This window comes from Pangasianodon hypophthalmus, chromosome 5, assembly GCF_027358585.1.
Source record: "Pangasianodon hypophthalmus isolate fPanHyp1 chromosome 5, fPanHyp1.pri, whole genome shotgun sequence".
Classification (NCBI taxonomy): Eukaryota; Metazoa; Chordata; class Actinopteri; order Siluriformes; family Pangasiidae; genus Pangasianodon; species Pangasianodon hypophthalmus.
The window spans coordinates 14,583,639-14,723,352 of record NC_069714.1 but is presented as its reverse complement, the minus strand read 5'-3'; the positions used below and the strand labels follow the sequence as shown (position 1 = coordinate 14,723,352).

The 139,714-nt window shown below is 38.7% G+C and overlaps 13 protein-coding genes and 1 long non-coding RNA gene across 30 annotated transcripts; 3 read left to right on the top strand and 11 right to left on the bottom strand.

Moving 5' to 3' along the window:
• Positions 1-6,701: 6,701 nt before the first annotated feature.
• On the bottom strand, positions 6,702-12,052 carry LOC113526218 (uncharacterized). 2 transcript variants are annotated; one of them, XR_008301840.1, is made up of 3 exons: positions 11,947-12,052; positions 10,990-11,138; positions 6,702-7,229 (listed from the first exon to the last, which is right to left on the bottom strand). It is a non-coding gene; the product is annotated as an uncharacterized LOC113526218 (long non-coding RNA). The 2 variants fall into 2 exon arrangements; XR_003402741.3 differs by lacking the exon at positions 11,947-12,052 and adding an exon at positions 11,654-11,808.
• A 14,942-nt stretch (positions 12,053-26,994) lies between these two features.
• crlf2 (cytokine receptor like factor 2) lies at positions 26,995-29,633 on the bottom strand. The gene is made up of 6 exons (XM_053234419.1): positions 29,162-29,633; positions 28,284-28,417; positions 27,955-28,102; positions 27,632-27,737; positions 27,468-27,514; positions 26,995-27,382 (listed from the first exon to the last, which is right to left on the bottom strand). The coding sequence occupies exons 1-5, from the start codon at positions 29,241-29,243 to the stop codon at positions 27,478-27,480; spliced, it is 507 nt and encodes a 168-aa protein (XP_053090394.1). The 5' UTR covers positions 29,244-29,633; the 3' UTR covers positions 26,995-27,382; positions 27,468-27,477.
• A 7,773-nt stretch (positions 29,634-37,406) lies between these two features.
• slc25a6 (solute carrier family 25 member 6) lies at positions 37,407-41,924 on the bottom strand. Its single transcript, XM_026946089.3, has 4 exons — positions 41,707-41,924; positions 38,989-39,475; positions 38,740-38,880; positions 37,407-38,565 (listed from the first exon to the last, which is right to left on the bottom strand). The coding sequence occupies exons 1-4, from the start codon at positions 41,815-41,817 to the stop codon at positions 38,408-38,410; spliced, it is 897 nt and encodes a 298-aa protein (XP_026801890.1). The 5' UTR covers positions 41,818-41,924; the 3' UTR covers positions 37,407-38,407.
• A 740-nt stretch (positions 41,925-42,664) lies between these two features.
• Positions 42,665-50,286, bottom strand: asmtl (acetylserotonin O-methyltransferase-like). 2 transcript variants are annotated; one of them, XM_026947124.3, is made up of 14 exons: positions 50,161-50,286; positions 49,460-49,567; positions 49,255-49,386; positions 49,068-49,115; positions 48,920-48,984; positions 48,738-48,802; positions 48,549-48,657; positions 47,739-48,099; positions 46,563-46,734; positions 46,148-46,350; positions 45,901-46,033; positions 45,611-45,751; positions 44,893-45,015; positions 42,665-43,099 (listed from the first exon to the last, which is right to left on the bottom strand). In XM_026947124.3, exons 1-14 carry the CDS (start codon positions 50,245-50,247, stop codon positions 42,885-42,887), a joined length of 1,962 nt encoding a protein of 653 aa, XP_026802925.3. In that variant the 5' UTR covers positions 50,248-50,286; the 3' UTR covers positions 42,665-42,884. The 2 variants fall into 2 exon arrangements, with proteins under 2 accessions (XP_026802925.3, XP_026802931.3); XM_026947130.3 differs by having other exon boundaries at positions 46,166-46,350.
• A 2,539-nt stretch (positions 50,287-52,825) lies between these two features.
• p2ry8 (P2Y receptor family member 8) lies at positions 52,826-56,791 on the bottom strand. The gene is made up of 2 exons (XM_026912787.3): positions 56,535-56,791; positions 52,826-54,521 (listed from the first exon to the last, which is right to left on the bottom strand). Exon 2 carries the CDS (start codon positions 54,498-54,500, stop codon positions 53,436-53,438), a length of 1,065 nt encoding a protein of 354 aa, XP_026768588.3. The 5' UTR covers positions 54,501-54,521; positions 56,535-56,791; the 3' UTR covers positions 52,826-53,435.
• Positions 56,792-59,366: 2,575 nt separating this feature from the next.
• upf3a (UPF3A regulator of nonsense mediated mRNA decay) lies at positions 59,367-67,861 on the bottom strand. 3 transcript variants are annotated; one of them, XM_053233848.1, is made up of 12 exons: positions 67,447-67,861; positions 65,921-66,544; positions 63,931-64,037; positions 63,725-63,831; positions 63,416-63,514; positions 63,195-63,305; positions 62,942-62,997; positions 62,678-62,836; positions 62,422-62,555; positions 62,002-62,290; positions 61,421-61,498; positions 59,367-60,981 (listed from the first exon to the last, which is right to left on the bottom strand). In XM_053233848.1, exons 2-12 carry the CDS (start codon positions 66,059-66,061, stop codon positions 60,817-60,819), a joined length of 1,446 nt encoding a protein of 481 aa, XP_053089823.1. In that variant the 5' UTR covers positions 66,062-66,544; positions 67,447-67,861; the 3' UTR covers positions 59,367-60,816. The 3 variants fall into 3 exon arrangements, with proteins under 3 accessions (XP_053089823.1, XP_026803991.1, XP_026804000.1); XM_026948190.3 differs by lacking the exon at positions 67,447-67,861 and having other exon boundaries at positions 65,921-66,622; XM_026948199.3 differs by lacking the exons at positions 61,421-61,498; positions 67,447-67,861 and having other exon boundaries at positions 59,369-60,981; positions 65,921-66,620.
• A 583-nt stretch (positions 67,862-68,444) lies between these two features.
• On the bottom strand, positions 68,445-76,380 carry cdc16 (cell division cycle 16 homolog (S. cerevisiae)). The gene is made up of 18 exons (XM_026946782.3): positions 76,154-76,380; positions 75,650-75,704; positions 75,385-75,482; positions 75,141-75,179; positions 74,387-74,527; positions 73,634-73,793; positions 73,393-73,487; positions 73,141-73,274; positions 72,119-72,198; positions 71,987-72,036; positions 71,818-71,891; positions 70,974-71,099; positions 70,707-70,859; positions 70,539-70,602; positions 70,148-70,209; positions 69,204-69,339; positions 69,001-69,091; positions 68,445-68,911 (listed from the first exon to the last, which is right to left on the bottom strand). Exons 1-18 carry the CDS (start codon positions 76,199-76,201, stop codon positions 68,682-68,684), a joined length of 1,836 nt encoding a protein of 611 aa, XP_026802583.1. The 5' UTR covers positions 76,202-76,380; the 3' UTR covers positions 68,445-68,681.
• Positions 76,381-78,346: 1,966 nt separating this feature from the next.
• dcun1d2a (DCN1, defective in cullin neddylation 1, domain containing 2a) lies at positions 78,347-82,320 on the bottom strand. 5 transcript variants are annotated; one of them, XM_026946176.3, is made up of 7 exons: positions 82,210-82,320; positions 81,069-81,285; positions 80,737-80,905; positions 80,253-80,383; positions 80,072-80,154; positions 79,819-79,915; positions 78,347-79,267 (listed from the first exon to the last, which is right to left on the bottom strand). In XM_026946176.3, the coding sequence occupies exons 1-7, from the start codon at positions 82,249-82,251 to the stop codon at positions 79,188-79,190; spliced, it is 819 nt and encodes a 272-aa protein (XP_026801977.1). In that variant the 5' UTR covers positions 82,252-82,320; the 3' UTR covers positions 78,347-79,187. The 5 variants fall into 5 exon arrangements, with proteins under 5 accessions (XP_026801977.1, XP_026801998.1, XP_053090238.1 ...); XM_026946197.3 differs by lacking the exon at positions 82,210-82,320 and adding an exon at positions 82,060-82,196; XM_053234263.1 differs by lacking the exon at positions 82,210-82,320 and adding an exon at positions 81,550-81,569 and having other exon boundaries at positions 80,072-80,155; positions 80,320-80,383.
• Positions 82,321-83,698: 1,378 nt separating this feature from the next.
• On the top strand, positions 83,699-94,621 carry tfdp1a (transcription factor Dp-1, a). Of its 4 annotated transcripts, none has more exons than XM_026913166.3 (12): positions 83,699-83,853; positions 86,041-86,142; positions 86,250-86,316; positions 86,494-86,597; positions 87,122-87,243; positions 87,487-87,652; positions 88,212-88,358; positions 90,394-90,462; positions 90,556-90,707; positions 90,904-91,070; positions 93,192-93,270; positions 93,467-94,621. In XM_026913166.3, exons 2-12 carry the CDS (start codon positions 86,131-86,133, stop codon positions 93,603-93,605), a joined length of 1,224 nt encoding a protein of 407 aa, XP_026768967.1. In that variant the 5' UTR covers positions 83,699-83,853; positions 86,041-86,130; the 3' UTR covers positions 93,606-94,621. The 4 variants fall into 4 exon arrangements, with proteins under 4 accessions (XP_026768967.1, XP_026768970.1, XP_026768968.1 ...); XM_026913169.3 differs by having other exon boundaries at positions 83,704-83,853; positions 86,058-86,142; XM_026913167.3 differs by lacking the exon at positions 83,699-83,853 and adding an exon at positions 83,865-84,672.
• A 449-nt stretch (positions 94,622-95,070) lies between these two features.
• On the bottom strand, positions 95,071-98,877 carry mettl21cb (methyltransferase 21C, AARS1 lysine b). The gene is made up of 6 exons (XM_026913004.3): positions 98,582-98,877; positions 98,162-98,307; positions 97,881-98,047; positions 97,664-97,781; positions 97,183-97,454; positions 95,071-96,877 (listed from the first exon to the last, which is right to left on the bottom strand). Exons 2-6 carry the CDS (start codon positions 98,259-98,261, stop codon positions 96,758-96,760), a joined length of 777 nt encoding a protein of 258 aa, XP_026768805.3. The 5' UTR covers positions 98,262-98,307; positions 98,582-98,877; the 3' UTR covers positions 95,071-96,757.
• A 1,136-nt stretch (positions 98,878-100,013) lies between these two features.
• On the bottom strand, positions 100,014-103,841 carry si:ch211-160b11.4 (lectin). Its single transcript, XM_026913034.3, has 7 exons — positions 103,748-103,841; positions 103,558-103,608; positions 102,839-103,090; positions 102,543-102,625; positions 102,229-102,366; positions 102,021-102,126; positions 100,014-101,774 (listed from the first exon to the last, which is right to left on the bottom strand). Exons 2-7 carry the CDS (start codon positions 103,601-103,603, stop codon positions 101,707-101,709), a joined length of 693 nt encoding a protein of 230 aa, XP_026768835.1. The 5' UTR covers positions 103,604-103,608; positions 103,748-103,841; the 3' UTR covers positions 100,014-101,706.
• A 1,777-nt stretch (positions 103,842-105,618) lies between these two features.
• Positions 105,619-111,113, top strand: jam2b (junctional adhesion molecule 2b). 2 transcript variants are annotated; one of them, XM_026912792.3, is made up of 10 exons: positions 105,627-105,788; positions 107,745-107,810; positions 107,928-108,038; positions 108,210-108,359; positions 108,557-108,744; positions 108,973-109,081; positions 109,167-109,283; positions 109,420-109,447; positions 109,531-109,561; positions 110,089-111,113. In XM_026912792.3, the coding sequence occupies exons 1-10, from the start codon at positions 105,629-105,631 to the stop codon at positions 110,125-110,127; spliced, it is 999 nt and encodes a 332-aa protein (XP_026768593.3). In that variant the 5' UTR covers positions 105,627-105,628; the 3' UTR covers positions 110,128-111,113. The 2 variants fall into 2 exon arrangements, with proteins under 2 accessions (XP_026768592.3, XP_026768593.3); XM_026912791.3 differs by lacking the exon at positions 110,089-111,113 and having other exon boundaries at positions 105,619-105,788; positions 109,531-110,076.
• Positions 111,114-111,344: 231 nt separating this feature from the next.
• gabpa (GA binding protein transcription factor subunit alpha) lies at positions 111,345-117,571 on the top strand. 4 transcript variants are annotated; one of them, XM_026946328.3, is made up of 10 exons: positions 111,345-111,781; positions 113,110-113,207; positions 113,677-113,821; positions 113,910-113,994; positions 114,094-114,321; positions 114,808-115,002; positions 115,180-115,233; positions 115,532-115,660; positions 116,091-116,283; positions 116,853-117,571. In XM_026946328.3, exons 2-10 carry the CDS (start codon positions 113,131-113,133, stop codon positions 117,115-117,117), a joined length of 1,371 nt encoding a protein of 456 aa, XP_026802129.2. In that variant the 5' UTR covers positions 111,345-111,781; positions 113,110-113,130; the 3' UTR covers positions 117,118-117,571. The 4 variants fall into 4 exon arrangements, with proteins under 4 accessions (XP_026802129.2, XP_026802138.2, XP_034160116.1 ...); XM_026946337.3 differs by lacking the exon at positions 111,345-111,781 and adding an exon at positions 111,802-112,040; XM_034304225.2 differs by lacking the exon at positions 111,345-111,781 and adding an exon at positions 112,060-112,270.
• Positions 117,572-117,640: 69 nt separating this feature from the next.
• On the bottom strand, positions 117,641-135,033 carry appb (amyloid beta (A4) precursor protein b). Of its 2 annotated transcripts, XM_026946303.3 has the most exons (17): positions 134,848-135,033; positions 130,571-130,738; positions 130,035-130,164; positions 129,704-129,816; positions 128,845-129,032; positions 128,418-128,674; positions 126,112-126,282; positions 124,930-125,063; positions 124,768-124,842; positions 124,076-124,234; positions 123,787-123,915; positions 123,592-123,691; positions 123,085-123,282; positions 122,276-122,329; positions 119,885-119,976; positions 119,536-119,682; positions 117,641-119,428 (listed from the first exon to the last, which is right to left on the bottom strand). In XM_026946303.3, the coding sequence occupies exons 1-17, from the start codon at positions 134,905-134,907 to the stop codon at positions 119,327-119,329; spliced, it is 2,277 nt and encodes a 758-aa protein (XP_026802104.1). In that variant the 5' UTR covers positions 134,908-135,033; the 3' UTR covers positions 117,641-119,326. The 2 variants fall into 2 exon arrangements, with proteins under 2 accessions (XP_026802104.1, XP_026802112.1); XM_026946311.3 differs by lacking the exon at positions 126,112-126,282 and having other exon boundaries at positions 134,848-135,032.
• Positions 135,034-139,714: the final 4,681 nt, after the last annotated feature.

The window sequence follows — 139,714 nt, the reverse complement described above, 5'->3', positions numbered from 1 at the left end:
TATAAGGCATTTGCCATAGAATTCAGCATTTAGAACATCTGGGAACATTCCAAGTTTCTCTGGTACGGATTAAGATCAGAGCTTAAAACAAACTGCATATCCATATACTTCAAATGTCTGACAAAACAATTCCATTGGCTGCAAGAAAGATAAATGCTTTCCCACTGCCCAAAATGCTCAGATGGCCCTAATTCCTCTTGAAGTAGGGGTCAAGCTCTCATTTCCTGTGGCTGCGCTAAAGAAATGGCGCCAAGGGCTTCAGCGGTCTCCAGGGAGCCGAAGTAGCCTTCCAGGACAGCACAGCACGGAGCTGACACTGACGACACCCAAAGGAGGCACGCAGACCCCAACACACAGCCCATAAAGGACACAGTGTGTACAGAGAGAACTCATTAACCTGACCTGCGTGTGTGTTTAACAGATATCTAGGGCTCTCTTTCTTCGCATAACAAACTCATTAATTAAGATTTGTTTGTCCAGAGAAATTGGGGTAGCTGTAGTCATGAATCATGGAGAACATCAGTCTCGAGTTATTGATCTGATCTTAAACATGAGACTGACATGTACAAACAAAATCTTTTTCTAAAACAGTGCTGCCTCAGTGCTGCCGTGTCCACTGCAATACACTGAGGACTCGGTTAGAATCCAGTGGATGGATTTCATCCCATATTGGCACCGCACAGTCTACAGAATTGAGAAATTTTCCATTTCTGTTTATCAGGAAAGAAAAGGTAATGTTTATTGGGGCTGATGAGAGATATCCACATTTCAGTGGAAGAGTCTGGTGGAGGTTTTCTAACCTCTCATGACCCAACCAATTTATGGGAGTTAAGGTGACTTTGGATGCTTCCCTCATGTCACATCATATCTTCGTTTAATACACTCTTTACATATAACAGATTTAAAATGTGATGTATGTCACAATCTGAAAAACGAAATGAAAACAGACCCAATATAATTGGGCATAAGCAAACACGTTTTGACTAAGAGTTTCTTAAGCTGTAAATAATGGTCACTGAACACTACCAAAACCTCAGTGTGGGTTTAGGCCACATGAGTCATGGAGATTCTAATCTGACAATTTGAGACAACTAGTAGCCTAGATTCCAAAAAGAGCAAGCGCTGGCATAGGTATAAGCAATTATGAAAACGTAAGGCATCACTGTTATGATTCATGATTTATAGCCTGTTTTCACATTGATCGTGTTATGTGTACAATGACACCAGTGCACCTTTTGCCAAAAGTGTTTGGTTACAATAAATCAGACACGCCATAAAAAGCCTGTAGTTTGCTGTGGGAAAGAAAATGTAATTAAAGAACAATAATATTTTACACAAAATGGGAAAAGGAAAAAAAACACCCAGTAATAGGCACACTAGTGTATTGTTCAAATTTATATTTGTGGCTAAGTTCACACCAGAAATCTCCAGCTCATATGGCTTCCACTTCCTCCATATTATTACCTATCAAAAGGTTCATAGTTTTTTATGAAGTTGTCTATAAAGCATTTGACTAAGGCAAAACTCATTTAATGGCTTACTAAGTCGAGTCATGGAAGCCCAAGATACACATAATTCATTTAGAATGTGGTGAATGTGAAACACATGTGCTTTGATGGCATTATTCCTTTTATTGTTAGTTTGTGTTAAATTAAGACTTGATTGCCTGGATCTGGGAACCTTTCAAAATCTATCAAAATCTTGAGAAAGATGAAATATGCATTTTTAATATCCTTACCATGTGTAATAAAAGTTTTAATAACTTAAAAGTGCCTTGTAAATTTCCATGACATTGGGAAATAAACATTTATTGTAAACACAATCCAAAAATTCAAAACATGTTTCCTAGTAAACCCTTATAATAACATATTTTCATTAAATAATCCACAATATAAACAGTAAGTATTTGGTACAGATTAATTTACGTTTAGTCAGAATAAATTTGTTCAAAAGCATTAAAAGATAGAAGAAGTCTAACAGGTACATGCATGCTCATGTCATCAATGCAAACAGAACTCTTCCTCAACAGCTTCCAGCACTAATTTATCACATGTAGGAAAGCCTGTGTAGCTAATCCTACACATGTAGGACAAGATTCTGTAACAAAAGCAATGGTACATCATTTCACTTGGGGAAGTGGGGACCTACTCAGACGTGCCTGCCTGAAGCAGACCAAACTTGGTGTTGGATTTCAACCTGCTACTCCTTTGAGAACCCATTCATAGTGGCAGTCTGGTCATGTGCAATAAGGCAGTGACCATTAGCCTTCTTGGGTTGGATTTATTTTAATTCTCTAATCCTCTAATGTTGGCTTTTCACTGTAGCCTTTTGGCACATGAGTGACAAGGGAGACTCTGCAGCCTCCTTGATGGGGCAGCTGAAAAGTCGCAGAGCCACTAAGTGGCATTTGACTCCTTTAAGCTCCAAGAGGAGGGCCAGAGAGAGGCCTGGAGACCAAACAGTCAAAACATTCACTCCTAAAAGCACAGCACTCGAGGAGAACTCACCTAATGGGGAAATTATTTAAGAACTATTTGCAGTGCACCTGAAAATACCTCCAGTGGAATTATGTTTGGCAACCTGAACTGCTTTGAAGTCAATGGAGTGGCAATAAAAATTAGGCCTTCATTAAAGAACAGTGCCTTTCAAACAGAACTGGTTGCTGCTCGGAGGGTCAGGAACAACTATGCACTGCTGGGCTCAGCAGCAGGGCACACATGGAAGCAATTTGCCTGATTCTCGGCTGTTTTTATGATTTTCTTCTCTAAATTTTCTCTCCCCTCCTCTCTGCAACGTGCTCCTTTTATGTCGCATTTAGGAAATTAACACTAACCGACAAATTACTTTGTAAATAAAGGAGTATAACTTTAGAATGTTGAAACCAGGACTTGCCTAGGGGCGAGAGCTTGCGGAGCAACAAAGGGATCCTTGATAGTTGTTTAAATATGCCTGATCAGAACCAGGCTTTATTTTATCAACTGCACATAGTTTTTCTACTGAATTTTAATGTACAGCATTTATTTCCCTTGTACGCAGTGCGTGTGCAAAATTTGAACTCTAATTGGGAAAGGTAGACTAGTGGACTTTCCAAAAGAGAGACACTTTTAAAGTCTGCTATAAGGCACTTTAAATTTTGGCCAACAAGAAATGACTCTCATTCACAAAAAGGCACAAAAGGAGCCTTAACTGCTGTAATCTTCAGAAACCAGACACTCCGAACTCTACGGGATTGTGATCTGGTGAGATCTAAGCTAATTACCTAATCACGTACATTTGTAAATCGTATGTAAAAGAAATTACTGTACAGATTAAATTACAGATATTTATCTCCTAATAACACTGATTAACTAGTGATGATAATCTGTCATTCTGAAGGCTGATATTAATGGCATCACTCTCTCGGAAAAATAAACATCTAATATGAAAGAAAACTTTTGTCTGTACTCTGGCCAGATGGTACACTTTAGAGAGTGCACTGTTCTTAGCAGTGTGTCCACAACTCTGATGATGAGAACCAAAAATATTTACTTTTTTAATTGAGTTGTTTTGGCCCATTAACCCTTTGTCAGGCAACTATATCAAATTATGCATGAGAACAAACATGGTTTTGTCTTGTGATGTGAACAATTTATATATAATAACTGTGTTATTATTTGCAAGTACCTGGCTCCATCTGCATGTGGATCACAAACTTCCTTTCCGACAGGAAGCAGTTTGTGAGAATCAGTCAGAACCCCGGTCACTCGGCACTGGAGCACCACAGGGTTGTGTATTTTTACCCCTCTTCTATTCGAACACAAATGACTGTGTTTCCACTGATACATCTGTGAAGTTGATCAAATTTGCAGATGACATTACTGTGATTGGTCTCATCACCAGTGGTGATGAGTCAAAGTACCACCAAGAGGTTCATCAACTAGCCTCCTGGCGTAGCTGGAACAACCTCAAGCTTAAAGCTCTTAAACCCACAGAGATCGACATCGACTTCAGGAAACACACATCTTCCCCCTCTCCACTCATCCTTAATAACTCATCAGTGAGCACTGTCACTTCGTTCAAGTTTCTGGGAACTACGATCACATGGGATCTCAAATGAACAAGAAAGTCATCAACAAGAAAGTTCAGCAAAGCATGTATTTCTTACGGCAGTTGGCAAAGTTCCATCTACCTCAGGCTATACTGGTGCAATTCTATACTGCCACTATAGAAAGCATCCTTATGTCTACCATCACTATTTGGTTTGTTGCAGAAAAATCATCAGTAATACCTCCCACCCTGCTAATTACCTATTCCAAAAACTACCATTAGGAAAGCGATTCCGCTCCCTGATAACAAAAACTGCACGCCATCTTTCCACTGGCAATTTCAGTTATTAACCAGGCTGGCTAGGCAGCATTTGGTAATCACTATAATGCTGACCTGCCAGTAACAAGCAATCTTGCACTAAATGTTTTAAAAATAATTGTATTCCTGGTTCCTGCACTAGATACTTGTATATTATTATTATTATTATTATTATTATTATTAAATAGTACTATTTATTACTATTTATTAAATATATTATTTATTAATATTGTCATTACAATATATCATTGCTATTATTTATTATATGCCACAATTGTTCCACTCTGTTTAATGCACCCTGCAAATTGTATCCAGCTGCTATTTTCATGTAGCCTCTTGGCTGACAGGAGTGGAACCCGAGGTGCTCTTCTGCTGTTGTAGCCCATCTGCATTAAGGTTTGATGTGTTGTGCATTCTGAGATCATTTTCTGTTCACCTGATCAAACCATCCAACAACCATTCCACCATGTTCCTATTTTAAAACCTATTTAAACATACGGTGTATGTCCAAATGTTTGTGGACACCTGACCATCACACCCACAACTTTGTTGCCACAAAGTTGCCACAAAATAATAAAATTATATAGGATGACTTTGTATGCTGTAGTATTACAACTTTCCCTCCACTAGAACTAAGGGCCCCAAACCTGTTCCAGCATGACAATGCCCCTGTGCACAAAGCGAGCTCCTTGAAGACACAGTGTACCAAGGCGAAGAACTCGAGTGGCCTGCACAGAGCCCTGACCTCAACCCCACTGAACACCTTTGGGATGAACTGAAATGCAGACTGTGCCCCAGGCCTCCCCGCCTGACATCAGTGCCTGACCTCACTAATGCTCTTGTGGCTGAATAAGCACAGATCTCCACAACCACGTACCAAAATCTAGTGGAAAGCCTTTCCCAGAAGAATGGAGGTTATGATAACAGCAAAGGAGACTAAATCTGGAATAGGATGTTCTGCAAGCACATGTGGGTGTTATGGTCAGGTGTCCACAAAGTTTTAGCCATATAGTGTACATGTCAAGTAAAACTGGTTGTGAAGGTCAGTAGGGCCTTTTAGAACTGCAACTCTCTGTTTTATAAAATGTATATTTTTTTTTATAAAACTTTATATTTTTGTCAGAAATGAGAAAACTGACAAAAGTACAGAGATTATCATAAAAGAATGCAATTTTTCTTCTTCTAAAGGTTTCACTGTAATGTAAGATCAATGTAATCACAAAATCTGTTACAAAGTTGGAAACAATTCTCTCTAGGTAACACTGGTCAAATAAATGCAGAAAAAAATAAACAGACATTTGCAACTAAATTAGTATTTGCTGAAAGCTTTTCTGAATTTCATGTAAAATGTGACACTTCTGTCTTACAGTAGTAACACCGGCTCTCCATAACCCTGGGGAAACATGCTGAAAGGAGGATAATTAAAAGAATAATAAAATCAGCCTTCCATGGAGTAGCATTTAATTTAGTACAAAGATATTTGTCAGAACTGTAGCGGTGTGCTTGCATGCTCTACATATTCCACCTCAGTGGTGCTCCTTAGTCGAGTCAATATTGACAGTCTTCAGTTTGCCTCTTATCATCTCTTTGACATTCTATTGAGAATCAGTTGATGTTAGGAGGAAAAAGACAAAGAAACCCCTGACAGCAGATGAAGCAGACTTTTAGAGCCCCAAAAGAGCATCACAGCTGCCCCATGATCAACTAAAGAGAGTAGGGTAAATGTAGATACAATTTTCAAATGTCATATCAAGGTCTTTGTTGCAATTCCTGACTGGGGCATTAATGTGTTTAGAATGCACCATGTCCTGAACACTGTATTAGACAGTTTTCAGTCTTTGGGCTCACACTCAGAATTAAGTGTAATATCTGGCTGAATACATAACACCTGTTAAGGGTAAAGACTTGCTGGCATGCTCTGTCAAGACTCGATAACTCTGTGTGAACCTCTTGTTAAACTGTGGACATGTGGTGCATGTCTTTCTGAGGGGGAAAAAAACGTTGTCACTCAGTGCTTCATATGGCCTAAATTTCTTTTACTCCTTTACTCCTTTACTGACTTTACTGACATTGAGAAGCCATTTTGTGCCTGCTTTACTTGAGGTTTAAAGTGATAATACACAATAATCTGCAATGGCAATGTGGAACTCATAAAAAGCATTTAGGTAACAGCATCTAAGAATAAGACGTTTGGACCAGAGTAGTCAGTGGCACCTAAACATTCCAATAATTAAGAAAATGGTTGATTGAAGGCTGAAACCACAAGCTTACATACAAGATCCCTAGTTTTTACTGATGAAAGATGAATGTTAAACACAGAGTTCTCTTAAGATGACAAAGGGGAAAACACAAGCAGCTGTGAAAGCTTTCTGTTTATTATTGAGATACCAGAGAGGGAAAATTGGCCATGAGTCAGAGGGCAACTGATAGACGAATAGCAACAAGGGGAGAGATCACTACTATGACCTAACAATGTGATGAGTGAGGCCAAATCTTTTGAAACAGCACTCATGCAAGGTCACTTGGCATCTGGCACCACAGTGAAAACCCATGCATTCACTGTAGGAGCAGTTTTAATCTGAGGGCAAATGGATTGAGCCCTTGCAGGCCAAAATTGAGCAAACAGCTGTAAAATGACATCAACCACAAGCTTTGTGTTTTCACTGGGCCGCAGTTTCGCTCTTAAAAGGTTCCATCAGTACCTTGACAAAGCACAGCAGAATGACACATCTCTTCTGTGCTGCAGGCAGCCAGCTGGTGAAGTTCACACTTAAAGAGCTGCAGTGCAGGTCACTGATGTGATGCTGTCATGAGTGACTCACCGTCCTGCCTCTTGTCAGTCTCCCCGACATGTGAACTGCACACTGACACAAAAGCTCTTCACACTGTAAAAAAAAAAAAAAAAAAAAGCAAAGCATTTAAATAAAAAATGTGCAAAGCATTTAAATAAAAAGTCAGTTTCAGAAATGTGCTATAATGATCTCTTCATCAGTCACCAATTGTATCTACACTGCAAAACTCAAATCAGTTAAGGAAACTGAATGCCCTACACGGTTTAAGTTTAAAAACTTATAAAGATTTGAGTTAACTTATTCTTTGTTACACTTACCTAAATCCAGTAAGTTAAGTTTAAAGAACTAATTAAGTCGGTGTTTTTAAAGGCTCTTTTATTCAAAAAAGCTATGTTAAAAATAAAACAGCTCGCTTACTCTCATTAACCACTTTATCCTAGAGGCAATTTATCTGAGGACAGGAAGAACATGCGAAATTCCACATACACAGCCACCTGATGCCAAGCTCGAACCCAGGACACCAGAGCGGTGAGGCTAGAGTGCTCAAATATATTTGATGTGTTTTATTTTATTTGATTAGTAGCCATGAACTAATCATTAATGGTCAAAATGAATACCTCTGGCCTATATAGGTCACTATATGTTAACTAACTGAATTGAAGTTAAGTGACAGAATGCACTAACAAGTTTTTTTTTTTTTTTGGTATGATTTGTTGAGGAGAAATTTGAAAGATGTTTTGTTCTATGTTTAATCTAATATTTTTCAAATCATTACCTTGAGTCACATGACTTGTGCTTCCATAGAAAAATGAATCAAATTGAGTTCTCCAAACAATGTTCAGTTACTGAGTTAAGTTAGATAACTTAATTCAGAGAAGTAAGTATGACGTTTAAACCCATCTGAGTAGTGATTACTGATTTCATTTAGTCATTTCCACTGTTAGGTTTTACAGTGCATAAAACATCCCACTGGAAGCTGTACAGAAGAGTGCTGTAGAAACAGTACTGTGACTGTTTGACTTTAGCGGACCTTTATCCAAGTGGATGATGGCGAATTTCCATGAGTTATGCTGAAGAACTGCTTCAACATAGCTTTACAATTGAATATACACCCACTATTCACTTTATTAGGAACACCTGTACACCTGCATATTCATGCAGTTATCTAATCATGTGGCACCAGTGCAATGCAAAAACATCATGCAGATTCAGGTCAAGATAATGTTCACATCAAACATCCGAATGAAGAAACAGTGTGATCTCTGTGACATTAATTATGGCATGGATGTTGGTACCAGATGGGCTGGTTTGAGTATTTCAGAAACTGATGATCTCCAGGGATTTTCATACACAACGGTCTCTAGAGTTTACACAGAATCATGCAAAAATAAATAAATAAATAAAACATTGAGTGAGCAACAGTTCTGTGGGTGGAAACACATTGTTGATAAGAGAGGTCAGAGAAAAATGGCCAAATTGGTTTGAGCTGCCAGGAAGGATATAGTAACTCAAATACTCACTCTTTATAACCGTGGTGAGGAGAAAAGCATCTCAGCATGCACAAAACATCTACAACACTACAATGGTGGGCTAAAACAGCAGACCAAAGGCCACACTGAGTTCCACTCCTGTCAGCCAAGAACAGAAATCTGAGGCTATAATGGGCACAGGCTCAGCCAAACTGGACAGTTGAAGATTAGATTCAGCATGTTCGTTTTCTTGGCTGACAGGAGTAGAACTTGATGTGGTCTTCTGCTGTTCTAGCTCATCCACCTCAAGGTTTGATGCATTGTGCATTCGGATATACTTTTTGAGTTACTGTAGACTTCCTGTGCACTCTGAGATGCTTTTTGAGTTTCTATAGACTTCCTGTCAGCTCAAACCAGTCTGGTCATTCTCCTCTGATCTCTCTTATCAACAAAGTGTTTCAGCCTGCAGAACCTCTGCTCACAGGATGTTTTCTGTTTTTTGCACCATTCTGTTGTGTGTGAAATTCCCAGGAAATCAGCAGTTTCTGAAATACTCAAACCAGCCCATCTGGCACCAACTACCATGCCACAGTCAAAGTCACAGACAGCACACTTTTTCTTCATTCTGATGTTTGACATAAACATTGTATCTGTATGATTTTATGCACTGTGCTGCTGCCACGTGATTGGCTAATTAGATAACCAGATGAATGAGCAGGTGTACAGGTGTTCCTAATAAAGTGGGCAGTGAGTGTACATAATTCACACAAGTATAAAAAGTAACAAACTCTTAAAGTTATCATTAACATTGCCTTTAAAAATTTATTCCCACAATTTTTTTTGTGAGCTCAGTTTGCTTCTTGAAATCTCACACTTGCATTTCCAAAAGCTGCCCTTAAACACACTTAAGTCCTCTGTGCAGCAGCTGTGATTTAGCATATTAGCAGAACCAACTGTTTTCTGTCTGAGTATCTTTCCACTGTGACGCCGAGGGACCAATTGAGAATGAAATGTGTTTACACATTGAAGAAAATGCATACATTGCCTGAAGTGAGAAAATGTAAAGGAGAATGGAAGGGGAGAAGAGGCAAAACAGTGCTTTAAAGAAGTCTAGCACACTTAGCATGGCCTTATTACTTGTAGCACCACAGCTGCTGGTGGAATAATGAAATGCATTATTTGAACTGGTGTTGACTGATTATGGGTCTGGGGTAGGCCTGTGCTGATGAAACACAATGACACACAAGCTGAAAAGGCTACAGTTAGTTTGTTTATGTCTGCCTGAACAGTCAATTTTTCAATAGCATGTCAACTCTCCCTGAATGTATTTCATATATAATCTGCAGGCCTGTCATGTGTAGTGTCCATTCAAGTGTACATTCAATAGTAAATAATAATAATAAAAAAAAACATTAAATAAACAGCCTAATGAAGCTGTGATTAACTTAACCCAGGACTCAACACCAACTGTTAGGCCTATCAGTTTCTATACTGAATAACATTCTGTCAGCAAGCGTCCTCAGAAAGTTACAGTGCTGCATAAACGCTGACACGCCACACAGTGTCCTCTGGAGAGGATGGAATTGGGAGTCCTTTGGAGTGGATGGAATTGTGCTCTTTCACTAGATGTTTTATAACCCAATGAAATGCATTATTTGAACCGGTGTCGACTGATTGTGGGTCTGGGGTAGGCCTGCTGATGAAACACAATGACACACACAAGCTGAAAAGGCTCAAGACCAATTTGCTGTGTTGGTGTCAGAAAAACAATAAGCAAACAATGAATCAATCCTTAGGCAAAACAGAACATGTTGAACCTACTGAACTTCAGAATCTGTTATTTATGTCTTCTCATCCATTCTACCTGTTTTTCAGTGGCAGACATTGATGTTATGTAATTAATTAATAAATAAATAAATACTTAATACATTCATCTTCAGTAAGCACTTTATCCTGGTCAGGGTGATGGTGGTTCCACAGTCTATCCCAGGAACACTGAACACAAGGCAGGAATTTACCCTGGATGGGATGCCAGGCCATCACAGGGCAACATGCATACACACATTCACACACTCATTTACACCTGGGGTGATTTTGAATAGCCAGTCCACCTACTGGAGAACAGGAGGAGCATGGGGAGAACATGCACAGAAACTCTACAAATCTACACAGACGGTAACCCTAGCTCAGGCTCGAACCTGGAAGATGTGAAGCAGCAAAGATAAACCTCTGAAAGCTGCACCTCTGTGCCATTTTATTTATTTTCATTTTTGGTAGATCTGATCCTCCGTAAGGTATTATGCCAATTTTATTTCTTTATTACTCTATCCAAAGCATACTTGACTTAAAGCTTTTCTCACTGTGACTGAGTTACACATGCTAACCTGCTGAGGGATCATCCATCATCTTCCCAAACGTCACAGTTTCTGCCGCAGGACTGACCTCTTCTGAGCATGCAGGACTGACCTCTTCTGAGCATGCTGCACTGACTCGCAAGGCTTTATCAATGAGCTCTGATTTCTTTCAGACATGACTTCAATAAGGAAAAAAGAGGAAACAGACAAAAATTTCAAAAGCATAACCTTTTATTACAATATCTAGGCTATTTTCAAATGCAGTGGTGATAAACCTGTGTAAACTGAATGTAATCTACATGACACAGTATGTGAGCTTTAAGATGAAAATGAAAAGATTTTTTCCTTCTACAGAACTGTAAAGCACTGCATGACAAAACCATCAGAGGTCACTGCAGTGCAACAGGTAATGCACTAAGTGTTAGGTGATATCCATCCTCTGCTAAATAAAATAAAATAAAATAAAATAAAATAGGTACCAGACACACCACGAACTAATTTGTGTGTATACATGTGTGTGCAGTGTATACATACTGCATTTTTATGAAAATATTAGTGTCTTTGTTGGAATTATGCTATGTAAAAGACAAAATATTCTCCTCAGCGTTGTTCATGTGGCAGAGGTAAGTTGTTTCTATGGCAACAAACAAGCCTACACTAAAACGCAGTATATATTTGAAAGAAGAAAAGATACCTTATTTGGAAATTACTCAAGTACAGTTTAAAATAACCAGCAAGAAAACTACTTTCTCTTTGGTTATTACTTCTGGTTTACTTCTTTGGTTTGGCACTGCATATACCTCTGCTAATTTTCAGGCAACAGTTAACTAGTTAGCTCAGGTGCTAATAATTTGTCAGGTAAGGTTAATTTGTCAGCCTGGAAAATGGCGACTGCGCCGCTGGAAAATTAGCCAAAAGAGTCCAATAAATTCCTTATCAGGAAAAAAATGTAAAAAAAAATTATAACCATTTTATCCACTTTCTTACCACACACACTCGTCTTTTTTTTTCTCTGACGAGTATAGCTGGGAGTCGATCCCAAAAGGAATCGATTCTACGAATCCAGGCTTCAGGAATCGAGTAGATTCCCAACATATTCGGTTGACAGTAAATACAATGTTAAACACGAACGAAAGAAACCTTTATTAAAGATTAATACAAACATTACACAATGTTTACTTTTACATTACAGAAGAAGGTTAAAATGCAGGAAGTTAAAGCATCATTTGTAGTAGCATCAGTCCAAATTCCAGCCTCTGTAGGATGACAATTTCATATGTATCAGTATCGTGATTGTGTGTTGGTCTTTTATTAGTCCAGTAAATCTGATGCCATTACCTACATTTTCTTTTAAAAAATGCTGCAAATCGTAATCGTGTTTGTTTGTTAATTTCAAAATAGTCAAAGACAAAGTACAGCTCTTTTTTTTCTTTAAAACTTTTTTTTCCAAAACAAAAAGCCACTGACAGCCATTAGCATGACTCTCTTGATGATTGACAGCTTAATCCAGCTAACATAAGCTAAATTGCTTAAAAAAAAAAAAAAAAAAGACTGGGGCATTTATAATACATTTATGCAATTGTACAGCACTTGAGATTAGATTAGAATATTGTAAACCCGTATTGTTTTTGATTTAATTTTAGTGTATTTGTTACTGTGATTTGTGCAACCATGCTGCTCGTTTGCATGTTTTGGAGAAAAGGAAGTGTGTTTAAGAATCTACTCTCTGATTCTTGTCATGGCCCTCCTTTAAAAAATATTTAAAATTAAACTAATTTTGCAATTTTGTTTTGAATTTGGCTTGAGCATAAAGAGGGAATACGTACTCTGTTTTTATCAGTGTCTTAAATTATGTTCATTTCAGTTGTGGGCTGATATTACTTTATATTATTTTAATATCACAAATGTTATGGTAATAGAAAAGTCCAGTGTGTTGAAAGTTGTGCATGTTAGGCTGTATAGGAGGTCTTTCACTCAACCTTTCACAGCCATGAGTTTGCTTGGTTTTTCTTATGCCACTGATGAGATGATTGCATTTTAACTCACCTCATCAGTCTCTCTGGTTCTCCAATATTTTTTATTTTCTAATATTTTTAGCATTTATATTATAATATTGTACCATTTTAATGCACTAGGGTTGGAGACTATTCTCTCCCCCACTCATTTCCCCACTGAGGCTCTCATACAGCCTCAGATTTAAAGTAAGGTCTCCAGTGGGTTTAATTTAAAGCTGACAGTTTTCAAAATGGTCTGCCCTGCATCACTTTGATCTTGTGAAAGTTTTGGAAATCTCAGGCCTGAGCCAACTACTGGCCCATCATATTCCTGCTTCATTAGCAGACCTTTAGCTGTTTCGCAACGATTAAGCTGGTCAAGCAGCTGCACTCTGCCCAGGAATAAACCTGACTAATGATTTGCTAAAGAGACTTGACAGTGTGTTACAGTGAACAGTAATTGAATTTAAGCTCTAACAAGGCTTTGAACAAGTGAAAGAAATATTTTATAAGCTTGATGCAATTTGGTGGAGCAGATAATGAATCATAATGAATATTCCCTTTTGATTTTTTCTGTATAGTTGTCAGAGAAACAAGGCGAGAAACAAATCCAGCCAACCAGCCGTCAGACATTTTCTGACTCTTCTTTGGTTTGTTGCTTGGCTATAGGCAGATGCTGTTTGCAGTTATTTTGTTTTAGCTTACTATTCACTACCAATTGTTTCCGAACCATTTTAACAAGCTTGATGTGTCATAAAAATGCACGCACAGTGCAGTGTTTGTAGAAAAATACCCATGACATCTGCATTGTTAATAATATGCATAACCCTGCAGCATTGCCGCTTTTCTATGTATTTGTGTAACCAACAACACCTTGCTTTATTTTCTATTAAGCCAAACATGATTTAATGTATGAATTGCATGTAGGCATAAATAGAAACATTTTATGTATACAGTCATAATTACATTTCTTGTATGCACTTTAACAGGGCTCTCATAAAGCATAAACACTACACCTATAACCAGTTCAGGCATAAACTCTACTACTAGCACGACATTTAGTGCTGTTAGAACATCTGAATTTTTAGTATAAAGACTTGGAAACAGACAAAACTGGAGCAAAAGGTTTTTTCTTTTCTCTTCTTTCCTTTCTTTTTTTTTTTTTTTTTTGTCCAAAACAATTAGACATCAAAAGATTTTATTGCATTATTGAGCCCACTTATACAAAAACTTAGATCACAAAATGTGTCACAAGCCTTGTAAATTAGAAGACAAAATGATGAATTGGATAAAATTGGACTGAAAAACAATAATCAAATATTAAAAGAGGGTGCACTTTTCACTGCCACATCAAGGATACAGTAAGTAATCACCAAACTGGAACCCCATCATTTGTTCCGTTTAGTGTAAAAGTAATAAAAGGCATGTCAGAGTCCCCTGTGTGATATAGGACCCTGGCCATTCATTATGCACTGGACCCAATGCGATAAACCAGGCTAATAGGGACAATCTGTAGGCAAATAAGGTCATTATGATAATAAGAGTGGTGATAATAAGGCATATTTTGCTTACTTGTTTTGTTTTTACCTATTTACTGTGATAAACAAAAGAGCACCATTAGATTATAGCGCTTCTTTGAATTAGATTTCAGTGCAGAGAACAAGCACCATGTGCTTCGAATTTATAAAGCATGAATCGAAATGTGATTAAACTTTTGCAATTAGGTCCTTATCTCAGCCTGTAAGTTCATGGACATGCTTTTCTCAGCTTTATAGCTTTAAGGACTGAGAGAGAGACCTGTAACTCGGTTAGTAGTAGCTTATTTTGTCATATTGTATTACATTAGCCTTCAGTTGGATAACCTATTATTGTACATACTAGACTAACTGCCAGAGGGCATGATGAGCTCTCTTAATTGTCCTTAATAGCTGAATGTGTACTGCCTTAAACTGACCTTGTTTTCTTATGCCTATATCTTAATGTTAGTTTCCAAACTTGAATATGAGAACAACTATATGCAGGACTACTAAACCCAACTAGTTTGTTAATATGATACCTGGTATTTTATCTCCAACTAACCTATGGTCATAGTGCTGAAGAGCTGTCAGGAGAAAGTAGCCGAAAGCCACAGACCATCTATAGGTCTACCTTGGCTATTAACACCATCATTGGTTTATACAGCAGATATTCCTATTTTAGAACAACCCATCACTGTCACCATACAAACGTCACATCTGTCATCCACCCAGTGGAGGAAGTCATATTATCTACTCTTACCTACCTGCCAAGGTAAACTGTTTTGACAGGAGGGATAATGCTATGTCCCTGTCACATACATGTAGGAAAAATGTCTGGCTGTCAGGCAGTTGGTAGAGATTGGCACACTTTTAAAAGGTGATTCCCCCCCCCCCCAAATTTTTTTTGTTACAGCTTTTAATTATATTTAAATTGCTGTTAATGAGGCCAAGACATGTGTGGTGTTCATCTTTTGCTTCTGCTGCACTAAAGCTATGAGGTAAATGTACAGCTACACAGTAATTAAAGTTTATAGCAATCATCACTTGCCTCAAATAATATTTGGCTAAATGTAAATATGTGGAAGACAAAATCCAAATGAAAATGTAATGTTATGTGTAAAGTGGTGATGTATCCTTATATTTCCCTATAATTTTAATTGCCTAGATATATATGCAATTTTTGGCTCAAAATGAAAATTAAAATTCAATAATGAAATTTAAAAATGAAAGTAAAATTGGTCTACAACTACTGTCATTTCATTAACACAGACTGAAAGTTTTAATGAGTATGAAAACAATGTAAATCATATGCTATACAGGTCTCACCAGATTCATCGGATCTCAACCTAACTGAACACCTATGGGAGATCTTGGACCAACTTGTTAGTCAGTGCTTTCCACCACCATCATCAATGCACCAACTGAGGGAACATCTTTTGGAAAAACAGTGTTCTTCCCTCCATTACAGTTCCAGGGACTGAAGCTGTTCTGGTAGCTCATGGTGGCCGTTCACCTTACTAAGGTAGGTCTAAATATGTTATGTGATTACGCAGTTGTGGTATCTAAATTATATTTGAAATGCCCTCAATTATATGCATTTACATTCTCTGCTATGGCATCTGAATTTTTAATATGAAGGGCAGCACAACAACATGCTGGAATGATGGCACAAATCAAATGTAAAGTAGTAAACAGTGTTTCCCCTCTTTGCCATTATACATTCACAATATGCACTGATTCTGAGATGATTGCATTTTCTTATGCTAAGCAGAGAAGGTGGCTGTGTCTGAAACATGGTGGCCAAGAGAACATTTCTGTAAAGTTAGAACCCCTATGTGCCCCTATATGCATATATTCACATGTGCTATAAAACCTTGTGATAGTATAGTTTTTGAGAAATGAAAGTACATATTAATACATGTGACATCAGTCAGGAGCCCATCAATGTCCAGGCTGGATCAAAATCGTTTGTGCTATATTTGTCCTGGGTAGAGCTGTCAAACTGATATTGAAAGCTTTTAAAAACGCTATCATTCAACCCTTGACCTATATCAACTTGAACCTCTGTTAACAAGGCAGTCTAGATCTTAAATGTGACACAGAGATTCAAAATCCTTGAGGTATAATGGTGTGCTTTAGCAGCGAAACCAGCGATTCAGATATGCAGAATGGAAGTTGTAGGCATTTATATTGTTCAAATTGTCTGAATTAATAATTTCAGCATAAACAATGTAATGGCAATTTTCAGAAGTGGAAACATTGGCAACAAATTGATTCATTCAAAATGATTGATTAAAATTTTGCTTTTGATACAAATCCACATTTAGCTAGTCTCTAATGAAGTAAAATCAATTATTTCTTTGCCAATCGTCTACATTTGTCCTAATTTGTAGAAATTCTTGCCTACCCAAGAACAATGCTTCCCATGCCAAGTCCATTAAAAACACCAGATTGTCTGCTGAGTTTGAGTTTGTTACAAGATCTCGTGTGAATTTGCAGGATTTGCAGTGGCATATTACAGAGCAACAGGTCAGGTAATGATGAAACGACATTATGTCGTTTCTTCACTGTCGCTGTTTTTCGTGTTCGCTTTTTTCTCTGACCTATTATCAACGCCGTGGAGAGAGAGACAGGTGACATGGCGCACAAGGGCGCTGGGATGGCAAGAGGGGGAGAAAATACTGAATTAATTTGACAGTGAATAAGTGACAGCCGTTTCTGCCTCTTTGTGCGGAGCTGCTTCGCTCTCTTTCTCTCCGTCTCTAATTGCACCACGGACAGCTTTAAACACGCTGGGGAATTGAGCTGAAGCTTTGGCAGAGATGAACGGTGATTTGGTGCTGCTTTATTTGCATGATAATTAGTTAACGACGGTATATATTTTAATTTATGTACTCTCCAGCATTCAGAATAGCCTTCTTGAAAAAAACCTAAGGGGAGCCACAGAGTGTATCTATGCATGAATTAGAGTGATTAAAGGGTTCACTGAGCTGTGCCTTGATGTGTTTATTAAATTAATAAGGAAACTGACAGATAAGAGTTTGACTCTGGTTGAGATTCTGTCTTTCATGGAATCCAGGCAAAATTTCCTTCCTTTATTAGTTACAGTGTGATTGATCTTATTTCCTTCCTTGCATAGTTTAATTATGCCTTAAAATGTTGTTTTAATACACACTCACAATGCATTAAATGAGGCACAACTGATTACACATAAATATCTACAAACATTTGTATCTGTAGTTGCTTACATATATACATTCTATAAAGTTATTTGTGTAGTATTCAATCTATTTTAAGAAAAATTACTTCAGGAACTCAAGTTTGACAAATGACATGTACCAAGCTTGAAAAGTAAATTAGTATATTCAGTATATGTATCCATATTCAAGTGAGATTAGCTTGATTCAGACAACCTAATACTAATATAATATAGATACTAACAGAAAAATCGTAAACATTCTTCAATTCTCTAAACTCTAAATTGCTCAGGCAAGGACCTTAAAGTGTTCTTCGGTTTGTCCCTGTGGGGACTCTTAAAGGTTTCCTAATATAACCAAATATAATCTAAAATGCTTAGAACCTTTGAGGAAGCATTTCAAGCATATTTCCGGACACAGCAGAAATCTTTCATTTCTAACAGAGTTTTAATTCTGACTGTGGTCCTCCAGGCATTTTAGAGTATGTTCACATGTTTTAAATCAGGTAAACATTAGAGTGTAAACATAAATGTAGAAGTTGTGTTTATTTCTGCTGCCAAATCTTATTTTAAATTAGTGAAACATGTTACATCTTGCTGAAACTCAGCCTATCTTCTATTCCTCGATATGTGGGGACTACTCTTTCTGGGGTTTATCATCTACAGTCATTCATCTCAGACAAACCAAAGGCACAATAACGTTTGTGAAGATTTAGGAGTTGGATTTTGTTCTTTGCTCTTTAGAGACAGGATGCCTGTCAAGTTCATGGTGATCTCATCTACCAGCCTTCTTTGAGTCCAAAATCTGGAGCTCCAGAGCCTCAACTCTGACCCATTGCAGCAGCCCTCAGCCACAGCATATATTCGGGCCATTAAAATTAAAGAAGCTCCTTACTGTTGAAACGACATGTCCATCCCATACTCCAACATGCTGCGGGAACAAAGGGAACAATCTATTTTCCTGATAGAAGCCAACAGTTGGTAAGAGGTTTGAGATGAGTGTGAGGATACAATTTGCCTAGAGAGTGCCTGAGGATCAAGCCAGGCCTGACTCACTCTGGAATGAGGCTGTCAGCTGGCATTCAGCAGTAATTGCTTCCCATGGCAGGACCCCACCAGCCCGAGAAGAATCTGCACGTCAGGCTCGTCAACCCGGGAATCAATTTTCACAACAGCCCAATCATAATTGTTTTCTAAGGATGTGGAACTTGTTGCCAATGTGAGCGCTAGCCAAGGCCTGATTGACACTCATTGACTTGAGAGAGCAGGATAGCAGGATTAGGGCCGATCTGGCCCACAGCTCAGAGGCTCTGCACAGTCTTTGTCACTCAGCCTGAGAGGAGTGCAGAGAGAGAGAGAAGGTTTAGAGATCTAAACCTGAACCAGTGGAAATGTCAATTTAGCCCAAACTGAGAGGCTCTTCTTGAAATGTTTCAGACTGAGTAAACTTTAGTGAAAAATTTAGTTACACAATGTTTGAAAATAATTTCACGTGAAACATGGGCTTACACAGCACATACAAAGAGAGTAAAATTGCTGAATCTGTATATAATATGTAGATTGCCCAGATATCAGCAATGTGCCTCAAGTCAAATCCTAGTGAATGACTGCTAGATTGTTTCTCCTTCAGGCAACAACCAGGGGACTGTTTTATGCTTTCTGTAATAGAGGCCCATTTGAGCCCCAAACTGTGCTATGCCTATTTCATCTATACATAGCTAATATTGGCCCGATGTTAAGCACTGAGTTGAACTGAAGGGCCCTTGAATGCATGCTGCCACTGCTTACAGGTCCCCAGACCCTCTGAAATGTCACTTTAGCCAAGGACTAACATGTAGCACTTCTAGTCAGTGACACTGACACACTATTATCTGTCTGGAGAAGAGAGGACATGATGTTGTCAGAAATGCATGTCTCTACACATGTATCCATCACACAGGGGCAGATGGCTAGGATCGAATTATTTTCGTGTAAAAGCCCTTGTGAAGTTCAAAACGATTACTGCCGCAGATGCCTCCTGCAAGAGGCATAATAGAGAAGCATCTTGGGAGAGCAGCAGCCGTACAGATGATGCTGTGGCTTTCTTCTATGCTCAGCACAGCAGAATAACAAGGGAAAGCATTACAGTGCCATGGGGGCCCCTAGCAAATATGAGCTTGAACATCAATGAATCTATTGTACGTTCTGTGAATGTCAGCTCTAATGCTTGACTACAGTCTTTTGCGCCAATTCCACTTTGGTTGGCCTTAGATAGGTAGCTGCAATATACACTTGCTTAAAAATTGAGAGAAAGGCATAGTCTGAAAAAGTACACAAAAAGAACCCAAGGTGTATACTGGTTAATATGTAAATATTTCTGACATAAATACATCAATGAGTATGCATCATTAGAGGCTTGCAAGTCTCACTGGGACCGGCCTTCTGTTGCTCAGTCACTGGCTTCATTAGCATTTACCTTCTCCAAGCTCTCTTTAGCATGAATATGTACATGTTTTAGCACTGCACTACATGTCCTCCATTCAGGATCCCTCACAGAAATACACAACCAATAGAGGTCCTTTTTAAGACTTTACATCATATGGCCCAGGAACTGAATATGTTGAGTAGATAATGTTTGTGCCAGCCTCTTCTTCATGTAGGGCTGAGCACTGCATGACTACCTGAGCATATACCCAGCCCCTTTATCCTGTATCTGCAGCATGAGCAAAAAGAGCTCACAGCAGGGGGCAATATGTGCATGTGTGTATGTAGTAGGCTTTCACTGTAGTCTCTGGTGATTGACTATTATGTGCATTCTTTAACCCACAGGAATTAATTAGCCCATCTTTTACCCAAACAGGAGTACTTATTGTATGTTTGGGCACCATGTTGAGAGTTTTTTTTTTTTAACCATGCAGAGATTTCCACAAAAAAGCATTGTACATCATTCTAACCATGCTCTCTTATGCAGCATATTTTACCTTTTTATTTAATGCTGAATGACTTCTCTGTACAAGGAGAAAACTCCTCATTGAGGAGCTCTTTTTTAAGATTGTTCTTATATTTAAATTCCAGGTCTTGTGTTAAACAAGGCGTGACATGGCTCATGAAAATAGTATATAATATGAAATTATGACCTTGGTATTATAAGATTCTATCTAGGTTAGGAATGAACGAGAAATATTATAATGCCACGAAATGTTATTATACTCCTCCACCACTCACAATGTAAGATACAATTAGATCCAAGTCTTTGGCATCTTGGATACATGTGAATCTTTTCTTTCCTCATCCATTTGTTCCCTACTGTGTCATTAAGGAGTGACATGGGCATCTGTGGGTGTGACTCAGGGAAACAGTCAGCCATCCTTTAATCTAGTCGAGCCATGTTTCTTATCTGTGTACAGAAATGACTTGAGGAAGATGGAGTCATTACCTCCTGCACGTGCTCTATAGCATTCCCCAGGGAGAAGACCATGTAGCGCTGCGATTCCCCTAAGATCGTCTACAATGCTAGGATGTCCCACTTTATAGCTGTTGGACCAAGTCAGAGTGCAGCAGCTGTCACACCGAATGGCCCGATAATAGCCCTTAACTCAGCTGTTTAGGGAACACCAGGGTCAGGGGTGAGATGTTTTTTTTTTTCCTAGGAAAAAAAATGGAATGTAAAATGGCTGCTCAGCATCATTCCAACTGACAGTGCTCATTAGCATCTCCCCTGACACCTGTCAGTCTGAAACTTCCATAGTGTCCACCCTGGCCTCATCGTCTCAGCACCCTTCCAGTCCCACCTCCATCGTCTCCATGAAGGAAAGGGTGAAAGGTAGCGGGGATGCGTGCTACCAGGAAGAGGAATGCGTTATTGCAGTCTGACAGGTGTCTCCATGTAAAGGCAGCACCCCAGCACATGTAACACATCAGCAGACTGAGTCGGCTTCATTGTGATCCAAATTAGAGTGGGACTGTGCGCATCTCACAACGCTACCTCATCAGAATCTTAAGTATTTTTATGCAAACCATGAGTGTGTTTGTTGGGGAGCACCGGCAGCGCCTGATGAGCATCTCATTATCTCCACACCAGCCGAACACACTGTGTGGAGCATAATCAAAGCCTGGGGGTACGTATTAATTATCCTTTTGAATAGTGATGAAATTTTAAAAAGATCTCCTTAAGGCTCCCAATCATCAGCAGATGAAACAAAGCTTGGCGCAGCTTGCGCGCCAAGGCTCACATGTGTTTTTACATCTGTTCAGGATATTTCAATTTGATGCTCAACAAGCTAAACCTGAGATTAAAGGATCATACGTGTCAGCCACACAAACATCACTTCCAGAGTGAGCAGGAGTGTTCCAGCACAACCAAGAGAGAGAGGCATCGCCCGCCGCAGACAATGGTGTGTGTGTGTCTGTCTGTGTGTGTGAGTGCATCTTTGGGATGTCTGCAAGTCAAGGCTGATGTGATGCCTCTCACATGTTTGAGATGTCAAGAAAGAAATCTGTCTCAGGATTTGCGTTTTGGAAATATTCATAACCTTTTTTCTTTTTCTTTCTTTCTTTCTTCTTATTATTTTTTAAAAAAAGGTGTTTCCTTTAATGAACACATTTCAGAAATTGTTTTCAACATTCATAATTAATGGAGTAAAACCTTATGTATGAGCAAGGTTAGTTTGTTAATGCGAATACATAATAAAGTACAAGACTGTACTGCTACAATAGAGCACCTATGAAGCAGATGGAAATTCTCTGCACAAGGCCAGTATATTAATTTTGGTCTGATTTTTTGAATGAATGCATAAATGGCCTCTCACTAAGCAATGTCCTTGAGGAACCTTTGAAGAACCGAAAAGTGTAAATTGATCTGTCTTTATTGAGAGATCAATTTACACTTTTTGGTTACTCAAAGGTTCCTTAAGAGTTCTTTGGATAATTAAGAGTTCTTAACATCCTGAATGAGTATCTGTAGGAATTTCAGCTAATTATTGTGTGCTTATTGTATTATAACAATTCCTTTACTATTATTTCTATATTGCTGACAAATCCTTTACTAATAATGCTTTACTAATATTTCTATTAAATATTGTAATATGACCTGAAAAATAGGAAAAATAAATATTCTACATGCCTTCTATGTATGAACAGAGTGCAGCGTGAGACTGACCTTTGGATATCAGTGGATATAATATCCACCCTCAGCTAGCTCTCCCACTACTGCCCTGCAGCTTCCTCTCCTCCACTGAGAGAACTACATCTCATATATGCTAGTGGCAAAAACTAATAATCACCAACGATCTCACATATACCAAACCTTCTTTTGTTTTCAATGCCCAAGCCAAAGCAGCGATCTCCATGTCTTTTGCTTTAAAGCTATATACCAGAGGTCATCAATTCCAGACCTGGAGAGCCAGAGTCCAGCATAATTTGGCTGCCCTAACACACCTACTAAGCCTGATAATTAACTGGTGAGTTAAATCAGATGTTATCAAGCTAGGAAATCATCAAACTGTGCTGCACTCCAGCCCTTCAGGACTGGAATTGATGACCCCTGCTGCAGACAGACTATAGATCAATGTGCTAAGCTGATAATAACCTGTGCAATCCTTTGAAAGTTTTGACTTCTTGTAATTTGTCTGTCTGGTGTCTGCTTCCATGACCATGCAGGAGAGTCTGAGAGCTGCTTAAAATGGAGTAGCAAACATAATTGTGACAGGCCCAACGAGCAGGTGGGGTCACAAGCAATAACGGCAAATGAATACCGGATCAGCCACAGCATAATCAGGCATGGAGCAACTTGAACCCCATACTCCTCAAATAGAGCATTATTCTGCACCGAGAGGTGAGACTATTAACACAGGAGGGGATAAAACTCCAGCTGTCAAGCTCTCACCCTGTCTGCTCTCTTTCTGCCGCTGTACTTTATGTTCACACGTTGCATTTGCAAATGATTCTTCCATTTGTCAAGTTGTTGGCAAACCTGTCACCCTCACCTGGTGAAAAGCAAATAATTTATTTATTTGACTTCAACATAATTAAAGGCATTACCACGGTGCTTGGCAGTGACACCTTTTTATGCAATCAAGTGCCAAAGTGCGAAGAGTTTAGACATGCCTGTAGGATGGGTGTAAGTTTTCTCTTTTTTGGGCTTAAAAAAATTAAATAGTGGCAGGATGAAGGAGGTTCTTGCTGCTGCCTCCTCTGGAGATGGGAGACAAGAGATGAGTATGGAGAAAAATATTTTAATACAACAGCCAGGAATACATTTAGCAAGAAAGCTTTTGTGAGTGTTTCTGTTCACTCAGTGTGGACTGCAGGATTTTCAGCAGGGCTATGCAGTGAGAATGGAAAGAGCTGCGATTCTGGTTTCAATTTTTTTTCTATTTTCTCTGTTTAGGGAAGTGACTGTATAAATGTTATATATTCGTTCCTGAGCAGTGAGTTTCAGAGGAAGTGGTTGATAGCGGTGCCTCTTTTTATTTAAATAATTGAATAGAAAAGAAGGCCTCTGCAGAGTTTGTATTTATGCAACAAACCCCCATCTTTTTTTCAGAGCACTTGCACACTTACACAACTTCACACCCACACCCAAGAGCAGGCTTGATGTCAAACAAGGACGGATTTCCTCATTTGTTTGAACTAAAATGCTGTAAAGGAGTCTAGCATGGGTACAATCTGGTCAGCCTCCAGTGGGTTTGCCAACAGTAGCTTTTGTCATCCACCATTTGCTGCCTGGGGCCTCTGACAGACTCGACCTAGCATATTAAAAAACAAGTTGATGGAAGTAAAAACAATGCTGGTGGAAAAGAGATTGTGCTGTTTTACATCTCCTGTAAGTGTCTGCTTCAGGGACAGTTTATCTGCAAGATACAATGGCTCTTTGACATTGTCAACTTCTGTCATGTTGCCACAGTTAGTCTTCGATCATGGCACAGCTCAAGTCACTGCTCCACCTGCATGTTCTTTAGGTGGCTGGTAAAGAGTGTGAGTCGGCTTGCTCTTTGTGTGGAATGTCTCCGGGCCTTTATGATAATGAATCTTCCCCCCACTAAAACATTACAATAAATAAAACATGCCATTCCAAGGAGTTTGATCTGCTGTATGTGTGTGAGTGTGTGTGTGTGTGTGTGTGTGTGTGTGCATATAAAACTGCTGGATTTTGCACATTACATGATAGTAGACACTTTCTTTCTCACTCACATACACACTCTCAAACACACACACATACTAAAAATACACCAGGGACTGTGATTTTTCCCCATTTTCCAGGCACTAATATACAATGTGTAATTATATATATATATATATATATATATATATATATATATATATATATATATATATATATATATATATATATGTGTGTGTGTGTGTGTGTGTGTGTGTGTGTGTGTAAAATTGTGTAACTAAGGAAACATGACTCTAAGCCATATTTGCTATACTTAATTTAGTAATTAAGTAAAATATTTGCTGATCTCATGCAAACTGCTTTGTGCATGAATATTTCAGCCAGCGGTAGAAACAATATTTTAAGGAATCTATTCAATACAAAAGACGTTAATCAGTTACGTGATGAACGTTTTCATTTCTCATATATCCTGAATGTCAGAACTAGGCCTACATATTTATTTTATCTCCTGTTTGAGTGCTAGAAGAGGCTGAAACATAAAACCGGCAAGACAAGATGTAAGAGCCAGACAACAGTTCTGATTATTCATGGCTATCCTAAATAACCCTTTTTTCTTCTCGCCCTCATTTGTGCACAGCTGCTTTGTTCACTGCGCAATTCCCTAACTGCAAGATAATTTCTTTGTTTTCACAAGAATTTTGTGGTCACAGTTTGCATGCCCCCCTTGGTTAGTGCTCAGGTGCTTATAGTGGAACACTGCACAGCCTCTCCAGCTCAGCTCGGCTCAATCACATCCACCCCGAGGCTGTAGGTTTGTGCATCAAAGAGAGTTTACACCATGGAGCAGTTGGTTCGAAGAAAAAGATGAAACACTGATTTTAAAAAAAGATTTTTTTTTCTCTGGAAGCGCTGTAGTTTTGAGGAGTTCAAAAGCTCAATTAGAGTTAGTCACAAGTTTGTCAGCATAAACAATACTCAAGCTATGATAAATATATGAGAACATATTAGACATTGTGGTTAAACGAGCTGCATTACAAGATTATGAAGGACAGCCTGTATGTAGATGCACTAAGCACGATTTGTGTAGATTGCTGCTAAAACACACTCTTTCCTTCTATGGAACTCTGCACTCACAACACCTTTTATGCTACATGATCTGTTATGGGGTTCTCATAGACCATTTGTACATTGCCTTTTACAATTTTAACCAAAATGTGTTGCAATAATTATCAATATAATATAAAGTATTACAATATAAAGTATCAGAAAGATCTCCTCTGTTGTGCAGATGTCTTCACAAAGCTGCTCTTTGTAGTCAGTAATATGATCCCTCTGGTCCACGCTCTACCTAAAAGACCTGACAATGAAAGTGGTCACATTTACACTGAGTAAATGCTAATGTAAACATAAAGTTAACGTTTCACTGTAAAAGTTAAGCTCCTTATTGATCTGTCAAGTATGGCAAGATGTACACTCCATGAAGGGATCAGTCACTATGCAGTGTAGAATTCAGAAAATTCTAATAAGCTGTTTTAAAAGCCCCAAACATTGCTTAAACAAAGGTATATTTGTTAATGCTATGATGTATAAATCTCATAATTAAAGACAAAAATAGTGAAAACAGACATTAAAATAGGTCTTGCCTGCACCGTGTCTGCTCTGTGTGCATGGAAGAGAAATATTAAACCGACAACATGCGACGTAAACACTGATCAATCTGTGAAGACTTAAACACAAACCAGAGTCATTAACTTTATATGTGTCTCTTAATGAGTGTTTGAATATCCTGTCCTGCTTGTGTTTATTTTCCTGCTCTCCTTCCTCATCAGTCATGGCAATAAGGAGCACACTGCAGAAGCAGATCCTTCCTGCCCTGGCTTTTTGATGCCATCACACTAAAACTACACATCTATTATGCAGGCAGCTACATTAATCTTTTAAATCGGCATTCAAATTAACCTATATCCTCCTTTTAGTGTGAGATGTGGTGATGATGAGTGTGTTCCTCACTGCCTTTGGTACACCTCAACCATCCTCAAACTCTTCAGAATAGTAAGAGTGCCCTCTTTTGTCCAGCTGTAATGTTGCACACGGGCATAAGAGAACTGGCTTGGGTTTCTGTAAATGCTCACTGGTAAAGAATAAAAGTGTTTAGACAAAAAAAAAAGTGTATGGCAGCCCGGTAGATCAGTCATGAAATGTGCAGGTTTAAGTAAAAATTTAAAAACATATCTATATAGTATTTAATAGGTAAACAAACTTAAGACAATCGCACAGTAGCATAGCAGCACACTTGTTCACTCTTTCTTTCCCTAATCCATGCTTAAATAAGCTAAGTCAATATTTAAATAATGATGTAGCCTGGTCTGGTAGCTGGACACTGTGCAACAATGTTGTCCTCAGATGTATCAGAAGAGTAAATGCAATACATGCTGTTATTTGTGGCAAGGTCAAAGCCATGCTTTCCAGGAACTGAGTGAGTAGGATGACTGTGAAGGGGCTGTTCATCAAGATCACACTTGATGATAGTGATTTCAGTCTTCTCCTCCTCCCTGTCATAGATCTTTATTTCTGATACCTTGCAGTCTTCACATGTTTGTGCAAAGTTGCTCCACCACTTTCAAGAGAAAGAGAAAAGCAATTTAAACAATTATGTTATGTTATGTTGTTAGTCCAGACTGACTGTGCTTAACTGACCTTACCTGAATCTGTTCAATGTTTAAAATTCTCTCTTGGGTATGCTTTGGATCTGGAATTATAGGAAGGACAAGTCTTCTTACCCTTTGTGGAGAGACATAGTCGTGTTCTTATGAGCTACTCTCAGAAGTTCTATATAACTTTTTTGAAAAAAGTCAGCGAGACTCACCGATCATGTGTTATTGCATAGACAAGCATGAAACCCACCAGGGGCAGCATCGTTATCAACAGATAATCCTTTACAGTAAATGAGGAGGTATCTGTCATGCAGGGTGCTTGAATAAAATAAAAAGGGTGAGGAGGTAAAAAAAGAAGAAGGTCAAAACATATATATATATATATATATATATATATATATATATATATATATATATATATATATATATATATATAGCATATAATGTAATCTGTATAACATAGCAAATTTATTCTAGTGAACACATTTGTCCAGAACTAGAAGGCACGGCTGCCAAAACGTAGATACTCCTTTACCTGTGTCATTCTTCCAGTATTTTATGGGACTCCATTCTCCCCAGTTCTTTTGGGTACATCCTAGCCTCATCCTTAGTCTGAAAGCATAATTCTTTTTCATATCTGGAGCAGGCAGCTCGAAGGAGAACCCTGAAATGTCAGTATAATTCTGTAAAGAATATGAATACACACAAACCAATAAATCATATGATAAATCATATGAAAAAACCAAACCATCTATTTTTCAAGATTTGTATTTTTAAATACTTAGTCAATTTGGTTATAAATTAAAATAGTCATTGTGGTTATAAATTACAGGATTTTCCCCAGTGTGCTCAGATGTGCAGTACCTTCCAGGAAGTCTCACAGTGGCTCCTGTACTGCACGTGGGTTCTGTAACACAGCTTGCTTTTTCGCTTATCTGGCCACTCCCAAGACAAATTTATGCTATGTGATGTGTGGCTGATCTTCATATTAAAAGTGTCTAGATTTTTAAAAAAAAAAAAAAGGAGAAGAAGAAGACAAAATACATTTTACAATTTAACATATTCCATCATATTGTGGTAAAAGTTTTTTCTTCCTGCACAGGATTTATGAGCTACTGCGGGTGTCATGTAACATTGCAGTGACTTTTGATGTGGCTCCTCAGTCAGTGTCGGCGTACTTGCCATGACGCACTTACCATGAGGCTCTCAGCTAGAATTATGTCTCTGTGGTAATGTGTGCCTTCCTATGTGGCTATGACACCTATGCCCTATCCAAACCCCATGAAAATCTAAGCCTGTAGTATTGGAGTGCACATGCCAGTGAGAATGTATTGCTCTGGATATGAATCAGATAATTAGTTTGTTTAATTATAAAAGCTTACTCACACTGAGAGAAATTGAAAAAGTTTTTTAAAAAAAACAACAACCTATTTTTAATTTATTATTCATATTATTATAACAACCTCTTAATAATAATAATAATAATAATAATTATTATTATTATTATTGTTATTGTTATTGTTATTGTTATTGTTATTATTATTATTATAACCCCTTAATATTATCATGAATGTTTACTCTCTGAATAATATATTCATTTACACCAATATTCATTCATACATCTTTACACTCCTTATCATGCCAGCCACAAATTTTGGTAATTTTTAATGGGACAAAAAAAATTATAATCTCAAAACAAAACAAAACAATAAAAACAACCAAACAACCCTAAAGCCACTTACCCACTGAAGAGCCTTTGACTCTGGATTGAGCACAGAGCACAGCAGACAAGATTAGCAGTACACAGCAAGTGCAGCACTTCATCACTGGTCCTCATCAATGGGTGCGCTCACTCTCGTGAAGTAAGGAGCGCAGTGAGAATATATCGTCTTTTATCACTTAACCACGCTCACTTCCTCTTTCTTGCTATCTGCTATAAACCCTTCACTGCTACTTAGTACACAGCTAAAGCAAAACCTGTCTGTGATAAAGCAGTCTATACATTTCACCTGAGAGTTTTGACAGTTTTCCCCTAGTTATTGACCTTATATCTGGATGTCCGACATTCAAAATTATTTTTCTCTGTAGTCCATGTCAAGGATTATTGTAACAGAGTAGTGATATTTTTTTTTCTAAATCAAAACCTGTGTGAGTTTCTTGAGTGGTGATTATCCGGGCTGTTATTACACTGATATTTAAAAAAAATCAATAATCTGTTCATATGTAAAGCCTGAAGCTGCCACAATGTAAGCAAAGTAACCAAAAAAACTGTGAAGCAGAGAAAAGTTGGGCTATAAAAGCACTGTGGTCATCACAGACGGGTGAAGTTTGAACAGGGGGATTTCCTAAACTTGTGGAACATAGATTCGTAGAAAATGTACAGTCATTCTGTACATTTTAGAACATATTTACTTACCATGAGTGGGGGAATCTTTGGTAATATATCATAATCAAAATAATTGTAAAAAATTGCTGTGTTGGTAAGAGGTACATAGTGAATTCATAGTGAATGAAGGAGTCACATACCTAATTCTATGTACGTAAAAATTACTTGCTAGTGATCAAAATATAATGGACAGTCTTACAGAAGCAGAGCTGCAATCTATCCAGCAGCTCTGGATGTATGGTGCCTACGTCAAGATAAGCTCTTCTTTGACAAATAGTTACAGGCCAATTTATGATTAATAATTAATGTAAGATTTAGAATGATTGTAGTTGTTTGTACTTCCCATGCTTACGAATCTCATGCATGCTACTAAGAATGGAAAAAATATATAAATTAATAAAGTTCCCAGAATGAGCAGAGATTAAAAAAACAAAAAACAGCCATCATAGCTTGCAGCAGCTTATGTATCTACACATGCCTTTCAATTTTTGTATTGTATTCCAATTTTTGGGGATTTATATTAATTAGATTATTATATAAACATGCAATTAAGGGGTTACATACGTACAGATCTGTGAAATTTCTGTGTAATTCAGCAGATATTATAAATCATGGTCCGGAAAGTAGACGGGATTTTCAGGCTTGACTAATTGTAATGGGGATGATGCTCTGAAGATTGTGTTTGTCTATATTAGCAGCAGCAATCTAACTTTTATACCTGTCATAACCGGGAAAATATATACTAAATTCATTTTTAAATCCACACACTCTTAAAAAATGTTAAATCTAGATTTCTTAAGGACTCTTTGTTTTGTCCCTACAAGGGTTTATGTAGAATCCTACAAAAGAAGGTTATGTTATGATAGAAACAATTTTCCGCTGAGAATCCTTAGGAAGGAAACAATGCTTAACGATCCAAAGAGCCCATAAGAAAAACTTTTTTTTTTTTTTTTTTTTTTGTAGTGTAGAGTGTAAAAAAATCAAGATCCCTTTTTAGCATAAATATCGAATGGGTCATATGATATAGTACGCCATATGATAGATATTAAATATGTATAAAAAATGAGAAATAAATATTAAGTGTTTTTCTAACTTAATTCTATCTGTATAATTATCTGGCACATAATAAAATAAAAAATCACTTACTTTTTCACCAGGAAAAGGTTTTTGATAAACAATAGTTAGTTAGTTAGTTAGTTAGTTAGTTGTGCTAAAATAAAGTGTTTATTTGGTAGTTTAAAGCTGCATCCTCTATATGGGGAACTACCTTTGTATTAATTTATTAATGTGACCTTTGCATACACTGTATCGCTGATTGCTCATCTTCCTTCATAGTCTTGAGTTCCAAGAACAATACTTATCTGTCTCAACAGCTTAATTCATTTTGGTTAACTACAGCACAATCTGCTGTCAGAGTCAGAGTAAATGTTTCATTTGCATTTTCAGGCTCATATCATATAAAAGTCATATCTGTTCACCACAAGAGGGTGATGTGGGCATCTAAGAAAACCAACCAGGTTATGTTTCTCATATGAATATTGGAAAAATGTTAAACAGAAATACACTAGAAAGCTGAAAACTGAGATTACTAGTAAAGATATGGAACTGAGTGAGTAAAGTATTTTTTAACACAAGTAAAGTATTTTTTAGATTTGTGTCATTTTCTGTGTCATTTCTGAAAGTTATGCCACTCTTTAACCTCTCAGCATCTAAAAAATTTTGATGGGGGGAAAAAGAGAAAGGAATCCTGCCTCTGCATTTTTTTTTTTTGATTCACTAGAAGAAACCTACTGAGTTTCACTGGAAACATTCTCTTCTCCCCCAGAAATAGAAAGGCTGATTTTTCTTTAGTGATGCAGCGTGTCTATGCAATGGTACATCCTCCTAATCGAGGCTCGTCAACTACAGCTAAGCAGTTCCAGATCTGGAGCTGGAAGCCATTATTGTGCACCTCTCTCCATGTCCTACTGCAAGCTCTGAGGTTTTCAAATACTGGAACTTTCACAAAAAAAAATTTCTGATCTTAGTGCAAGCTAGTGCATGGGTTTAAGCAATAGAAAGGTTCAGTTAACTCCTACAATGTTAAACCTCTTTCCTGTGTTGTGGAGTTACACAGCTTCACATTTAAAAAAATCACTTTAGTGAATTTTTTTCTTTATATAATACCGAGAATTGTAATGTTTTGCGGCTGTGTGACTCATTATAATCACATGGAATGAAATGGCTGTGATACCAGATAATGGTGTCATTCACCAAAGCCAGTCATATACCATGTGGTTAGATGTTGGGTTATGAAGTGTTTCATCTCTTGAATTTTGTCATCAAAATTTTGTACTAATACTCTATTGTGTTACTGCAATACTACTGTGTTATTGTACTATATGCCACTGATCACCAGGGTAATATGTTTCTCAGACACAATAGCCATGCCTGTGTTTTCTTACCTACGGTAAGAGTACTCACTGAATATAACTGGAGCTCATATCTGATATATCACAAATATGTAGCTGAATTACTATCAGACAGTGGCAGACCCTGCAACAATCCAAATTTGTCTAATACAATGTCAATCTTATGTAGCACATTCTTTTTACATGCTTTGTTTTTTTGTTTACATGCACACAGCATCAATCTTTAAAAATGTTTGGTAATATATTTAATTATATGTAACTCGTTTTTGATATAATAACCATTTATTCATTCCTTTCAACTAAACAATGTATTATTTAACAGAGCCATTGTCAACCGTTTTAGTTTAGCTTATTATTATTATTGCTGACTGCTAGTTATTACAGTAACCGCAAGCTGATAAGTAGGTTTCTTCATAGAATTTACATCTACATTTATTCTTGTACATCTATTTATACATTTGATAGATGCTTTTATTCAATGTGATTAATATTGAGTAGTTGATGGGTAAGAGTTTGGATCACGGGCCCAACAGCAGATGGTTGGTGGTGCTGAGATTCAAAATGTACCCTTCCAATCAATAGCCCAAAGTCTTAACTGCTAGGCCACAGTATTGCTCAAGCTAATCATTAGCTAATTAAGCTATTGATCTATAAATATGGCTAAACTAACTCCGTTAACAGCGTACTCAATGACTGATTGTCAAATATTTAATCTGTAACTTAAAAGTAACTAAAGCTTAATGAATAGGTTTGTGTCATGGATAATCAATGACTTTGCAGGCATACTTACTACCTTCATGAATGTTCTACCCACAGCTATTTTTTTTTACATCAGTGTGTAAAAACTTGGCTTCCATTTTGTCCAGTCAACATGTAATCACCTTGAAATACAGTTTTATAGTTGAAATGCCTTGTCCAGTCAGGAAAGGGCAAGACAGAGAGTGAAAAGGGAAGGCAGGCTCAAAGAACCAGGAGAACTCTTTAAGAAATGCTCAATTCCACACCAGCTATGTTATACGAACCTCCTCTGGGAAGGGGTGTTGTGTCGAGGAAAGACAAGGCCTGTCAGGACAAAGAGTAAAACTCCAATGATATGTTTAGCTAAAAGGGCGAGTGAAACGTGAATCAAAGCGTCGCAGGATCAAAGAAACTCTGCAGAAAAGTCAACATGGCTGCCATGGGAGCAGCAGGAGATGCATATCATCTTTTAGTTGTTCTTCAGAGCCTTCTGATGTTGGGCAATTTATTGATATAGTTGGCAGAGAGAGAGAAAGAAAGACAGACAGAGAGAGAGAGAGAAGAGAATCAGTGAAATGGGCATGAAGGTGGAGGTAGAGTCCATCATCAGGAGGCATCGGTTAGTGCATTGCATTTGGAGTGAGGAGTTCATTGACATTTGCCAAGCACCTAACAGTGAGATGCAGTAATGGCGGATTGTTAGATTAAGGATAAAATTTAATATTCATCAACTGTTCACCAATGAAACTATTAAGACTGAGCAATGCATTATAACACAAGGTCTCATCGATGGCGTAATAAGAATAACATGGAGCAATCTCTATCACGATGTCTGTTGCGTTCATAGCACTGTGTATTTGTTAACAGCAAATAATTTGATACTATATCTATATTATATTATAGCCTTTTTATCTTTGAAAAAACCGAGAGGGCTTAGTCCTGCTAGCTCATTTATATCAGCCATCTCTGGAAGAGTTAAACACTCAGTTTAATGGCATCAAAAACCTCAAACAAGAAGACATTGAACAAATATGTATTCTGCCATGCAAGTAAATAAAAAATTACTGACATTTTTATTTACATTCATTCATAACCCAAACACAATTAGTGTAATGTAATTTAACACAATTCTCTTATGTCACAAAAATGTTTTCATTAACTGAGCATAAATGTGGCTTTACTTCTTAGAGAAAAGCTGGCCTCATGATCAACACGCATTATTATCAAAGATTAAACTGCAACAGCGTAATTTTACAGTAAGTAACGTGTCCTGAAGCTCAAACTGATGGTTAGTGAGAATGTTCAAATAATGTTATCAGTACTGTGTTATGACGATAGCAGTGCAACTTTATTTTTGACCAGTTCACAATTGGTTAATCGCGAATTTAGGTCATCGTAACAATCTCTATGGCGTTTGTATACATGGTCAGAGGCACCTTGAACATAGCTTTTATCTTTTTTTTTTTTGACAAAAACATGTTTGTCATACAAAACCACACCAGCCACTGTTTCCTCTCTCTGCCATGGAATTTTTGGGGCAATCTTTATCAAAGATTTTTATCACTTAGGTACATGCAATGCAGGCCTATCTGGTTTTGCAGTGTTAAATATATGTGGGAGATTTTTACCTTTGGGCTAAAGTGCACATTGAATTCTTCAGTGGGCTCTTAACTGACCACTTAGGCAAAGAGATCAATGAAAGGAAGAGTGGAACTGACACTTGTGAAACATGTGACTTTTTTTGCTCGCCTGTTGAGGAGTGATTGATAGTTAACTGATAAGGAATTCACTTCCAAGTAGGCCTGCTTACAGAGAAGCAATGCAACAACTGTCAAGATGTTTCCAGATTACTGTACTGATTCTGTTCACACGAGAAAAAATAAAAAGAAATATAACCGGAAGCATCTCAGAGAATCATTATTATCTTAGAAGAACATATATGTATACATATATATATATATATATATATATATATATATATATATATATACATATATATATATATATATATATATATATATATACATATATATATATATATATATATATACATATATATATATATATATATACATATATAGATAGATAGCTGTGTCAGGGCATACTGAAGGGAGACTGAGGTGACAGTGAACATCGTACAGTATCCTGTAGAAAACAGTGGTTTAAGTTTCATGCCGGCATTGTTGGGGGATGGGTTGTGAATGTAATAGCCTAATTAAATATTTAAATTTCTTTCAGTGCATAGTGCTAATTATCCTACCTGCACTTTGTCTTTTTAAAGAAAGTCCACAGATCTTGTTGTAGTTGTGTGTTTCCTTTACCTTTTCTAAAGTAAGGGTAGGCTATTCATAATCTAGCTAATGTAGAAACAAATAGGACTTACACTGTGCTGATATAGACCATAATTTAGTTTAGGTTTGGCCACAGTTTGAGATGATGTGCAGTCAGTTGGGCAGGTTTTAAATGGTGATTTGATTGAACAGTCAATTCAATACAGCAATCATGATTTCGTCTTGACCGTCACTGCTACAGGTGCGTGCATGCTTTATGGCATGTCCTCCAGCACTATTACCTTTTCTCTATATGAACAAAATAAAATGAGAATGAAAAGGCTCATTTATGAACAGTTGCTGGAGTCATCACATCTACTGAGTAGAGCACGGGACTTTTGATCTCAGGTTTGTGGGTTTGAGCCCCACACTGAGCACCAACCCCAGCTACTGGGGGTGCATAGGCAAGTGCACTTCCAGTGCCGGTCCCAAGCCTGGATAAATGGGGAGGGTTGCATCAGGAAGGGCATTCGGTGCAAAAACTGTGCCAAATCAATATGCGGACAATGGAAGGTGATCCGCTGTGGTAACCCCTAACGGGTGCAGCTGAAAGAACGACATTTCTGGGGTGGCATTTCAGGGCCACCCCTGACCAAGACAATTCACGGCAACAAAACTGCTACAAAGCCCATCGTAGTAAACTGTGACTGAAAGAAGAATTCATCAGCTCTTTGTTTTGGTGAAATGTGCTCTTTAAAAAAAAAAAGAGTTTATAGTTCATAAGCACTAGAATAAGCAACTAATATCTTCTACAGGATAGGCTACTTCCTCCACAGGCGGGGATTAAAAGACGTTATGAAAACTATGGTTTCCTATTAATTTAGCCAAATTTTACAACCAAAAGCTAACACCCATGGTGCAGACGTGATAGATGGGGACGCTTCACTCAACTACACACCAGGAAGGGTCGGGGTGAATTAAAGTTATTAAAATGTTTAGGATTCAGACATGTCTCTGAATACTGCAGTTCCTTGTGAACTTTAATGATGTGCCTAGGCCTGTTATATCAGTTATGTCAGTAGACCTGATTTCTGTAATATGGGTCGTTGATGTGTCGATTTCCTTTTCAACAGTGCCATCATGTGGCTATTGAGTGTAACTGCACCACCCTTCCCAGAACCCATTTTATGAACGACTTGATTTTCTACCATAAATGTGAACAAACTGACAAAACCCCTTCAGCAAATTTAGATCTATATATGAAAGGATAAAATATATCTGTCATATAATGCCCAAATGATGTGTTTTCATAACTAGCTGATGCAAAAAATGCTTTCTGATTACTGTAGTAAAAAGCAGATATGGTTATGTCACATGCTAGCCATATACCCAGTTTTCCATACCAGCAACATATGGAAGCAGTTGTAAATTTGCTGCTATCTGAGAACAGTTAATGGTTTTAAACCAGTCATTTTAATATCAAAGCACTTAACACTAGTACTATAATTACTTGCAGGTTGGCAATCCCATGCCGTTTTTAGAGTTGCACTGGAGGAAAATGACTTAATATTTATCTGACATGTACAGTATGATGGGAGTCAGACAAGGCAGCTCACATTACAGAAGATTGCTCAGTTTTGCAGTCATTTCAGTAATTGACATTGGCCTTTGATCTCTATATACGTTGCATGACTTGTGCGGTTTTCATTACATAGACTTGCAAAATCTCTCTGTTGATAAACAATTGGGAGACATTACCGACTGAGTGTGGCCAGCTGTGATTTCAGACCAGCCTGATTACAGACTCTTTGAAAAACTTTGGTTCAAGGGAACCATTATGGTTCTGTTTCATTTTTTAGCCAAAGATTCTTATTTAAACTCATCTATCACGCTGAGGATAGTGGATCAATTTACAGTATCAGGTAAACCACGATGTTATTTTCAGTAAACTATGTAATAATACCTTCATAACAGTGTACCAATATTTACATATTGATAATATATCACTAGAGTGGAAATATATGAATATTAGGAAACTTAAGGAATAATAAGACTTGGTTGAATAGAAATATTAAAGGAGTTTTTAAAAAGGAGTTTTTATGGCATAGTTATCATTAGATACTTTGTGTTGAAGACAAGAAGGACACTGTAATGTAAAAAAAAACAAAAACACATTTAAGCATCTGAGGTATTTACTTTTATTGTGTTTACAAGCATTCCTGCTGTTTAGTCAAGAATAACATCTCTGCAAATGTGGTTTCTCAATGTAACATATTTCACATGATGGCCAATATCTCATTTCACTGTCGCATGTGGACACAAATTGCTGTCCTTTTCACCTGGACGTTCACATTCCTGATAATGGGATCTTATTAATCGAGATCAGCCTGACATAACTTGACATACTGACAAGAAAATCACCATGAAAATATGACTTCCTTATTGCTTGAGAAGGAAAATACTTTTAGCGGTGTTCCACAAAAAAAGGCTACTTGTCATGTCACCCAGGCTCTGAATGTGAAGGCCATTTCTCTGGCTCTGTGGTAACAATGTCGGAGCCATTTATTGTGCTGATCGTTCTCCAATTCGCAAAGAGGATAATTAAAGCTTCATGTTGAATACATCTCTGAACCAGCCAAGCCTATGCTTATCTAACTTTTGACAGAAATAAACAGAAATTTCTTGGCTCAAATTTTAATCTTTTGTATTTGATCCTTTATCTGCTTTTATATTCTTGTTATTAGAGACCTTAAGTAGCATCTTGCAATTTTTCTCACTACATTAGTGAAGATAAACCATTGCTGTATACTCGCCAGTACATTAGGGCCTGGTCCATTGACAAGTAATGTCAAAACCTATTACATGATTATAGTCTTGTTTTTATTCAAGTTGTGACAAGTGTTCATACACAAGAAAACAATAACATTCCCAACTCAATTTTATTAAAGATGTGCAACAAAAATAAATTACTATATAGATTTGTGCATTAGTACATACTAATAGAAACTAATTCAGAGTTTTTAAATAAATGCTACACAGGTTAAATAATATAAAGGATTTATGCTGGCCTTTTACATAGATAACTAGCTACACACTGCAGAGAACAATGGGGAAAGCATGACAAACTTTAGCAATTAGATCTATTTATCCAATTTTTTTATTCTTACTACTTGCTTGGCATGATTAAACAAATTTCTTGAATTCATCATATAGCACAAGCACAAAAGCACCTCCCATGCCTCTGAGAACATTAGACCAAGCTCCTTTGAAGAATGCTTTGGTGCCCTCATCGCGTGCAATCTTCCTCCAGCAGTCGAGCGTCCCGGTGTACATAATGTCGGCTGTGAGAACAAAACACAAAGGCTTGAGCTCATATAAGCGCTCTCATTATGGCAAGCAGTGGACTCACTCAATCTTTTCAAGCTACAGAGTTATAGTCTATTATTCTCAGTATTACTACTGTGTGTTTGTGTGTGTGTGTGTGTGTGTGTAAATGTTATATCTGAGAGCCGTACCTCCTTTGCGTCCAGACTGCATCATCATGCGACGCCTCACGGTGTCAAAAGGGTAAGAGACCACACCAGCCACTGCTGTGACGCTCTGTGCAATCATCCAGCTAACCACAATGTGCGTGTTCTTAGGGTCAGGAAGCATGCCTGTCCGCCACCACACACAAAAACAAATACGTTTAAATAAGTACTGTATGTGGGCATGCGTTACACACAAAGCTTACATCTATCATGCTAATAGTGGAGACGTTTTACCTTTGGCTGTGTCATAGATCCCAAAATAAGCTGCCCTGTAGATGATGATGCCTTGCACAGACACATTAAAGCCCTGATACAGGCCTCGCAATCCATCAGACCTGAAGATCTTAGTCAGGCAGTCACCCAGGCCGTTGAATTCTCTGGAGGAGGAGGCTTTTCCCACATCAGCTGCTAAACGGGTACGGGCAAAGTCGAGGGGATAGACAAAACAAAGAGACGTGGCTCCTGCTGCACCTCCAGATGCCAGGTTTCCAGCAAAATAGCGCCAGAATTGAGTGTGCTTGTCAACACCACCCAAGAAGATCTGCTTATACTTGTCCTTAAAGGCAAAGTTGAGGGCTTGGGTGGGGAAGTAACGGATGACATTGGCTAGATTGCCACGCCAGAAGGAGGCAAAGCCTTGCTCTTTGGGAATCCTCACGACACAGTCGATAATTCCTTTGTACTGTTTGTCAGCACTGATTTGCTTGCTGGCATGTTGTACCTGCATGGTGAAATAGGTAAGTCAACAAAGTCAAGAATTTTGCCAAGGATTTTGCAGTCTATTATTAAATTACACATCAGCAGCCCACAGGTTTTACATACTGTTTTTTAGCTTAAAGATGGATGGATGGCTTAAAGTAGCAATGGTAAATACAAGTCTCAAACTTTTCGATTCTATTCTATTCTAAATATAAATCATTTTAGCTGTTTGTCTGAGAGTACCAGTTGAAAGAGAGAGAAAGAGAGAGCGAGAGAGAGAGATTATCCGAGTTTTTCAAATTACGACCCCATTTTGGCTTGAGAGCCACAGTTTGTGTATAGAACCCTGGCTGTATGAGGAACGTTCAGCATAAAATCACTGCAATGTGAATGCAGTTTATTTATTAATTATATTTTATATTTGCAATTAATTGCATTATTATTTTTCTTCCAGACAAGGGATCCAATTAGTGTGAACCTGATGAAGCACAGATATACATTGCCAAAAAATTCCAGTTGTGAATGAATAATTTATTTAATATTTCTTTGCTTTGGGTCAAAAACCATAGGAGGTAGATCTGGGGGTCTCTAAAGCCACTTTACTGGGGAAAAAAAAAAAACAACCTAGTAACTTGCCATTTTTTTCAGCAGACATTCCAACTGTTCAGCACTTGATAAGGCACTTCAGCTCACATCACAGCTGCTGGTTATGCAAGTCCAGAGAGTAGGTTCAGTCAATTCAGCACAGGTGTGTAACACGTGACTGAGTTGCACATGTGTGAGCCAACGACAAATCACTGATGATCATTGTTCCCAGACATCTTTGTTCTTCATTTTAAACTCTCTTCTTGGCTATATTTACAACTCATAAAAGTATGTTATTCTATCCATAACTGTTTCCTTCATGTCTTTTTCCTGACTACTCACTAGCAGTGCTTCATTTTGTCTGCATTCTTGATGAAAATTATAGTTATTCTGTAAATGCATAAATAGTTTTTATTGACCCTATTTTCTACATACATGACTACTTTGTGGTGTCATGACCAAAGACTTCTTTCTGTAAGAAATAATTTATAATATATTATTTTCTGTTTTGGGTGCCTGGCTAGCTCAGTTGGTAGAGCATGGGACTCTTGATCTCAGGATCGTGGCTTTGCACCCCATGATGGGCGCCAACCCCAGCCACTGGGTGCACAGGCTAGTCCTAAGCCTGGATAAATGGGGAGGGTTGTGTCAGGAAGGGCATCCGGCCTAAAACCTGTGCCAAATCAATATGCAGACAATGGGAGGTGATCCGCTGTGGTGACCCCTATTCTGTGTCTTTAGAAAATACTTTAAATTATATTCTTTTAACATATTTTGATATGTAAAATGATCATGACGATTAAATGAATATGCAAATGAGCATGGATATGACGTAAAATGGAGAACTCTAACGACTTTTGAGCATGCATTGACTATTTTGGGCTGGTAACACTGGTAAAACTGTTAACACTGACCCCCAAAGAACACTGTAGCCTATCATCAACATAACAGGCTTCATTTTTAGGACAAAATCTCAGCTAAATAACGTGAACAAACAGGCAAAGCTTGCGCTTTTATAGAAACATCACACATCTAACTTATAAAGAAGGCAGAAAGTATCAGCAATGTCCAAGAGTGAGATGTAATACATTCCCCTTCCATCCACTCTGTCACTTTATAGCGCGTAATCTGTGCTGTCACGTGATCAAACCCAGGCTTCGAAACTTCGAATCAGTTCGGAGTTGATTCATTTTGCTCGGTTCGCAGTCACGGGCACTAGCTTAAAGAAAGGGGCCATGCACCTCATGGTAGGCAAATCAGTGAATACTGCAGATGTGCTGCCACTCTGTAGCAATGCATCTTTTAGACCTACATCTACACGACCAAAGCGCAGGCGTACATTCTGTGTAGCACAACACGTAGATAAAACGTGTGATGTGTCACTACAATCTGGTCCAGCCTAGACAGCTCCAGATTACCCCGGATGCCGGGTGCAGATGATACTCAGGCTGCAGGGATGCTGCAGAGACTCCAACATGGCCTCCAAGGATAAAGTCACACCGGGCTGCAGGAACTACTCACAAGTCCAAATCATCTACTACTCCAGCTGTTTAAAGCTGCGATAAAAACTAATTAATGAATAACTGCTATTTCTTAAATGACAGCATGGAACAGGAGACTGTCTAACGCGCCGTCGCGATGAGCTGGGGAACAAAATGTTCTTCTCACCTGCAGAAGCAGTTTCACTCTCTCGATTGGCGCGACGGCTGTTTTAGAAATGGCAGCCGCAACTCCGCCGGCTAGAAAGTCTTTAGCGAATGAGATCGCGGCGTCAGCCATGGCACCTTCTATTAAACCTGTTTAGACGCACGCTTTAACAAGCGGATGGATGATGATGAGTTGCTCAGCTGCAGAGGTCGTTCTGCGCAGACTCCGACCGTCCGCGCAGGTGCCGCATCACTTATCGCGAGAACAAGGCGGATGAAGTCCGAGACTTGAGCTCCACGCTGGCAGCTGTGCTTACAGTTACATTCTCTCATTAGATGGACACCTTCTGAAAATATGACCCCCAACCAAATACTACAAAGATGCCACTTCTACTCATTTGCTGACTTCTGTCTGACTTCATGTCTGAGCTATGAGAATACCCTGCTGAAAAATCCAGCCTGGTCTGACCAACTACCAGCTGCCAAAACACAGGCCGAGCTGATCACACTGGCACATCAACTTTGCCAGCTGCTAAACTATTTTCCGTCTTCATTACTGACTAGATTGATCAGTAAATATTTGAGATTTTCTAATTGTCTTTCTGTTGTGTTATTTTCTTTAAAACAACCTGTCTACGATGTTGCATTTGAAGCAGTAATTTAGAATTTATTACGTTTATTTTCTGCCTTTCTACCAGCTTGACCAGCTCAACCTGTGCTCTGGTAGCTCGTCAGACTAAACTGGATTTTCAGCAGGGTACACAGGCCAAGCGCCTCTCTCGGCTCTCTGCCTGATCCAGCATGTTGAGGACTGGCATGTTGAGGACCAGCATGTAGACCACACAGGCCCACTGCTTCATTCAGCATGGCTCAGGAATACAGCACAACCTGCCAGTCAACCACTCAGTGGTTATATAGTGACACATCTCTGCTCAAGTAGCCTCTGTAGACATACAATCTGGACAGAAAAAGTAAGACACTTTTGTACAAGTCACATTTATTATATTATTGGCTAAGATGAAATACATCTCGATAGCTTTTAGAAATTAATAATAATTATTTACAGATGTACAGGAGACAGCCTGAAACATTTCACTGACAATTAAAGTCCTGGACAGTTAAAAGTTGCCATATAGCATAAAAATCCTTAGTGTTTTGTACATTTTAAGCTTTTCAAGCAACCACAGAGGAACAAACTGGCTAAGTTTGCTCATCTTTCACAAAAAGCATGGCATCTAGTAGATTGTTTGTGTAGCGGGTATGTACAGGACTGAAGCCATGCTTCTTCAGTAAGTTACTGTACTCAGCGGCGCTCCTCTGCCTCCCTTCAGTCATGCTGAGAGCCTGCAGCAGGGCTCGACTCGGCCTGGTCCTCTCCTCATCCAGCAGAATCTCTGAGAGCAGCAAACCACAGCCTGCACCATAGTCACACACAAATGGTTCATTCTACTTAATAAATGACCAGTACTACAGCTTTGGAATATTGCAAACCTCTCCTATCCTTAAGAGGTTATCAGCTACTGTAAATAAAACACAGTTGGACCCAATGGACTGAGTGTGAACGATTTCAAATGTTGATTTAAGGTGAGTGAGTTTAAAAACCGTAACCCATTTTCCACATTGAGTGACTACTGTTTCATATACAGTCATGTCAGAAAGTATACAGGCCCCTTCAATTTTTGCACATTTCATTGTGTTAGAGTTTTTATAGAGGTTTTTTAAATGGATTAAATTGACTTTGTTGCCGCCTACTATCTACACACAATAATCCGTAATGACAAAGCAAAAACAAGTTTTTAGAACTTTTTGAAAATTTATTAAAACTGAAAAACTAAAATCTCTCATTTAGATACGTTTTCAGTCCCTTTATTCAGTACTTTGTAAAAACACCCTCGGCAGCAATTACAGCTTTGAGTCTTCTTGTGTAATTCTCCACAATCATTGCACACATGGATTTGGGCAGTTTCTGCCATTCTTCCTGGCAGATCCTCTCAAGCTCAATCAGATTGGATGGGGAGTATCTGTGAACTGCCATCTTCACGTCTCTCCACAGAAGTTCTATGGGGTTCAGATCTGGGCTTTGGCTGGGCGACATTCAGAGACTTCTCCCAAAGCCACTGCAGCATTATCTTGGTTGTATGCTTTGGGTTATTGTCATGCTGAAAGTTGAAACATCGCCCTAGTCTGAGGTCATGTGCACTGAATTCATTCTTCCCTCAATTCTGATCAGTCACACCATCCCTGCCACTGAGATGCACCCCCATAGCGTGATGCTGCCATTCAGAGAACTCTCTGAATACCATAGGAATGGTATTACCAGTTGATGAACAGTATCTGCTTTTCCCAGACATAATGCTTGGAGTTCAACCCAAAGAGTTCAGTTTTTGTCTCATTAGACCAGAGAATCGTTTTCCTCTCAGAGTCCTTTAATCTCTGTGGTGTACTTCTGAAGCTCTGATAGAGTGGCCATTGGGTTCTTGGTCATCTCCCTCTCAGGCCCTTCTAGCTCGGTTACTGAGTTTGGCTGGACAGCCAGCTTTAGGAAGAATTCTGGTGGTTCCAAACTTCTTCGATTTCACAAGTAGAACTCTAGGCCAACATTATCAGCAAGTCTAGTCCTGCTTGTTACTAATTTGAATTCCAGAAATACCCTTTATATATACTTCAAACAGGAAGGAAGCTATTGAAGACAAACTATTTCAGACATTTGACCTTGCTGTGACCTTGACCCTATTTGTATCAATTCCAAAATCTAATCAATTCATCTGCTGGTTACAATGATAATTCCAAATAGATCCTACAAACATTCAACCACTCCTTGAGATATCACACTAACGAGACTCTCCGACGGACAGACGGAGCCTACTGTGTTCCTGGGAACATTCAAAGCTTCAGAAATATTTTTTTAAAACTTGCCCAGATCTATGTCTCTACAATCCCAGCGGTCTACAGAGAGTTCATGCATTTGTTCCTCAAAACACGGTTTTGCTTTGTCATTACGGGTTATTGTGTGTAGATTAATGGCAAAAAAAGTGAATTTAATCCATTTTAAATGAAATCTAAACACAATAAAATGTGCAAAAACCGAAGGGGTCTGAATAGTTTCCAAAGCAACTCTACGTTAATATTATTGTTAATAATGCTAATTAATACTAATAATACAGCATTGTAGACATAATGGTCTGGTCTGCAGACAGAATGTTCTTACCCGGTGTGCATGACTTGGACAATTTACTCAACAGCTCATGTACTTTCTCATCAGACCAATCATGGAGAATTCGTGCGAGGATATAGAGGTCTGCTTTGGGTAGGTCATCTTTGAAGAAATCTCCTAATCCCACAAAAAGAAACAATGAAAGTATTTCAATATCAGTAACATGATACAACTCTGATACAACTTCAAATAACTTAATAACTAACACATTTTTCATACAGTTAAGTGCAAAGGTATGCCATATGGTTTCTGGATAAAAACAGAGAAAATGGACCTCTCTTTAACAATTTAAATACAAATAAAAAGAATTCCAAGAAATTATACATGCAATGAAATTTCAAGAAATTTAAGAAATAAGAAACAAGAAAACAATCAAAAACATAAGGCAAAAACCAAGATCAACAGGCAGAGAAGTCAACAGTAATAGGCAAAGATTGGCCTGAAGCTGAACCAGAGATGTCAGGAAGAATATGGGGAAATATTGCCAACTTGTACAGAGGATATTAAAGAAATTGGAGGCAGGTATAAAGCTAAGGGGTGGAAAAAAATTGTTATTATAGAATATTTGTATCAAAAGGTAAATTCATATCTTTGAAGTAAAATTTAGATTTTTTCACTATTATCTTAAGATAAGCCTACACTATTGGGCCATTTCTGCTACAAATGTCTTATTGGTGTAAAATATTTAGGGTGTGCAAACTTTTGCACTGACCTGCAACAAATGACACTCTGCCATCCTGTTCTTTAGATTGGAAGTGACTTTTCATTTCAATAACTGCTGGCAAGTCAAAAACAATTACAGACAGCTCAGGATGGGCTTTGGTGAACTCATATGCCATGGCACCAGTACAGCCTGTGAAAATAAAATACAGAAATACAGTCACAACCTGAACCAAAGGATTAGTGTGATTTTAACATCTGAATGGCAGGAATGCAACAGCACATTTTTTTTAAATCTCTATAACTATATTTCAGCTGTAAAATATATATGCATCCAGCTACCTCCAACATCGCAGGCTGTTCTGAAGTGAGACAGATCGAATGCTGTGGCCACATCTCTTCCGGTCACCTTAGCGATGCTGTGCATGGCATTCATAAAGCGCAACGTCACTTCATCTTTTTTGAAATAGACATCCTTCAACAAAAAAAAAAGGAAATACAAAAATGCATATTTTGAATTTATTTTATTCTACTGTGCTGTAATCCATACTGTATTATTATTATTATTATTATATACTGTATCATCTACCTCAATATCATCATCTACCTGAAACACATTTTCAGACTTCTTCCCAAAAGCCCTCTCGTGCTGATTTGTGCCCTCCCTGACAGCGCTCTCTAGGTGTGTGAAGAGCGGCCAGATCATGTCGTTGCAGTGCAGGATGTATGCATGTAGAGACAGGGGGCTGTCTGATACCAGGAACTGTCTGGCCTGCTCCGTGTTCCTATACACTGTTACAGACAATGTACACAATATAATCAGCACAAACAGCATTCGTTGCTGCAACATGATAACACAGCGTCTTTACTTAGCTTCACAGGTGATTACATGACGAAGCTAAGCCTAACCTTAGCTCTAGCTGCTAAGATTATGCATATGCCAGGAGCAAAAAAAAAAAAAATTTATTTTAACTATATTATTAACCTATTTATCCAAGACTCACCAGGCTTATCTTCACATTTGAGCTTATGTAGTAGCCCTAAGGATACAGCAGCATCCAGTAACTTTTCAGTACCCAGCACTGAGGCATTGATTCGATTGGCTACTTCCTCCACTGTAAGGCCAGAGTCACTCAGAACGTCAAACACACCCAGCTTGGATGCTGTGAACAAAGTCTGGCAGAGAGCATATCAGGAATTAGAATAAATGTACAATCTGTTCAATCCATATCCGTTTTGAAATTTAAAAAAAATAAAAAATAGAAAACCAAACATGGACTGTTTTGCAGAAATAAATCCTGAAATTTCGGCGCTTTCTCATATTTCATTTCCCATTTTCTGTTCTTAAAAGTAAAATAAGAAATGTGGAAAATGAAAATCTAAAAAGGCACTTTTATAAATCTCATTTCATCAAGATGTTCATAGGTCACCAGCAGGGTTAAATATAAGCATCTGAACAGGGAAGATGGGGGAAAAATAACTAAAAGACATCGGAAATATGGCATCATTGGAGCCGAATATGGACGCCATGGATAAAATGTTTGACGATGGAATGACATACACTGTTATATTTGCCAATCTGGCTCAAATCGGTGTAGAAAATTCTCAGCCTTGAGTGTCCGCCCACAGGTTTTGCCAAGACTGCAACTTGATATGGAAAGGACAAGTGGATGGCAACCTGCTAGAAGTGTCAGTATTATTTTGTTTAATAGGTGTATGCAGTATAAAAAGTGTTGCAAAACTTAGGCTACATTTAACAAAATTATATTTTGGACAGATTTACCTCATTTATCAACCTGGCCACTGCCAATTCTAGCAGGTTGTCATCCACTTGCCCTTTTTTCCAGTCAAAACAGATGAACTGTTAAATTCTACACCTAAAATTCAGCAGACATTACAGTATTCTAAAACATCATATTCTTGATTGTCTGCTAAAATAGAAAAAAAGTTGTTTTGTAAATTCATTTATTAGGCAAGGCAATAAATGGGTAAATTCAGAAAAGTTTTTTTTCTTTTTTTTTTCTTTTGATTTCAAAACTGATATGGATTGAATGGATAATATACAGATTAATTAGCCACTACAGGAACATTTTATTATCTTTCAAACATGCTAATCTCAACTGAATTTCATTTATGCCTTTGGCCACTTATTTAATAACAACCATCAATACACTGCGAACCTTTGAAGCTTTAAAGCCATCTAGTAGTTCCACTATGCTGTGGGGGAAGCCCTCAGTGTCGCTCTTGGTAGCCTCAGGTCCCACCACATTGTGCACCGGGTCAGAGTTGTTGAAGCTGCTCAGGTCTGGTGGTACAGTTTTTTCAGACAGGGAGCTGACAGCAGTGCACGGCCCATTACACCTTGCTGAGTCCTTGTGCTTTATCTTATAAGCGGGGCTCTCGGGTGAGCTGTTGTAAATCTTTCCCAGCTGTTTGCAGAAGTGATTTAGTGGGAAGCCCACCACATTAAGAAAATCTCCTTGCACATATTCCACCAGCATGCCACCCAAAGCCTGGATCCCATAACCACCAGCCTTGTCCCTGTCAAAGATACAGCACAGGAATGCAGAACTGTTTTTACAAAAGACCTACAAGAAGGTCTTGGCCAGAAAACACAGTCTTTACAATTCAACTGAACACATGATTGTAGTTAAGCATTATGTCTTAACAGCTATATATTATAGCAGTCACATGTAAAATGACAAGTATGGGGCTTTTGCTTACAAAGAGTGGCAGTAATTAGTACTTAGTTAATTACATGGACATTTAAAATCTGACATTGACACCCATTAAAGCATTTACCCACAACATCTTGTAACCCAGTTATTTAAAAAAAATATTACATGTTTTGATCTTATTCAAGAAATTAAAGCAAACATTAGTATGGAACTGTACTAAAGGGCACAGATTCAATAGTTCATTGTTTAGTCTGTTATTACCAAACTAAATCTAAATCAATAGCAAGTATGGCAGCTGAAAAATGAACTTACATTGGCTCTCCACTGTTAATGTATTCCCAAAGCATCTCCTCAGACAGCTCTGCAAACTTCACCTTTGTCTCCTCATAAAAGCCCACCACTGTGCGCTCTGTTTTTCCGCCTGAAATAAAAAAATAAAAAAATCAGATGACCCCTTGTCAAATACCACCCAGGTAAACATTCAGATTACACTTAACATACCCTCTCTTTCATGACAGAGGACTATGACCACTCCTGTAAATACGCTATGCTCTTTTCCACTCAATCTGCAATGCATGTTTGGAATAAAAAGAACAGTCGTTAATAAAGAGATACTATAAAACAGATATTACACATGTACAATACATTTTTACATCTAGCTTATTTTTTTAGGGCAAAAGCACCTAGACAGCATGCAGTAGGCATCTTGCTTATCCACAGGCTTCTCCAGAATTAATCCATCCACTGTCTGGAAACAGGAAAACATGCAGTAACTAGGATGTTATACAATCATTCATCAAATTTTATTTAACACAACACACCCTTACTTACCACCACAGTGTCTGCCCCAATCACTATATCTGGTTTTTTCAGGTGGTTCTACACCCAGGACATGTGGAGTTAGACACACACACACACACACATTAACACATAAACACCTAAACAACTGATAACTGACAACTCTAACTGGAAACAAAAAATTGGGGTCTAATATTGGGAACAGAAATAGCAGACTCACACGTGGCATTCTCTGAGCCACTTCCAGGGCCTTTTGCTTTGCAGTCTCCACTGCGTATTCATAGGGCATTTTAAACAAGGCCTTGTCCAAAGTCTCTTTAAACCAAGAGGGCACCACTTCAAACCGCAAACCCTGCATAGAGACAGAATGTATAATTGTTCTTGATCATTACTATATTATTACTGTGATACTGTTTTAAACTTACTGCATTGGTCAAAATCTCCTGTCGCCTCGGAGATGCACTGGCCAGAACAACGAGTTTGCCACGCAGCTTGGATATGACTGGGTGCAACACCATTTTGTCTTCAGAGGCCTAATATGAGAACCAGGACAGTCATTGAGAGATATGAGCATTTTATATTCAAATTCAATACAATTCCTGTATTTATTAAAAAATAAAGAAATAAATAAAAACTCTGGCTCATGAAGCACAGATCTAAAATCAGCAATTTTGGAAAATTTGGTGGAATATATGTAACATTTTGAATAGTAGTCTGTCATTAAAAATGACTAGATTAAGTGCTTAGGGATTAAGGGTGCTGTTTAAATCCAGTAAGTCCTCTTTTCAGTAAGTACTTTTTTCCAGGTATCTGCGACCAATGTCCAGGAGATCAGGTTCATGCCCCTAACTCACCAAGGCTACAGACTGAGAGCAGATCACAGTGTTAATCAATCTAATCCATACTGATGCAATTTATCTATAATATAACATTTAATAAGGGTGTTACATCTGGGTTTCATAACGCGTGGCAATAACTACTTTACTATAGTTACTATAACGACTCTACCACACGCAGTTCAATACCTTGTAGAGATTTTAAACCTGCAGTTGGTTAAGGGCTCTCATGTTGCTCTTTAACACAGTATCAAAAGCAAGAAGCAGTATTTCATGTTTTCGTTATTTACCTGCACCACTTTTATCCTGCACCTTCTCGCGTCCACTACCAAGTTCAACCGGAACCATGTGGGCGGGGCGTTTCTACGCATGCGCATTAGCAGTGTGGCGCTAAACCTGTGATCCACCACCAGGGGAGACAAAAACCATTCATTTCATCTACAGCACAGGTTCCCAAGCCTGGTCATGGAGTACCCTCTGTCCTACACACAGGGTCAGGCAGTAGTCCAGGACCAGGGCAGGGTAAACTGTGATCTACAGCAGCAGTGGTAACACAGTGCTAACAGGGAGATCAGAGCCTCAGTGGTTTGAATGGAAGTTAATGAAGGAGATGAGTTAGTGCCCTAAAACAGCTGTTGTAGTCAAGGTTGTTATGTGATTAAGTAACAATAATAACAAAATTAACTTTCTAGTCTGCTATGGCTGTCTTAAAACAGTGATCCGAGACTGGTGTTACACTTTTTCCATTATGTATGAGGAAAATATTTTACTAAACGTTCTACAGTAAACGGAGTAAGTAATGTCACGCATGCGCACTGACATAAGTGGGCGGGGTCACGGTGCCTCTTTCTAAACCATGGGTGAAAGGAGCCACGGGTGATGGCGCTAGAGAGATTTCCTGTAACAGGTGTTCAAAATGGAATTGTGAAAAAAAACAAAACAAACAAAAAAAAAACAGTATGTTTAATATGTGTTTTAAATAACAACAGCTAATTACTTACATTATAAATAGCCTTGAAACCATTTCTGACATTCTGGTTCTGGTTCTTTCAAGATTTAATTAATTAATTTAAAAAAATATGGATAGTGGATACTGGCTTCAAATATAGTTTTGCCAGTTGTTATGCTGTAGCCTCAATCTCTAGTACAAGTATAAATAGTATCAATGGTAGAAGTATACATACAGGATGTGCAGACGTGTTGGTTGAGATTCTCACGATATGAGGTTATGCTCATTCTTGCAATGCAAATTGCTCATGCATTAAGGAAATATCAGCTTATCTAAAAGCTTAATATTCTGTCAGTCCATGCACTAATATCTGATTATAATAGTACTGCTGTATGGTTTTAGCATGCAGAAATGTTCTTACATCTGCTTCTCCTGCACTGATTTTTTTTGCACTGATTTCTCTTTGTTATACCACTCATATAAAATATATATCTAGTCTATATGGTTTTATATTCTCTAGGATCTTACTATGTTTTATTATCTTCTTATTTATTATATTATTAAAAATATTAGTATGGCTTGGATGATTTAACTTGTTACTAATACTTCTTTGCCTAATGTGACAGGCATTTATGTCGCCATTTAGCAGGACATTTAGCATATATAAATAAACTATATAAATTAATTATTCATGCATTTATTTATTAGCACAAACTCCTGTTCCTGACCATGGCTTAACTTGCTGATTGTCTTTAGACTGAACTCCACCAGTATAAAGATAAGTTTTCAAATTAAACACAGAAGTATTTCTGTAAGACACTTTGGTTTGATGAATGAGTTGGTTTTTGTGGTAGTTATTTCTAAACACAGACAAGCATCTACAGAGGTAGGAGGCTACATACAGTGGGGTCCACATTGAAAATCATTTAAAAATTAATAATAAAACTGCAAGTAAACAGAACGTTTTAGAATTTTGAAATTTCCAAAACAAAAAAAGGAAAATATGCAACATCCTGACTATTCAATAATCAAGATGTTGCCCAATTTCTAGGTCGCTATTTAAATTTGTGACATTGACCAGGTTAACTCCTTTTTACAAAATGCCAGATTATCCATGAATCTTATTCCTTCTATTGAAGCATGTGTTCAGTTTATACACTGATGGATTTTCTCTAACACGGATCATAAGGTTTTGCATAAAGTTGTGGAGTCTGTGTCAGCTGGAGTGCGCATTGTCATTGAAGCGAAAGGGGGAAATATCAGATACTCAGAAACACTGAACTTCATGTAAATGTTCAAAGATTCTACTTTTCATCCAAGTTATTACTGGTAATATCATTTGTAATGAAAGCCTTTGTGTTAAATTGAAAAAGAATGCCAAACAGAAGCATTTTCACTAGTGGTCTCAGACTTTTGGACTAGAATTGCATAAGCAAATAGCACGGCAGCATGCCACCCAAACCAGTTGTTAAAAATCATTCAAATAAGATTCAAGTGATCTATTTTTTGTGCACCACATATCAGCACATATCAGATGTCATGTTTCAGAATTAAGTCTAGAAACATCTCTTCTTATGAGATTGTTCATGTTTTTTTTTTTAATACTCAGCATTTGCATAGACTTCTACTAATTTATATAAATTCCCTACAACAAGCCCATTTTGTGTGTTTAACTTACTAGTGTGTGTTTTTCACACTTCTGTACGGTGTCTGTACACACGGGTGTGGTCCCATTATGTGGCTTGCACAGGATGCAACACACAACAGCTGTCACATTTCCAATGCTAAAACAAGCAGTGTGCAAGACAGTGACTAGACTTAGAAGGTGTAAAAATATGTCATTCATATATATATATATATATATATATATACACGCATATGACATTCCTCAACTGATGGACAATTACAAACACGATGCAGTATCCTGAAGCATAGTGTGTGTTTCCCTTATTTGCATAGCGACAGTTGGTGGGCTAACCTTGTTACAAGCACAGGCTAGTATGAAATACTTTAGGAAAAAAATGCTTTATTTAAATGAGCAACATTTATTGTGAAGTCCACAGTTTTCCACGATACCTCATCATGTGGGGTAGAAAGTAATTCATATGCAATGTTATCCAAAAACACATTTGTTGCCATAAAATAATGAGCTTTAAAAGAAAATTAACTAAAGCGAGTAAATAAATCTAACTAGAATGTTTTAGTAAGAGCTACAATATAAAACCCAGAGAGCCTTAAAAGTGCATGTTAATCAAATAATATTTCTGGAACTGTGCATAACAAAATATTTAAAAATGTAGGGACAAAACTTCCAAATAATTGCAATATAGTTCAATGTAGTCACCTGGTATACACAGAGTGGCCGCAGGGAATGAGTGGAAAAATATACAAATGCTACAAAAACATATAGAACACACTGTTTAAATATTAGATGTAAAAGCATGGTTAAAGCACTCTCTACAATGAGGAAGGAAGGCTCACTGCACAAATGTGGGATTTCATTAGAAATATCACATGAGCATGCTGGCTTCCTCTTCATACTTAAAGAAAGTGAAAACTGAACAAAAAACATGAGAAGTAAAAGCGGGTGCAAAATCATACATAACATTTTGAAAACTATACGATTGAATTGGCCCGAATAATAGGTCTTTCTGTGTACTTAGCATCTGCTTTTCCAATAGAACCTGTGCGACCCGAATGGAAACTTTCTCTGCGGCCTTCACTCATTTCCATATCCACTGTGCTGAGGTTTTGCAGCCCCAACATCTGTCTCATCTTTCGACGGAAATCCTTTGAGGCTAAATAGTAGATGAATGGATCCAGGCAGCTGTTGATGCAGCTAAGTGACAGGGAGAGCTTATAGTACATGTAGAGAGATTTGTTAAAGTAAAGCTTTGTGACTGTGTGGGCCAAGAGTAATATGTTGTTGGGCGCAAAACAGAAAATAAACACAAACAAGACAATAAAGGCCAGGCGAACAGCACGCCCTTTCTGGATGCTTTTGGAATTTTTGATGAGAGCACAGATGATCCTGATGTAGCAGTACACTGTTATGATGAAGGGACAGAGGAACAGAACGCCAAACATGGCAAACAGGAAGGCTGCCCAGTGTGCGACTGATGGGAGCATGTCCTTCTTTAGAATGTCAAAGCAAGTGATGATGTTGAGCTCTTGCACTTTATACGTCAGATCCGTCTTCTCCAATGGGCTGAGAACTGCCAGAACTATAGCCCACATAGCCATGCATGCAAAAATTGCATTCCTGATCTTCACATTTGCCTGTCTGAAGTGCATAGGTCTCACAATACCCATGTAGCGGTCAACACTGATAGCCGTCATTGTCAGAATGGAACAATACATGTTAACAAAGAAGGTGACTGTGAGTACATTGCACATGCTTGAACCCAGCGTCCAGTTGTAGCCTTGCACTTGGTACATGATCTGGAAAGGGAGTGCTAAGCCCAGTAACAGGTCAGTGATGGTAAGATTGATCATAAAGATGATGGAAGGGGTCTTCGGGAAGGTGCGGAACAACAGCAGCCACATGGAAAGGCCATTCCCACAGATGTTCACCAGAGTCACGATGACATAGACGGCTGACATAAGGTCACTAGTCCATTTGGTTTGAAGTATAGACAGTGTGTTATTGTCTATACTGCTGCCGTTGGCACTCTGCGACATGTTTGAGGTTATTTTTCTCCCCTGTACAGAGAGACAAAAAAAGCGATGACATTTCACCTCATTACAACTTACTTGTGAACAACATCCGCAATGTCTCTGAAAATATATATGCTTATCTATGCCAGGCAATGTCAATATGTAAGTAATGTAGTTCAACAGCTAACTAAATTAGACACAATTCCCGGCTAACTTCTGCACTTGTTTTATTGTATGAAACCTAATCATATGTAACCTTTTATCATAAAAAAAAAATCACAGTGTTTTTCACAGCTTCCTTCGCACATTGAGTTCACACTTCCAGCAGCTGCATCTTGATGGTGAAGTGCAGAGAAGTATACATACAGGATGTGCAGACGTGTTGGTTGAAATTCTCACGATATGAGGTTATGCTTATTCTTGCAATGCAAATTGCACATGCATTAAGGAAATATCAGCTTATCTGAAAGCTTAATATTCTGTCATTTCATGCACTAATATCTGATTATAATAGTACTGCTGTATGCTTTATAGCATGCAGAAATGTTCTTGCATCTGCTTCTCCTGCACTGATTTTTTTTGCACTGATTTCTGAGGTTTCATATGTGCTATTTGTTATGCCACTCATATAAAATATATATCTAGTCTATATGGTTTTATATTCTCTAGGATCTTACTGTGTTTTATTATCTTATTTTTCATTATATTATTAAAAATATTAATTTGACTTGGATGATTTAACTTGTTACTAATACTTCTTTACCTAATGTGACAGGCATTTATGTCGCCATTTAGTGGAGCATTTAGTATATATAAATAAACTATATAAATTAATTATTCATGCATTTATTTATCAGCACAAACTCCTGTTCCTGACCATGGCTTAGCTTGCTGATTGTCTTTAGACTGAACTCCACCAGTATAAAGATAAGTTTTCAAATTAAACAATTTAAAATTGGTTTGCGTCTGTCATATGAGTTGATTTTTGTGGTAGTTATTTCTAAACACAGACAAGCATTTATGGAGGTACAAGTCTACATACAGGGCATACACTGAGACAACATACAGTGGGGTCCAAAAGTCTGAGACCACACTGAAAATCTGGGATTTTAAAACAATTTAACTGGAAATAAACAAAGTTTTAGAATTTTGAAAATTCCAAAACAGAAAAAAAAGGAAAATATGCAAAATCCTGGCTATTCAGTAATCAAGATGTTGCCCAATTTCTAGGTCTCTGTTCAGTTTACACACTGATGGATTTGCTCTAACATGGATCATAATGTTTTGCATAAAGTTGTGGAGTCTGTGTCAGCTGGAGTGCGCATTGTCATTGAAGCGAAAGGGGGAAATATCAGATACTCAGAAACACTGAACTTCATGTAAATGTTTCAAAGATTCTACTTTTCATCCAAGTTATTACTGGTAATATCATTTGTAATGAAAGCCTTTGTGTTAAATTGAAAAAGAATGCCAAACAGAAGCATTTTCACTAGTGGTCTCAGACTTTTAGACCCCACCGTATATATATTGTTACGTTAAAGTATCAGTATATTGCAAAAAATATAATTAAAACAAATAAGTTCAATAAACATATTTCTAGACATTCTTACTACATAATAGATAACACTTCCTTTATTTCAAAGACATCTGCTGAGAGTTCACTTTCTTGACTGTAGTAGTAGTAGTAGTAGTATTACCATAACTGTCTTTAGCTTTGCTTATTTGTGTTTCACGGTGGTTCCGAGGTAAGACTAAAATGACTTGCTTTTTTGATTAAAAAGGTGATAACCTCAGTATGTCCTAGATCACATTTCTTTCAAGTATGAGAGAGGAACCACAAAGGTGGGGCATTGTTTTTCACACAGTTGTTATGATTTACACATGTTACCATACTCTTTCTCCAGCACAATTCACATGTCAAAGCACAATCCTTAGTATAAAGAATCAACACCACATTGACTTGATAACAAATTGTTTACATTTTTTCATGAATCCTTGGCAAATAAGCAGATTAGTTTTGCAAAGTGTCTGTATGTTTGTGGCTTCCAGTGCACTTACCTAACTGAGCACATGTAGGCTCCCACGTGTGTTTCAAGCCGCTTGTGTGCTATATGACTGTTATATTCAGGAAACAACTTGTTCTAAGATCTGTCTGTTAGCAGAGAGGGGAAGTGCGTCATCTCAGACTTCTCAAATTCACAGTTCAGGCCAAAATTTATGCATAAAGTAAGAAAGTGAAGAGTGATGATGATGCTGCTCAATTCACCAGTACAACACAGCAGTTCATGTTGTTTGAAGTTGAAACTTTATAAACTGTGCAAGGTATGGTGCAGCATGGATGGACCTTCCAAAGAAGAATCTTATAGTTTTTATTTTATTTTGTTTTTGTGGAACATCTATGTCCTTTAATGTGATGTCACTACAAAAATTAAACCCACTTTCATTTGTATCGCAGCACTTGATTATTAAATATGATGTTGAAGTAAAGGTTCTTTTAAACGCACAAAGGTGAGTGAGGATGTGGGAAAGGAAGACACGCCACACTAACCATAACGTGCACACACCAGACTTTCTACCATCAACAGATGGCTTTGAGACATTGTCTGCACCAAAACAGAAGTACTTGGAACTACTTCTGTTGTCAAGTGTTTTATTTGATCTCATTTCATTTTATTGTGAAATGGAATAAAATAAAATTCATATTGTTTTTAGTGTACGTTATAAAGCTTTTGAATCTTAATACTGCTAGATGATATAAGACTCGAGGCCCTTGAAAAAAAGCTGGCATTTTTTTTATATGTACAGTACATATCACTGCATATGATGCTTACTGAATTGTAGTACATTTGTTTTACCATAGTGCCTTGCTGACAACGCCTGTGGTTGATGGGGTGCACCGCCCTGTGCACTAGCCCCTATATATCAGTAACCAGAAATTTACAGAGTGGTTTGATGCTTGTACTCAGTAGGGGAATTTCCTAGAAATTCTTGAAGTCTAGTCAGTGTGCACTGTCACCATTGTCAGAACTATCTATTATCTATAAAATATGGTTATTAGTCACAACAGCAGATTTTGGCCATATTTCTGTGATCAAGCCATAGAAGAATGTTATCAATTAGGCTGAGGTTGGAGTTGCATTAGATTCTTAATCATTCTTAGTACATATTGTAGTTGTTACATTGATTTCCCTACAGCGATTAGCTAGGCAGGTCACTCTGCCATTTCAGACACATCACATTAGTAACACTATGTATAATATACATAAACTATATATTTGGTGTACATTTTTCTGCAAAGGTTTTTACATTCACAATGTTTGTTGAAATTGTGTCACATCCCAAAATCTCTCTCCATGCGATGTCACATCCACAATGTTGAGAGAGTGCTATGTATTTGTAAAATATATCTGTAAAAAAATTTTTTTTTTTTTAAAAAAGGTCACATGACCAGATGTTAGCTGTGCAGGCAACAAGACAGCAGTCAAATCAGTACTAGGTAAAATGTGGCATATATAACCTGAAAGTACCCACTCTCACGATATTCTTAACGTTGAACTCTTGTGGGTAAAGCAATACGTGTGATAGGTGAACACTGATTATAAAGAAAGTAAAACAGCTTCATTCTTTTTCCAGCTTCATGGTAAATGAAGATACATGAACAGGCTTGGTTGTTCTAAAATGTACCTCTGTATAGTTTTCGATTATTTTGCCATTTAAAAATTGCTGCATGACTTTAGTGTATGACTCTGTAAAGCACCATTACACATGACTCTGTAAAGCACCATTTTAGAATACACAGCAATCAAGTATCATTTTGTCAGCCTCAGAATGGACCAGATCAAATTTCTTTGCGTCATCAAAACTGAAATATTTATGTGGAGCAGAAGTGAGAGATAAACAAGTGATAGACACTTGTTTATCTCTGTCATGAGATTCTATACAGAATGTGTTTCCTGTTATGAAAAATCAACCATCTGTTATTGCCAGGTCATCTATTATGGCCTATACTGACATAAATAGCAGCAGTATTGTGGTACTAAACTACTAGAAATGCTCAGATTCAATAAATACAAAGATTTGGTAGAATAGTCATTTAATTGTGGTTTGTTGGCACTAAGTACACCACTAAGTAACAACCAAGACCCGTTTTTCATTCTTACTGTTGAGCGTGTAGATTTGGTAAATCAGTTAACGTTTTTCATTCATGTCCTGTTACAACTGTGTTTCCCTGTGTGCAGTTGGTTGAGAGTTGACTCAGCTCTGGTAGAAGTGCAGAAGAACTGGGCTTTCTCATAGACAGGATGTAACTTGCACCACCACACATTATTACATATTCACATATTGTGCACCATCAAAGATGAAATGTAGATAACAACACAGGAAAGCCAAGGGTGGCTATGACTACTGATACACAACCGGTCCTTTGATGATGAGGACCATTACTGTCATTTTACAGCATTTGGATTATAAAAATGGTCTTTATCTCTCCAATTAATCCATTTATTATCTAGTGTAAATCTTGTGAGAAGGTAAAGGTCTTCTTTACTTCCACAACTTTGCCTCCAACTTGCTAGGTTGCTTCACCTAAGTGTCACTTCCCTCAGCTTTATCGCATACTACCTGTTAGCCTAGAAGAGCTCACAAAGATCACCATGGTTATACATGCTGCAAAAACTTGACATTTTAGCAAGTGAAAATATCTTGAACATAGTCAATTTTATCTAATATTTCCTATTATAAGATTACAATAAACCAAATATAGGATTATAAATTTATTTCCTGTCTGTTTTTTTTTTTTTTTTTTTTACTAATCTCAAGCCTGATAATCTTGTTCTATGGCAGATAATTTCGCTAATTTTAAGCACTTATTTCTAGAAAGTAGCAAAATTATCTGCCAATAAAACAAGAAAATGTAAAGCTTGAAATTAGTAGAAATGTCTAGGTTTAATAATCTTACATTTGGTTTACTGTAACCTTCTAATAGGAAATACTAGATAAATTCCACTATATTCAAAATATTTGCCAAGTCATTTTTTGTAGTGTACTGTTTTTCGTGACTGGCATGTTCCTGACCTTAAATACTAATAAAATAGAAGTATCATCATTCTGAATATAAGGTTTATGTCAATTACAGGAAAAAAAAACCTTTGGTGTTGGGGTGAGCTCTGTATGCAAACATGCCTACTGACAGTTGGTTCATTGTTGAGTGTACTTCTTCACTGTGTATTAAATTTCTGTGCCAGTTCTGATACTTGATCTGAAATCAGTTCTCATTTTATTAAAGTATTTTTAAACAAATAGATGCACTGTTCTTTCTACAATGTGAAATTTTATTTTAGACAAACAATATTAATAATTCCATCAAAATGCATTGTAATGTAATTATTTATGTGAAAAGGCTTGGTTTTCATGGTCTTTCAAATGAGAGCAAAAGAACCTTGTCATCTTTAGCAAAGAAATGGTGTGTCACCGAGGCATGTAAAACATGATTGCCATCAATTGTACAACCATATAAAAAGCATGATTGATGTTCTGATGACATTTTACATAGATCTGAGTAAAAGTCAACTTAGTCATTCTCCATAGCTTTTAATGAAAGCCAAAATGTGTACTTCTTGGCTCGCAGGTGAAATGTTGCTTATTTGTTATAATAATTATTATGAGTTAGGCTCAATTTAGGAGTACTACAAGAGTACAAAATGTCAGTTTAATATATAAAAAGCAGGCATTAGCATTTTAGTATTATTATTATCTAAAATTAAGAGGTACATACTGAATTATTAAATTGGGTAAGTGATTTTTACATCCAAGATAAAAGAAGTAATGTGCATATGCACACATACATTTTATTAGTTTCTCTTTTGAACCTATTCTGCAGTTGCACAACAGAAACATACATTTTATATATTAAAAATATGCATTTCACAACATTTGCTTATGATTTTTACAGTAAAATCTGTACACTATCTGTACTACACTATCCATAAACTCTCACATGTTATGGATTCTATATGATTCACTAAAAAAAGCATATAAATATGTCCTCTGTAAATGATGAGGGATGTGATTGTAGAGTGGAGGTCAACAAACAACATCTGATAAGTGCCTATGTTGTGAAAATGTAGAAAAATGTGAACCCAGTGAGGCAGTGTTCTTTGACATGAAACTCAAACATACAGTAGAATCTAATAACATTAACATAATCTATGGGTTTGAATATACAGCTGACACAGTGCATGGAAATAAGGACAGAGCACATCAAGAACATGATCAGGGAGGTTTATTCTCTGGCCATACTACTACTCTGCCTCTTGCCTGTAGGTGAAGCATGCTTTTTCTGTCACTCATCTCCACTTTTCTCAGAGCCTGTTCCTATGGTCAGCTCATAGCAGGGTTCAGTGCTTGGCTCCGGAGAGAGCCGGCTGAAGTCAAAGCCTTTGTTCCCAGACCCCATGCGCTTACGGTTACGAGCTCCTGGCTGGTACAGCTGCATGGCAGGTCGGTCCTGTTCCCGAGACAATATTGAGACACAGAAGACAAGAGCAAGGGACTCACATTTTATTTCTCTGTGACTGCAGTAAGCCCTTCACAAAGCCCTAATTTACCAGAATAGAAATACTCTCTGGCTCTGATCAGTGTCCTACCAATGTATTTAAACTTTAGAATAGCACACGATATGTTTTTGACAGCAAAAGCTCTATAATATTCTGAGATTATATAATTATATGAATTGAATGTATGGAAATTAAAAATGGATGGTTTTGGTCTTGTGCTTGGTTCCAAATTGGAATGACTATTGCCAGTTGTCAAAAACCTTATTACTAACATGCTGTGGCATTTGCTGTCAACAACGAGGCCTAGCATGGTAAGGTGTGGGGCCTCCCAGCGTACATCAGTGTGGTATCCCCTCCCCTTGGGTAGAAAGGCTCAAAGGCTAGCTGTACCTTGGCTGGCAGAGCCCCTCCTATCTGGTCTGGCCCCTCAGACTGGGAGGTCCTTTTCTCCTGATGCACTAATACAGACTGAGAGACATGTTGCCTTCCATCAATCATCAGCCCAAAATTGCCAACAGCTAAATTCACAGCTAACTGCCTCGACAGCACATCAGCATTCACAACACAAGCCTGGGCTGCGATACAAACCCCAGGAGGGAGGAGGATTTGTATTGCAAACCCACTGACATAATGAAACTTCAAGACAATGTCTGTGATGAAAAGTCTAAAGGAAACCTCTGCTAATGGCTGTAACATTGTCTGTACTACATGGCTGAGTGTTGGGTAAACAGACTGATGAATATTCTTGGTTTATGTTCACAATGCCATGACATGTGCTTGTGTTGTCCTTAAATAATGTGATGTGTCCTTAAGTAATGTAAAGTGATGTCCTTAATGATTAACCTAATGAAGTTTCTTACATTTTTCCTAAACGCTGAGTAGATTAATCATACACTGATAGCACTAGAGCCTGCTGTTTGCAGTACATAGACTGTGGTTGAGTCACTGATGTTCTATCAGCTCTCGCTCACCTTATTACGAATACGTTCCTTCCTGCTCCCCATGTCATCCCGGTCCTCCTTGCTTGACTTGTCCCCCATCTCAGGGCAGTAGGAGTAGCCATGGTGGTGACCATCTTTCTTTGCCCGGTCGTGACAGTAACCTTTGCCCCATTTGGTCTCCTCCTTGCGGCGCATGAACTTATCGAACTCATAGTGATGCCGTTGCCGCTTCCGCTCCTCTTCTCGGCCCCTGTGGTCTTTATCTCTCTGCCGGCGGCCGTGGCCATCCCGCTGCTCCTTATCACTCTCCAACTGAACTCTACCGTAGAGTAGAAACCCACAAAAGCACAAATATTCTCACTCCAGTTCTTCAGATGGTGTGACTGAAAGCTCAAAGGAGAATTACATTTACACATCTATTCAAATATACAGCATGAAAACGTTTCACACTTGTCTTTAGGTTCCTTTGCCTTGGTGTGGCCTGTGGATTTCTCCCACTTGTTCCTCTCCGTCTCTCCACTGTCTCCTTTGTCTTTCAGTCTGTCTGATTCCACCTCATCATCCCTGTCACATTTCTTCAAAAGCTACAGAAACATCAGGATTATTATTAAAACTACAATTCAGTGATTTTCAGTGAGCCTTGCTGACAAAATAGGCTTGCTGGCAAACATCTAAATCAAAAATCTAAAAGAGGAAGTGGTTAGACCTTGATTTTGATATCCTTTTCTGAGAGTTTCTTCTGCTTCTCTGCCTCTTTCCGTTTTCGCCTCTCCTCTTCTCGCCGTTTCCTTTTCTCCTCTTCCCTTTGCCGTTTCTTTTCCAGTTCTCGGCGTCTCCTCTCTTCCCTTTTTTCCTCCCGAATTCTCTGTATTTTAAAAAAATAAAACAGAAAAAACAAAAGCATAAAAGTGTCCTTACTGTACTCATATATTTATTAAAGAGAAACCCAGAATAGTTTCTATTTCCCAACCTGCTTCTCCAACTTCTTGTTCTTAATGTACTCCAGAAGTGGCGTTGTCCTTTTAGCTGAAATCAAGTGAAATGCGAAAATTAATCATAAATCATTTTGCAATTAATCATTTTGCAGGAAAAAGAGTTACCTACCACTGAACAGTTTCAATAGAAGATGAATTTCAACTCGCATTGTAGCACATATAAAATGTACAAGAGAAGCCACCATCAGTTTAGCTATGTATGGTGCCAAAACAAACATGCATATTTACCTATGAGCTCTCTTGTTTTAGCCTCAATTTCTCCCAACAGTGTTTCTGGATTGGCCATTGACTTCTCCTCATCACAAGAGTAGTTCTCCAGAAATCGTTTGTATTCTGGATCTAGCAGGAAAAACAAACCTTTGGATCTCTGCATATTAAATAATAATTTTAAAAAAAACATCAACATTCAGTGAAAGTTTTTTTTTTAACAATCACATATACACATATACCTTCTTCAATGCTTCCTGCTTTGGCATCTTTCTTCTTGAGCTTCTTCTTTGAAACCTTCTGAAAAGGTGCAAATTCTACAATAGCTGGATATTCTTGACCTAAATGAAACACAGAAAAAGACATTATTCATATTATCATTTTAGTCGTTGATGTGAAAGTAGGTGTAGGTTGAGAGTTGAAAACCCAGTATCAATAAGCTGTCACTGTGGTGACTTTGAGCAAGGCCTGCAACACTCAACATCCTTGATTGCCTGTTACTTTGTATAAAAGTGTCTGCTTTTATACAATGTATGTATGTAAAGTCTTACCTTTATTATCAATAAAAACGTAACCATCAAAACGATCTCTGAAGAGAACAATATCCTCTGGGTTTTTAAAGTTGATGTATGCTCTGGAGAAAAGATGTGGATACAGGCTGCAGAATAAAACCCAAACAGGTTTGTTAATGATATATTCTATCAAGAATAAATTTACCAAAATCTTCTTCAGCATAAATTTACCAGAATCTAAATACCTTTGATCAGCAGGAAAGAACTCAAAATAGTCATAAGAAGGCAGTGGACTGAGATGCTCCTCAAGCTGGTCTTTTGACAGGCTGGGTGGAAGACGTCGAATCACAACCTAGAAAAGGGAGCTGTGTGTCATTTTTACAGCAAACTAACCAAGTATTGTAATAACACCTACAGTGCTGAATTTGCTCTGTGGTATCAATTTATGTCAGCCATATTTACATTAACACTGTAGTTGTTAAACCCCTTAAACTCTCACAACTTTACATTCTTCATTCTTGTAACTACATACCATTTTCAATTATTTGATGAATACTGTTATATTTTAAGATGAATAACTTATTATGCACTCACCGTTCACTTTATTAGGAACCCCTGTACACCTGCACATTCATGCAGTTATCTAATCAGACAATCATGTGGCACCAGTGCTGTACAGATTCAGGTCAAGAGCTTCAAGTAATGTACACATCAAACATCAGAATGAAGAGAAAGTGTGATCTCTGTGACTTTGACTGTGGCATGGTTGTTGGCGCCAGATGGGCTGGTTTGAGTATTTCAGAAACTTCCATTCTCCTAGGATTTTTACACACAACAGACTCTAGAGTTTACACAGAATGGTGCAAAAAACAAAAAAACATTGAGTGAGCAACAGTTCTGTGGGTGGAAACTCCTTGTTGATAAGAAAGATCAGGGGAAAATGGACAGATTGGTTTGAGCTGCCAGGAAGGATATAGTAACTCACACAGTACTCTACACAACCGTGATGAGCAGAAAAGCCGAAACGCATCTCATCATGCGCAAAATATCAAACATTAAGGTGAAACAGCAGAAGACCACATCGGGTTCCCCTCCTGTCAGCCAAGAACAGTAACCTCATGATAATCTGTGCCCATGATAGCCTCAGATTCCTGTTCTTGGCTGACAGGAGTGGAACCCGATGTGGTTTTCTGCTGTTGTAGCCCATCCGTCTCAAAGTTTGATATGCTTTCTGAGATGCTTTTCTGCTCAACACGGTCGTAAAGAGTGCTTATTTGTGTTACTATAGATTTCCTGTCAGCTCAGACCAGTCCGGTCATTATCCTCATATCTCTCTCATCGGTAAGGTGTTTCAGCCTGCAGACCCTCTGCTCACAGGATGTTTTTGTTTTGCACCATTCTGTGTAAATGCTAGAGACTGTTGTGTGTAAAAATCCCAGGAGATCAGTAGTTTCTGAAATACTCAAACCGGCCCGTCTGGCACCAACAACCATGCCACAGTCAAAGTCACAGAGATCACACTTTTCCCTCATTCTGATGTGAACATTATCTGAAGCACATGACCTTTATCTGCATGATTTTATGCATTGTGCTGCTGCCACATGATTGGCTGATTGGATAACTGCATAAATGAGCAGGTGTACAGGTGTTGCTATTAACGTGGACAGTGAGTGTAAAGTGAGGCTTTAAGGGGTTAATAGACACTGGGGCCTTTGGTGTTGTAAAAGCTTTGGGTTAGAGGATTGCAAAATAACCAAGGTCACGTGTAGATTTGATTGCACCACGACTCCTTTACGGCATATATTACTCTCCTGCTGGCAAGTGTGTGTGTGTGTGTGTGTGTGTGTGTGTGTTAAACATACAATACAGTAGTCTACATGAGGCATTTACAGTACAGTCTTGCTCAGTTGCCTTGAACGAAAATGCGCGGTAGCCTAATGAACAGCACAGACATTTAAATAAGTCGATGCATCTTTATAATGTAATCAATCGCATAGCCTAACTGTTTTTGTTTTTATTTTTGCCAATGTAAACAATGCATAGCATAAAAGTTCTTTATTTTCCACACTTTATTAAGCGCATGGTCGTGGCGCTCTGTACTTGGCTTGGTTTGTGTGCTTTGAGGAGCGCGCGTCCTGGCGCTCCCGGTGCGCTGTCTGTGGTGCTGAATCCTTCATCACGAGCCGGACGGCGCACAGTAAACACACGCAACACGAGCGTCGTGTGTTGACCTACCTTGGTGAAGATTTCCTTTTTCTCCTCTTTGTGCTTCGAATTGGCCGTGGCGCTGTCCTGCTCCCTCTGAGCGTCCCTCAGCTGTATCTCGACGACGCCTCTCTCTCTGCTTCCCGTTGTCGGCTCCTTTTCAGCCCTCATCTCTCCATTTCTCCTCTTCGCCTTCGGAATCCGCAGACGCTCGCGAGAATTCAGTGTCCAAACACCGCGAGAATTGGAGAGTCAAGCTGTGGCGCGATCATATTTCTCTTTTTGTTCGCCTCCTAAATTCGACTTATTCGAATTTATGTATACGGCAGAATAATGCGTAAGTGGTTATTAAAATGCCCAAATACAGGTAAAAGTTCAATCCGACGAGAAAAGCCTGGAATAACTAGCTGCTGTGCTAATAGAGTAGCTCAGTGCCTGAAAGCGTCTCCCAGGCAACACTGCCAAAGTGTCGTTAATTAGGTTCACTGACGTGCGACGGTTTTTACCGCTTTCCGGCAGGTGCCTCGCTGCCTTCAGAGTCGCTGGAGTCGCTGGTCCTCGGTGCGAAGGGACTGGCTGTACTCATCGCGCTCCACGCGTCCGGGCTCTCAGGCTGCTGACTCGCCAAGCGGCCATAACAGTCCCGACTAGGCACTGCAATAAACACCACGACTAGTTATGGGGAAAATACAGGCTACACACAAAGCCCATACTGCTGCACTACATAGTACTGTACTAATAGCAGTGCAGTGAAATGGAAACGTTACATAGGACAAATGAAGAGGACAAAATTTGTTAAACAAGACATTTAATGTGTAAGATGATGTTCCTTTAGGTCCTTTATTATTACAGGTGTTTGTAATAAATTATTATTATTATTTCTATAATAATATATTACATATATATACATACATACACAGTTCCTTTATTATTACAAGTGACAAAATTGGTCAAATAGTGTATGCCAAGATATGAATTGCGAAAAAATGTGATTAAAAAAAAGTATATATGCGTTTCCCTTTCTGCGTGTGATATAGGCTAAATATCCATAAACAGTGTGCTTATGCTCTTTACATTTATATATAAAATAGATATGCTTCCACTGACATTAGCATTTGTGTTATAACTCTTTCAGATGTCCAGCACTGCGTTCAGTTAAAGCTATTCTTACTGCTTTCTTTAGTTTCTTCCCAAACAGTGTTTCTGGTGACTTTGCCTTATGTTTTGGATTGATGTATTGTTGCAGGATAAACCGCATTTCATTTCCAGTCCTCTGGAATTCTTCTTCTTCTTCTTCTTTTTTTAACAGATAAATTGCAAAACAGATGTACATGTTTTTTCCCCCCAGAATCGATGTGCAATGCAGAGTTTTGCACTCTGTGTTATGTTGAAGCTTTAATGTGACACACAGTTAAAATAGTTTCGGGCTGCCAGATCCTGTGCCACAACTTTTGGCGTAAACTGTCAAGAAAGCAGATAGATATAGTCTACGATATTGTAGCGAGTCTAACACAGAGTCCCGCCCTCCCAGAAGCAGACTGTTTCTCCGGTCTTACCGGTAAGGAAAGTTTCTTTGCAGTTGGCACCGGGGTCCACGCGCAGTCTGGTTGCGGGTCTCTCCGGCGTGGACACGGAGCTTTTGACACTCGGTAAGAAGGTGGAGCAGGTGTCCAGATCCCCACACACATGCTCATGAGTGTATGTGATGTTGGCTTTAGAAGGCGTGCAGCCCATCTCCGGTACTCTAAAGGACACCGCTCATCTTCCAGACATCAGGGTAGGGTGTGAGTCTGCTCTAAATCAGCTGCTACTCACCCGCCGCTGAGCTGAAGAGCCATGACGTTAGACTGCAGTGGAGAGGAGGCGTCTTTACTGAACGAGTGAGGAATCGTGGCAGGAGAGATGCAAAACTCTCACTATCCCTTACACAAGTGCGACTGATTTAAGAGATCGCAGAGTGCCAGTGGCAAAACCTGAGTCCTTTCATTTACATTGGGATTAATGCTTATTATTATTATTATTAATAATAAATCTAAAATTATATATATATATATATATATATATATATATATATATATATATATATATATATATATATATATATATATATATATATATATATATATCTCCAAAGAGTAACAGATGTCTTTGTTAAACAACTAACTAATTAAATCTTCAGTAACCACTTGATCCTGATTAGGGTCACAGTGGATCTGTAGCCTATCCCAGTAACTCTGGGCACCTGCATGTTTTTGGACTGTGGGAGGAAACCAGAGAACCTGAGGGAAACCCGCACAAACACGGGAGATCATGCACAAAAACTGCACACAGACATCAACCTGAGCTCAGGATCAAAGCCAGAGCTGTGAACAGTATCTGCTGCGCCATTGTGCCACCATGCATCAACTTGCAAGCAGAGAATTCTTCTGTCTGTAACAATCCAATGTTTCTATTAATAGGCGTAAGTACGAGATGATTCTTAAGAATGCAAAAACAAAGCAAAACAAAAGAAAAAACAAAACAAAATAAATAAAAAAACACCAATGACAATGTATAAAAATATTGACACAGGGTTTATTGTAGGAAGTGTTTTTTTTCCCTTTGAAACCCTTTTGCATTCAGCTCAGCATATTTATTTGTAGTAAAAATCCACATGGGTGCAAAATACAAAGTCACCATAGATATTGATGGTTCACGTGAGGTCTTCCTCAGAGCAGCTCGGTCATTTGCAAATACTTATTTCTTGCTATTTTCTCCAGAACCCATCAGCACTCAGGTTCAAGCACATTCATCACGTGCTGGTGTCAGACATGGAGGTCTCTAGCATCATGTCACTCTCGCGCAAGTCACATTCTAAGAGGAAGCGCTGGAAGGCTTCGGCAGGCGGCGTCTCCAGGGACATGACGCTGCTCTCCTCCAGAGGCTGCGTCTGATTCTCGCTCTCTTCGGCTGGAGTGCTGAGTATCTTCTTTAAGGCTGTTGTGCTGGGGATCATCTTTACTTTGTCCTTGATATCTGTTCCTGTGTCAGAGAAAAACCATTAGGTCTGAGCACATTGGTACACAATAAGCAACAGTTCTTGTCTCATGTAGTGAGAGGAGTTAACTTACCTATATATGCATCAGAGTCACCAATATACATCTCAATGCAGTGGCCAAGCATCGTAACAGAAAATGTGTCATCCCTTTTCAGACCAAGGGCCTGCAAATTAATAAAAATAACTATAATAATAATTGATAACACTTATGCTCACTGAAAATATTAAACTAATGACAAGAGCATTTGCAACTAAAAGGGCAGCTGGATCACCTACAGTGTGAAAATAGTCAATGGCACTTTCAAAGTCCCCCATAAGGCTGTGCACATAGCCGATAGCTGAGTAGGTGGACGCATGCTGGGGAACAAGGACTAGAGCCTGTCGATGGTATTCCAGAGCCTGCTCATACTTCCTGTAATAATAATAATAATAATAATAATAATAATGACATTTTAGGAATTAGCAACTACATCATTTATACACTGAACAGAATATATAGGCATGAGTGAATACATTGTTGACAAGTATTCATTTATCCTTTTTTTTTTTTTTTTTTTTTTTTTTAAAAAAAAAGAGAAAAGAGAATGAGGTGAAAGTATTTATTTTATAACAGAACAATGATATCAGTCTACCTTTCTGCAAAAAAACCTCAGAACACCTCATTCCAAAATAAACACTTGGAGAAAATGTGAAGAGCATGGTCTTCAAGTATGAATGGCAAGTGGAAATGAATAATTCATTGTGCACTATAATGACAATATAGACTATTTATGCAGTACAATACACTATTTATGCAGAGAGACAGGAGGAGGACTAGAGAAGCAGAGAGAATAAACAGCAGAAAAGAGATTCAGTGTGCCCAATGCTTCTGAAAGCTCTTCATTAAACACTAGCACTTTGGATAATTTTCGAAGCCTATCCTTTTCAGGTAATTTCCTAGTTAGAGCAGCTCTGTATGCGGTGCTTAGAGATAATGCAGCCTATTGATAAGATATTTTGCAAAATAAGAGCAGCACCACTCTAAGGGTTTGTAAACACAGTTGAATTAGCAGTGATGAAGTAATTATGCATTACTGAGACAATATAGAGGGAAAAAAAAACCAGATTTTCCAGTAGATATTTTAACGGCTGTTTAGGGATAACATAGAAGGACACAAAAAAAAAAAAAAAAAAAAAAAAAACCCAACACACTGACATCGCAGCTTTGGCATTTAACTTACTTTAGCTTTCGACACACATGACCTAGATTGTTTAACAATGGCTCCCATTTGTCCACTGTGACCTAGAGAAAAGAGGAAATATGTTTAATTAACGACAGGGTCCAATATTTACACCATAGTACACTTTTCAAACAAAGTTATAGTTAGAGAAAATCAACATTAACCCTTACATTTATTCATAGGGATGACACTTTTAACCAAAGTGACTTACAAGTGAGATAGGATAAAACTGAGCAGTTGATGGTTAAGAGTCTTGTTCAAAGGGCTCAATGGTGGCAGTTTGTCAGGATTTTCACCAGCAGCCTTAACCACTGAGCCACGACTGCCCAAAAAAAAAATGTCATTTCAACAATCCAGACAAAATTCTCTCACAGAATGACTGGGTAAATACCTCATTGCCAATAGCCTTGATCTTCTCCAATGCATCTATAAACAACTTCTCTGCCGTCTTCCAGCTGAAACAGTACAACTGGTAAGTCAGCAGTGTCATAGCCATACAACAGACATAAACACCATGCAACTTGATAAACTTAATGTGTCTGTAACAAAGCCCACTTACTCTCCATTCTGGAAGGCCACCACGGCAACCTCATGGATGACGAACGGATCCTCTGGAGCGATGCTCAGAGCCTGGCTAAAAAAGCGCTCTGCTAGCTTTGGGTTGTTGGTGAGGCCGTACTCCAGACCGATATACAGCATGGGTAAGTGACATCTTGTAGGGGAACAGTCAATATACACATGCTTGTTTTGCAAATTAGCATATAATGGGAATTATACTGTGCATTGTAATAACCTGAAACGTGTCTATAATTGCAGGTGTACTTACCCTTTCATTAGCTGGGCGGCTGTGAAGTAAGCTGCCATGGCCTGGTCATGCTCACTTTCCACTGCAAATGAATGACCATATGCGATCCACGCTGGCCCGTATGTGCGCTCCAGTGTAGTGGCCTTACTACAACCCAAACAAAACATCACACTGACTAACAGCTCATCAGGACTTTTGATTATCAGCACTTTCACACTAGCTAGAATTAAGGGCAGAGCTGTAGCACAGTGACGATACATCCGCATTCGGCATGCGCCACTGTACAGCATGCTTGGACTCACAGTGCTGAAACTCTGGTTAAATCAATGCCTATCTGCTGCATTAAATGCAAGTCAAACCTGATTCTAAAAACACTTCAGAAATGCATCGGGTGTATGTGATTCAGTGACTGACTCCAAATCATGAAATGCATCACCCAATGTAGAGACCTACAAATATTTTGAAAAAAGAAAAGTTGAAGAAGTGTGAAGACAAAAGAGACTAAGTACATGTATATCCTTAGCAGAGATAAGCCTGTTCGAGTTCTTTTGAAAGTTCTTGCTTAACATTATAGATTTTCAATATTTGGAAAAACCTTTTTTATTTTTAATATAATGTTATCATCTAAATCTAATAGTGCTCAAATTTAATAATTTGGAAGCCATTTTGTTTCCTAGAAATGCCATATTCTACTTTCAGAGCATAGGTTACTGGTGTTGGTCAATAAAATAGATCTGTTTGGGGGTTTTTTTTGTGTGTGTTTTTTTTTTTTTAAACGAATAGCCTTAATTTACGGCAAATCAAGGGCTCACATACATGCTGAAGTGGCCCAGGTAGAATCTGAGTTTGACACCCTTGATCTTACCTAAGGTACCGCCGTGCATGTTCATTTTTATGCCCAACCATCAGATAGTAACATCCAACAGCAAACCATGAGACCTAGACAACAAATAGAATGCAGAAAATTACGAAGTAGAAAACAAATGAACAGTGTACTGCATGCATGAATGACATCATTCAAAGACTGCACTCACTGGGTTATTGGGGTATAAATCCACCAGCTTATGAGAGAGGTAAAACAATTCTGCAGAGATAAAAGGAAATTAAACTTAGGATATGAAAGATTTTCATGCAGAAGAGTAAAATGAGGTAATTCACTGTCCTACCATTTGCTTTACTCAGCTCCACTAGGGTTCCAATGTGCACTGGTAAACAATTAGCATGAAATGGGTCTTTGACCATTACCCTGGGTATAAACACAGGATAAACACTCAGTGAACATGATTTAAAAAAAAAAAAAAAAAAAAAAAAAAAAAAAAAAAAGGTAAAACACACTCATAAAGCAGTGCACAGAAATTAAGCTCCACACATAATTTCACACTTGTTTATCAGATCATTTGTGATTTTTGTGGTAGAGGGGTATGAGCCCTTGACTGCACAAATGAAGATTACAGTTCCTTTTCTAGGAGATTTTATGTTTTGTTGATTGCTACTAGGCTTCGAATCAATCTAAGATGTACCCGATGAAGCGGGTAAGTAAGTAAGCAAATAAATAAACGGTCAATTATATTTTTATTGCCTTTGTCATTATCAATCATTGCTGCCCACTGCAGGTACTTAAGTACTCTGTGGCCATCCCTAATGTTGTGCCAGTCAAATTAACATGTTCACCACACAGAATTGGCCAGTAAATCAGATTAGAAAATATGTGATCCAGTCTGATACCAATCCAGCATTTCAAACCAGTATTGTGTCGGGGCACTAATTTAAACAATAACCTTTAAAGTGTTTAGGTGATGTCATTATGCAACACAAGAATCCAGAATACTGCCAGACTTTCTGGCATAATGTTTTCTGGCATAAACATAAATGTTTATTGGATGCAAAGGGAGGGGGGGGGACTGCTGTTTACTTGATGGCAGCATTGTATTTGAAATCTCCAGAAGCTAACCAATCATTTCTAAATAGCTTGAGCATGTGAGACATTTTTAGACAAGTGATTTGTTGCACAATAGTAATTATTCATATCAAAGAAGTGTCCCTTTATAAAACTGGAGTTAAAGACACACAAACATAAAATATGCTTTCATTGGTTTGAATAACTAAAATGTCTACTAATTTTGACAGGAGACATGACATAAAACAACCCTTATAGAAAGGACTGACAGACTAAATAAAGCTTACTTACATAGACGTGAGCGTGTAGCACATCTTAAAGTCACAGTTGTAATAATGTCGCTCTGCGAGAGAGACGACTACATCCAAGTTGTCCTGAAGACCATTCACTATGTCGGGTACCACTATTTCACTAGGCTTGTTATACTGTCAGAGTGATGCAGAGAAATATGTGAATCAGTATTCAGTAACTGGAATGTTTTTGTTCAAACCGATGAAATAAACATGAAAATAACATCAAAAAGAAAATGAAAAACTTTTTCACCTTCTTTAACTTATTTTCATAAAGAAAGCGTAGCAGCTCCTCTTCCTCCTCAGTACATTGTTGGCTAAAAGGAAGGGAATCCAAGAAATCTCTTTCTGCAGTGGCAGGACAGAAGGAAAAATGATTTCACACCATTGAAATGTTTCTATGGCTGAGTGATATAAATACAAAAGGATTATTACACCGCAGCCAGCTTAAAAATATAAAAATATAAAATGTGATTAGCGAGAGTCTGTCTCACCCTCTTGAGCAGTTAGCATGTGATGGGATGTTAAAAGGTCAAAGGCTTCAAAGCAGTAGACGTCTAGTTTCAAGGCCTCTTTGTAGCTGGATGTGGCTAGAGGTCTGTTGTCCATAGCATCATAGATCTTTCCCCGTAGGAGGCAGATAGAACTGCTGATCTGAGAGAGAAAACTACAGGGAGTCAGAACCACTGAAGCTCCTAAGGCCTTCAAATATTAATCATTTTAGCTCCGGTGTTATTGAGTCCGCTGCCATGGAGACAGGTTACTGTGAGCAATAAAAGCCAAACCGAATACAAAATTAAAAAAAAAACAAAAAAACGTTTAATTGTAATGCTTTCTTATTATTCATTATTTAACATTTACAGAAGCAGTCTCAGGTGTCAGTGCATTGTAACAGTCAGTAAATTTTGTGGCACTGGAAAGTATTCAGGACAGAGGTTTCTTGGTACCATACTCGTTTTTTAGTTTCAATTTCTTATTAATTTCAAGAGAATGAAAGCTTCAGATAACAGGAACTAACTTTTTTTTGTTGTTGTTTCACAATCTTAAATATAACCGTAAGTGGTTAAAAAGTATGACATGTTCTTTAATAAATAAAAGCAGGAATTTTTTGCTAATTGATGTGGTATAAGAAGAATAAAACCCCAACACTGATCATTTTCCTACAACAACAGACCCTATTGTGTTTTATTCTTTACATACTATACACTGCAGCTTCAAATGTTCATAAGAGGAGGAGAGGAGCTTACAGATGCTGGTGACATTTCCCATTCTTTGGCGGTTTCTCTGGTGCCACTCTCCTCCTTTAGACCCTTATCCAGTAACTTTTTACTTGCTGGTTCTTCTATGTCCAGTATGTCAAGGGCCTGCTGGTACTCTTTGGCAGCATACTGTAAGGAAAAAAATGAGCAAGTTAGTGAGAAAGTGAACATTGAGCTATGTATTGACTCACCCTGATACTGATACTTGCTTGACCAAATATGTAATATCTAATAACTGAAATTGGACAACATGTACACTATATGGCCAAAGGTTTGCGGACACCTGACCATCACACTGATATGTGCTTGTTGAACATCCCATTCCATATTTAGTCTCCCTTTGCTTTCCCTCCACTCTTCTGGAAAGGATTTCCACTAGATTTTGGACCATGACTGTGGGGATTTCTGCTCATTCAGCTACAAGAGCATTAGTGAGGTCAGGCACTGATGTCAGGTGAGGAGGCCTGGGCTGCAGTCAGTGTTCCAGTTCATCCCAAAGGTGTTCAGTGGGGTTGCGGTCAGGGCTCATGAAATAAAGGACCTTGCTTTGTGCACAGGAGCATTGTGCTGTTGGAACAGGTTCGGGCATCTTAGCTCCAGAGAAGGGAAATTATAAATGTTACAGCATACAGCGAACTTTGTGGCAACAGCTGAAAGGCTCACATATGGATGTGATGGACAGGTGTCCGTATACTTTTGGCCATATAGTGTATGTTCAGTCTAAATATCTTGTCATACTCACATGGCACCTTGCAGCAAGATACTGGCAGGCTCCATATAACTATGAAACAAAAACATAACACAAATTTCAGATGTGATGGACATATGACAACTTATGCCTTAAGCATTATACTGACAGCGATAACTGTTTAAGGTGTATGCCAGCCATAAATAACATTACAGCCAATAGGGTTGGTCATTTTGACAAACTGATTTAACCGGCTGGTGGCAAAATCAACACATAAACCACAAGTAACAGCTCTTACCTTGTCAAGTTTGCGAGATCTTAGAGCATGAGAGGCTCGGTGGTACTGGGATGTAAGATAAAGGCACTGTGCTAGCCAGTAAATATCTTGAGGATCCTCTGATAAGAATAAACACGAAAATGGAGTTAGCATCCTACAGGTTCAACTAATCTGTAGGTTTGCCTTGGCTGTAGGTTAATGGAGCATAGTGGTTAATGTAGCTTAATACCAAATAATAATAATAATAATAATAATAATAATAATAATAAAAAGGCAGGACACTCACCATGTGATAAAGACGCTACTTTGTCAGCCCAAAAGAGAGCACTTTGATATTGTTGCTGCAAAATAATAATAAACACATTTAAACTTTAATGTAGTTGAATTCTGGGGAGAAAAAATGTCTAAAAGTATGTTTAGACATCTCAGAGCAACAATATGTAGTTATTGTTTTCAGTAATGTTATGAAACTAAACTACACATTGATGCATAAATGAACTAAACAGTTATCGCGTTGCTAAATAAACTGAAGTTTGAGCAACGCCTTAGCAATCTAGCTGGCCACACAAATGCTAGCTGGCTTCAAAGATGTTTATCTGTTTGAAAAAGAACCCATGATGAACTTCGTGTTTAGATACATTTGTTTGTAGGTTGCAATCATTCTCAGCATCCTTGTAACATCTGACAACCTTTATTAAACGTGCTACCTACACAAGTCAACTACTAGCTAGCAGCTTAGCTGTCTTAGCGGCTAAAAGAGGAGATATCCAGCCATCTAAGCTTCTTTTACCTGATCGATGTAGTGCCGCACACGCTTCCGGAGTCTGTCTAGATTCATGGCGATTGTTGGGTTTCTTAAACACAACAAAGTGACATTCTAGTGCTTTACGTTGTTGAGAATGAAAATGTACCACTCTCTTAGCGGTTAGCTAAGTTTAGCTCCTCAAATAAAGACTAAAACCCGCGGTTAGCATAAACTTGGTGTAACGCCGACAAATTCCCCAGAAACATCAATACTTCAGGAAAAGGTCCTATCTATAAATATACACTCGATTAGTACAAAAAAAGTTCATAAATCAGAAACGGTCTGTTGTTTTTCAGTTATAATGATTAAAATGTCACATTATTTTTTACTGACAAACCTTTATTTGTAAATATTTCGTCAAAGGTAACTTTTAGACTTTTAGGCCTCATGAATTAGTCCTATCGGCTTGTTATGCTACTAAGAGGATGAGTTAAGGACAGAGTTTGGTTTTTGGGCAACTGTTTTTACTCAGCGTGATCACTCAGTAGACAATGTTATGAATGTAAAAACCAAATTAATTGTAAACATAGTAAACCGACGGGTCCAGTTTTCTTCACTACACTGAGTGGGGAGCCAGCAGTTAAAGTTATAAACTGTACAGGCAGAAATAATGCTGATGCCATTTCACTTAATGCGTTTTATACTTGTAGTTGGCCGTCAAAATTTTGGTGACGAACCACAATGTGGGTTTAACAGGTTACTGCTACAGTTGTATTGCTTCCATCTACTGGTGAAGTTGTGTTATGATTTGTTTCAGAGAGAAGTATTATTTATGTTCTAAGAATGTACACAATATGGCCAAATGTCACTGGCACTAAGGGGCCCAAACATGTTCCATCATGATAATACTCCAAGGTCTATGAAGACATGGTTTGTCAAGGTTGATGTGTTAGAACTTGAGTCTCCTACACAGAGCCCTGACCTCAACCCCACTGAACACCTTTGGGATGAACTGGAACGCTGATTGCATTGCTTTGGTCATATAGTGCACAAACTATGACCCTTTCTTTCTATATTTCAGACACCTGCATGTAAGGGGAGTATTTCACTCAGCAAAGAACACTGGTCTGGTCAGGCCTTTTTTACATTTCTAAAGATACAGTACTGTGCAAAAGTCTTAGGCCACCTATTTTTTTTTTCTAGTAAACTTTGTTATAGATTTTATTTTATGACTTCTACATTATCGAGTCAGTACAAAAACATTTTAGATTTCCAAACATTAGTTTTCCAGCACAAAATTAAATTTTACAGAAAAATGTTTGTATGTCAGTAAAGAAAGCAGCATATTACATAAGAGACACTTTTCAGACAAGAAAACATAATGAAGGTTGCTGGGTTTTGCTGCAAAAATAAGCAGCAAGTGTGACAGTCAAAGTCTCCAGAAGAACTGTGGCTGCTTCTGCAAGATGCTCAGTAACACTTACAGCTCATTTCCTTATAAAACTCACAAATTGTACCTGAGACTACTATTTTTTTAAAGCGAAGGATCGTCACACCAAATATTGACTTTGTTTCATTTATTACTGTCTACTGAACTTCATAGTATTTTTTTTATGTAGAAACATTTAATTTTATTATTTTTGAAGGCATCTTTGCTCTACAGCATTTCTTTACATGCACAGTAGTGTATATGTGTAGGCAAAATCATTCCTTCCTTCCTTTCTTACTTCAACTTCAGGGTCCAGGCTGTGGTGGATCCAGGAGCACGTGGTATGAGGTCGGAATACACTCTGGACACAATATTGGTCCATCTCAGGGCACCATGCATACACATACTTGCACATAATTGTAATTTGGTGTAGCCAATCCACCTACTAGCATGTTTTGTGAGGTGGGAGGAAACCAGAGAACCCTGAAGAATCCCCAGTGGACAAACTCCACACACAACAGTAACACAAGCTCAGGACCCTGCAGCTATAAGGTGGTAACGCTACCTGCTGCGCTGGTCACTCAAAAGCACCACTCTAACATTGGTCTTCAATACTTTAATACTAAGAAACCTGCAAACAGGCATATTGTCCAGAAGACATTTAAACAAATAACGACATATTTATTACAGCTAATTCTTATTGTCTAAATCTTGTTGTCTCCTATGTAAAATGGCACATAGGGCATAAAATAAGCAGTCTTTCTGAATACCAACTGTGTGAAGTACTAAAAAGAAAAGGAATCCAGATATACTTAGAGGCAATAATTTATTTTATAACATAATCCTGGCATCTGGTAAACAAAATTGAGAAACACTGAATGGCATTCTTTCACAACAGAGTCTGCAAGACAGCAGACATTAGTGTATTATGTGGTCAAAAATGAAATCATATTATTGATGCATTGACGAGTTAATTAGTTCATTTACACAATTTATCCTCCACACATATTAATAAATGGTTCTTTTATACTTTATAAAATATTGTTTATTTATAATATTTATTTCTGTACATACCGCTACAGTATTTTACAATGGCAACAAGTGTGCTGGTGGCATGAGCTGCATGTTGCTCTGTCCATGGGGCTCTGGTTTTAAAAGTGCATCTGATCTACTCATCTTGTCAAGTCCTACAGGAGGTACGCATGCTGGAAAAAGGACTCTTGAACCACATTTCGTCTCGTACTCTTCTAGTTTTCTATGATTTGTGTACGTGAATGGGGGAAGTGTGCAAGTGTGTAATTGTCTGCAATGAGAATGAGGTACGGGATTTGCAGAGATCCTCCAGAATCCCTCAGGGTCTCTGGACAGGATTAGTTTGCCAGCAGCAGCAGCAGCTGACATTGTGCATGTGACAGCTCTAAAAGAAATCTTGAGTATCGGACCTTCACCTGCTTTTTTTTCTTCTTTGTATTGCTTGAAGGTTTGAGTCCCTTCTATCCCCCTTTCTCTTCATCAAGCCCGCCGGGTTCAAGTGTTTCTCCATGTTTTCCTTTTTGTATGTGTTTCATACAAGTCTTTTTTTTAAAAAAAAAAGCTGAAGTCAGTGAGGCAACACAGGCCCATAGTGTCAAACTGCCACCATCAACAGATCTATACACTTTTGTGCTTTGATCCAGTCACGATTGGCCGAGCAAATTCCACAAAGTCATCTATTAGGACTGGCCACGCTCCTAAAATAAAGATGTTCGTCAACCATGTGACAAGTTCACAATGTTCAAGAGATTACTCTCAGCTTTCTTAAAATTATTTTTCAAAATCTAAATTAAAAACAACCTAGCATGTCCACCATTAAATCGAACCAGAATTATCTTAACATGGAAATTGTAATAACCCTCATGTTGTCTTGATATGGCTTTTACTTGCTCAGTGTTTGGGCTCCCAAAGACCCCAATATTGTGTTCATAAAATAATGATAAACTTCCCCTCATTTTATTTTCTTCATTTTTACTAATAAAAGTAGTCTTTTATTAGTCAGAATTTTGCCAAAATTATGTCACTACCCCAAATAATGAACTATATCATGGTTTATGTTGTATAAATGGGTATATTAACAGTTACAGACTCCAAACATAATTCATTTCAGAGTACTTTTGAAATATAATATCGAGTCAAAGGTTCTCATATTAATAAATGTCATTGAGGGTCAAGATGAATTAATGTTAACTGTTTTGGAGTCGTGAAAGAGGGTCTGAAGAGTCCAGGGTTAAACAACCATGCTCACCTTCCTCATCATAGTTTGACATGTCATCTGCAATCATGTTGCCAAAATCTAGAAGCAAGTTCCAGGTATCCCTGGGAATAGATCTCTTATGGTGTTCCTGTTTAGAGGGAAAAACTCAGGGTATTTCTGCTGCAGATTTCCTCAGCAGTGAAACTGCTCATTCTTTCAAAAAGTTTTTTTTTTTTTAACAGTTGATTTCCTTGAAATGCTACTTTGTTAGGCACAAAAAATTATCTAAAATCCAAAAACTTACCAATAAAAATGTATTCCAGAGGTCAAGAAACTTGAAACGGCCTGTCAGAACTAGGTTCCAGTAAGCGACTGCCATCTCCAAATCTAAAATCCAAAGCAAACAGCAAATAAATTTATTTATCTTGGTCATATGTATAAATAACAGTTGCATTTTTTATTCTATGCCCCATCTCTACCATTACCTAAACCTTTCTGCCCAGGATTCTTTGCAAAATTAAATGTAAACTGGTAGAAGTCCTTAAACTTTCCACTGTCTTTCAGTTCCTGTTCCAAGCGAGGAAGCAGACTGCGGAGTTTCTCTGGACTGTCACATCTACAGGCAAGTAGAAAGAAGCCATGTTTTTCTCAAATCCAACTAAAAGCATCTTCAGTAAACAAAAATGTAATGCTTTATATGACATTTTATCCCAAAGGAACATGAGTCATCACAATGCAACTGTGCTGGAATTTTTGTGCTTTGACACAACAACTCCTGGACATGTACACAACAAAAACAGTTTTCGCAACACAAACTAGCATCACCATCTATATTTTTGTCTGATGCACTAGTTACTGAATCTGATGGTGTCTTAGAGTGAAATATCCATTTAAAGAGATAAAACAATAATGATGCTGGCTATAGTGTTTGTGGGGGTCAGAAGACCATTTGATTACATTGAAACACACCCTAGTTCAGTCATGCCATCAAGGAACTCCTTTTTGCTGAACTCGCATTGTGTTGCTGCTCGGAACTTCCATGCTACTACCAGAACGCTTATGCTGGCCGGATCCAGGTTGAGGTCATCGCAAAACTGTTGGATACCATCAATCCCAATCTTATTCTCATCCTGAGGATCTGAGAGGAACAATATTTTACATTTAGGCTTATATAAACATAGAATATTTACTTGTATTAAGCAACATCATGCATAGCCCTTGCCACATACCAGTCGTACTCGGGAGAGGTAAACATACAGGCCCCTACTCACAGGATATGCAACTAGAACTTGTGAACTTGCCTTTGTATCTGTTGTAGAGCTGCTCCAGCTTCTTTCGGTCTACTGAGGTTTTCATGGATTCCTTGAAGTACAGATCCGGGTTTTGGAAGTAGTTGTCAGTGGCCACCTCTAGTTTCCAGTCATTCTGAGTGAGACAGTACACAGCTGTCTTCTCCCCTGCTTGTGTGAAGGACATGAACTGTCGTACTTTGTCCTTCTGCGAAGATTTCAGCTTATGCTGAACAGGCACAGAGGAGAAGCTCTCAGTCACACACGTCGACACACGGAGCAGGACAGTCAACAGTGTGTACAAACAGAGACAAGCAAGAAACAAAAATACCCACATCAAGAAACTCAGAGACGCCGGACAGTTAGGAGACGTATGAAAGACATAAACAGGAACTGGTGTTAATAAGACCCCAGGGTTATCATCAAAACACACAAGTTAAAACAGACATGAAGCAAGCGTAAAGATTTGTTAGTTTCCTATCAGAAGACATACACTGAAGTGTGACAGGCTTGCTAAAGCAGCATGTGGTGGTAATATGAGCTGACAGACCCCTGAGCCCGGGGCACCCAACTGCAAAAAAAAAAAAAAACTGTTCTGCAGCCATATAATATTTATTATACATTTAACTGCAGAACAAAATATTAGGTAAGACTATTTCCACAATACATGAGACAGGGATAAAAACGACAACCTGATGGTTTAGGTGTAGACATGCACTACTACAGTAAAACAGAGTTATATGCTGTAGAACAGTTAACAGGGTTCTTCAGCTGGTCTGGTTGACGACTGCGGAAACAGCACTACATTTCTGGAGTATCGCTCACTTTTCCCCTTCACAACACCACGCGCAAGTAGGACTGGTTTAAGTCTACCGAAACCCAACAGCCTGGCTGTCGTCGCTGACCAACCTCTGAAACGAGTGGAGTTAGCTAGTGTACACTACACGCCAAAAAGGGAAAGGTACGTGCAGGGCGACAGCGGACTCCAATATCAACAACTGACCTTCCTGCTCACAACAGATCTGCACTAATGTTTGGAGGAGGCTGACGAAAACTCGTTTGAGTGGCGCTACAACTACACGCCTCGGACACCCTCTGTTTCCGCTCACAGCGGCGGCAAATATGAGCGTTTTGTCATTTCCAAATCACCTACCATTTTTATCACCCGCTGTTTGACCAAATTGTTAGTCCCCATATACGGCTGCGCGTGAACATCAGGGGGAATGCGCCAGAGGAGCACCGCGCATGCGCACTGAATCTCCAGCTTGCCGGGAATTGTAGTTTTTAAACCCGAATGTCGCACTACAAGATCTGAAATACAAGCATTACATCTATTAGGATTTAGTGGAGTATTACAAGGTAGCTGAGTTAGTATCCTATGTCCCAAAAACGTGCAAAATGTGCAGTGTGTACTTTTATCACATGCTCCATCTGTTCCTGTGTGTATATGTATGTATGTGTATGTATGTGTATTTGTCTTGAAATGTTTGTTTAGCTAATAATTCGTGTCTTTGTAGCTAGTGCCTTAGCTGGTTGCTCCTTTTCTTTCTCGCACATTATCCATATCAACTTATTTTGTGAAATAAATCAAACAGGAATTATTTGCTTATTTGTTTGTATTTGTTATTAATTCAGTGTTCATAATAATATCAGAAAACTCAGGCTGTGCCTTGGCGCTGCTGAATAGCAGCATGATGACACACACTGAACTCTGTACAAGTTGAAACGAGGATATGTGGCTGAGTGGTGATTAGCTGGAAAGTGTTATCTTTCTTTCACAGGCTGTATGTATCACACTGTGCTGTCATTCCCTTTTTACAAACAAACCACAAAGAATTGCATGTCACAGAGTTATTTTAAATGATTCTATAATGTAATCTGTTTTGAGAACACAATGTGAGGAAAGTCAGGGAATGTTAAAACTGGACAATTCATTTTTCTGTTGTTTGTTATGGTGACAAGACTTTATTCATCACACACCATTCCAGTCACTGTGTTGTTGTTGTTGTTGTTTACTGTATGTACTGTAAGTTCGTTCCACACTGCAGTGCTTGCAGCTGTTACAGCTGTTGTGTTGTATTTATTATGTTGTATGTAGTAGGTCTACTTGTACTGTGTGTACAGATTGTGTTGTATCGTGTCTATTTGTCTGTAAGTTTTCCTAATTCGCACTACATGTCTGGTGACTATTTTGTACCACACTGCTGCCACTTTTCTGTAATATATTGCATCAAGGCCTTGGAGAAGGCTGTTTCTTTTTACTGTTTACTTGTATATGGCTAGAATCACAAATAACCATCTCTTTTCTTCTCTTCTATACTTTAATGAAAACTTGCTATGGTGCTGCATTTTTAAAATATCATGTATACTTTTGATACCCAAACTGCATATCCTACGGTATTTTAACTATGAATTAATGATCTCAGGTTTGTCACTGAATGTCGGTTTTCCGCTTTTAAATAGAGCAAAATGTCTTTAACTTCTTGGACTTTTGCTGTTAGTTTGTTGGATTTGCAGACACGTGGGTGGAGCCTGACAATAGTCATCCAATAAAAGATTCCTACCATCGGAAATGTATATTATTAACCAATCATATGGCGCTGAAGGCGTGGCCTCGGGGAAACCGATTCCGCAGCGTCACATGTGCTGCTGTCCAATCAGCTGTGGCGTGTGGTGGACACCGCCAAGCTCAGTTTTCGCTCGGACCGGAGAGGGAGTAGTTTGTACACCAGTTACGCTTTGGTTCATTCAGGGCTACTGGTACAACACAGAGGACAAAGCGTGAATGCAGTCAACTGTAAGCTACTTCACACCGGGTTTAGCATTAGCACAAATTGATGTACATTTACTTCTGGAATTGAGCCACATTGGCATGTAGGCTCACTTAGGTAGAGCGTGTTATCTTTCATCAGCATTAGCTGGTAAGCTAAACGGCTAGCTGCGTTTGCCAGTTAGCTCACTGCTGGCTAGTTAGCTGTCGCCAGCTTCAGAGAGAATAAGCACAGTCGTTTGCGTCGCTGGCTAGCTCTCCTGACTTCCATGAAGACAGTCTGAACAGGCTCCAGGACGCCCTGTTTATCGCTATATAACCAACTAAAAAAAGAGATAACTAGTTGCACCAGTGTGTTGTTATTGTTAGTATTATTTTTTACAGGTACAGGATGTTAAAACGGCACCAGGGATCAGTGTCTTGAACATGATCTGACCAGATCTGATGGATTTCCAGCTCATTCTCTCCGTCTTCTATCACGCTGGCTAATCAACAATAGAGATGTTAATATCCGTCCAGTTCTCTGCGAGGTTCACGTCGTCGTGTTTGCACCCGTTTGATTTAACGGATGTCTAACTGAAATGTATAAATGAGGAGGATCAGTGGTTGATCATCAGGCCTGTGACACATGAACAGTCGAGAAATACCACTTGGCTTAGCATGTAAAAATGGCTGACCTAGCAAAAGCACGGGGCTGAGACATTTTTTTGCTTCTTTGCTTTCCTGATACAGCTCACCCGTGCAAATATGAACTGCTATTTGGTTAAGGAAACATAGTTATTCTCGGACAGTTTAGTTTCGTCGACCTTCATATGGTCTACATTTACAGTATTTGGCTGCTCCGAGGTAAGTAACGTTCGCTACCAGAAACAGACTGAAGGCGAGCACAAGGCATTTCTTTAACTTTCCTTACAAATACCAGTGACACTAGCTCTAAATAATGCTTTTTTCCCCTCTTCCCGAGTCTAATATGTACAAATTAGTGTTGATTGTCGATAAGCAGCTGCTGTCTTGCTGACTGGTTCGCATCCATTTTGTTGATGCAAGTTAGCTAGCTGTGGAGAAATAAAGAGGTCAGAGACAGGAGTGAACTGTTCATCTGTGTGGGGGGAAAAACTTTTGGCCGATCGATTGCTGGAGCAAGATTTTAGTATAATTGTAAACTTTTATATGAATAGTAATTGGATTATTGTTTCCTGTTTTGAGAGGGGCTTTCAGACCTCCTCTTCCTCTATTCTTAAAGCTAAGCTAGCTAGTGAGCTATGCCAACAAAACCCCAGGACCCAAGAAGGTAGGGTGCTCAAGACAGTGTTCAGGCGTTAAGTTCACTGCAAAGTTTGCCTAGTTCACTTTCTAATGGCCGATCAATCACCGATCTATCACCGATCTGTCCACTGAGCTTGGCTTTGGGCAGCGGGGTTCTGCTTTGGAGCGGATGACCGACAGCGAGCGCGTTTTGTGTGCATTTAAATGAGGCTTTCGCTGCAAAACAACGTGTTTCCAGAGCAGCTAGCTGGCCGGCTAACTCTGCTAGCATGCTCCACATTGTACCTCCTGTCTGGCCCTGGTTGTTGACGGTTTTTCCCCTCTAGATCAGGTTGGAACAAAGATGCATAATATCGTTATTAGCTCGCATCTTGCACCTCATCAGTATGTTCACAGACGTTTAAAACTTGGGAAAGTGCCCCCCCAAAAAAACCTAGGGCTACGAGAGGCACTTTATTTGTTTGCAAAACAAATGATCACGAACAAGCAGAACTTAGTCATATCGATTGGTCTGAGTAACTTTTAGCTAACTGTGCACGCGCAGAGCAATGGAAAATAATTCGAGCATGTGCTCTTGTACACTGCACTGCTGCTTGGATTAAGTGCCTGGATTAAGTCGGTGAAGCAAATAGTTTCTATTATTATTTTTGCTTACTGAAAGTCATAAATATTGCAGGTCGGATTTTTTGCGCGTTTGTGATATGAATAGAGCTCAGTCGTGTTCGTGCACAAGTTAATGGCAGAAGTCCTGAAAGCAAACCGCGGCCTACTGTAATGCAGCCCCCTCGTTTGGAGACCAGCTAGAAGTTGCAAGGCCAAATGGGTTTCATGATGCATGCACTCAGCCCAACCCAACCCAACCCATATAATATCATTTTCATAAGAAATACCAGTCTTTGTTGATTTAACCAAGCTGTCTTTACTGATGATGTACTTTTGTGCCAAAAGCACTGTTTCTTTCGCAGGAGTACATTGGTGTGAACATTCAGCGCTGCTTCTCTGGTTAGACCCAGCCTTTGCTCCTCTTCCCCAAGGATCATGGCCAAAGATGTGAGTGTTTAATTTCTGCTTTTGGTTGCACGTGTAAGACTTCCATCATTGCTGGGAAACAGCAGTGTAACAGTGGTGGTCATCAGTCTGTTCCTTCCTCCCAACAGGCTGGTCTGATTGAGGCCAATGGGGAGTTGAAGGTTTTCATTGACCAGAATCTGAGTCCAGGTAAAGGTAAGGAACACGACAGACTCTATTGCGAGACACGCTTTTTAAAAATAATGGTGCTTATAGTTGTAAGTGGTTTGTTTGTTGTATGGGCTACATTGTTTTCTGGTCTTCCATGCTTGGAAAGGTGGTGAGTAAAATGGATTTCTGACTTTCTTTTTTCCCCCCAATTTTTTCTTTTAGGAGTTTTGTCTTTAGTGACTGTACATCCACAGTCAGTTGCAGTAGGAAAACAACTTTTGCCAAAAACCCTGGGCCCTTCAAATGTCAACATTGCTCCTCAGATGGTAAGTTCAGGATAGGACAATGGTCATATGCAAAAATACATAAAGCCACATTGCACCTATCTTAGTTCCTGCTTATAATGCTGGCTTTGGGATTGCTAAGGGATACACTGACCCTACTTCTTCCACTTTCAAAGCGATGTCGATATGAGAGTACTGAGTATCGGCTGATGGTGATTGGAGGGAGTCACCTCTGTATCTAAATTTTGTTGACATGTTATGTAAGATATAAGAGATGTGATGTCTGCAGGATTTGTTGTTCACCTGCAAGATATTGGGTCAATCGATATAACACACATTCTGATGTCAAAGCTGAGCCCACACCAGTGTATTGTTTCAGAACAGTATTGACCCTGGTACCAATACTCAATATATGATGGGTAAATCCCTGTAAGTTTAAGTTCTTCAAAAGCAGTCCGGCATTCTGAGGAACTTTTGTATCATAATGGAATAAGCTGGCTGTTTCTGAAAGCATCTTTTTGTCAGGCAGCCATTTTGAACTTTAAGATGTTCTGTATGCTGTCCAGGTCATTGGGACACCTCAGAGGCCAAGTGGGTCCAACGTGCTCCTAATGAACAGTCCTCACACACCCAGCTCTCAGTTCATCACTCAGAGCCAACCTCCTGATGCCTCTCCGTGGTCCTCAGGGTGAGTCGGCATCAAAGCCGTCTTGTTTGCATTTATTAAATTCAATTATTAAACCATGATTGATGTGCTTCTGTTACATTGGGTCCCTTGAATTAGTTATGTCATGAAAAAGAATGGTAAATTGTCATCATATAAAAACAAGCTACTGTAATGCTTGTGGCAGTACTGTTGTACAGGAAATTCCTCACCGTGTTATTTTTATGTCGTGTTAATGAAGTTGCCGTGTTAATGCTGTGTCCACAGGAAAAGAAGTAAGAAGGGGGAAAAGAACGGGAAAGGTCTGAGGCATTTTTCTATGAAGGTGTGTGAGAAGGTACAGAAAAAGGGTGTTACCACATACAATGAAGTAGCAGATGAGCTGGTGGCCGAATTCAGCTCTGGTGACAACCACATCTCCCCAAATGATGCGGTGAGATTTTTAATGTGACTTCATTGAGACCGACGTACCATAATTAGTCTGCTATTTTCTCTCACCTCCCAAAAAGAGACCAGTAGGTGGGCTGGCTACTCTGTATTGCCTTGGGTATGAATAAGTGTGTGAACGTATGCGTGATGCCTTGCAATGGACTGGCGTCCCATCCAGGACGTATTCCTGCCTCACGCCCAGTGTTCCTGAGATTTGCTCTGGCTCCGCCACCACCCTCACTGTACTCTTGATGACTGTTTTTTTTTTTTTCATTGACATTTCCTACTATACTATATGTAATTCATAAAAATACAGGTTTTCCTGAACTGAAATGTATTTATTTAGCATGTGTCTCAACCACAAGTTAAGTACTAGTTAAGTACTAAAGTCTGGTTCACCCCCAAAATGTAAAAATTCCATTCCAGCTGTGGCATAGACGATTTGTCAGCTGGTAATTTGCTATGGCACGTATTTGTCCAACAACTTGATCAAAGCATGCATTTCACTGTCTGAGGAAATCACACTATTTTAATTCCTAATACTCTACTCTTTTCCTCTCCAGCAAGTATATGATCAGAAGAATATTCGGCGGCGTGTATATGACGCTCTCAATGTGCTGATGGCCATGAACATAATTTCAAAGGAGAAGAAGGAGATCAAGTGGATTGGGCTTCCCACCAACTCAGCCCAGGAATGCCAGAATCTGGAGGTGGGTGATTTTGTTCTGTAGAGTCTTGTCTCAGCCAAGCATTTGGTCTCATAACCCATCCAGCATGTTCTTCAGGCAGCAGCCGACCAGTGCTTTAACTCAGGATGGACTGGTCACAGTTTACCCCACAAGCACTTTCCACAAATGTAACCAGTAGACAGTGTAACAGTTGCTTGATTCTTTATCTTTGCTGTCACAAAATACACTATGCGGCCAAAAGTTTGTGGACACCTGACTACCACACCCTTATGTGGGTCTTCCCCAGATTGTTGTCACAAAGTCGGAAGCACACAATTGTATAAGATGTCTTTGTATGCTGTACCTTTACAATTTCTCTTCAGTGGAACTGAGGGGCCCAAACATGTTCCAGCATGACAACACCCCTGCTCACAATGCAAGGTCCATTAAGACATACACCGATTAACCATAACATTAAAAACCATTGACAGGTGAATTGAATAACATTGATTGTAATGAGATAATGGCACCTGTCAAGGGGTGGGATATATTAGGCAGAAAGTGAACATTCAGTTCTCAAAGATGTGTTGGACGCAGGAAATGGGTAAGCGTAAGGATCTGAGTGACTTTGACAAGGGCCATTTGTGATGGCTAGACGACTGCGTCAGAGCATCTCCAAAACGGCAGGTCTTATGGTGTGTTCAGGGTGTGCAGTGGTTAGTAACTACCAAAAGTGGTCCAAGGAAGGACAACTGGTAAACCCGGCGACAGGGTCATGGGTGCCCGAGGCTCACTCATGCGCATGGGGAGAGAAGGTTAGCCCATGTGGTCTGATCCCACAGAAGAGCTACTGTAGCACAAATTGCTGAAAAGGTTACTGCTGGCTATGATAAAAAGGTGTCAGAACACACAGTTCATCGCAGCTTGCTGTGTATGGGGCTGCGTTGCCGCAGACCGGTCAGAGTGCCCGTGCTGACCCCTGTCCACTGCCGAAAGTGCCTACAATGGGCACGTGAGCATTAGAACTGGACCATGGAGCAATGGAAGAAGATGGCCTGGTCTGATCAATCACATTTTCTTTTATATCATGTGGACAGCTAGGCAGTGTTCTGCTGGGAAACCTTGGGTCCTGGCATTCATGTGGATGTTACTTTGACACACACCACCTACCTAAACATTGTTGCAGACCAAGTACACCCCTTCATGGCAACGGTATTCCCTAATAGCAGTGGCCTCTTTCAGCAGGATAATGTGCACTGCTGCACTGCTGCACTGCAAAAATTGTTCAGGAATGGTTTGAGGAACAAGACAAAGAGTTCAAGGTGTTGATTTGGCCTCCCAATTCCCCAGATCTCAATCTGATTGAGCATCTGTGGGGAGGCCCCACCTCGCAACTTATAGGACTTGAAGGATCTGCTGCTAACGTCTTGGTGCCAGATACCACAGCACACCTTTAGAGGTCTTGTGAATTCCATGCCTTGACGGGTCACAGCTGTTTTGGTGGCACAAAGGGGGACCCACACAATATTAGGCAGATGGTTTTAATATTATGGCTGATCATTGTAGTTGGCTAAGGTTGGAGTGGGAGAATGTGAGTGACCTACACAGAGCCCTGACTTCAACCCCACTGAGCACCTTTGGGATGAACTGGAACGTCATTTGTCATTTGTCTGAATGCATGAAGTGAAATGATGGAAATAAAAAATACTACACTTACATTCTTGTTTTACTGCTTCTGAATACAGAAATCCAAGCAGATAATAAAGTCTGATTTGCTTAAGATAAATATTAATATGTGAATTCTGACAAACAGTACTTCCTTAATATAGAACCTGCTGACTTCCTTCTGGAGGTTCTGTATTAAAATTACCCTTAATATTGAGTGCTACTTGGCAGGACTAGACTAAAATATGATCACAAGGACAACAAAACATCAGAACAAGTTATCCACCAATCAGTACAGGACGTACTGAATATGTCTGTTTAAACACATTTGAGTCAACTTTGCATGAAATGAAAATTGAGCTGTTGAAGGTGGTTGCTGCCCTGCAGTTGACAGAGCTTTTTTCTCTTCCAGGTGGAGAGGCAAAGACGTCTAGAGAGAATCAAGCAAAAACAGTCACAACTCCAAGAACTCATTTTACAGGTAACTTGTGAACTCTGGAACTTGGTCATGTCTGTTTAGATAATTGTGATTATTCTTCAAACTAATGCACTATACTTTCAAATGTGTGTTTAGCAAATTGCGTTTAAGAACCTTGTGCAGCGTAACCGCCAAACAGAACAGCAAACAAACAGACCACCACCAGAAAATTCAGTCATTCACCTGCCCTTTATCATCATAAACACCAGCAAGAAAACTGTCATTGACTGCAGCATCTCCAATGACAAGTAAACACTAATGTTCTGTTTCCACCTCAGTTAAAATGTTTTGGCTGTATTCATTTACTTGCTTTAAATAAATAATTACTCCACATTTAGTTCCATTAGTGAGACATGTTTATTGTTGGTTTAAATGATTTGTTTGTTACCTTAACTTCCTCCTCTACTACTATCTTACATTTCTCTCTCCTGTACTACCATGCAGGTTTGAGTACCTCTTCAACTTTGACAGCATGTTTGAGATCCATGATGATATTGAGGTATTGAAGCGCATGGGCATGGCATGTGGCCTAGAGGTTGGCAAGTGCTCTGCTGAAGACCTCAAAGTTGCCAGGAGCCTGGTGCCTAAAGCACTGGAGCCTTATGTCACAGGTCAGTAGCCCATAACTTTGTATGCACTGAGCTTGATGAGATATAACTTTTTGTCATTAATTTGTTATAGGTTAGTACTACTATAACAAATTACTTGTTTGTGTCTAACATGGTGATGTGAAATCATTAGGGGGCCAAGCACTGAAGGTGCTTAGGCACCGTATTGTTATTCTACCTCTTCTTCTTCTTCTTCTTCTTCTTCTTCTTCTGGCTAGGGTCTCCATGGCAGCTTATAGAACTGTCTGGTAAAAAGTTGTGAAATTTGGCATACTGATTGGGGAGGGTCTAAGGAACATTCTGAACAAATTTGGGCAGAGTGCTGCCAGCGCTGTAGTGCCACCATTAGGTCAAATTTTGGTCTGATTTGGAAGTACATTTATGGTCATAACATTTGAACAGTGTGTCCAAAAGCCAGTAAAAGCCAGGCATCTCTGGATTCCCTGGGTCGAGACGACTTCAGTGCACCCTATGGTGTTGATATCCGCCATCCTGGATTTTGTCAAAACAGTTTTATTTTGCTACTCCTCCTACAAAGTTTGTCCAATCATCACCAAATTTGGTACACATTATCTTCAGAGTAATCCTCACAGAAGTTATCAAAAGAATTTTGATTACTCCAAATGGTTTGCCCATAATGAGCCAATGAATCTGACTGCAACGCTGCCAAACAGGAAGTGAGGCTGTAGCTCAGCATCGTCTTTGTGCCCTGACACAAATGTTGGTAGGCATCTTCAGGACCATGGCCTGAGGCTATGCAGCACATTTTGTGATAGTGCCACCTACTGGTCAAAAGTAACAATAACATGCTAAAAAATGCTTACATCTAACTGCCATTTTTGCTACTCCTCCAAATTTTGTCCAATCTTCACCAAATTTGGCTGTTGACCTGTCTGAACAAAAGTTGTCAAAGGAATTTTGATATTCAAAACTGTTCTCCTGTAACACGCTGACAAATGCGTTTCCTGACTGTGCCACCTTGGGGTCAAGAACTGTAACAATTTTTTTTTTTTTTTTTTTTTTCCTCCTTATGTCATTTGAAGAAATTGTGCGAAATTCAGTTCTTTTTTCCTATAATTACCTGGGGTATGCTGAAGTGAACGCACACCAAGATCTGAAATTCAAGTGTACATCCTGTTGACCATCTTGGATTTTGTCAAAAACTTCTTTTTTTGCTACTCCTCCTACAAATTATGTCCAATAAACACCATATTTGGCATACATTATATTCAGACCAACCTGGACAAAAGTTATCAAAAGAATGTTGATCTTCCAGACGGTTTGCCTGTAATGTGCCAACAAATCTGACAGTGAAGCCGCCAAACAGGAAGTGAGGCTGTATCTCAGCAACGACCTTGCACACTGGCACAAATCTTGGTAGGCATCTTCAAGGACCATGCCCTGAGGCTATACAACAAATTTTGTGCCAATGTCACTTTACTGGGTCAAAAGTTAGAATAACATGCCAAAAATGCTTCCATCTAACTGCCATTTTTGCTACTCTTCCTCCAAATGTTGTCCAGTCTTCACCAAATTTGGCTTACATCATATTGAGACCTGTGTGAAGAAAAGTTATCAAAGGAGCTTTGATATTCAAAACTGTTCTCCCATACTGGACTGGCAAATGTATCAGACAGGATGATAGGCTGTGTCTCAGTAAGGCATTTGCATATTGTCATGAGACCTGATCTTAAGATCCTCGCCCTAATGTCCGCAAAAGTTTAATGACTGCGCCACCTATGGTCTAAAACTGTGACAACTTATAATTTAATTTTAAAACTTGTGCTAATTTCACAGTCCTACATTCCTATGCTTCCCTAGGGTAAGCTGAAGTGAATGTTCATCAGTGTCTGAATTTCAAGAGCACTTCCTGTTTGCCAATTTAAAATTCACTGAATCTTGAAACTTGCTGCTTTAATTATATATTTATTTAGTACATTTTTGTAGACCTTTGAATGCTTTGCAGCTGCCAAATGTGCTGTGCAAGTGAAGAGAATTATTTATTGAAGCATTATAATGTGTAGAAAAGATTTTAGTTGACAGCATTTTGCTAAAATATTCACTGTGCAGGCCAAGCAGTGGGATGGTGTTGAGTATCTCAAATGATTTTCTTTTGTATTGCAGAAATGGCACAGGGTCCAATCAGTAACGTCTACATGACAGGGACTTCATCTGCCAATGGGAGTCGCTATCATATCAGCAGGTGGGTCAGATTTTCTGCTTCATGGAATATCTGTGGAAATAGCAGCCAATAGACGTGTGACTTCCTGGCAAGTGCTTTTATTCATGGATTGCCGAACTCTGTGAATGTTTAGACTGAGTGGCTGCGTGTTTTAGAACCTGTGCAGGTAGTACTTGAAGGTTAATGTTTTTATCTGCTGCTCTTCTTCTGTCCTTAGTGAAAGTGGAGCAGATGGAACAATGGCCTCCAGCTCCAATGACTCACACTACAGTGGTTCTCGGGTCGAAACCCCAGTTTCTTACATGGACGATGACGACGACGATGATGACTATGATGAAAATGACGAAGATGACTAACCCTCTCAGGCCACACTTCCTCCAACAGCTATATTCGTGGGGTTTATTGTATACACACAAGCTTCCTCTCCCCGTCTGCTACTAGCACACCTTTAATTTCCCTCTCTCTCTTTTTATCTTGAAGGGCATTGAGAAGCATGGGCTTTAAAGAGGTGTGTTGATTTCATCCAGCCCTTTCTGCTGTATGGCTTAGGCTGTTAAATCACAGCACCGTGCTAGTGCGGATATTTGGTCCTGATAGCTCTAGTTTTCAACAAAAAAAAAAAAAAAAAAAAAAAAAAGGGACTTTTATGGGACTTTGAAGTTGCAGCACTATGCCGTCCAGCATCTGCTGGAATTAGCATGACTTACAAAAGAACCCCCTCTCAGCCAGACACCAACCTGCTGTTGGAGAATGCGTAGTGTGACCTCTGTATAACATAGTTAGGCTATCTGCTTTTGAACAATTGTTTATTTTTTTTTAACGTGCTGGCGTATTCTGAAGATTCAGATGGCTGCCACCTCCTAGACTGTAGGCGCAAAGAATCAGCACAGCCAGCTTACCATTTCGCCCCGTCGGGGCAAGTCTTTGGATGTATGGACACTTTTTGTAAGATTGGAGGAATTAATGGCTTTTTTTTTTTTTTTTTTTTTTTGTAGATTTCGTGTGTGTGTGTGTGTGTGTGTGTGTGTGTGTGTGTGTGTGTGTGTGTGTGTTTGGTTTCCTGTTATTCTGTGGGCAGCTGTTGTAGGGAGCTCTGTTGAACAGCCATTTTTTTTTGTTGTTTGAGCTTTAGAGGTGAACCTCTCCTGTTGTTCCCTCTTTGTGTTTTACAACTGACAGTCATCAGGAAATCAGAGAAACTTTATTATCCACTGAAATTTATAGGAAATCAAACCTCTAAAGATTAGTTTCTCATTTCCTCTCCAGGTCAGTAACACTACGGAGTATGTATGATTATTATCCCAGTATGAGGTATATATATATATATATATTTTTTGGACTCCCCTGGAAAATGTTAAAAAAAAAAAAAGAACTGTTGTACTGACTCCACAAAAATAACTTTTCTGTAATCTAATATAAGTTTGGAATTAAAATATAATGTTTTAAAAACATTGAACTCAAGGTGTTTATTGGTGACATTAATGTAATATTACTAATTACAATAAACCTTTTATATATATTTTTCTATGCGTGTATTGGTTCTGGTGTCTATTCAAGGAGAAATGCTTTTTGAATAATTCCCTAGTCAGGAAATCTAGTTGCCAAAGCATGGGTCATTTTCAAAAACATTTCTGTGTATACTGTAATGTAGCTAGCAGCATAGAAATATGAAATGATGCCTGTTATCAGTCTTTGTCATGTCTAAGAAGGCTTGGAGGCCCACATCCGGTCATGCTGTGAACATCCAGCCATTGCGCCCCCCAGCCACCAAGCTGGTTGTTTTACTGCATATCCCAGCCTTGTGCTGCAGTCTTCATGTCATTTGTGGCTGTTCTTCTAGTTTGGACCTAGTAGTTGCTGCCTGAAGGTGGCACTGTGAGCTTTAAAATGGCCTTTAAATTATGTGTGAGCCAAGAGAGAATGTCATAGATACTGGTTTTGGATGCTGTTAAAGCTTTTCCCATTTCACAGTCCCACAGTATTATATATTATGTAACACAAAACAGATGAATTTTAATCTAATGTAGTCCAGATGGAACAATTTTAAAGGTGACCATATTGAGCATTGTTCCATCTGGACCACATTTGATTACAATTCACCCGATTATATCCCAGCTTTGCATTATATCCCAACGTGATGGTCACTACAACAATGTCACAAGAATAACGGGAGAGGGGCAATGGCAGCTCCCTCTACCAGCTGCTGTGGAGAAACTGGGTTTTGGCATACTATCAGGGCAGATCCAAGATCTCTCTCTTGACCTGTAAACCCATAAAGCACAGATGAAACCTACATGACATGGTGACACTCTGATAGCAGACAATTTCATGGAAACAACTTCAGAATGTCTTTCAGGAATGAAAGAACATAAACAATGGCAGTTTTGGTGGTAGTTAGGCAGGTAGTTATGCAGTTGTATTTGCAAAAGATACTTGACCAAGGGTACTATTGACCTTCATTGGTTTTCTGTTGTGCTGTTTGTAATTACAGCCTAAGTGTTTTTTCATCTATGTATATACACATTGGCTACTTTATTGGGTACACCGCCATATTTGCACTATACTACTGTATGTCCAACTTGTCAGCCTCCCTCTACCCTGTTCTTGGAAATTGAACATTTGGGTGCTAAACCATATTCATAACGACAAGAGAAATAAGAACTGAGTGCAATTTTTCATTATTTTGTCATTAGGTACAAAACAAGCATGCTGGTTGTTTATTCACTTGGCAATGTTAAGGTGGCTTAAATATTGACGGAATCTCATTGTTTTTTACAACCTCAAGTTACCTTCAGTAAAAACATGAATCCATCTGGGTTCACCAGCTGCTTCAGCTGCTAAAGATTTTTTCTTTTTTTTTTTTTTTTTTTTTTTTGCAAGCAGGTTAGCTTTGCTTGACAACACTAGAGTATTTCTGGATAATATGGGAATCAATAGTAAGACACTTAAACTTTGATGAAATAGCCATGTGTTTATTGATAAACAGACTAATCAAAAATGTATTCATCTAAAATTCATATTTTCTTAGCATAGCCTAGGGCTTCATCTGTCAACATTGCGTAAAGTTTTTTTTTTTTTTTTTTTTTTTTTTTTTTCAGAATACAGAACTTTTTGTTTAATTTAGAACTGTGCAAACAAAAGTTATTAGATAAGTGTAAGTAATTAAACTTAAAATTAAATACCATTAATTCTTAGCTGTCATGTGGTGTTTTATGACTGATAATTTAAATATACACAAACGTACAGTTAATCATACAGTGTCATGCTTAAGTATTCACCCCTGTGGACTTTTGCAGTGGAATTAAAATGGACATAATTGAGATTTTTTACCTTTGTCAGACTAGATGTAGAATGTTGGTGGATAGCAATTTTCAAATCTTGCCACAGATTCTCAGTAGAATTGAGTTTTACAACTTTTATATATTTTAAATTTGTTATTTTGCAAATTATAAAGGCAAGTTTTATTTTTAATCTAGTTTTGTATTTCAGTTGCTGTCTTTCCTCACATTCACTCTTGTGCTGTGGCCTGGTAGATTCGTATCATCTCATCTGGAACCTCCACTAGCAGTGTGGTGTTGAAGGCCTTCTTGAAACTTTCAATGAAATTCAGGTCTGAGGAGAAGCGGATCTGTTCAAAATCAGAGAAAAATCTGATGAGCAAAATTATTAAATAATACATAGGCTAGTGTGATGTTACTGCACAATATACCACTCAGATGAAGGAACCTCAGCTACCTGTTTGTGTAGGTTTATTTTTTATTTTTATGTTAGATCATAGCAGATTTTCTATTTGGAAGAAGTGGCTGCGGCAACCTACTGTATATTGAATAAAGGAATTATATGGTCTAACTTTCACTAATGACATTTTAAGTAGGTACCCATTTCTCCCTATCCACTTCTGTCTTTTGAGCTTATTTTCTATCTAGTACAGACCTTGTTGGCCCAGAGCACGGTTGTTCCACGTTTGCAGAAGTGCTTCATGGTGAGTAACAGCTCATCCAGACAGTTGTGGTGATAGACAACATCTGCACATAGGATGTAGTCATAGTTATAGACAGAACTGGGAAAATTATGGTCCAGGTCTTCCCCCCAGGTCAGCTGGGCCACCTGAGGTGTGTACTTGCAGCGGCCCCGTGTGTTGCGTGAGAGATTGAAATTCAGATTGTCCACAATGTCAGGCAGATCTGTGGCTGTCACCCATGCACCTAGAAACAACGCAGCTCAGAAAAGTTTTAAGGAGAAGTTGCTTCTCTGGGCCTCATTATATGTAAAAGTAATTCATTCCTGGTACTGCCTTTTGTGTCCATTTTATTTTCCAATTTATTGTGCCTGAAATTTTTTATTCTGTTATATTTCTTAAATCTATGCTTCTAATTCTGGCACATTTTCTTCAGCGAATCTTTACGTCACTCACCCATTAAACAGGCCACGATGGACACCAGTCCTGTTCCTGCTCCTAGCTCCAGCACTGCCTTATCTAGCAGACTGACATGCTTGTGATTTGCTTCCAGGTACCTGCAGAGAGCCACTGCCTAAACACACATTATAACCAGTTCCCATCAAGTTAAGAAGGCCCAAACCTGTCTTTCTGTCACTTCAGTCATGTGTGTTTGTTTTGTGTCAGCTCTCACCCCAGGCCAGATAAGGGCACCATACGAGTCAAACGATTCGTGGATGCTGATCTCATGGCCACCAAAGCAAAACCTTTCTATTCCCAGTGAGTAGAAGATGCTAGACTCCCAGGATTTCCGCCTCTCAGGTGTCTCTCCAGCCATTATTTTGCTGTCCTCCGTATCCTCTGTGACAAAAGTAGTACATCAACAGAAATAAGCATCACACACCTAACATACCCTCTAAAACTCATTATAAAGAAAAAATTCAAAGGAAATGATTGTATATTATTTCCCCTTACTCTCCTGTGTGATGTTTGGCTGAGGTTTGATGTAATCTGGGTGCTTAATACTTCTGTTCTTTTGCCCACTTTTAAGGGTTTGTCTTCCACCTGTTGCCATTGTAGAGTCCACTTCAGGTATCAACTTCACTCAAGGCCAAAAACTGCTGTTGGCAAACACATTATTCATGTTTTTCATGAGTTCACAAAAAGGTTGTTTGAATTGTGCAGCTTTTTTTAACAACCTATGTGCAGAGTTTCTCTATATTTACATAATTTATTTACAACACAAAATGGAATTCATAGATAGCATTAATGACATGGCAGTTTTGCAATTTCAAAATATTATTATAATGTAAGTAACAAATTCTGTGATAAAACAACCTTGATTCTCACTGTTTGGCAAAACACACATAATCCACAAAAATTGTTCTCACTTACCTTCTAGTTGCTTCTTTCAGTCCCTTGTAGGAATCAACGCTCCCACAGTCCAGTTTAAATGGCTGTTCTTCCTAACTGTTGGCATCATTTGGGCATTGCTGAGTTTATAAAGCTGCATTATCTCCCGTGTTTCACCCATGGAATCACTGAGCTAATTTTAAGAGGCTCTACATATTAAAGAGAAAGAAGAGGGGAGAACAGGGCAGCCCACAACTACAGCTCTCTGGGTAAAGCTCTAACATGGGCACTGATCCCTCTGTAAAAAAAATAGCTATACCTGGTTGTACTTATGTAAGTAATAACAGTCAGGCATTTCCATTTTGCTTAACTTTTTGTAAACTGTTTCCATAGATGCTCTGTTTTATTATTCTTTTTCAAAGAGGCTTCTGTAATGCATCCTTCATTCCCATGCACACATAAAGACTAATGAAAAGATGTTCTGCTCTCTTCCACAACCAGATAGCTTTCATTAAAGCTAAAGGTAAATAATTTATAACAAGAAGTTATAACTAAAAATTTTTTTTAAAAAGCCTAAAAGTTTCCTTCTGGGTGCTGAGGTTAAGCTTAGGGTTAGATTTAGGTGTCAGCATAGCATTCATTTGCTGCATTAATAATTATATAAATGAATATAATTAATTCAATGGAGGGTCCTCACAAGGATAGTAAGACAAACGTTTGTGTGTGTGGCAGTGGAGGGGAATGCTACTGACACCTGAATACTGCAGCTATGTATCCAACTCCACTCTTAATACCTCCAATAATGAACATGTCAATACTTTAGCAATATGTTTACACATTATGTAAACAATTAATAAATAAAGATTTAAATAGACTCTATTTATAGATGCTTTATTCATACATTGTATAATGTCTAACAGACTGCTAAGTCAAATTTACCTCCTAACAGCATTAGCCAATAATAAACAAAACTGAGCTGCTGGACATACAGTTGGAAAATGATCAGTCCTGGGTGCTCAACAACTAATCTGAGCTCTGTACCAGGGCAATGTAATGACCCAATATGGATGCAGATGCAGTCAGTTAGGACAGAGCAATGGGCAGCTGTCTGGGCTGCTTTAATCTGCATTTGGTTTGTCGATCCAGATTAACTCCTCACTATCCAGCTAGAGTTAAATACAGTGCTTGGGTTACATTTAGTGTGTACATTCCACACACAGCAACTTGACATTTGAATGTGCAGGAAAATCTCAGGGTTAAAATATCAAGATAAGTTAGCTTTATGATACCACGACCACTAAAGGTAAACATTATTTACAAATACACTGTCATTTTTTATTGCCTTTTCTCTTCTCTTGAATTTATTTATAATAGGAGTTTATAACTACACATTGTATTTAAAGTTCTTATCACAAAAGACTGACAGATAAATAAGGTATTTGACCTTATTTATTGATCTCTTTTCCTGGTTCAACATCACAAGGTGTGTTTTGTACTTGAGGACATGCACAGATTTGGGTTTAAATTTTTACAGTAAATTTCTTTAGTGTACATTATTTGAGTTAACCATGACACTTTAAATGTGACAAATCATTTACGCTAAATGCATTTTTATTATTCTTTATGTGTTGTGTTGTTTTATTGTTTCTGATTTTGCTAACAGTTAATGATTATTATATTATATACATATACTGTACCATAAATGTTTGTGCTTAATTCTAATGTTTAATATTGTTTCCTGGTTTATAATGCCAATAAAAGTTTCATCCTTGAGTGTAATTTATTGAGCAATAGTATTTTGGATTTGAAGGTCAAATTAAGATTTCATGCATAATTAATGTGTTTATAATTCTTAAGTCTATATTTCTGCATGTAAGGGACAAAAAGGAAATATTTTTAATATGCATGTTTGTATATACTGTATTTGTGTCTGGGAGAAATAGAAAATCAAAGAAGTCATGTATTAATTTCTTTTTTAAATGACAAGATTATTTGTTGGTTCATCATTGCTGTAAATTCTGATACCCAGTAGTTCATAAACAGCTGTGGCAGTAGAATATAAAAACTGACTCAAACACAAGGACAAAGTATTTCCTTGTGGCTTAATTTATATCCATGTTTGTGTGTAATGATAAATTGATAGGGAGTGGCGATAAGCCTCATGCATTATTTTGACAGGACTGAGGTTACTTAAAAGCTGTGGCATTAAAGTATGCACCAATTTAATCAACACTTGCCACACACACACACACACACACACACACACAAGCAAAACAACCCCCTACGGAATATCAACTTCATCCTAGATACTGGTAATAGAAGTGATGTGTTTTAGTGAACAGTGATGATCCATGGTCTAATTCATCATGATTAACATAGGAGACTGCTGGTCTCAGAACAAATGCTCTTTCTGGACCAGTTGGCTGTCTAATTATCCTGCAGATGGCATGTAGAAACAGGAATTCTGGACAGGGTGAGAGGATGGAAAATGAAAATCCCAGGTGTTGAGATGCACTGGCATAGAACCACTGCTTGCTCTAAAGCCTTTAAGAGTTTAGGTAAAACAGTATAAGAAAGGACATATAGGAAAATACACAATTTACACCACTCGAGCATTGTGGCTGATTTACATTCATTTTTACAATATTGATCTGAAATGTTTGCTATTACACTTAAAACTTGACTACAATTTGCTAATACACCTGATATACTGTATATTCCCATTGTTCCTGATTCAAACATTTCGTGTTGTCCTGTGATGGTTATTACCAAATATAGTAAGAAGAATGTCTTTATAAAGCAGATATGACTTTATAAAAGTGATATTGCCCTATTAGGCAATTAAACCAAGTGCAGAATTACATTGTTAACGTTCACTTGAGAGTGTTATTCTATATGATTCCATATAGTGCATCATAAACCAGTTTGTACAAAATGAATATGATGTCAATAAATTGTTCAGTACATAGATTGAAAAGAAAATGTTGGTTATATACAAAGTAAATGAAAATTAGTTGTGTGAGATTATTAGGAACCTATTATTGCATCCATCTGGCGTGTTTCAACCTTTACTTATTGGCAATAAAAAAGAAACCCAAAAATTAAACAAGTTACAGCTTTGTGACAAAAAGATACAGGTGAATAGCTAAATTAGCTCTGGCTGACCCTTAGATAGGGTAGGAGCAGATGTAGGCCCGCAGATCCCAGCATGGCATGTCATTGAACTTTGAGTTGCCTGAAAGGAAACATTAGAATGGGGATGATAAGCTGAAAGAAGAACTCTGCAGCAGAGAAAACATCTATTTCATATTAAAATTGGCCTAGATCTATTTTAATAGATAACACAGTGTAAATATTTCAACGTTTATAGGTGTATTATTGCTGCATAACTATTGAGCTGAATGTAAGATTAATGATGGACATAGTAAGTGCTTTATTCTGTTTGTTGTTTATGCTATAAATTTTAAGGTTCAGTGCTTACTCAGTAACTCAACACAGTTTTCCACCCCAGCAGTGTTATTAGGCTCCCCAGGTAACCAGTCAGCATAGTTCCACTGTGCCCCATCAAGCCATATGAAACGTCCAGTCTGAGAAAACATTACAGAGAAAGTCATATAATGTGTATAAAATTATATTTTAATAATAAAAAAACTAAAACGTAAACAAGCATTTCTGTCACACAAACATACGTCTAGGTATCTCAGGCCTCCAATCCATGTACGTGTGTGACCCCCATTCCTTTCCATGAGCAACATCATGAGACCATGAACATAGCTGGAGGTCACCGAAGCTAAATGCCCATTAGGGAAGTGGTTCTGACAGTAGAACTAATTTAAAAACAGAGGCAACATTTTGACGTTAATCAGAGAATGTTCAACCAGTCCTTAATAAAATATAACTTATCTTTAGGAGCTAAAATTACAATTTTAAATTTGGTTCTAGATTCACTCTGGTGTAGAAGACAACAAATATACAAACACTCATTAAAGACATCCAGTGGTACCTCTGCATCATAGGCCCTCATAGGTCCACTGAAGAACTGGTAGCATTTGCCATCAATGATGAAGCCTTTACAAAGCTGCCTCTCTGTGGACATATGACAACCAGCATTTTCAGTGTGCACTAAACATTTTTATGTTTATTCTCTAGGCATTAAAACTTTCAAGACCGCTAATTTTACGTCAGTTATTTTATGTCAATTATTTCCTATATGTTTTGTTTGCAGTTTTTAATGCTTACTATAGTAGGTTGGGTTACCATTAGTTGATTTGTCTGACTAATCTTCACTAACTTCCTCACCTAGATGAGACTCTGAAACAGGTTCTATCTGCATCGGAGTTTTATTAGCATCTATTTCCTCTTGGTTGCCAAGAGGCTCTGGCTCCACCAGACTCTTTCCTTTAAAGGACCCATCCTCTTGCACTAGGTTAGATCTTCCTGGTTGCTCCTGCACAGATGACTCTTCTCTGAAAAAAGGTTTCAAATCCTCCTGCTGGTGCAATTCCAGGCCCTCAGATGGTACCCAGTCTTGAACAGGGAGACCTTCAACCACTGCAGACACAATAATGATAATGAATATTATGCTATTTGTGCATATAAAATAAAGTACAAACATTGCATCTGAAGGGGTGGTTTGGTAATATCCTGTTCAGGTTAAATAAGGCTTAATATTTAACTTGAGATGTTATTATACATTGTGTTATGTTTTGGATGACATTACCATAAAATCAATATAGGACTGCATCAAAAACATGGCTGCTGCATTTACACCTTATTGGACCTTACCATATTTTAATCATGTAAGTTTTATATATAAACACAGAAGGGTCATTATAAGCAGGCATAATGTTAAGTTCCTACACCTACTCTCCATCTCTCAAATGTTAATAGAACAGATATTGGACAATGTCTTGGATATATCTCCAATATATTGGATAAGTATTAGAAAGGGCATGTCTATCATCAACAGCATTCTATTTTATTTTATACCCAGATAAGTAAATAGGTTTAATTTGTACCTGCAAGACTCAGAAACAGCCAAAGATATGTCCTCATGATGTCCATATATCCTAAAAGAAACATACACAGAGAGGCAACATAGCATAATTAAGTATAATTAGGCTTGGTTATTTTTTATTTTAACATTTAGTTTCATTTGGTAGATAATTCAGTGCAAATGTATGTGAAAGAAATGTTTAAAGTGCTTACCTGAATCAGACTCGCTAATCTATGCACTTCTTTGTTTTTCTTAGTTCTAATCTCTTTCTCTTATATAGGTCTAGATGGTCAGCTTTTACAATCCTCCTTATCTGAACATTACTTAACTTCCTCCAAACAAAGGATCAAGATAGGTTTAAAGTTTAACATATATAATTACAGCATGTCCAATCAAGAAATAACAGTGTATCATATATAAATAACATTGTTTTCACGCTTTCTGGAACTTGTCAAGGTTTCTGATTTTATTTTTCTCTCAACTCACAATGCAGAAACTGGATAATTCTAACAAATCTAGCCTGGAATTATAAAGTTTTTGTATTCTTTGTCATCATTTAAAACTACAATTCTGATTATTATGCCGATAATCCTTAAGCAGCAAACATATTTACACAGTGTACTGTACTGCAACAGTCACCTTTAAGCAAGTTTCTGCAGAATTGGTATGTGTATGTATGTATGTGTGTGTGTGTGTGTGTGTGTGTGTGTGTGTGTGTGTGTGTGCAGAAGCATACCCTAGCCTTTGAGTGTTTGCTTAGCCTGCATGTTTGATATGTTTTCTCTGGTCTTCTCTTTATTCTGTACTGCACTGTCAATGTACTAGCCAATGCATGGTTTTATTTAATAAATTATTTAGAAATAAATTAAAATCAAAATAGATTCATCTCTGATGCATTTGCCATGTATTTGAGTTCCTGACAGCATTCATCAAAAGCATATTTTCATACATTTTAGACTTGGGTAAAAACTGTATTGTTCTACATTCTCAAAGTTTTCATGATCTAATTCTGCAAAACAAATTCTACTGTGGGATGACAGCTGACCTTGACAGCTGAGAAATGCAACAATAAAGGACAGCATCTCTGGTTTAAAATGCACAGTGCACAGTCTCACATCAGTGGCAAAAGTCCAGGTGCATGGTATAAAATCCCAAATATATTTATATATACTGAAGATCAAATCCCAAAAATATTATCTTAATTCTCATCTCTTCTAGCCTTAGGTACCCATGATACCAAACATATTCTGCTGTAAATACTGAATATATTTTACTGAAGACAAGCTACGTTTCCAGTTGAAGGCATCCAGGTGTAGGCGGTTTGAAAGTGATATTGTGATAAAGGTGGACAATGGACATGTTTATAACGAAAAATAAAGATGTTTTTCTGGATTTACAAGCAAACTTTGTAAAATAGAGTTACTGATTGTAAAAAAAAAACAAAAAACCCAAAGCTATTATTGAATGATAAAATTAAATCCGTGAGCTATTGCCTCATTTATGTTGTTTACATGCTTGTGAAAGTCTTAGGCTAAATAGTCGGATTGAGGTTGAGTACCCTTGTGTTTTATTAGCCAAAAAAAAAAAAAAGATATAAGTGGTATATGTTTCTTTTATTTACTTACAAATTGTATTCTGTACTATGAGTCCAGTGTTCATGTTTGTAGCCTATGTCTGTCTGTCTGTAAAAAAAGTATTTTTGCTCAGTGAAAAACAGTATAGGACATCTTTCAAATCTACTTAGGTAAATATTGCACATTACTGCTTTTCTTATGTTTAACTTGCCTTTAAATGACTTGATTTTACACAAGCTTGTTATGTTATTAGGCCATATTAAACAAATAAACATGGACGTAAATGTAATCAATAATACTGCTTGTAATAATATTTCCATAAACAATGACATCAGTAGTCACTGTACATACTCATTTTATAGATTATGTGATAATAGTTACACATAAAATGTGGATACACTACAAAATCCATAAATGTGATGCTAGGCCTTTAAAATGAATATTACAAATTAAAGTTCTGCTCGTCCACCATCTTTCTTAAACAGGCAAACTGACAAATCACTCTGTTCGAGCTTCTGAATGGTCTTAAAAGAGTCGTTTCAAATGAATCGGTTCTTTCGTGAATCGCCATCATTCTTTTGTGCAGCGTCCAGAAAACTCCTCGCTGTAGCTGAATCCGCAGGTTTAAAGATGACCCTGATGCGACTGCTCGTGTTCTTCCTTCTGCCCTTGGTGCTGAGTGAGTATAATGTTAAATCCTTCGTTTTATTACCGTGTTCACACGTATAAAAGAGCGGATTAGAAGTTATTCAGAATCATTTAAAAGCCAAAAGGAGCTGTGACTGAAGTAGCCTTGGTACCATAACACGAAATATACAAGAACCAGCTCCTTCTCTTATTAAAATCTGAATCACTAACAAGGTGAGTTTCTGAATAATTTTTCAGTTTAAACCACCTTAACTCAGACCATTAGACTTTTTTTTTTTTTTTCTAACTGATGTTCTAAATCATATGAGACATGACTGTGAGCTGTCATAACAGTATGCAGATGTTTAAGATTGTGGTTTGCATTTGGATGGACAGAAGCATGTAAACAGTTACAATTATATGTTGGAATTTTGACAGGTTGATGCACTGGACATGTTTTGTTCTCTTGGACAACTTTTTAACCTTAGTGTCCCTCTGTCTAGTGTTCGTTGGGCCATTAGAATAAGTTCTTTTAGCCTTTTTACTGCAGCTGTGGGCAACACTACAGACCCTTCTGTATGAGAGCACTGGAACGAGGTGAGAATGGGGCTAGTGTGACCCTCTGAAGCGAATCTGAGGCTGATCAGACTGTAGCCAACAGGCCCTCCACATTTCTTATCAGTGTTATGCATGCTGACTCTTCAGTACTGTTTATGCCCCTGCCTAACTCTATAGATAATGTATCTACAAAAAGATTTATAGTTTAGATTTAGATTCAACTTTGTCACAGAGCAGAGTACAAGTATAAAGCCAACAAAATGCATTTCTTCTTTATATAAGACAGTGTGTTTATCATTTGAAAAAATATTTGATAACTTTTACAAAGTAAAATTTCCCTTCAGATTTGAATTACATAGTGAATATTTGTCTCCACTAAAAGAAGGCTCCTTTTACAACTTCGTACAGCCATACAGTTTCTTTCTTTCCCAGTTTACTTTCAGTGTTCACATACTTTGAGATTATGGACAGGGCTCTAAACCTGATAAAAATGAGAAAGAGAGAGGACAGGGGTTATCTGGTCAGGCTTACGCAGTCCTCCTACCACACTGTCCCAAACCATCCATCAGACACACATACATTCCAGTGCATCCCTGTTCCTGGCACGGACACAGCAAGCATGAGAAAGTATGTTCACTTGTATTTTATGTGAGTTGTATGGCAGTAGGCTAATGTTATATATTCATGGAGTAAATAGTAGTTTCTCCCCTTATTGCTAAGTAGTCTACTGTCATACTTTCTAGTGTCAGAAATGGTAGCTATAATAACAATGAACAGATAGAGCAGGAGTTTAATGAGCATTAATAATCACAATCAGCTGCTATGTAGGTGAATGCTTTAAGGCGATGGTGTGGTTAGGTGAAGTGACTTGTGGCCAAGTATGGTGACCCATACTCGGAATTTGTGCTCTGCATTTAACCCATCCAAGTGCACACACACAGTAGTGAACACACACACACACACACACCGTGAACACACACCCGGAGCAGTGGGCAGCCTTTTTTTTGCTGCGGCGCCCGGGGAGCAGTTGGGGGTTCGGTGCCTTGCTCAAGGGTCTCACCTCAGTCGTGGTATTGAGGGTGGGAGAGAGCGCTGGTCATTCACTCCCCCCACCTACAATCCCTGCCGGACCCGAGACTCGAACCCACAACCTTCAGGTTCACCTTCAGGTTGCAAGTCTGACTCTCTATCCATTAGGCCACGACTGCCCCAAGGCCACGACTGCCCCATAGACCGGGGATGTCTGTCTATGTTCTACTGTTTCTACACAATTTTAAATGACTATCTAGGAATCAAATTCAGTATTTAACAATAAATAATTAGCAAGGAAGGAGAAATCTATACACATCTGTCAAGTTCTTCTTCCTTCTCTTTCTATTTTTAACAGTATTTCTGCACAGTGCAGACAACATATTTCTGTACTTATGCATTCCTCTTTTTCCTCACACAGTTCATGGCACCATTTCAGTAATTGTGACAACCAGCAACCCAGAAATGGAGGTCCATGAGAACACAAGTAAGTAAGCTTTTTTTGATGAACAACACTGACTATGTAGAGTTGGGTCAGTGTTCCAACATTAGGCCTTGTATTGTCTAAGCTTTAATGTCACTTTATTTCTTCTGATGGAAATAGATGCTGTTCTCTCCTGTAAGTTCCAGACGGAAAAAGAGACCAACCCACGGATAGAATGGAAAAAGAAAGGCCATGATGTCTCCTATGTTTATTTTGACGGTGAATTTACAGGTGAGTTTTTGCACATGTGGTTGTTGTTTTGTCTTTTAACAAAACCTAAGTTAAGAACAAGATTGTCTAATAAACAGATAATGATCTTGAGTTTTCCCCTTCACGTTTTATAACCTCATATAACCTGATGTTTTGTCTGGACTGCACTGACTTCCTAATCACTTTCATCAGGCTTGTTTAAAGGCAGAGCTTCAATCGATGGAGCAACAGTGACCCTGCATGGTGTTAATCAGAAAGACTCAGGGATCTATCACTGTGAAGTCACTGCACGCCGAGACAAGATCCGTCTTGGGGAGGTCACAGTCTCCCTCAATGTGCTTGGTGGGCTTATTCTCTCATTTTATGTCACTCTAGATTATAAAGACTTTATATTATGTGCCTTAAGTGTTTAGCCTATTTGTTCTGCTGAAAATTAACTTTCCCTACTACTAATACTAATGTAGTATTTTGTTTAGTTTTGAATGACTCTTTAGTGAAGTCTATAAAAATGACTAACCCTGCATGTGTCCCATGACCAGTACCTCCCCATGTTCCTTCATGCCACGTGCCTGAGACTGCAATGAGCGGCTCTGCAGTGGCACTGCACTGTGAGGACAAGCTGACTGTCCCCCCTGTCACTTACAGCTGGTACAAGGACAACAGGCCCCTGAGCGCAGCCCATCTCCCAGACATTAACTACAGCGTAGACAACAAAACAGGCACTCTGGTACGTTCTGAAATTGAAAAAGAACAGTTTAATGTTTGTAGTATAAAGGTGCAATTGTGCTTAGCTATACGGATGTACCCAAACACACACAAGCTCATTTCTAGTTCCCATGACACTCAACTTCTGCTTGCACCTTGATTGATTTTGACATTTATTTTATGATGACTTGACTTGTAACTCATCTCAGTCTTAACAATGGCTTCCTTTTGTCCTTAACTGTTTTATCAGAAATTTAAAAGCTTGTCAAAATCTGACGCAGGACAATACCGCTGTGAGGCCTCTAACAGTATTGGGCCACCAAAGAGCTGCGTGGGTCAACATATGAACGTCACTGAGTGTAAGTTATATAATGATTCATGGTGCTCAGCATGAGTGTCCATGTATACCAGTAATGCCATATGCTGTGTGTGTGTTTGTTTCAGTTGAGCTGAATCTGTCATTAGTAATAGCAGTTGGAGTGGGTGCTGCTCTTTTATTGCTCTCCTGCTCTCTGGCTGTTTGTATATGCTGCCAGCGAGGCTACTGTTGCTGCTACTACAGTGAGTGTTCCCTCTGTCAAAATCATATTACAGTTAAAAACATGCAATTGAGTTTTTTAATGATTTCTTGTGTTGCTGTTAGTCTTTTCTTGGTGATCTGTTCTAACTGCTTCTGCATTCTGCCATTTTTTAACAGATGAAAGGAAAAGAGGAAAACATAAAAGGTAGTACTCATAGTAATAGTAATAATAACAGCAGTAGTAATAATAATAATAATAATAATAATAATAATTTTATTACTTTTTAGAAACATGGCAAACTACAGCCCCCCAGCAGATGTAAGTACGCAGCATCTAATGCTGTCTACCTATTCAAAACCTTACTAAATTAACAGAACCAGGTGAGGCATGTTACCCTCTGTTGCTTTCATAAGATCTTTGATTTAGAAGAAATGACAGTAAAATCAAAGAAAATGAAAAATCAATCAATAAAATCAACTTTGAAAATCAAAGGTTTGGTTTCCTGGATTGAATTAAACCCTAATACTGTAGAATTGTCAAAAGAATTCATTTTAGTTTAATTCATTTTAGTGACATGAATTAATGAAATCATTTTAGAAATTACCCCTAATTGTGTTTCCCTTGATGAAACAGTAAGACAAAAATCTAACTGGAATCGTAGTAATTATTTGGAAAATGAGGCCTCCAAAATATATCCTAAACAAAGATATGTTGCAAGTTTGCGTATATTTAAATGGCCCTAGGCCCTAAATGCTAATGTCTTGCTCATGTCTTTGTGATTGAATCTAATTTTACTTAAGTTCTTCTTGCTGATCACATATACTGATCTTGCTTTCTCTTCTCAGCCTAAACACTACAAGCACACAGAGTCCTTTGTGATATAAAAAAGGTGTCTCCAAGATGTATTGGGTGCTGGTGTATGCTTATAAGCAATGGATTGCCAGTTTATTAGGTATACACATCTAGAAACTGATGAACTGCCAGCTCAGTGCACAGGCAATGCACCACCATGCTGATTCCTGGATCTTCAACCTGCTTTACCTCTTTATACACTCAGAGCTGGATGATGGCACTGGACCAGTCTACTACATCCACTATGATCAGGAACCGAGATTCCCTAATAAAATATCTCCAGCTTTTGGACATTGACAATAATACATGTGACTTCCCTGATAAATGGGCACAGACAAGCTGCAAGTCCCCCTAGTGGGAAGGTTTTATCACTGCAGGCCTAGCAGGAGCTATCACACATGACATACAGTTTTTACACTTTCACTGTGGACAAGTCAACATGATTATGTGCTACAGTTATGAAGTTTATGTGCAGGAAGTGTTTTTTTATTCTTAGTGGTGTTTTTACAGTCTGAGAAAAAAGCAGTTGTTTTATACTGTTGCAATATTGTGTGTGGAAAAGGAAGTGGGTGAGTAACAGTTTCAAAATCTTTTGCATGGATGACTGATCAGTTCAAATAAAATAAGGAAAAAAGCACACCAAAACTGGATGTTAAACTGATTTTATTCATTAGGCACAATTTCCAGCAGATGAAAATTCTGTGTTTATAAAACACCCCTGAAGTAAAAACATGATTTTTAAACGACTCTTCTTGGATTATTGTATTGTGTTATTATACAGATGTTTGGGTCAAACATGTTTACAGGATGAAGTTATGATTTGTTTAAAACAGCAAATTTCTAAACACATCAGTAAAACACTGATTTGCAGAGGATGATATTTGAGCTCAGTGAGGTCAGTAAAATGTTCATGTTTTGGGCGTTTAAGATTAAAATGATGATACTCAGAAACTAGGTTGTTAAAAGGTTGCTAACTTTCCTAATGTTACAGTGATGAATAAAATAGTTTTGATTGTTATTGAAGTATGTTGATAGGTCTGTACTTTTAAATAAACGTCTTACAATATGGCAATGCAAATTTAATCGGTTTAAAACTAGTCGTTTAGTAGTTATTTAGCCAGACTGATAGCTAATGCTAGTGATGCTAGGCTTTTGGGGGGCGTTTCCTAAATGCATTATTCATAGATATGAGATCCTAGTAGCTTTAATGAGGATAAAAGTGGAAGGCTTTTCCAAAAACCATGTTAGTTACTAACCATGTTACTGGGCAGTTAAAAAGCATTAAGCTACGTATTAATCTGCATGCATTCATTGTAAAAGTGTCAAATAAACAGTTCTGGTGAACTTTAACAGACATGACAGATTAAAGAAAACAAACTTTCCAGTCGTGTAAAGAGTGTGAAACGTGTATGTAAAAACGCGTCAGTTCAGCGTACATGGCCAGTAAACGCTGCTGAGTCAGTTTTATTTGAAATAAAGCCGGTTGTTGAGCTGAGGGCTCCCACAGGCCGGCTCAGGCCTCCTCCACATCCCCGCCCCCAGCGCGCTGCTCACCAACAACTAGCATCAACATTTAGTGAAGTTAGCACACACTAAGCTAGCCGCTTACAACCCAAGTCCTGAAAAAAAAAAAAAAAAAAAAAAAAAACTCTAAAAAGCTACAACACTTATCATTCCCAACAAGAGGTAAAGTATAATGCAACTCGTTTATATTTCTTCAGTTAAAACGTGCATTTATGTAAAAACTAATCGTCTAAATGTGTACTGTTATGTTATTAATTCTGGCCTGTGCTGTGTTTCCCGCTTTTTGTTGAAATTCCACTATTAGCTAATGCTAGTTAGCATTATGAGAGTTTACCATTCACACTAGCTAACCACCTAGCTGCTGTGCTAACAGTGGATGGGGACGACCCACGTAGCTACTCCTTAAGTGACTTCATGCCAGGTGAAGTAGCTATTATATATTCAGCATGGTGTAATACGTAACTGTGGTCTTCAGGTTACCGAAATACGCGGCAACGAAGTTCTTGTTAACGCGCAATCACAGCTGGTGAAGTAGCAAAGTCCTCGCTGTACATTGTCATACGTGTGGCCAGCTAGCTAGCAGAGTTACCAGGCGTGTCTGTTTCTCGTTAGCGTGTTGTCCTGATAAGCTAACCAGTAAACAAAGGCCAGGTACTTAATCCAGCATTGTAGAACACTGAAATATTGTTACCTGACCTCCAGACTACATTTACTTTCCGTATAAATGGGATAATTTGGAGCGCAGCGGCGTCCCGTTTCTTCAGCCCGTTTTCGGAAGTCTGACAGCGCCGCGCACTTTTCGCCAGGATTTCCGGCTGCTTTTACATTGCCCTTCTGTTGTTTTGTTTCCGTTTCTTCCATTTCCGTTCTAACTTTCCAGAATCAAAAGTGCGATGTGTGGCGATCGTTTAAAAGTTTCAAAAGTTTTCAAAAGTCACCGTTTACATAATTTTACTGTTATATTTTGAAACTCAAAACGACTCCAATATGGCAACTACGTTTGCATGTACTCGCGCGTCCTCGCGCTTCAAATCGTCGCTTTCTAACAGTGCTAAGCTACTGAATAATAACAAGCACCGCTGATCAGACTTTTCTGCTGCTCTATGAGTGTTTATTATGGCATGTATATGTCAGTTAGATGGTAAATAATCGTGATGGGCCTAGTCAGTGGCCAGGCCTCGGTTTTGCGTGAGAGTTGGAGGGGTTCAGAGAGGCGCCTCGGTGGTTCAGCAGTCTCCTCCTCTCCGCTCCCTCCATGGAGTCTCACAATAAGCCATGTTTAGAGGAACTTAAGTGAGCACCACTGACACGTCTGTCTGCTTCCTAAAACAAGGTCACAAAGGCATTCCTGGCATGCATATTATCTAAAAAAAAATAGCTACTTTAAACATAACACTACATTGTAAAAAGTTTTTTCTGAAGTATTATCTTTGACTGTTTTTTTTCTTTATGATCAAAAATGACTTAATTCTGTTGTTTTGGTTTGAAAGTGGCTGAATATCACTGGTAGAATGTCAAAAAGGGAGGCTGAGGAGATGATTGAGATTGAGATTGATGGACAAGAAAAACAAGAATGCTTAGAAGAAGGGTGAGTTCTCATTTTTTTTCTCAACTCCTGCTTTCAGCTGTGAAGATGTGTCCTTGCTTTTGCAGAATTTTATGAATCAGTGTTTCATCTGCTCAATACTATGACATAGTATGATATGTTTACATTCACAGCATTTTTATTAAGTTGTTATTCTTTTGCACTACCTGTGATATCAGACACTTCCACACTAGGACTGTGTACTGGTCGGCGCTGCACTGTCTCTTACTCTGCCTGTTGTCCTGTTTTAGTAGTTATTGTGCTGTCTTATGCTGTTTGTACGTGTACTTTATGTATTAATGTGTACTCTCATGTAGTTCTTTGTCGTTTTATGTAGTGCCATGGCCCTGGAGGAACGTTTTTTCATTTCACTGTGTACTGTACTACCTGTATATGGTTGAAATGCCCATAAAGCTGCTTGCCTTTACTTGACTTGACTTCAGTGTTCTCTTTATTCATGTGGTTTCTGTAGGATAGAGGAACAGACCATCACAGCAAGTGATCTCATCACTCAGGACATTGATATCAACGAGCCTGTTGGGAACCTGAAGAAGTTGCTGGAGCCTCGTCTACAGATTGCTCTGGATGGATATGATATTTGTCTGCAGGACATCCATGTGGGTTTTTATATATCCACTGCATTTATCAGTCTAGGTGTGTATATGAAAGTGTAAGTTGAACTCATCCTTGATTTGTTTCCTGCAGCTGCACCCTGACCACAGCCTTTTTGACCAGGGTGTGAAGACTGATGGCACAGTGCAGCTCAGTGTGCAGATCGTCACCAAACCAGGTATGTGCTTACAGCTGCGTCATACCTGCCCATGTTTTTACAAGAAGAGAATAATTATAGTATTTGCAAAATCTAATGCTGTGCTCACATGTCTTGTAGGTGAAGAGAAGTTGAATATACTAGAGATAGTGAAGCCAGTAGAGACAGTGGAGGTGGTGATAGATCCTGACGCAGCTGCAGGGGAGGAGGCTCACTTGGTGGAGGATGGTCAGGTGATAGCAGTGGAGCGAGCTGCCATTGCGGATGAGACCTCGGAACAGGTGACCCGATGGGCAGCCGCACTCGAGGGCTATCGCAAGGAGCAGGTCCGACTCAGTATTCCTTATGGTGAGTGCTAGGCCCCCAAGACCATATTTTGCTGTATTATTCTACCATCCCACAAATAAAATTAGATGTATTTCTTGTTGTATTTCTGCTTGTTTCTTCACATGTGCAAATGGTAAACTTTGTAATGTGCTAACTAACTGGCTAGTATTAACTAATAACAGGGCAGCACAAAATAGAAATAAACTGCACATTTTAAGATGATTATTAATTATATTCAATAAATACACTCATGGTAGCTTTTGAGTTTTTGCTGTACAATTGCACAGGCTCATAAATGCTATTCAAATAAATACAGTGCTGCTCTTGTTACATTTTGTTAATTTTGTTTGTAGAAATTGAAAGATTGCATTCAGTTTGGATTAAATTTGTCTTTCATTTGGAATCTCCTTTTGTCAAGGACAGAGCGATGATTTTAGTGTCTGCTGCACCTGACATACTGAATTGCAAATACTGTATTATAACAATATTGCTCTGTAATTGTGGCAGACCCAGTGCAATGGACGGCAGATCAGGTGATCCACTGGGCAGTGTGGGTGATGAAGGAGTTCAACATTGAGGAGATTGAAGTGGGAGGCATCCACATCCCGGGTCGGCAGCTGTGCGCGTTCAGCCAAGAGGAGTTTCTCCAGAGAGTGCCCAATGGAGAGATCCTGTGGAGCCACCTGGAGCTGCTGCGCAAATGTGAGTATCTGATGCCTGCATGTGTGTGCATATGTGTGTTTTATGTGAGTATTGTAATAAGTTGATTATTTTTTTTTTTATTTTTTTTACTTCAAGTACACTATTTCTTCTGTATAAGATTGAATGTGTCTGCGATGTGACATTTTATTTCATATGTATTTTTCATGCTTGATGCAGATGTTCTGGCAAGTCAGGAGCAGGGACAGGAAGCAACAGTCACTATTGACCAGCGTAAGTATCTCCTTTGTGACATTTTTACAGTACATGCAGTGGCCCCTGATCAACTTAAGCTGGGACAATGAGTTTTGTTTCATCTGTACATATGGTCAGTTATGCAGCCAACAGTAATTTAAACAGTATACAACAGTAAGCAACAGTAAGCAGTATGTTAGAATATATACAGTTATGTTAGATAATATAGTTAGATTATGTGATTTAACTTAGTGCATTTTTATGTGGCTCATTGAAGGCTTGGTCTCTCCTGACCACTTTCATCTAAATTTCCACTCTTCTTTCACTTGGCCTCCAGCTGTGCAGATCATCCCTGCGCCTGTACAACAGGCCCCACCCACAGCCATTAAGGTGCAGAAGCATAACAAAGTGCCCCGAGCTCCACGCATCTCCGGAGAGGAGCGCAGTTCACCTGGCAACCGTACAGGTAACAGGCAGTCGGAAACCTTGCACTTAACAATGTTTAGATTTAAATGTTTACAATTAAAAATTGTGTTAAATGGTTAACTCTCGTGGATTGCTTTTTATATTTATGTAGATTGGTGGTCATGTTTGTTACCACAGATCACATTTTATCTACTGAAAACATTTATTTAATGAAAAAACTTTGCCTTTTTTTTTTTTTCCTTCATGAACATAATTTACATTTACATTTATAGCATCTAGAGCAACTTAGAATCATCTCATTTATACAACTGAGCAGTTGAGGGTTAAGGGCCTAGCAGTGGCAGCTTGGTGGTGCTGGGATTCGAACTCGCAACCTTCTAATCAGCAGGCCAACGTCTTAACCACTGAGCTACCACTTCTCACATCTTATGCATTTTATGCATTATGACTGTTTGTGTCACTCCTCTCAGGTAATAATGGACAAATTCAGTTATGGCAGTTCCTGTTGGAGCTGCTGACTGATAAGGATGCCAGGGACTGCATTTCCTGGGTTGGGGAGGAGGGCGAGTTCAAACTCAACCAGCCAGAGCTGGTGGCTCAGAAGTGGGGTCAGAGGAAGAACAAACCAACCATGAATTACGAGAAGCTCAGCAGGGCCCTCAGGTTTGTTTAAAACCTTGTTTTTGGTATAGAGTTTTGGCAGTATTTTATTTCAACATGGTTAAATCAAGTCTGGGCACATCCAGTGTAGTGACAGTGCAAATGTAGCCCAGGGGGGAACATAGGCTGCCAGAACTACAACATGCAAGAGTAGAAAATCATTCAAAGCACACAATTTTCTTTCACCTTAATAAGGGGTATAAGTAGCAAATGTTTGGCAAACATTTTGATCTATCTTGCTTGGAGTCAGTAATTTGTTTAGTAGTCAGTTTGCTGCGTAAGTTTATTTTTAAGTTCATTAAGTGTACGTTTTATGTTGTTTAAGTTTAATGGGGTGATATGCAGTCTGTGCGATCAATCTTTATCTGTTTACTGATTTCATGCTTGCCATAATGCCTTTAATCAGTAGCTGCAGTGAATTTAGGTTATGAAATACTATAGAACTGTATCTGTCATTATGCAGCATGAGGGTTATAGCCTGCAGATGTAAGCTCCACCCTCAAATTTATGACTGTCTCTCTGCACATCCTTAATGTCTCACTACATCCTAACTGAATCCATCTCTCCCACAGATATTACTATGACGGAGACATGATCAGCAAAGTGCAGGGCAAGCGCTTTGTCTACAAATTTGTTTGTGACCTGAGAACTCTGATTGGCTACAGTGCTGCTGAGCTCAACAGCCTGGTGACGGAGTGCGAGCAGAAGAAACTGGCACGGGTGCAGCTGCACGGCATTGGGCAACCTGTCAACACGGTCGCCCTGGCAACGGCCTCAGGACAGCCAGTCACCACCGTCACACTGGCCACCGCTGCCACATTGGAGAAGGACAGCTGAATGGGAGGGGTTATGTGAGATATGATGTGGAGAAGGGAAGGGCAAAGCATGGGCAAAGACTTTGGGCAGGACAAGTGCATTTATGAATGGGTGTATGTGTTTTATGAGTGTGTGTGTATATATAAGAATGAGTGGTAAGGGACAGTATAGCAAGTCCCACAAGAGAGCATGATTGGGGTTGTGTGTGTGTGAGAGAGAGGAAAAAAAGAGATAATGAAATTACTAATGACCATATTTGAGCTTTGAGTTTGTGTATGCTTCTTCTCTGACTGCAGGGTAGCATTGGCTGCATTTCCATTGTGTATATACTCTGTTTTTGATAGCCTCAACGGCAATGTATTTTGATATTTTCCATTTCTAAATGATTTTTTTTTTTTTTATTTTGAGGTTGACTCCCTCAAGGTGAGGTACTTTTAACTGTCCACCAGGGGGAAATAAAGAGATAATTTTTGAATGGCTTAGTCTGATCAATGTACCTCTCACACATACACATTTCCATTCAAATTCAGACATGACTACAATGTTCTATGTACATTCAAAACTTTTTATTCATGGGATACAGTGTAGAAAGCGTTTTCCCCAGTCTAAGCCAATGATTTTGATAGATACATAAAGGGAAAAAAAAGACATGGAAAGAAGGAGAGACTGACATAGGTGGAGTCTTCCCTTTCTTCACTGCCCCTTACTGACCACAGACACTCTGAGTATTCTTGCATAACCAGAACACCTGATTTAAGAGTGTTATTCTATGGAGGGAGGGAATGAGTGCAGTGTCCATCTGAACCATCTGAGCAAGTCTGAAATGTAGTTCACAGGAGTGCTGATGAATCCACTCCCAGCCTACAAAGAGATGCCTATAGGGCAATTGTGAAATTTAAGTGGTAAGTCAGATGTTCATCTATGCGACCTTTCTATTGCCCTCCTTTTAATTCTGATGCTTTCTAATAAACAAATGCCAATTTGGCCCTCTGAGAGATAAAGTGAGTGAATTATAAAAAGGAAAGATGAGAAAAGCAGCCAAAGTTCTATCCCATTTAGTGTTTGTGAATGTCACAGATACAAAGCAATGCAAATGGGAAATATATTTGTCTTCCTAAAAGAAACAATAAATCCATTGTTTCCTTCTCTTACTAACTCCTGAGATGGAATGAACGTAAACAGGACCAAAGCAAAAGGCCCCTTAAAAAAACCCCACAAAATAAGGAATGCATAGGATACCAACAGAACACTTGGGCTAGTATTATACTACATTAACATATTACAGCTTCTCCAGCCCCATGCAGCCATGTGTGTGTGTGTTATACAATAGTCTAAAAGAAAAGCACTGACTTCATTTAAAGCATGTCTCTGAATCAACAAAGCTTTAAAGACATTTGGAATTTGCTCTTCTTTAAAATTACATGACCACAAGAAAACACTAAAATGTACAAACCTGCTATAATCTCTATGTTGAGAGAGGCTGATACCAGCATGTGGATCTGAAACCTTCTCTCTGTCATAATTGCCATGCACTAAATAGGTACAGCTATTTTCTGCCTTGTTTCAATACATCACACACAATAAAAAACAAACTTCAATATGTATCATCTTAAGTATTATTTATATATGTATATATTTTTAAAAATCTTGTTTTAAATATTTTTCTGAGAAAAAAAAAAAAAAAAAAAAAAAAACAGACCTAGGACAAGACTGGTCCGGAAATGGAAAACTCAAACTGATGAGTACATTATTCTTGCTTCTGGCCATCTTTGCATTCAAAGTCTTTCACACGTGAGCCCAGCACAGCTGTTGTCCGAATATCCGGGAAAAACAGGATGATGGAGGGAAGCCACAGAAGAGCGACAGGGGAAAAGCAGACAATAAGTGCAGGAAAGTAAGGAGCACAGACAGAGCTAGAGCAGAGAGGACAGACAGATGGACTGGGAAAAGAGACTAAGTGAAAATGCAGAAGGATACTTAGTGCTTGGACTTGATTGACAGGTACAGGAGTCCGGACAGACAGACATATGGCTGGATGAGGAAAAACGATGCATCGCTTTTCTGTGCAAACAACGTGAACACTCGTGTGTGATTGGATGAAATGGTCTGGTGATAAAAGCCACTCTCATCTCCATGAATTCAGCACTAGAGCGAATGAAGGATCAGCATTTATTCACTGTCCTGATGGAGAGAGGTGAGAGGGGAAGTGGTGTGGGGTGAGAATGAAGACTTAGTTCTGCATCTGCTCAAAGAACTTGTAGGTGGGATTCTCATAGCCATTCTGCTGCATTTTAGTGAGATGGCGTTCTTCTGGAGTCACTGCAGCATCAACCTGAACACAAAAGGTCAGTTGGGATATGGAGTGTATAGAGTTCGTATTATTTCATTCTATTCTAGCACTTCAACATGCAACAACAGAAATCGTTTCAAAGCACAGACCTCTATAACTCCATGGCGGATGGAGGAGTACTGCTTCTTCCTCAGCATTATGAGGGTGATAACGATGATGGTAGCGATGACGACTCCACCTACCATTAGGCCTATTATGGCTCCCTTATTAGAGCTTACGTCGTCTGCAAAGAACACCTGAAAGGACAAAAGGCCTATCAACCATCTACCTCGGTACATAATTTCCACTGACACCTGAGAAACAGTGGAAAGGAAAAAAATTCTATATAGTTCCTTTATATACATTTACTTTATATACACATTTACATTCTGTACTCCCTTGTCCATGCTTGTCACTCCTAAATGTGTATGGTAAACTGTATATAATGAGTGTTTATACCAATCTCTGGTGATGTACTTCATATCCAGTGCTGTGCCTCTCCTCAGTGTCCATCCTGACCTCTGGCATCTCGTCTAGCTTTAGACCAGACACTACACATATACACAAACAGGAAAGATCATATTTGCAAAAAACAGTCATTATAGGAATAAGGCAGTATTTTTTTTAACCTTATCTCTAGCTACTGCATCTGTAGCATGTGGGATCCTGTACAGAGGAAAAAATGTCAAACTTGTTTACTCAAAACTCAGTTATAAAGATCTATATCTATATAATTCCTCCTTTGGGAATTAGGACTACATGTTCACGAGGAAGAATTTGTGTCTGATACCAAAAAAACCTTAGAAGAGGTAACCAGAACTTTTTTTTGCATTACTCCAGTAATAAAAAGTTGGATAAAACTACATAAGAACAGCACTGGTAAGACTTCTCATATTTTTCTCAACCTAAGACCTTTAGTGTTAACAGTTGTAATTTGCATTAGCATTTTATAGTCACCCACAGTCAGGTTTATAAATAAATGAACATCGACAAAGTTATCGGTATTTTCGCTGTCTACCACAGTAAACTGGAGTTTACTGAATGTGATCTCAAAATGAAGATTTTCTAGTTTAATTTGAGGGTGAATGATGTAAAAATTATAGCACTTAAATGCTATAAATGTAAATATAAATAAATGTGGTTCACAGGCCTACGACATAAGATGAGGTGGTATGCTTCGGAGCAGTTCCTTCTCTTCTCCATATTCTTCTCTTCTCATCATTCTGCGACAAGTTGATCTTCGTATCCTCTGTCCATAGGATGTTGTTCTAGAACTGTACAGTTTTGTTTTAGATGTTTTTGGCAAACTCTAACCTGGTATTAAACTCTAATCTGGTATTCCTATTTTAGAGGCATATCAGTGGTTTACATCTTGCGGTAAACCCGCTGTATTTACTCTGGTTAAGCTGTACCATTGACAGCATCCTTACAAACTGCATCACAGTATGATACAATGACTGCACAGTGTCTGACCAGAAGGCATTACAGCAGGTAGTGAAAACTGCCCAACACATCATTGGAACACAGCTGCCCAACATTTCAGACATTTATCAAAAGCGTTGCTTACGGAGAGTGAGAGGTATTATCAAGGACACCTCCCATCCCCACCATGGACTGTTTGTGCGTCTCCCATCAGGAAAATGCTACAGAAGTCTGTGTTGTCGCACAAAAAGACTCATGAACAGCTTTTTCCCTTCAGCTGTACTAATGCTGAACTCAGCTTCCAACCATTAACTGCCAGGCTCCACCTAATAACTAAACATTAGCATTAGACACTACTGTTATCTGCAATTATTTGCAAGTACTTGCACTTTACTGCACTATCTGTCATTATTATTATTACTATTACTTATATCAGACTGTTATTTGCACATTATTGCTATTTGCACATCTGCATTTTTATCCACTCTATGTATCCACTGCCTCATATTGCATGCATCACGCTGCTTACCACTACCTGTATACTGTTTATCTCAACTAACTGCACCATAAGAATTGCATTACTGGAATGCATCATATTGTTTACCACTGTACACTGTTACCTTATTGCACCATAACCTTGTTACCTCATTTGACCTTATTTGCTATTTGCACTACGAGTTGGATGCTAACTGCATTTCGTTGTCTCTGTACTTGTACTCGGACAACGACAATGAAGTTCAACCTAACCTAACCTTTCTCTTGATTTTGATTTTGACACAGATACAACTATCTCCTGTGTTGTTGATCTGGCCAACTATCATGAAGGGTTTTTTTCTTCACCAGGGAGAGAATCTTTCCATCACTGACCACAGTTGTTTTCCATGGTCTTCCAGGCTTTGGATGAAAATACCTTCAAATTCAAGCTGAAAGTCTGCACATTGAGTTAATTTTATTTAATTTCAACTGCAGTATACTGTGGTATAGAGCTAAAATAACAAAATTTTGTCAGCGTCCAAATATTTATGGACCTGACTATATTAACCGCACTTTGTCTTGTGTTTGCACTGCTGTCTCTGAGCTGTGTATCAGTGTAAATATGAATTGCATGTGTAATTATGTGACTATGTATTATGTGTACATAGTGTCAATGTTTTTATTACTGTAGACCACAAAGTTTCCCTAGGGGTCAACAAAGTTAATGAAGGGTGTCAACCTGTCCATCCTACATCTCTACTCTTGGATTTTTATTATATGTTTTGAGACAATAGGTTTTCTTTCTTCACTCAGTACAGGGAAGCATGCTGAAATTCTTACTGTGACAATCACTAATATACTAGACTTGTTAGATAGAGATTAGATTGATAAATGCTAGAGTATTGCTTTAAAACATTAATGTGTAACCACAGCAGCTTCAAAACAGCCACTCACCGGGTCGTGTGGGAAGTCCCCTATCTGGAGCTGGACGGGCATCTACGGGCTCAACTGAGAACAGCAAAGGCAACATGTAACAAAATGTAACTAGCATTGCTAATAAATAAATCCTAGCAGGTAGAGAGAAAACAATTTATTTTACCACACAAACCCTATGTCAGAGGATGAGAAAAAAATATGTTTTTTCATATGTGCACCAAGCAACAGCAAGAAAACAGCAAGCTAAAAGTCTGGTAATTAATAATTGGCAGCACCTAGATTTAAAAAAAAATTTTTTTAAACTTTTTTAACTTTACAGGTCCAAGATGCCACTGTCCCACTTTCATGGCTCACTATTGGCTCACAAGCCTGACCCTCATGAATTCACGGGTCAAAGTTAAAGTCAGTGTACAGTGAAAGTAACCCCCACCACAAGCAAATGTGTGTACTTCACATTCTGCATCCTTTCTTCTTTAGTGAATTGGCTTTTATGCTAGGTTTATTTTTTGGCATTTGGTCTGAATGCTCCTTTATCTGAAAAATTAGAAAAGCTTAATTTTCAGGTGGCTCTTATATAGCTGTAGCAAGGGATCAAAAATATTAAATGCTACGACTAAACTGTAAATCTTGGTACCTCTGCCTTTACATACCATTGAACTTGGCTCTATCTGGTTGAGTTTCAGGGATAATGGCTTATTAGAACTTGCCCAAACCCCGCTGTTCTGTCTCTGTGTGTGAGTGTGCTATTAAGAGCTAAGCCCGGCTATGGTAATGGAGCTTGCGGCACTGTGGTTATGATGTTGCCCATTTGTGTGAGTTTGGTGTACCATGGTTATCAGTGTTTGCTTGGTTGAAGCTCTCAGGGTGGATGAAGCCCAGGTTGTCCTGCTCCACGGCCACAGAGTCCACAGATGGGGTGCTGTCAGGGGGCATCAAAGCGTCATTCCCGTAACTCACTCTCATATCAGACTGAACAGAGGAGAGCTGCTGAGCGGCCTCGGCCTGCACGCGCATCATCAGCAACGCTAAACAAACAGAGAGAGAGAGACAGATTAAGTCTTATGAGTCACTTTAAATTAAACTTTATCTGGAAATCTATGCAACTTTAATGCATTATGTATACAAGGATATTGAAACTATTTTGTATCTTGTGTATATGTGTATCTTGATTTTTATGTAAGGCATCTTGTGATTTTGCCAAACATCTGTGGTCCACTATAAATGATCATTAACACTACTACTAATAATAATAATAATTAAATAAACAACAAGAACTTACAGTGTGAGTGAAATGGAGAAACAGACAAAACAAACACTAAACACACAGTACTCACCCACTTGACCCTGGATTTCACCGGTCACCTGTGGGACCTTGTAGAGGTAGGCCACACTTTCATTCAGACGCTCCTCAATGACACGCAGGTGAGCTAGCACCTATAAGCAGTGAGTTTACAGGTCACGCTCTTATACAGTGCTGTTAGGAGCCAGAAGCTGCTCTACTGTGTAAGTGCAGGCAGTGATGTGGATACCTGAGGGCGGATCTGGGCCGCTTTCTTGGGGTCCACCATGCGTACATGCTCAAAATGTTTAAGTGTGTGCTGCCTGTCCTTCTGCTCGGCACGCACATACTTTTTAAACAGACCAAACACCTGACGAGGCTGCAGAATGGGAATAAGATTTTCTGCTGTTAACTCAGTGAGTAAAGAAGCTAGCTGGCAGAAGGTTTTACACTGTAGGCCAGTATGTGTAGGAGGGTGGTCAGAGAGGCTGTGATTTGTCTGTTCTTGTGTGTGTGTGTGTTTGCACGCAAGTACATACCCGGGGCTGGTCAGCCTGTAGTGCAGTTAGGAAGCTGTCCAGTGCCATACGTCGGCGGTCGTTAAGCAGAGCCTCTACCCGAGCAATGTGAGTCTCTACCAGCTGCTGTCTCTCGTTGGCTGCCTCCTGCTCTAATGCCTCAACCTTCTCCTGGAAATGCTGTGCACAAAAACACACAAACACACATTCATAAGTCTCACCAAATTCACATAAATGTCTTTTGTATTGTTATTAGCACTGTCAACCTGTGCTAAAATTTAGTAAACATCTCAGATGGCCTCCTTTAGCATTAAACACTGTATTATTGTATTATTGTCCTATTGACTATTGTCTCTCTGCTCGCCACTATTGGGTGTTACTGATTTTTCAACAGTCTACATAGCTAGCATAAGCCAGTAACCTTTCATATGATTTAAATTAAACTGTTTTTCATTCTTATTTTCAATTTATACCAAGAAAATAAACATATTCATGCTATGATGTTTAGAAGTAAACCCAATTCTTATAGCTCTCTTTTGCTGTCAATTATTTCTAGCACCAGTCTATCCTCACCATGTGGTAGCTGGATGCAAGCAAGATTCTTTGCAGGTGGATGTGGTCCATTAGCCAGTACATTAACAATAATCGTTGTCTGGCCACATGAACCAACCACTTAAATACACCAATATGGCAAGTAAACCGATTTATATTACCTGAATAACAGCCTTCTTATCAGCACGGGGAAGGCTCTTCACCTGCCTCTCTGCGTCCTCCCACTCCCTCATCACCTAAAAGCGAAAAACCTTCATTACTGTAATAACAGAAACATTACCTCTGATCACAACATCCTCTAAGACGTCTTCTGTGGTGCTCACCTGGGACATCCTCTCCCTGTGTTTGGCCTCCAAACGCTCTTTAGCTTTTTGGAAGTGGGCGTGTTCGTTAACATCTCCTGGAGCCTCTAGGTAGCGGCCCACGGCGTCAGGGGGGCTCGGAGCCATAGTGGGCACTGGGGTGGAGGGGATAAATTATAAATTGGGAGCAGAGCAAAGAAAAAAAAAAACATTTATGCAACAATACTAGATTCTTTTTTGTGAACCAATGAATCAAATTTATTATTCAAACAAGCACTTAACTTTGAAAGCAAAAGAGCAATTGTTAGTCATTTTTCAAAATTTAAGCAGTCCTCCTTCAAACTTTACTCTTGTTGAAAAGACAGTTGCGTAATGCAGCAGACTTCACTAGTGTTAGTGAAAAAGATGGCACTGTAAAGTCAAAGCCTCAAGTTAAGTGCTAGATAGGTGCAGGATGAGCCAGAAGAGGAAGTGCTGTTGGTTGTGTGAACTGTCTATAAAAACTGACCTCTGTGTGCTATTGTCTGAATGAGTATGTGTGAATGTGTGTGAGTGTGCATGTGAGTGTGTGTGTATGTGTGTGTGTATGTGTGCGTGTATGTGAGATTGTCTCAGACTCCAGATTTTGGTGAGTCAGCTCCTGTGTGGTGGGTATGTGAGTATGTTATCAAGATGGTGGTATAAGACAGCAAGTCTCCCACAGTGCCCAACAATGTGCTTAACTGTATGGAAACCAGAGGGATGTGGGTCATAGCCACAGACTGGTCAGACCAGCCAGACTTGGACCAAAGAGGCAAACTGTGCAAAAAAACACAGCTATTGCCACACAGAACACACTTTACAGGTTAGGAGAGGAATGCAGGTTGTTAGATAAAGAAAACATCAACAACAAACATTCACAGTGCAGTTATTAGAAGCACACAGCAGTGGAAACACTTTTGTACAAACACACACATACAGACAAATACAAAAGGCTCACACTGTTCTTTCCATAGAGACATCTAGCACTTACATAAGATTTCATAAGGAGTGAGCATTAAAGCTAAGTTAGTCAGGGCCTCCAAATAGGTCCTTCATATGGCCCTGTAGTTCATGCACACTAACACAACCAGGCACAGAGATGGAGAATACAGAGACACAGTGCTAGTTATCAGAGAGAGTCACTCTCTCTCCTAGACAGGACAGGTGGTCTCGAAGGCTTACACACACTGCTGCTGCACACAGCCATGCAGTACTCCTCTGATTCAAAGTTATTGCGGTTGCCTCCGCAGCCCCCGAAGGTGAAAGGAGCACAGCGTCCTGTCTCGGCCACAAAGTACCAGCGGGACAGCTTGGCACGACACGGGCCTTTCCGTGCCGGAGCCCAGCACACGGCTGACAAGGGAGAGATGCTTTGCATTATACACCCAAACGCAACTGTGTACACACCAAAGCTGCAGTCAAGACCACTTCTAAAAAGAGATGATAGATGAGTAAAATGCTCCAATGTGTTTTAAATATATCTTATACCACAGCGTGGTTGAATTCTAGAATCTGACTGGTCAGAAGGTGTGCTTTATTTTCTTATAACAGCACAGGTAGTTCTGGCTGTAACATGAATGAAAGAGTTTATATTAATATGCTAATACGTTACTGTTTCTATAGGAACAGCTCATACACAGGGACTTGCGCTCCACATATTCTAAGACTAATAAGGATTTAAAAATGTGTTGCTCTTTAACAAGATAATTCTTATAATGGTTGATGTGGGGAAGTTTTTCATTAGGAGACATTTATTTAACATTTAAGGAAGAAGTCTTGGTTGTTTTCTTGGTAAAATGACAAGCTATGCATTTGTGTGTGTGTATGAGAGAGTGTGAGTGCAAGAGAGAGAGAGAGAGAGAGAGAGAGAGAGAAAGACTGGAACTAACTTGTCTCTCGGATGCTTCTCAACATTAAATTAACTGTAAACCCTTAAATGCATGACGTGTCGTTCAGTAATAAATTAAACATTGTAATCGTTGGCAAATCGCTGTGGTATAAGCAGAATAACACACTCCAGACCATGCTGTCATACAAAAATAATGCACTTCAAGGGTAGCGTCATGATGCAGTTCACCCCCCAGTCTGTTGTGTGTTATTCTTTTACTGTGACACTCCCTCGGGTTTAACTGGAAATGAAGAGACGGGAGGCAGGTTTGGGACATCTCTTTATTTTTCCTTTGCTTTTCAATGAGTATATTATATATACACATCAAACAGCCATAACATTAAAACCACCTGCCTAATATTGGGTAGGTCCCCAAACCTGCCAAAACTGCTCTGACCTGTCGAGGCATGGACTTCACAAGACCTCTGAAGATGTGCTGTGGTATCTGGCACCAAGACGTTAGCAGCAGATCCTTTAAGTCTGGGAAGTTGTGAGGTGGGGCCTCCATGGATCAGACTTGTTTGTCCAGCACGTCCCATTAATGCTAGATCGGACTGAGATCTGGGGAATTTGGAGACCAAGTCAACACCATGAACTCCTTGTCATGTTCCTCAAACCATTCTTGAACAATTTTTGCAGTGTGGCAGGGCGCATTATCCTGCTGAAAGAGGCCACTGCCATTAGGGAATACCATTGCCATGAAGATGTGTACTTGGTCTGCAACAGTGTTTAGGTAGGTGGTGTCTGTCAAAATAACATCCACATGAATGCCAAGAGCCAAGGTTTCCCAGCAAAACATTGCCCAGAGCATCACACTGCCTCTGCCAGCTTGCTTTCTTCCCGTAGTGCATCTTAGTGTTGGTGCCATCTATCCCACAGGTAACTGACACACACGCACCAGGCGGTCCACATGATGTAAAAGAAAATGTGGTTTGTCAGACCAGGACACCTTTTTCCATTGCTCCATGGTCCAGTTCTGATGCTCATGTGCCCATTGTAGGCACTTTCAGCGGTGGACAGGGGTCAGCATGGGCACTCTGACTGGTCATAGCCAGCATTAACTTTTTCGGCAATTTGTGCTCTTCTGTGAGATTATCATTGAGCCTTGGGATGTCAAAGATCTCACGACAAAGATGTCATGTTATGTCATGTTTTCATTTCAGCCAAAGTTCACGCATTATTTATGTTATGTTTTCATATTTTGTCAATCCATTTCTGGTATATGGCTCACTATATTGAAGTACACAGGAGCTTGGTCTTGTATGAAGTAAAATAAATGCCCAGGACTGTTGCCAAAATAGTTGAAAGCCGAGTTGAAAGGCTTTACTAGAGAGACTTTATACACACATACATACAGACATACACTCATTCTGGCTTGCACACATGGACTCTTATCTGAAACATAACAACCAGTGCTATTTGTATGAAAGTTTGTCCTCTCATGCTAAATTAGGCAAAACCTGGAGTATAAGAATGTCTGATTATAATAAATAATACCATAATAATAATATTAAAATAAAAAAAATAATAATAATACCATCTGCTATCTATATGCATGTAGAAACATTTATGTGAATGCATGTGTGCAAATGCATCTTACCTCGCACAACCTCTTCTATAGACTCAGTGGTTGTAGTAGTGGTAGTGGTCATAGCAACATTTGAAGCTTGCTCACTGGTGTCACGTTCGTTTGTAGCATCCTCATCCTCATCCTCATCGTCTTCCTCATCGTCTTCCACACCGTCACCATCCTCATCATTCTCCCAGGCCTCTTCTACATCATCTCCCATGTCCTCATCTACATCCACAGTGGCAGACTCCAGTTCCTGCTGTTCTGTTGGGGCTTGTTTGGGAAGGCTGGGATCAAAGAAGGAAAACGTGTGTTCACAAATTGACTAATGTGTTTGGATTCTAAGTCTATGGGTTTAAATATTTTGGCACAATGTGTGTGATGAATGTCATGTCTCAGCATATATTCTATTAGGGTGATGTTGTGATGCACCAGTCTTCCCTCTGTATGCATGTACCTGTCAGTGTATTCATTCTCAGCGGCTCCCCACCAGACGTCTGAGTTGCCTTCCTCCTGTTCTTCAGCCTCAGAGTCTCTCTGCTCCTCCAGCGGGCAGCACACAAACTCCACACCACGGAAACGATCAATACCACACGGCAACAGCATCCCAAAGTCGTGCAGATTCATTGATCGATCACCACATGACTGCAGGCATGGAAGGATCCAAGAAAGAGAGAGAGGGAATGGAAGGAAGTGAGAGCTGGTATGTAGTAAGTCATTTTGGGCCAAATAGCATGCAGCAACATTATAACAGTTCAGTATGTCTTAAATGGTTTTGACTTCAATATTATTTTCTTTTTCTGTATGAAATGGAGGCTGGTTTAGTTTAGGTTCATTGAGGACCCAGTAGGGATACAAATTTTGGAAAATACATTTAACCACAATTAGTCTTTGATTAACCATTAAAAAACAAAATGTCAATCAGCTTGCATACCTCCTTGACATTAGCCAAACTTGCTAAGCTAAAAAGAGTATGGTAGCTAACCCAACAAAATGCACATTTCCCTAACATGAAGTAAAAATAAACAATCAATACATTACTAACTACTTCATGAGTAAAGTATAGGCTAACCTAACTTGAGCTAACAGTACCTATGTTTGGCTTAGATTTAATGTTAATTAAATGTTAAGAAGTGATAATGATAGCTAAATAATATTAGATTAGCAGCGGTCTACTTTTAATTTATTGCCTATTTTTAAGTTTACACAAATGGTTTTAAAACACGATGTATGTTTTTGTGTACCCCACTGCAAATTCTTTACTGACACTCTGCAGGGTATTGAGAACACGTGTAGTATGTGCTGTAGATCCTGACCTCTTTGGCCACAGTGTGCCAGTGCAGGTGGCTCTCACACATATCCATCCGCTCCTGGTGTAAGAATTTACACTTGTCAGGAACCAGAAGGGCATCGCTCACAAACTCTCCGACTGGCAAACACAAACATATCATAATCTGTTACTAACTAACCACATGTCTGTTATCACTATGTGAGACAATACTCTATCACCCTGTCATGGACAGGTTGCATTCCCAACCACGAGAAAGATGTGTGTGTATACTGTAATAAAAGACATCCACAACAAATACACCCTCACACCCTCATATACATACACACACACACACACACACACTCACTCACACTCACCCAGGCAGCGGTAGGGCACTACAATGTGTACGTGGCTGCGGCACTGACGTCTGCCCTTCTTGCACCAGTTCTGGATGCTGACTGGCTGGTTGGCCTCCACTACATTGGTGATCTGCAGGTCAGGATATACCTACAAAACAACAAGCTACTCAGTAAAACATTGATTTGGTAAAGAGGTTGAGGAATATTAAATGAAAAATTAAGTCCTCAAACCTGCCACCTATTGCCATAAGGACAGCTCAAATCAGAAGGCACTCAGTTAAAATATTAAGCAGGAATTGACCCTGCATGTCTATTTAAGTTTTCTGACTTTTACTGGCTTTTCAGATTTAAAAGTATAAAAAATACTTTTAATCTTCTTATATAAATGTAAAATATCTTACTAGCTTACATAAAAACACAAATCACATGATAAAGTATTATGACAAAAGTAGCTTTTACTCATCTATGTTTATTCTCATGCTACTGACAAAATTTGTCCTCCCAGATTATACTCAGTGTTTCTATTCCTTCCCATTACCTCCCATCCCCATTACCTCCTGACAGTACTGCAGAATTCCTTCCTTGGTTCTGATGCAGCTCTTGGTACCAGTAGGATCAGGCTCCCACTTGCCACTCTGGACGTTGATGTGCATGTTGAGTTTCCCGCAGAACATTGCCACCTGAGGCTCAGCCAGCAATCCCACTGAGTCATCTGATGGCACCTGCCACCAAGAGACATGGCACACAGACATGGGTTAGCTTGTGCACTTGATCAAGCTAAGAGACATTTTATATCATTCTGAAATTAAAATTAAAATTACTAAGTCAGAATACATCATTATGTTAGGCCTATCATATCAGGATTTGGGGGAAACTGAACATTTCAGAGTAATGTATTTAACATTAAGATTTTTCCTCATTGCAGGAACCAAAATTTATCTGTCATCCATAAGATACAGATTTTCATAGACCGCTGAATTAAAGTAACAGGAAAGAGATTTTCACAAATGAACCTTTATGTAACACATGAGGACAGGTAACTAAATTCAAATCACATTTTTTTTCTTTAAAGAATTAAAAATAAAAAAAGGTCACAACTGCAAGGCATAATATGATATAACGTTGCTTACTTGCACAATCAAAATTTGAGGACTGATTCTGATAAATATTGACAGGTCTATCAAAGACAAAAAATAAAAAGACACAAAGTAACCTAAGATGTAGATGTAAGATGATGTTTGTAGCTTGTACGTTACTTGCATCTTAAAAACAATATTCCAACAAATAATTTCCCCATCAAAAGAAATTTCACTGTTTCAATACTATTCAAATTTTTGTAACACATATTCCCAAAAAAAAATGTAAATACTTAAATGTTTCTAACAGGTATTATCAAGCCATTTTCTTGTGACAGAATCTCTTCTACAGGGAGCTAACACCTCCCTGTCTTCTCTTGCTACTCAAACTCTTACCAATTCAAAAAATTCTAATAGTTATTCTTCCTTAAGCTCTTCTGGCCCAGAAAAAGCTTTACTGAAAGTCAGTTTTACTGAATGTCAGCTTAACATTTCAACCTGTAGCCTTGCTGTAGCAGTGAAGGTTCTGACATCAATTAAAATTTAAACTTCATGCCAGTTCTAACTGCCATGGTGTTGGACTGAAAAATCTCATTGGATTAGTGCCTGCTACTGCCTGCATGAGAGCAACAACCTCTGCCTTCCAATACTATTTTCAGTCCCAATGCACACCACTACAGTGCTGCTCCCTGTATGAATATTTTGCCAGACATAGCTTTTAGGATACAGATGAACAGTGCAACTCTTTCCTTCTCTGAAAGATGTTTACACACAAAGTGTAAGTGGACTGTAGGGTTAGCAGGCCAGTTATGCAATGTAAAAACTTTTTCCTTTTTTCTGTTCTTATTCAAAATAAACCTTGAATACAGTTTGAATCTCTAATAAAAGAGAATGAAAGTGTATATATATGATTGAAAGGGGGAAGATTTATGATATATGATTGAAAATAGATGCGAATGGGGCATTTTCACACAAATTTGGGTTATTCTAGCAAGCTGAAAAATAACAAAAGCAAGTTGACTTTTACAAAGCAGAGCAACAGAGAGATTAAGTGAGCAAGATAGAGAGGGAGGGGGAGGGAGAAATAGAGATAGATTATGGCTGTTCTAATGTGTTTTTTATGGCTTTGCCTGCGAATGTTACAACACATCCCCCAACAGCTACAGAAAACACAACAGACATACACACAGGCTAACAGTTCCACTGAGCACAAAAGATTATAGGTCTGTTGTTTTTTCCACATATTTGTTCAGAGGAAAAGAAAGTGCAGCTGTTGCCATTCTGGGATCTGCTTCTGGCCCTTAAAGCCAAACAGAAAGTTGACATAAATTAGAAAATATCTACCAGGGAGCTACTGGAGTTGGGCTCAATTATGAGCTCCCCCATGTCCCTAATAAACAAACTGTTGGGTGCATGACACAACAGAGAAGTCCCCTGTTAGATGGCTGATGTAAACAACTGTTACTATGCCAGATCCAAGATCATAATAGCATCAAGTCATCCAGAAATAACACATAATAGTCCAAGGATTTTGGATACTAACAATTCTGATAGGACCACTATCAATGGCTTCTCTGAGGATGTTAAAAGCTTAAAAACAAGCAAGCCCTCTGCTGCCTCTTAGGCGAATTACAATCGCAGTGAAATAGTGAAAACATTTCCCTTCCATGCTAACTCCATGCCATCTGTTGAACCTCTTAGCACAACCTATGGTACAGTATGGCACACATGTACAGTTACAAATCCAAATCCATTATGTACCACCTGGTCAAGCATCTGTGTGTGTTTCCCATCACATAGCGGAATCTTTTAGAGTAGAAGGATTTCTCTGGAGGTTGTAAGGCAATGACATTTCCCACAAGATACTAGAGATAAATTGAAATACCAACAGCAGCAATAAAGGAGGAGGTTCAAAGGCTCACTTAACTTTTAATCAGCATTTGGTTTCAGGATAATTGGACATTCTGGGTTTCCTGCTATGCTCAATGGGAATCTCATCAGATGCTTCTATTTAAGATTCCTCTGCTGTACGGTTCAGCAGAAAAGTGATTCAAACAAATTTTTTTTTAAATGACATTTGACATATCACGATTCTGTGAGAAATGTTGATCACCAGTAAGTGTTAATTTCTATCTCCTCCACTATGTGCTTGATCAGTAGTACACTTCGTACCCTGGCACAAAACGTGGCCGAATGCAATACAGGTATTAGTAATAGTACAGGTCACTCGGCAATGGAAATCTGATAAAATGTAGGACCATATGTTTTTGTTATACTGTGTGGTACTGGACTGTCCCATGATAGACAATACATGTATTCCTGAGTGCATAGAAAAAAGGGGGAAAACTGATCAGTGTGTTTACAATACTTTACACATCTGCATGACGAAGATGGATTGGGCTCCACAACACATTCTGTCTTCTCTTATTTAAATGTACGATTTTCAATTAAAGAAACAACCCTTAATGTTTTATTTTTATAAACAAAAAACAAAAATGATTACAACTATTAAAACTACTGAAGTGTGAAGTGCATTGCTGTAATTACTGAGAGCGAATACCACAATGGAGACAGACACACACACACACACACACACACACACACACACACACACAATGCCACTGACCTCAACACTAGAGCTGAATCATTTACACTCACTGAGGGCATACACCAGTCTCACATTATTTACACTAAGACAGTGCACACAAACACTACATTAGAGGAATCTCAGTCAGCGTTGTGTTGACTTGTTGACTCCCATAAGGCGCAATTCTGAGGTAATCACTGCAGCCCAGCTGCTCTGGGCCTGAACGATGCTGCCGTGTCGGCTTCATAAAACGCCGCAGTTCTCCGCCGCCATCTTGCTTCTGTCAAGCAGCATCTTTTCCATCCCGAACCATAACCACCCTGGACACTGCGACCATTTCGACGACACTCAGACAACACCCGCTGTTAATAACACCTCTATTCGACACAATCTACACATAAATATATTATTCATCTGAAGTTATTTGAAAATAGACAGGTTTAAGAAGAAGCCCGAATGATTTGTTGGTGTTTATTCACCAAACCTTGACGTCTTACTGGCGCAACTTCAAACCCTAGTCGTCTGGCTCATTTTCTTTTCTTTAATATTGACATGGCCATTCTTGCGTTTTATAGTGAGATGGCCATTCTTTCGTTTTGTATTGACATGGTCTTTTGATGTTTATTGAAAACACAACCCTAACCCTAACCCAAATATTCAGCAAATTCGTGCATCGAAATTCTGCAGATCAGCGTCTAAAAATGTCCCACAGGCTGCACTGCCTTTCTCTCGCCCATATAAAGAAAATGATAAATGCAGACAGCCTGATTCTCAGTTCATCACTCTGAAGAACCGTAAGACTGATGGTCATTCACATCAGATCATTTGATCTAGCTGACATGATGGGCTTTTCCCATTAAATACCTGCCACTGGCAGCAAGTGTCATCCAGGTACCCTTCACACATTACAGCAGCCCTGTTATACACGAAACCAGGCCAGCCATGAACCTATCAATCCACCCGAATCACTGACATACAGAAACACCCTGATACATAACAGAATCCAGGCTGTGAGCACAAAGCCAGGCTTGCAGGCAGTCGTCAACAGCATTAGTTGTGCCTGCATCCTCTCTACAGGCCTATCGCGCTAGTTTTCCCCCAGTGCCTTTAGGGAAAAAGCGAGCAGGGAGAAAGGCTCTCTCCCATTACACAACCCCTGTTTTCTTACCTCGACAGCAAGCGACAGAGTCGCAGCTATCAGCAGCACAAAGGCTGTCCTTCCCCCCATGCTGTAATCCCTATAGCAGCGGTGCAACGCTGTTTAATAGTCGGAATAAATCTACTTTCTCTGCTCCTCTGGTGTTGATGCGTTATGAGAACGTGCTAGACGCGCAGCTGCGCTAGCGCCAAGGCACGTGACCCGACGTGGAACGACTGGAATGGGCAAGTGGGCGTGGCTTAAGTGGAGGGGTCTGAGGAGCTGGGCTCAGGTACTAGCTGTCGTTCAAGCGTCCGTCTGAGGCCAGCAGGTGTGGGGTAACATTCCGCATATAGCAGTTCTGACTTTATTATTCAGGAAGAAAAGTCTCCAGGATTCTAAATCATAAATGACATGGAAAATACTCCATCAACGGAGTGAATCTTCTAATTTGTTAGCTGTTGGCCCTTCAGGCCTACAGTCATTGTGGATGAAAGGCATCTTTTTTGCTTTGTTCACTGTTTTTTTTTTTATTTTATTATTTATTTATTATTATTTTTTATTGCTTATCGTGTGGGTATTGCTCATTAAACTAGGTTAGGCGCACTGGGTTTGAATTCAATCAAACCGGTTATAACGTCCAGCTTTATGAATCATGTATCATTATGAATCATGCATTCTTTCCTATTGACTAGGTGTAAACCGCTATTGTATTTTGTAATTACAATACAGCGAAAAAGAAGCGAAATTGCTTAAAGCAGTGAGTCAGTGTGGGAAGAACAGATAGAAGACGACAGCATGGGCAGTACCTTGTTCTGATTAGTGCTGGGAAAAAGAAATCTTGAGTGATCGGTTATAAACATATTCAGTTATGATCAAAAGCATTTCTAAAGCGTGTTCACTCGTCTGTACTCTACGGAGGCCCTAAGGGAACATCGCTCGCAAAAACTTTTCACGTTTCCCCCAGAAACTCTGCATTCTCTCGCAATTTTTTTACGTTCTCTCGGAAAGATATTTGCATTCTTGCGAGAGAATGCTAAGTTTCTCGGGTGAACATAAAAACTGTGCAAGATAACGCAAAGTTTCTCGGGGTAACGCAAAAGCACTGCAATAAAAATTTTCCTACCATCTCATTGTTTTCCCATCGCCATGTCCCCTTAGGGGCCCCGCAGTATTCAGCAGCATCAAGCGGCTCATGTTTGAAGCACTTAAATATAAATAATGCAATAACACTTTATGCAAAATGTGCTAAAGCCACGCACCGCATGACCGCAGGATATGTGCGGCAGCCATCTTGCGTACACATAGATAAAAGCAGGTATAATTTAGCTTGTATCATGTTTCAGAACATGTCAGTTTAATTAGTGTTTAAAGCTATACTTCATCACAGAATGACTGATGCTTTAGATTGTTTTATTCATATCCTGTGGTATACATCACCTAAAGGCAAACCATAGTAAAGTGCATGATCCTGCAGATTGTAATGAGCTACAGTATAAAGCCTGTCACTTTATATTTACACATGGGACAATATCATGATTGTATTTTTTTTTTTTTTTGGATTCCTACCCAGTGGCCCTTCGGGAGTGGGCTTCTGGGGCTTAAGCCCCTGATGTATTGTCAAAAGCCCCTGATCTTTTTGAAGATTGAACACGTTTCACTTCACAAACTAGTACTAGAAATGCGTCTGTCCGTGATGGAAAGCAGTGGTAGATTACCGCTTACTCCTTTCCTTAGACGTTCATTCCGCTCACCGCATTTCTGAAGCCCCGGTTTTATGTGGCAGGTATTTCATAAGCCAGCTGTTAAACAGTTCCTGTTCCGGCCGTCAGGTGGTGCTGTAGTTAACAAACCGCATTAAACAGTTATTCATTCACTCAAAGAACCGATGAGGTAATAATTCAACTGCTCAACAAAAGTGAATAAGCTTAGTAACTGTTCACAGCTTACAATGTCACGTTTTTTTTTTTAAATTAAATAACTTTAACCAATAAAATGAATGTCATAAATGTATAGATACACTTACATTATTCGGAGCAATGTTGTAAATTTTACGAGCTAGCTATTTTATCTAGATTTGATATTGGTATTGATCTGTTACTGTGATGTTATCTAGTGTTGGCCAAATCAGTTGTTCCTACCTGAGCAAGCTATAACTAATAGGTCAATCAGAGATAGGTTGGCTAGCTTGCTACACCTCTGTTAATTCATCACTTTGTCCAAATGAATATGTTTGTAGCCTTGTAATAATGCCCCTGATCCTACCCACCATCCAGCTCTCCCTTATCACATGACAGCTACCAACTGGGCAGGGTGAAGGCTAACTTGTGCTTTCTCTGAGACGTGTGAAACCAGCCAACCACATCTTTTTGAACTGCTGATCTTGTGGTGTCCCAGGGCAGCATAACACACTCAGAGGCAAGACGCTATCTGCCCTCTTCTGTACACATGAGCTCAAAGATGACCACAATTATCTAGCATGTCACTGTGATTGACAGGGGAGACAGAATATGCCATCCTTCCCAGAGAAAATGGCCATTTTTGGGCACTTGGTTCCCAGACATGGATGGCTGGGGCATCATCAGGATTTGAACTCAGGATGATAGGGCAAATCCTAACTTGTGCTGCTATTTTAAAGCTGTCCCATGCAAGAATTTTATCATAGAGGAGAAAGTTATTAAAGACACTTACCTGAGAAACTAACTAACTTAGATTTTTAGAAAACCTTTTTTTTTTATATATCAGTTTCTATTAAAAGCTGTTATGTAAGATCATTAATGGACTACACTTTCAGAAAGCAGTTCATGAGCACAAGTGTGTCTCCGGCCTATAGATAATGGAAAGTAATAGATGCAATTAGGGAAATTTTATTGTTTACAATTTGTTGTTTAAAATTTTATTGTTTACACTTGAGATGTATTTTGAACAATGTTACACTGAAACAATTGGCAAAACCCTCAAAGAAATATCACAAAGTCTCATCACAATGTTTCTGGGTGCACAACCGAACACGCAACAGCCAATAATCACTGACCAATGCTGGCTGACGCTCAGCACTGCAGATATGCACGGCACATAATTAGCTCACAGGAAGGCTGCACGCAAGAGGGTAACAGCATGTCTGAAGGCCATGCATACCCATAAACCCCCCTCTTTGAATCATGATGCAAATGCAGTGGGTTTAGTAAGTATTCAGACCCCTTCACTTGTTGCACACTTTATTGCTTTGTACTTTTTTTGGCCATCAATCTGCAAACAATAACCTATAATGACAAAGTGAAAACATTTATAAATTTAAAAATTGTTAGCAAATATATTCAAAATCAAAAACTGAAATATTTGAAATCTCTACAATCTTTGCACACATGGATTTGGGCAGTTTCTCCTGTTTTTCCTGGCAGATCCTCTCAAGCTCAATCAGATTAGACTGGGAGTATCTGTGACCCTGTCAGCTGAGTTGGCTCCTGTTTCAAGCTAGGAGGTAAATTCTGTATCCTAGGACTAGGCTTTGGATTTGCTGGCACAACACTCACACCCCCTATTTATCCTGTTAATATACCCATATTTATAAATATTTATTATACATGTTAGTATTTCACTGCAAATACCTCAGCCCGATGTTGTGCAGCATTGTGCTGCATGTACAGCTGCACATATCTGCACTTTATTCCACATATAGTCAAAGCAAACAGACTGCACATGAGCTCAATTTGGAATGCCTTAGCCAAGGGTCTGAGTACTGAGCTAAGTCAGATATTTCAGTTTTTGACTTTTGTAAAAATTTATTTTTTGTGTTGTAATTATTGGTTATTGTGTGTAGATTAATGGGCAAAAATGTAAATGTAATGTCCTGTGGATGCAAATACAAAATCACAGAGAGTGTATGAGCTTGTGAAAGCTTGTGGTTTCGTTTTTTTTGCAGTGCTCTCAGAAGCCTTATGTATATATGCATGACAAATATGTATAATACACTATATGGCCAAAAGTTTGTGGACACCTGACCATCACACCCATATGAGAATCTTCCCCAAACTGCTGCCACAAAGTTGGAAGCACACAATTGTATAGGATGTCTTTGTATTAAAATTTCCCTTCAATGGAACTAAAGACTCGAGCCCAAAATGTTCCAGCATGACAACAGTCCCATGGGATCAATTCACCTTTGGGAAGAATTGGATGCTGACCACATCCTCTTATATGATGTAACATGCTTTAGGACATTTTAAATCTATCAAGCAGTTCCACTGCAAGGGCTAAATAAAAGTTTCGATTTTCACATATCAGGCCATAAAATAAATTCTACTATGTTAAACTGTCCCAGTTTACCTGATATCCCAATATACCTGAATTCAACCTATTTTTTATTATGGGATTGTTTAGCTGGATTCTTGATAGATTAATCTTTAAAAATTATAAAACAAATCCCTTAAATCGATAGGTACAAACTATTAATTCATTTTATATGACGCCATTTGGAGGTTTTATATTCATATTTATATGATTCAATTTATATTGAATCAGTCTAATCAGATATTTGATTAATTGAATGGACAGCCTGAAAGAATCTGATCACTACTGGAATTTTCCATTACTAAAACCATGCAGACTGTTGCTGCACTTGCCCTGCAGATGTCACTAGTGCATCTGCACTAGTTTTTTAAGAAAAATACCTCATTCGTCTCCACTTCACATGAGGAAATTATGTTAAGAGATTGCATCTGGTGAGTTGTGTTTCATGCTAGTGTAAGCAGCCATATGTCCATACATCCTGTTATTGTTCTGAACAGTCAATTGAAGCCCTCGAGACAGCTAGCAACAAAATTTGTAAACCCCTTCACACCAAACCTTTGATTCAGTCAGTCATCTCAGCCATAATGAGTGGTAGACCTCCAAAGAT

Coding starts and splice junctions, on each gene's coding strand:
- si:ch211-160b11.4 (XM_026913034.3), bottom strand. CDS start 103,603: ATGGACATCATGAGGACATATCTTTGGCTGTTTCTGAGTCTTGCAG. Junction 102,367..102,542: donor TGAGGGCCTATGATGCAGAG/GTACCACTGGAT, acceptor TTTTTAAATTAG/TTCTACTGTCAGAACCACTT. Junction 101,775..102,020: donor AAACTGTGTTGAGTTACTGA/GTAAGCACTGAA, acceptor GTTTCCTTTCAG/GCAACTCAAAGTTCAATGAC.
- crlf2 (XM_053234419.1), bottom strand. CDS start 29,243: ATGAAGTGCTGCACTTGCTGTGTACTGCTAATCTTGTCTGCTGTGCTC. Junction 28,103..28,283: donor ACTGTGAGACTTCCTGGAAG/GTACTGCACATC, acceptor TATTCTTTACAG/AATTATACTGACATTTCAGG. Junction 27,738..27,954: donor ATACTGGAAGAATGACACAG/GTAAAGGAGTAT, acceptor ATTTTATTCAAG/CACCCTGCATGACAGATACC.
- upf3a (XM_053233848.1), bottom strand. CDS start 66,061: ATGAGGGCTGAAAAGGAGCCGACAACGGGAAGCAGAGAGAGAGGCGTC. Junction 63,515..63,724: donor CGTTTTTATTGATAATAAAG/GTAAGACTTTAC, acceptor TGTTTCATTTAG/GTCAAGAATATCCAGCTATT. Junction 62,291..62,421: donor GCAAAGGAACCTAAAGACAA/GTGTGAAACGTT, acceptor ACTCTACGGTAG/AGTTCAGTTGGAGAGTGATA.
- cdc16 (XM_026946782.3), bottom strand. CDS start 76,201: ATGAATCTAGACAGACTCCGGAAGCGTGTGCGGCACTACATCGATCAG. Junction 75,180..75,384: donor GATCTCGCAAACTTGACAAG/GTAAGAGCTGTT, acceptor TTTGTTTCATAG/TTATATGGAGCCTGCCAGTA. Junction 73,275..73,392: donor ATGAAAATAAGTTAAAGAAG/GTGAAAAAGTTT, acceptor TCACTCTGACAG/TATAACAAGCCTAGTGAAAT.
- asmtl (XM_026947124.3), bottom strand. CDS start 50,247: ATGCGCATGCGTAGAAACGCCCCGCCCACATGGTTCCGGTTGAACTTG. Junction 48,658..48,737: donor CCTCTGTCATGAAAGAGAGG/GTATGTTAAGTG, acceptor TTTTTATTTCAG/GCGGAAAAACAGAGCGCACA. Junction 43,100..44,892: donor GTCCAAGTCATGCACACCGG/GTAAGAACATTC, acceptor ACTATGGTGCAG/GCTGTGGTTTGCTGCTCTCA.
- appb (XM_026946303.3), bottom strand. CDS start 134,907: ATGGGGGGAAGGACAGCCTTTGTGCTGCTGATAGCTGCGACTCTGTCG. Junction 129,033..129,703: donor GGCACACTGTGGCCAAAGAG/GTCAGGATCTAC, acceptor CCATGCCTGCAG/TCATGTGGTGATCGATCAAT. Junction 128,675..128,844: donor GAGAATGAATACACTGACAG/GTACATGCATAC, acceptor CTTTGATCCCAG/CCTTCCCAAACAAGCCCCAA.
- p2ry8 (XM_026912787.3), bottom strand. CDS start 54,500: ATGTCGCAGAGTGCCAACGGCAGCAGTATAGACAATAACACACTGTCT.
- mettl21cb (XM_026913004.3), bottom strand. CDS start 98,261: ATGGCAACAGGTGGAAGACAAACCCTTAAAAGTGGGCAAAAGAACAGA. Junction 98,048..98,161: donor GCCAAACATCACACAGGAGA/GTAAGGGGAAAT, acceptor CTTTTGTCACAG/AGGATACGGAGGACAGCAAA. Junction 96,878..97,182: donor CCGTGCTCTGGGCCAACAAG/GTCTGTACTAGA, acceptor GATTTTGAACAG/ATCCGCTTCTCCTCAGACCT.
- jam2b (XM_026912791.3), top strand. CDS start 105,629: ATGGTCTTAAAAGAGTCGTTTCAAATGAATCGGTTCTTTCGTGAATCG. Junction 108,745..108,972: donor ACAACAAAACAGGCACTCTG/GTACGTTCTGAA, acceptor CTGTTTTATCAG/AAATTTAAAAGCTTGTCAAA. Junction 109,284..109,419: donor CTACTGTTGCTGCTACTACA/GTGAGTGTTCCC, acceptor ATTTTTTAACAG/ATGAAAGGAAAAGAGGAAAA.
- dcun1d2a (XM_053234262.1), bottom strand. CDS start 81,393: ATGTGGGTATTTTTGTTTCTTGCTTGTCTCTGTTTGTACACACTGTTG. Junction 80,906..81,068: donor GCTCTACAACAGATACAAAG/GCAAGTTCACAA, acceptor TGTTCCTCTCAG/ATCCTCAGGATGAGAATAAG. Junction 80,155..80,252: donor TCCTGGGCAGAAAGGTTTAG/GTAATGGTAGAG, acceptor TTTGGATTTTAG/ATTTGGAGATGGCAGTCGCT.
- slc25a6 (XM_026946089.3), bottom strand. CDS start 41,817: ATGGCTGACGCCGCGATCTCATTCGCTAAAGACTTTCTAGCCGGCGGA. Junction 39,476..41,706: donor GAGTGAAACTGCTTCTGCAG/GTGAGAAGAACA, acceptor TTCACCATGCAG/GTACAACATGCCAGCAAGCA. Junction 38,881..38,988: donor GATCTATGACACAGCCAAAG/GTAAAACGTCTC, acceptor GGTGGCGGACAG/GCATGCTTCCTGACCCTAAG.
- tfdp1a (XM_026913166.3), top strand. Junction 87,653..88,211: donor ACATCTCCCCAAATGATGCG/GTGAGATTTTTA, acceptor TTTCCTCTCCAG/CAAGTATATGATCAGAAGAA. Junction 90,463..90,555: donor TCCAAGAACTCATTTTACAG/GTAACTTGTGAA, acceptor ATGTGTGTTTAG/CAAATTGCGTTTAAGAACCT.
- gabpa (XM_026946328.3), top strand. CDS start 113,131: ATGTCAAAAAGGGAGGCTGAGGAGATGATTGAGATTGAGATTGATGGA. Junction 113,822..113,909: donor TTTGTCTGCAGGACATCCAT/GTGGGTTTTTAT, acceptor TGTTTCCTGCAG/CTGCACCCTGACCACAGCCT. Junction 116,284..116,852: donor AAGCTCAGCAGGGCCCTCAG/GTTTGTTTAAAA, acceptor TCTCTCCCACAG/ATATTACTATGACGGAGACA.